The sequence below is a fragment of the Pipistrellus kuhlii genome, unplaced genomic scaffold (assembly GCF_014108245.1).
Source record: "Pipistrellus kuhlii isolate mPipKuh1 unplaced genomic scaffold, mPipKuh1.p scaffold_m20_p_48, whole genome shotgun sequence".
In the NCBI taxonomy this organism is placed as follows: domain Eukaryota; kingdom Metazoa; phylum Chordata; class Mammalia; order Chiroptera; family Vespertilionidae; genus Pipistrellus; species Pipistrellus kuhlii.
Genome location: NW_023425549.1, coordinates 1,353,730 through 1,465,199, shown reverse-complemented (window position 1 = coordinate 1,465,199; position 111,470 = coordinate 1,353,730). Strand labels below are relative to the sequence as shown.

Here is a 111,470-nt window from a genome sequence, read left to right as displayed (position 1 = left end):
GGAAATCAGACTGTGGTCTGGCCCCTCTGGGTAGGACCTCAGCCAGTCCAGCATGGCCGCCCTCTGGATCCGGTTTGGAGCTCCCAGGCCTCCTGGGACTGGCCACTGAAGAAGCTGCCTTGAGACTTATATCACCAGGACAGATTTTCAGGTAATGACTATGGTGATAGGTAGGCCTATCTCCTTTGTTTTAAAAAATATATTTTTATTGATTTTTTTTTTTTTTACAGAGAGGAAGAGAGAGGGATAGAAAGTTAGAAACATAGATGAGAGAGAATCATCCATCAGCTGCCTCTTGCACACCCCCTACTGGGGACGTGCCCGCAACCAAGGTATATGCCCTTGACTGGAATCAAACCCAGGACCTTTCAGTCCGCAGGCCTATGCTCTATCCACTGAGCCAAAGCAGTTAGGGCCCGATCTCCTTTTTAATCTAGGGCCACTTATTCCGCCCTCTCTGAATTCGCTGGGACCCTTGTCCCCCCCCTCAGTCTATTATGGGGGTTGACGGTTTAGTCTCAGAGCCATTAGCCACCTCACCTGTACATTGCATCTTACTAAAATTTCCCATTCACTCTTTTCTCATTCTATCCCAGTGCCCGGCCAGGGCTAGCGTGCATCCCCGCATAAAACCCAGTTGTCCCAAATCACAGACACCTACCTCAGTTTCACTCTCTCACCCACAAGGCAGAGCCATTCCTGGGACTGTAAATGCCTTATCTCCTCCTCTCGTCTAAGACTGTCCCCTTTTCCTTTCTCAGGCTCACTGGGTACTCTCGCCTCCAGGCTTACAACTTCAGTCTTCTTGCAACTTCAGCTCCTCTGTGACGTGACATGGCAAAGGGACCCCCTCCCAGAGGCTTAAGATCCCAAGGCCAACATTCTCACCCCTTTAACGCTCTGAAAACTTCTCTGACCTCAAAGCCTTCTCACCCCGCTCCACTCCCCCACTCTACCTTCCCCAAAGAGCTACTTCCTTGACTGCACAGGCTTATTACCATAAACTGAGATCATTATCTCTAGGAAAAATGTGGCGGATTTAAAATCCAAGTGGCTAGACGCCTGGGAACAGGCTGCAGGGCATACTCCTCCCCTGCCTTTTCTCCAGCCTCATCTTCCTCTTCTCCTTTCCTCACCCATTTCCCTGTTCCCTTGGATAACAGCCCATTCTAACATTCCCTCCCATGTTCACTGCAATTCAATCTCAACCACTCATCTGTCACCCCTTATTGGTAGCGCCTTGGGGACTACCCTCTCAGCTTGGAGCGTGGAGCTGGGAAAGGGAATCTTATACCATTTAGTCCACCTCTTTTCCCTACACCTTTCAGCTTGTCTCCAAGATAGGGATTTTTCTTCCTCTGTGGGAAAAACACATCTGCCTCCCCATCCCCAGCATCTCTCACCCAATGTAGATGTAGCCCCCAATAATGAGTCTTTACCTGCCCCGTAACCCATCATATCCGACACAAAAGAGAAGTCCAAATAATCCCTCTGCTCCTAACCCTCGGCATCACAGCAGGGGTTGGAACTGCCATAGGGAGCCTAACCACTGCTCTACCTATTTTGAACCCCTGAATCAGGAACTACAAGAAACATGTGGATGCCCAGCAAGGGGCAAAACTGGGAAAACAAGAACCTCACCCCAGGGTAACCCATTCTCCCCTTTCATGTCACTAGTGAGGCAACTGAGACCCCTAAAATAGCATCTCCGTCTCAGTTATATTTCAGCTCCGGGCCCAGAAAAGCAGCAAAACCGGACAAGTGACACTGTGGCAGCCTCAGGACCAGCTTTTACCTCCCAAGTCACTCAACAGGATCACTCTTGAGACTTCACCAACCCATCTCTTGGGGAAATAATGCTGCTGCACCCCTTGTCCAGCACGGAAAACACTACCTGTTTAACAAATACCTCTCAAACCACTACCTCAGCTACTCCTACACCTTTACTACTGTGCACAATCTATGAACTTACCCCCTCCCTTAGCCTGCCCTCCACTGGGTATCTTTCTCCTCTATGGGAACAGCCTACACCTGTGTCAATCTCGCTCTGTCTTTATGTCTTCCTAACCTCCAATCTTTCCATCAGAACACAGGGAGAACTCGCATCCTCTCTTGGTCTTCTCAGCCGCCACCACACAAGGGCAGCCCTTGTTCCCCTCTTAGTGGGCACGGGAGTCCTCACTGCGGTGGGGACAGGAGTAGGAGGCATTTCCTCCTCTGTTCATTTCTACCACAAATTGTCTGCTGAATACTCAGAAGAGATCTTCATCATCAGCAGTTCCCTTGAATCCCTTCAAAGGCACGTAGACTCCTTAGCAGCGGTAGCCCTACAGAACGGGCGTGCTATAGATTTCTTAACAGGAGAAAAAGCAGGTACCTGTGTCTTTCTTGGGGAAGAATGCTGCTACTTTGTAAATGAATCAAGAATTGTCAAAGATCGCATTCAATCCCTCTGGGACAGGTGACCAAAGATGAGGTAACCAGCTAGAAGGAGGGTACACCATCTTTGGCTCACTTACCCCGTGGCTCCTCCCACTATTAGGCCCACTGGTATTTATTCTTTTAATTTTGCTCCTTGCCTCCTGTCTCATGTGCTGTTTCACTAGTCTTTTGCAGAACAGAATGCAAGCGTTTGCCAACCAGAAGGTGGGAGAGATCTATCTGGCCTTGAATTCAGAACCTGGAGACACCTATGTCACCAGAACCCTTGAGACCTCAAATAGATGCCCCTGATGACATCCCCTCTCAGCAGGAATTAGCTATGAAAAATGGCCCTTTGCCCCCTGACCTTGCCTAGACTCCCCCCCAAAAATTTTTTTTAACTATTACCAAAACCCTGGAATGATACATCCTCTTTTCCCCTAACTGGTGGGTGGAGTATGACATAACCTGCACCTGCAGCCTGGAGGTACCTGAGTATCAAACCAGGCACTTTATACGGACTATACATTGAACCACCAATCAACTTACCCTTGGCCCTATATGACCGTACATTAAGCCACCGATCAGTGCATGCCAAATACACTAAGCCCCCATTTCTTCCCATTCCTCCCCACAAAAGGCGTCTTCCCTCTGCACGTGTTGCTGTTCTCCCCTTGCGGGACAGCCCGGCAGGTCCTTCTCCTCTAATAAAGCCTGTAGTCCCGGTTTTCAGCCTCCGTCTGATCTTTCACTGCTTAATCAGCAGTCAGACATCCCTCTTGCAATCCGGGCTTCCTTGCAGTCTGAGACCCCTCCCTCCTTAAGGCCCACCAGCAGCGGAGGAGGAGGAGGCTCCAGCCCACAAGCACTGCGCTTGCCAGCTGTGATCCCCGCTGCTAGTTGAGCAGAGCTCCCCCTGTGAGAGCACACTGACCACCAGGGGGCAGCTCCTGTGTCATAGCACTGTTCAGTTGATTTGCATATTACACCTTTATTATATAGTAGGATTTTATATATTAGGGGTGTCGAACTCAATCAGAGAAGGGGCCAAAATCTAAAATCCAGCCTAAATCGCGGGCCGAATGGTTTACTGAACAGTCATAAACTGTCATTGTGATGGAAACGCAGTGGAGTGCAGTGATGACAGCGTGGTGCGGGCCACATTGCAAAGCCTGGCGGGATGGATTTGGCCCGCGGGCCTTGTGTTTGACACATGTGTTATATATATATATGTTATACATATTATATGTAGACATTTCATATATATATATTTATACTGCCTATGTTTTCACCTAGGATTTTTTTTCTTCTAGAATTTTTATGGTTTTGAGTCTAATATTTAAGTCTTTAATCTATTCTTAATTTATTCTTGTGTGTGGTATAAAAAGGTGGTCTAATTTCATTTTTTTTCAAGTTATCTATCCAGTTTTTCTTGCACTACTTATTGAATAGACTATCTTTACCCCATTGTATTTTCTTGCCTCCTTTGTCAAATATTAATTGAACATAAAGGCATGGATTTATTTCTGGGCTCTCATTCTGTCCCATTGATCTATATGTCTGTTTTTATACCAGAATCATGCTGTTGTTTTTTTTTTTAAAAATAAATCTTTATTGTTCAGATTATTACAAATGTGTTCCTCTTCCCCCCCTCAATTGCTTCCCTCCACCAGGTTCCCACCCCACTCTCTGTCCTTTCCTCATCTCCCATTGTCCTCATCCATAGGTGCACAGTTTTTGTTCAGTCTCTTCCTGCACCCCCACTTCCCTTTTCCCTGAGAATCGTCAGTCCATTCCCCTTCCATGCCTCTGATTCTATTATATTCACCAGTTAATATTATTCATCAGATTTTTTAATTCCCTTGGTTTTTAGATTCACTTGTTGATAGTTACGTATTTGTTGTTCATAATTTTTATCTTTATCTTCTTCCTCTTCCTAAATAACCCCCTTCAGCAATTCATATAATTCTGGTTTGGCGGTGATGAACTCCTTTAGCTTTTTTTTATTTGTGAAGCTCTTTATCTGGCCTTTGATTCTGAGTGATAGCTTTGCTGGATAGAGTATTTTTGGCTGTAGGTTCTTGCTATTCATCACCTTGAATATTTCTTGCCATCCCATCTGGCCTGCATGGTTTCTGTTGAGAAATCAGCTGACAATCGTATGGGTGCTCCTTTATAGGTAACTACCTGCTCTTCTCTTGCTACTTTTAATATCTCTCTTTGTCTTTTGCTCTTGGAATTTTAATTATGATGTGTCTTGGTGTGGTCCTCCTTGGATTCCTTTCGTTTGGGGTTCTTCGAGCTTCCTGGACTTGTAAGTCTAATTCTTTCAGCAGGTGGGGGAAGTTTTCTCTCACTATTTCTTCCAGTATTCTTTCGGTATCTTGCTCTCTCTCTTCTTCTGGAATCCCCATAGTTCTGATGTTGGTTCGCTTGAAATTGTTCCAGAGGTTTCTTACACTATCTTCAACTTTCTGGATTCTCTTATCTTCTCGCTTCTGCAGAGGAGTGTCCTCTGGTTCTTTGTGTTCTAAATCTTTGTCTTGATTCTTGCGATCTTCCAGCCTGTTTTTAGGACTTTGTATAATATTTTTTATTTCAGACAATGTTTTCTTCATTTCTAGTTGATCCCTTATTATTTCTAGTTGCTCCCTTTTCATATCCTCATAGGTCTCATTTATTTTATTGGCCTTTTTTTAGGATATTGTTGAATAACCTTATAACTGTAGTTTTGAACTCAATGTCCAATCCTTTCTTTTCCTCCATCTCTTTCCTTTGTGTCCTTCCTCTTGTCTGCATTTTAGTTGTTTCCCTGATTTGATGGAATAGCTTTGTGTGCTAGGTGTTCTGGTAGGGCCCAGTAGCACAGCCTTCCCAGTTACCTGCGGTTGACAGTCTTGGTGTAGCCCTTTGTGGGCTGTGTGTGCAGTCTTGTTGTTAAGCCTTGCTTATTGTTGGTATCACTGGGAAGCGTTGATCTCCAAGCCAATTGGCTGTGAGGATAAGCAATGTCTCAGCTAGGAGGGCTTCTGTACTCCGCTTGGATAGGGCGGGGTCTCGGGGTGGCGCAGACAATCTTTGGTTCCCTGTCAGTCTCGCCTTAGAAAAGTCCTGTTCATGGAGAGTTTTGGAAGATTGGTTGCAGGCGCGCGCACCTCTTTGGTAAAGGCACAGACAAGCTTTGTATTCTGGCCAGTCCCTCCTTAGAGAAAGCCAGCCTCTGGGAGAGCTTCTGTGCTCAGCCAGAGATGGGGCGGAGTCTCGGGTTGGTGCAGACAAGCTTTGTTTTGCAGTCGGCTCCTCCCCAAGTCCCGCAGTAATGGCCTCTGGCTTCACACACCTCCGAGAGATCTCTGCCCACTGCCTGACAGGCTTGCCTCTCCCTGTCTAGGGTCGTCTATCAGAGCAATAGGTTCATTCTGTTTTACTCTCGAACAAGAAAGCCAGTTAAGTCCACGTGTCGGGAGAAAGCCAGTAGTAAACTCAGCCCAGCCCGCCCTCTCTGCATGCCAGGAGTAAGCCAGCGCCTTTTTGCACACACAGTTCTCCGTACCTTCACAGTTCCTGAGGTTCAGCGTGCCTTCTCTCTCCTTCCCAGACGGCAGAGCCTCCTCTCAGCTAGCCATCTGGCTCTTCAGGGCAATGCCTTCCCTGTTTTCCAGTTCTAAATTCAAATTTGTTGTGGTAGGCTGCATTCGGGTGTCTACCCTATGCCGCCATCTTGGTTTCTCCTATTTCAATCCAGAATCATGCTGTTTTGATCACTATGGCCTTGTGGTATAGTTTTATATCAGGAAGTGTGATTCCTCCAACTGTTTCTTCTTCTTCTTTTTTTTTTTTTTTAAATATATTTTATTGATTTTACACAGAGAGGAATTGAGAGGGACAGAGAGTTAGAAACGTCGATGAAAGAGAAACATCGACCAGCTGCCTCTTGCACACCCCCAACTGGGGATGTGCCCGCAACCAAGGTATATGCCCTTGACCGGAATCAAACCCGGGACCTTTCAGTCCGCAGGCCAACGCTCTATCCACTGAGCCAAACCGGTCCCGGCTGTTTCTTCTTTCTCAAGATTGCTGTGCTCTTTGGGGGTCTTTTGTGGTTTCATATAAATTTCTGGAGTATTTGTTCTAGTTCTGTGACACATGCTGTTGGTACCTTGATAGGAATTGTGTTGAATATATAGATTGCATTAGCTAATATAGATATTTTAATGATAATTCTTCCTATCCATAAACATGGTATATGCTTCTATTTAAAAAAAATCTTCTTCAGCTTCTTTATTCATTGTTTTATAATTTTTCAAGAACAAGTCTTTTACATCCTTGGTTAAACTTATTCCTAGGTGTGGTTGTTTTTTTGTTTTTTTTTTTAAATGATATTGTAAATGGGGCTGTTTTCTTAGTTTCCTTTCTGATAGTTCATTAATGGTGTATATAAATCCATCTGACTTCTGGATATTTATTTTGAATCCTGCTACTTTACTGAATTCTTTTATCAGTTCCAGTAGTCTCTTTAGGTTTCTTTATATACAGTATCACGTCATCTGCACATATTAGCAGTGACTGTTTACTTCTTGCTTTCCAGCTTGATTGCTTTTATTTCTTCTTATTATCTGATTGCTGTGGCTAGGATTTCCTGTACTATGTTGAGTAAGAGTGGTGACAGTGAACATCCCTGACTTGTTCCTGATTTTAAGGTAAACACTTTTAGTTTTTGCCCACTGAGTATGATGTTGGCAGTGGGTTTGTCAAAATTGGTCTTCACATTGAGGTATGTTCCCTCTATTCTCATTTTGCTGAGGGTTTTTAAAAATCATAAATGGGGGTTGGATTTTATCAAATGTTTTTTTTCTGCACCTATTGATATGATTATGACTTTTACCCTTTATTTTGCTTACTTGGTATGTCACACTTATTGATTTGTGAATTTTATACCAGCCTTAGACCCTCCAGAATATATCCTAGTTGATCATAGTGTATGATATTTTTAATGTATTGCTTTATCTGGTATGCTAAGATTTTGTTGAGGGTTTTAGCATTATTTTTATCAGGGATATTGGTCTACAATGTTTGTTTCTTGTAGTGTCTTTGTCTGGTTTTGAAATTAGGATAATGCAGGTCTCATAAAATAAGGTTGGGAGTCTTCCCTCTTCTTGAATGTTTTGGAATAGTTTGAGAAGGATAGGTGTTAATTTTTTGAATATTTGGTAAAATTCACCTCCGCTTCTATAGGTCCTCTCTAGTTAGAGTTTAGGCTTTCTTTTGGATATTCTGGGTCTCTCTGACTCAGCTGCAGTTTGCTGGATAAGTTTAGATTTCAAAGAACCAGGCCATTCATATGCAAAAAACTCTGCACACAGCTTGGACAGGGTGGAGACTCAGGGTGGAGCAAACAACAATGGCTTCCCATCAGCCCTGCCCTAAGAGGCCCCAGGTCTTCTCAGTATCCCACGGTAATTGCTGCAAGCACCTCTGAGAGAAAGCTGCCCTCGAGTGCCACCCAATGCCAGACAGTCCAGTTTCTCCCCCTATGAGTCTGGGTCCCCAGAGTGTCGCCTGGAACTGGAGCTCAGAGCAGGAAGCTTGTGTCTCCCTCTGGCTTGAAAAAGCCAGCCGTGAACTAAGTTGCCAGCCCTCTCCACGCATGCCACCTCTGCACCTCTGCCTTCCGCATCTCCTCTGAGTCTCAATGTGCTTTTCTCTTTCCTTCTAGTTGTAGAATTTCCACTCAGCCAGTCTTCCTGTATATATGAAATGTCTATATATAATATGAATGAAATATATATATTTATAATATATATAAAATCCTATATAATAAAGGTGTAACATGCCAGTTAACTGAACAGTGGAATGACTGGTTGCTATGATATGCACTGATCACCATGGACAGATGCTCGACACAGGAGCTGCCCCCTGGTGGTCAGTGTGCTCCCACAGGGGAGCTCTGCTCAGTTAGAAACTGGGATCACAGCTGGTGAGAACAGTGTGTGTGGGGGGGAGCCTCTTCTGCCTCCACTGCAGGTGGGCCTTAAGGAACAAGGGGTCCCAGACTGCAAGGAGAGCCCCAAACTGGAAGAGGGATGTCTGACTGCCACTTAGACAATGCAATCTATGGCATTTCTATACACCAATAGTGAACTTACAGAAAGAGAGGTTAAAAAAGCAATCCCATTTACCATGGCACCAAAAAAATTAAGATACCTAGGAATAAACTTAACTAAGGAGGTAAAAGACCTATATTCGGAAAACTAAAGATATAGAAGAAGACATAAACAGAGGAAAGAACATACCATGTTCATGGATTGATAGAATCAACATTATTAAAATGTCCATATTATCCAAAAGCAATCTATAGATTCAATGCATTCCTCATTAAAATACCAACAGCATATTTCACAAACCTAGAAAGAACTCTCCAAAAATTCATCTGGAATAAAAAAAGACCCAGAATAGCCACAGCAATCATGAGAAAGAAGAACAAAGTAGGTGGGATCTCAGTACCAGATTTCAAGCTGTATTACATGGCCACTGTTCTCAGAACAGACTGGTACTGGCACAAGAACAGACATATAGACCAATGAAATAGAATAGAGAACCCAGAAATTTACCCAAACCACTATGCTCAATTAATATTTGACAAAGGAGACATGACCATACAATGAAGTCAAGACAGTCTTTTCAAAAAATGGTGTTGGGAAAATTGGACATATACATGCAAAAACAAACAAAACAAAACAAAACAAAACAAAACAAAAACAATCCCTAGATCATCAACTTACACCATACACAAAAATAAACTCAAAATGAATACAGGACTTAAACATACGATGGGAAACCATAAAAATACTAGAGGGATCCACAGGCAGAGAAATCTCAGACATATGCTGAAGCAATTTATTCACTGATACCGCTCTTAGGGCAATGGAAGCTAAAGAGAAAATAAAGAAATGGGACTACATCGAAATAAAAAGCTTTTGCACAGCAAAAGAAACCATCAACAACAACAACAACAAAAAAAAACCAAGAAAGCCCACTGTATAGGAGAACATATTTGCAAAAGTTATCACTGATAAAGTTTTAATCTCCAACATCTATAGGGAACTTCTACAACTTAATAAAAGGAATGATCCAATAGAAAAATGGGCAATGGACCCAAATAGAATCTTTTCGAAAGAAGACAGAAGGAAGGCCAAGAGACACATGAAAATATGCTCAATGTCACTAATTATCTGAGAGATGCAAATCAAAACACACCTGTCAGAATGGCAATTATCAGCAAATCAGACAAGTGCTGGCGAGGGTGCGGAGAAAAAGGAACCCAAAAGGAACCCTTGTGCACTGCTGGTGGGAATGCAGATTGGGGCAGCCACTGTAGAGAACAGTATGGAGTTTCCTTAAAAAACTAAAAATGGAATTCCCATTTGACCCAGTGATCCCACTCCTAGGAATATATCCCAAGAAATTAGAAACAACAATAAGAAAGGATATATGCATCCATATGTTCATAGCAGCACAATTTACAATAGCTATGATTTGGAAACAGCCTAAATGCCCATCAGCAGATGAGTGGATTAGAAAACTATGCTACATCTACACAATGGAATACTATGCTGCTATAAAAAAGAAGGAATTATTACTGTTTGCAGCAGCATAGATGGACCCGGAGAGCATTATGTTAAGTAAAATAAGCCAGTCAATGAAAGAAAAATACCACATGATCCCACTCATTCATGGAAAATAAAGAACATTATAACCCAATGAATATAAAGATAGATACAGAGGCTGTAAAGCACCAAGCACACTGTCAAATTACAGCGGGAAGGCTGGGGAGTGTTGGGGAGGAAGGGTAAGAGATCAATCAACAGACTTGTATGCATAAATGGACACAAGACACTGGGGGGTGGGGTGAGATGAGGGCATGAGATAGAGGGTGGGAGAGATTGGGGGAAGGTCAATGGGGGGGAAAAGAGATATATGTAATACTATATATAATACTTTAAACAATTAAAAAAAAAACAGAAAAAAACTCACATCAATGATAAGAGAGAATCACTGATCAGCTGTCTCCTGCCCATCCCCTGCTGGGGAATGAACCTGAAACCTGGGCACGTGCCCTGACGAGGAATTGAATGCTGACTTCCTGGTTCCTGGGTTGATGCTCAACCACTGAGCAACACCAGCCGGGCAGTATCATAATTCTTAGTGTGTTGAATCAATATGACTCAGTATTTTGGAAGTGTTTGTTTTGCATGTTTGCGTGTGAATTTGCTGCCCCTTTGGATGTTACTGATTATATCTATGTGTTTGTGTTCCTTTTTATGTCTGCCTTCTGTTTCCAAGTATGTCTGTACTGGTGAGTGTGTGTGTGTGTGTGTGTTCTCCTCAAGGTGTTGTTGCCCATGTTTACAATGTGAGTCTTTGTGAGCCTGGCCATGATCCCTGCACCTGAGTGCCCAGGTGAGCCTTGGGGTGTCTGTGCCTGCCTGTCTCTGTCTTGTGGTGTCTGTACATTTCCCTGTGAGTTTGTGTGTCTGTTTCCCTGGCAAATGGTTTTAGAGGCAATCTCCCTAAGAGTGACTCCCTGTGGTGAGGGAGAAGGAGACAATATGTGCTTCCTCCCCACCCCCAGGCTGAGCCTCTTCTGCCCCTGCTCCTCCCAGCCTGTGATGGGCCCCTGTGGGTCCCATTCCAAGGGTGGATGAAGTGAAGGGTCAGTTCATAGAACCCCATGCCCAGGTTGTGGGGTGAGGGGGAGGCAGGTGGGGAAGACTCTGATGGCAGAAAGAACTTAAAGAGTGTGGAGGGAGAGTTTTTAGAGAGGACTCTGGGCCCTGGGAGAAGGGTGGGAAGACCCTGGATCCCTGGGAAGGAATGAGTGGGTGGGTGCACATGAGGGAAAGCTGAGGGGTAAGACTCCTAGGCCCCTGGCTCCTCCTAGGAATGAGGGACTGGGCACCCCTGGAGAAGGCTGGGAGAGTCCAATGGAACTCTGCTTCCTGGAGAGCAGGTCACTCACTTGCCCACAAAGGCCTAGGCTGGGACCTAGCTGAGGAAAGTGCCTGGGCTGCTTGGAGCATCACTTTCGGAAATCTGAGTCCTTGACATCTACTGGATGTGCAGGGCTACATGGGAATACTGGGGTGTGTGTGGCAGACAACAGGAGGAAAAACCAGGTCCTGTGCTCTCTCTAAAGTAGGGGTGTCGAACTTAATCAGAGAAGGGGCCAAAATCTAAAATCCAGCCTAAATCGCGGGCCGAATGGTTTACTGAACAGTCATAAACTGTCATTGTGATGGAAACGCAGTGGAGTGCAGTGATGACAGCGCGGTGCGGGCCACATTGCAAGGCCTGGCGGGACGGATTTGGCCCGCGGGCCTTGTGTTTGACACATGTGCTCTAAAGGGAGAGGGGAGGGCAAGGAGGGACCGCATTTACCACAGGTTCATGTACATGATGCATGCACAACACAGGATCACCCTTGATGTCAATGTCAGCACTTTATTATCTTCAGCCCCAATTTGAGTGCCCGCCTGGGCAATCCAAAGTAACAAGAGCCTTGTTGGCAGGATAGTGACTGATGTTAACTTAAAAGAACAGAAATGCAGGAATGCTGGCAGACCTGGGTCCTTCCCAATTAGCCCTCACCACCCCCACTTTGCCCCAGCTATGTCGGGGGGGAGCCAGGTGTGTGCACAAAGTCACACTCAGAAGGGATGCTGAATTTACTGTGGTTGCTTCTGACCGAACTCCTTTTCCCGAAGTTCACTTCGTTTGATCTTGCCGGTGACGGTTTTGGGCAGCTCAGGGACAAACTCCACCTGCGTGAGGAAAAAGCAAACCAGCCTGAGTCCTGCTGTCACTTCCTACCCGTCCCCATTCCCCTCTTCACCCTGCACGTCCCCCAAACAGGCTGCAGCAGGTGCTGGCCTCAGTGGTGGGGGCCAAGTACGTCAGGTCCTCCTCCTGACCCCCTGAAGCTGCTGCAGCCTGTAACGTGCTCTGACCAATGAAATGTGGTGCAGTGAAGCATGCCCCCTCTCACAGGAAAGTGGGAACCTCTGAGCCTGGCCACTCTCTCTGTCCATCTCTGACAGCACCTTTCTTGTAATAAGCCATGCGGCAATCGGACTATTTCTTACCATAACATTTAGCCAAGAGGCATCCAACATAGAGCCCCACAGGGTTCAATTTGACTTTTAAGGGGAGCAATTTGAGAATGAGTTATCAACAGTGAATTTTTCCCATTTCTTAAGGTTCTAGGGGCCTGATATACAGTATCCTATCTAATAAAGAGGGAAAATGCTAATTGACCCTCACATTGTCACAATGATGGCGGCACTCAGAGCCAATAAGGAAGGCATATGCTAATTGACTGCCCCTCCCTCAAAGATGGTGGCACCCAAAGCCAATAAGGGGGGAATATGCTAATTGACTGCCATGCTCTCAAAGATTGTGGAGCCCACTGTCAAATGATGGTGGCGCCCAGCCCCCTCATTTCCCGCCGCCTAGGGCCAGCCCAAGGTACAGACAAGTGCTGGATGGTGGCTACCCAGGCACCCAGGGCCACCCGAAGCTAAGGTAACCAGGGCTGGCAGAGGGAGGGGTGAACTGGACTGGAGCTGTGAGAGCAGAAACCAAAATGGGAACAATCCCATTTACAATTGCATCAAAAAAAAAAAAAAAAAAAAAGTTAGATACCAGGAATAAACTTAACTAAGGAGGTAAAAGGCCTATACTCTGAAAACGACAGGACATTGAAAAATTCAATAGATAGAGAAAGACATAAACAAGTGGGAAAATATACCATGTTCATGCATTGGTAGAATCAACATCATTAAAATGTCCATACTACCCAAAACAATCTATAGATTCAATGAAATCCCCATTAAGATACCAATGGAATATTTCACAGGCCTTGAACAAACTCTCCAAAAATTTCCATGGGATTAAAAAAAAAAAAAAAAAAAAAGACCCTGAATAGCCTCAGCAATCCTGAAGAAGAACAAAGTTGGGGAGATGATAATACCAAATATCAATTTATATTACAAAGCCACTGTTTTCAAAACTGCCTGGTACTGGCATATGAACAGACATATAGTTCAATGGAACTAAATGGAGAACCCAGAAATCAACCAAAGCCGTAATGCTCAATTTGTATTTGACAACGGAACGAAGAGCATACAATGGAATCAAGACAGTCTATCCAATAAATGGTATTGGGATAATTGGAATAATTCATGCAAAAAAATGAAACTAGACCAACAACTTACACCATACACAAAAATAAACTCAAAATTGATAAAGGACTTAAATACAAGATGGAAAATCATAAAAATCTTAGAAGAATCCATAGACAGCAAAATATCAGACCTCTGCTATAGCAATATCTTTACTGATACAGTTCCTAGGACAATGGAACTAAGAAGAAAATAAACAAATAGGAATATATCAAAATAAATAGCTTTGCACAGCAAAGGAAACCATAAACAAAACAACAAGAGAGCCCACTGCATTGGAGACATATTTGCCAATTGCTCTCTCAGGTAAGGGTTTAATCTCCAACATTTACAGGGAACTCATACAACTTAACAAAAGGAAGATAAGTAATCCAATCAAAAAGTGGGCAAAGGACCTAAGTAAATAGACAATTTCAAAAGAGACATATGAAAACATTCTCAAAGTCACTAATCATCCAAGAGATGCAAATTAAAATGACAATGAGGTACCATCTCACACCTGTCAGAATGGCTATCATCAACAAATCAACAAATTACAAGTGCTGGTGAGGATGCGGAGAAAATGGAACCATTTCTCACTGATGGGAATGATGACTGGTGCAACCACTGTGGAAAACAGCGTGAAGTTTCCTCCAAAAATTAAAAATGGAATTCCCATTTGACCCAATAATCCCACTTCTTGGATATATATCCCAAGAAATCAGAAATACCAATCAGAAAGGATGTCTGAACCCTTATGTTCATAGCAGCACAATTTATAATATTAATAGCTAAGATTTAGAAACAGCATATGTGCTCATTAGAAGATGAATGGATTAAAAAACAGTGGTATATCTACACAATGGAATACTATGCTGCTGTAAAAAAGAATGAACTCTTACCATTTGCAATAGCATGGATGGACCTGGAGAGTATTATGCTAAGTGAAATAATCCAGTCAGAGAAAGATAAATATCACATGATGTCACTCACTTGTGGGATATAATGAACAACAAAGACTGATAAACAAAAATAAAGCCAGAGAAAAAAATATTTAGAATATAATAGAAATAATCCTTTTATTTGCAGATTTTTAATATTTCCTACAACCTTTGTGATATTATATTATATTATATTAGTACAGTTTTGGTAATATTATATTTAAAATATTTTGCTCTTGAAATATTAATGTTTATTCCATGTAATATATTTAAAGTTATTTTTCCTCAAGTATTTTTTATTGCATGTAACATTATATTTAAAATTATTTTTCTTGAAATATTAATGCATTTTGTATCTAAAAAAGAATGAACTACATGTTTTAAGGATATATATAAATTTGTTAACACTTGTTTGTTGTATACATAAGTAAGTATTGAGTGGCAGGATCAAATGTATTTCTTAGTATGAATCATGCTTAAGAATAGTTAGAAAGCAGCTGACTTAAATGTCTTTTTCAATTTTTAAAAATGTTAAATAGCTTTCTTGGATAGCTTTGGGCACTGGTCTGATTTTGTTGCCCTCAGGGTAATGTGCAGCACATTTTGGCTTTCTGACTCAGAACAGAGGTACCATCCCATTCAGTTGGCTGCATCCACCCCTAAGATGAATTGCTTCTTAGCAGAGAAAAATGCTCCTTCTATGTTTGGGTTCAGCATCTCCCGGCCACCCAACCAGACTTGGGGCAGCGGAGCTCAGAAGGGCACGAACATGGGCCCCACTCACCTTCCTCGGGTACTTGTACGGGGCGGTCACTGACTTCACGTGCTCCTGCAACTCCTTGATGAGCTGGTCTGGGTCATGGGACAGAAACTGTGGGGTCAGGACAACGAAGGCTTTCACCACCTGCAAAGCACAACCAGAGCGGGGGCTCAGTGACCTGGTTTAAAAAGTAAGTGTTTATGCAATGAATGGCAAAACAAGCTGACACCCGAGCCTTTGGAAACAGACAAGACTAGGTTCAAATCCAAATACTTCAATTTCTACCTTTCCCTTACAAAATCACTTAACCTCAAATTCCTTCTCCGTGACATGCGCAGAGTACAGGTCCATCCCATGGAGCTGAACATGGTGGCCTTATGTTCAGATTTCATGAGCTAGTATGTATACATAAAACATGCATGTAGTTTAACTGTATTATTATCCCCAGCATAATTATTTTCATCACCATTTTTACCATGAATGTATGTATAATTCTGTGCCTGGAAACTGTGGGCATTTAATAATTTTTGGTAACTTACTGAACTTATTGTTTTTATTTTTTAAGTTTCTTTTTTTTAAAAAGTAGATGTTTTTTGTTTATTTTTTAATTTCAGAGAGGAAAGGAGGGGGAGAGAGAGAAATATCAATAATGAGACAGAATCTTCACTCTGCTGCCTCCTGCAGGACCCCTACTGGGGATCTAGCCCGCAACCTGGCATGTGCCCTGACTGGGAATCAACCCTGGCTCTTGGGTCAACACTCAACCAATGAGTCAGATTGGCTGGGCTGAACTTATTGCTTTAATATTGTTACTAGACACCTGGTCCACGAAATTCATGCACTTGGGGAGGGGGCGTGGTATTTCTTAGCCTCGCCTGCTCCCTTTGGCAGTCCAGAGCCCTTGGAGAATATCCGATTACCAGCTTAGGCCCACTCCCCTCAGAGGTGAGAGAGGCTCCTGCCACTGCCACTGCACTCACCTGCCTTGAGCCCAGGACTGATCAACAGGGGGAAGCTCCAACATTGAGCGTCTGCCCTCTAGTGGTTAGTGCAAATCCTGGCTACTGATTGTACTACCATTCAGTTGATTTGCATATTAGCCTTTTATTATATAGGGTTTATGTCCTCATTGAATTGCACAGGCCTTATACCTATTAGGTGCTCAATAAATCCAGTGAATGCATTGGAAACAGAATGCTCAGATTTCCATCCTGGCTCCACCACAGTATGATTGGGACAAGTTATTTAACTTCTTTATGCCGCCTCTCTGTCTATTAAAAGGCTATAATAAGTAAGTCTCTAACTCCTTAGGTTGTTGTGAGGGTTAAATGAGCCAGATTGCCAGTATTTAATCAGGATAGTCACAGATGATGCCACAGTGCCTCCTGCTGCCCACACAGTGTAAGTACGCTGTGCATACCCACTGCTCTGGAAGTTTCCCCTGCACCAGCCTTCCAGTGCCCACATGCAGACCCCATGACCTCCTGTCCTTCCCCTCACCTGCCCTCGGATCGGGTCCGGGCTGCTCACCACAGCTGACTCAGCCACCGCCGGATGCTCTGCCAGGGCGTTCTCCACCTCTGTCGGCCCAATGCGGTACCTGTGGGACCAATGGTTCCTGCTCTGCTTCTGAGCAGATGCCTGGGCTGGAGTGACCCAAGCCCTCCAATCTCATGTGTGGGAGTCAGACTTCCCTGGGCACAGAGGGCAACCTTAACAAGAGCCAGAGGACTGTGAGAAGGCTCTGTAGGGACCAGGATGTGAAGACCTGGGCATTGCAAGCTCAGATGCTCCCAAGGCCTCCCCTCACTGCCTCTGGTGGGCGGTGGGGGTGGGAGGCTGTCCTCCTGAGGCTGAGTGTGTGGCACAAGCATCTTCCCAGCAGGACTCTTACTGTACACTTGGGAGCCTCAAACTTTGTCTTAAAGATTTAGGGAAATTCTGTCTCACTACATCAGCATCCAATGTAGAAATTTAAAAAGTAAAACAAACCTAATTTCCCTGATGCATCCAAGGGAAGTTGTTACTTGTGTCACTTTTTCTCCCTACATCACCTAAGCAGTAGGGACAACAGATTGGGAGCCACACTACCTTGGTTCAAATATGGGCCTCTCCCTGCACTATCTTGGAAACTTTCAGCAACTTAGTTCACTGGTCAGTGACTCAGTGTTCTCATCTGTAAGATAGGCACAATAATGGCATCTACTGGGTGAACAAAGCACAGAGCAGTGCACTTTCACACAGTAAGTTCTCCATGAGCTTAGCTGGTATTGCTGCTGTTGTTCTGTGGTATGTGTTCCATTGGAGGAACACAGAGAATAATTTCCCCCAACCAATGGCGACAAATGGGGGCTCAAACAAGGTCTCCTTTGCCAATCCTATATCCCCTCTTTAAATTGTATGATGTCTACTGCGGTTGCATTTCCAGGCCTTGAATTTTATTTTGATGTTGGAAGAGATGCACAGATACCCCAGGCCAACGCCCTGTAGAAATGGCTGCATTCAGGAACAGGTTGCAGGTCCCATCCCCAATTCTTGGAGAAATGTTGCAGCAAGCTAGAGCCTGCCAGGCCCAGGTCAGCCACACCTACCCAGAGGCGTTGATGATGTCATCGTCCCTCCCCAGGAACCAGATGTAGCCCTCTTCGTCAATAGTTGCTTTGTCCCCAGTGTTGTAAAAGTCCCCACACTCCACTTTGGCTGTCTTCACTGGGTCATTCTGCAGAGAGAAGGGCACTCTTATTGAAGGCAGTGAGATTAGAGATGCTGAGCTGGAACCTGGGGCTCAGATCTGGGTTTGAGCCCCGCTTCTCACTCCACTGGGCACTCCTGCAACTTTTGTAATCTCTCTGAGTCTACTTGCTTTACATGCAAACACTCAATGCATGTTACCTGTCAATTAATGTACAAAATACACTGACAAATGATATTAATATAACACAGTGGCTGAACAGATGGAAGGTGATAATAAACTTTTCTAAATGAATTTTCTTCCCCAAGTACCATCTCATCTCATTCTCAAAGGAAGCTTGTGGCCTTGGCAAGTGTGGCTCATTTGCTTGAGTGTAATCCCATGTACCAAAAGGTGGCTAGTTCACTTCCTGGTTAGGGCACATGCCCAGGTTGTTGGCTCAATCCCTAGTAGGGGGCATGTAGAAGCCACCTGGTCAATTTTTGATGAAATAATGGCCGAAAACTTCTCTAGCCTGGTGGAGGAAAAAGTAATACAAGTTCAGAAGGTTCAGAAATCTCCAAGCAAGAAGAACCAAAACAGGCCCATGTCACAACACATCATCATTAAAATGCCAAAATTAAAGACTAAGAGAGAATCTTAAAGGCAACAAGAGGAAAGCAAGCTGTTACCTACAAAGGAGTTCTCATAAGGCTGACACCTGATTTCTCATTAGAAACTCTATAGACCAGAAGGGAATAGCATGAAGTACTCAAAGTAATGGAAAGCAAGGATCTAAAACCAATTGTCAGCAATATATCCATCAAGGCTATCATTCAAAATAGACAGTCAAATAAAGGGCTTCCAGGACAAGAAAAAAAGGCCGAAGGAGTACATCACCACCAAGCCAGAATTACAAGAAATGCTATAGGCCCTGCAACAATGAGAAGGAGAAACAGAGAGAGAAACATACACATACAGAATTAAAATGGCTATAAATAAGTACCTATCAATAATAACCCTAATGTAAATGAAATACATGGTCCAATCAAAAGGCATAGGATCGCTGAATGGATATAAAAACACGAGCCAACTATATGCTGTCTATAAGAGACCCTCCTCAGAACAAAAGACATACACAGGATGAGAGTGAAGGAATGGGGGAAAAATTTTTTTTCCATGCAAATTGAAAGGAAAAAAAAGGCTTGATTAGCAATACTCATATCTGACAAAATAGACTTCAAAGTGAAGGCCATCACAAAAGACAACAAAGATCACTTTAGTACATAATACAAAAGGGATGGATTCTATAAGAAGATAGAACCTTGGTAAACACATATATACCCGATATAGAAGCACCTACATATATTTTTAAAACTGCTAGACTTTAACAGCTAGAGGAGAGATTGACAACAATACAGTCATAGCAGGGGACTTTATCACCCTGCTGACCTCACTGGATAGATCTTCCAGACAAAACGTGAAACAGAAACAGTGACTCTGAAGGACACACTGGATCAGATGGATATAATTGACATTTATAGAACAGTTCACCCCAAAGCAGCAGAATATACAATAGTACATTCTCAAGTGCACATGGATCATTCACAAAGATAGACCACATGTTAGGACACAAAACAAGTCTCTACAAGTCCAAGAAGATCAAAACCATATCAAGCAACTTCTCATAACAGTAGAATGCAATTAGAAATCAACTACAGTAAAAAAACAAAAACAAAAACAAAAACAAAACCCCTGAAACATTCAAACACATGGAGGCTGAGTAGCATGTTATTAAACAAAGAATGGGTTTCTGATGACATCAATCAATCAATCAATCAATAAATAAAAACCTTCCTGTAAACAAATGAAAATGAACACACAATGACGCAAAATCTCTGGGACACAGCAAAAGCAGTCCTCAGAGGGAAGTTCATAGCATGACAGGCATACCTCAAAAGAAGAAAAATTGAAGGATCCTAGGTGGCTCCTGACAGGACTGCAAGCTACTAGATGGTGTGAGAGTGAGAGAAGGAAAGGAGAGTGCGTGGGTGTGCGGGGAGTGTCAGTATTTGTGAGTGAGGGACAGCTATACTCCAAGGGACTGGCGGGGACTGCAGGATCAGCCCACATCCCCCACCCCCCCTGGCCGGGCAGCCTCTACTGAGGCTGCACTCTCTCCCAGAGCAGCAGGCTCTGCAGCAGAGGCCAGGCCATTCTGAAGGGGAGATGGCTGAGGTCAGAGACTGATTGTGGTCAGAACCCCAGCCTTACCTTCAACCAGGGAGATCTCCGATGCCTCCCGGGACCGTACAACCACAATGCCCAGGGACCAGTTATCTCATCTGCCAATCCATGAACACCAGAACTCCAACTTCCCCTATCCTGGTGCCTGGGAGGTCTGTACAGGGGGGAGACAAACATGCGAATTCCGGATGGGCCCTGCTCCTTTCCACAGAGCAGTAGGAACAGCTGAATCAAAGAGCACCCACCAGGAACTGTCCAATTAAACACAGCTGGCATTGCCTGAAGAAAGGTGAGATTTGGGATCCAGGCTAGACTGAGAAGCCGTGCAGTGGGAACTAGAGCCTCAGAGAAAGACTGTCTCCCACGAAATTCGCTGCTTTTGGGATCAGTGTAGCCCTCAAATGTGGAAGGGGGTCCACAGGGCGCCTGGCAGAAAGGGACTGTAGATAGTAACCCACAGCTAGGCTGGACCCAGAAAGGCAGCCTCAGAGTCGGGCACGGAGTTGGGCACAGAATTGTGCACAGAATCAGAGTACAGCTGCCTTTTAGCCCAGGATATTAAGACAGAAACACTGCCACCCAGGGGCTGTAGCAGAAATGGACTCTTGTGTGTAAAAACAACTAAAAACAGACTGAGAACCAGAGAGCGGAGAGATCCCACCTGCTTGAAAATAGGGCTGTGGCTTAGGACCCCAGAGAACTTCATCCTGTGTTGACTACCCGCAAGGAAAAAAGACGTGCCAAGCAGAACAGTGAAGGAAGTGAACGACCTCCACTAATTCACATTTTTATATTTTATCTTTTACTTTAGAAACCAATTTTTTCTCTCACTTGATTTTACCTTATTTTTATTATATTTTTATTTTTAAACTATTAGTATTAATACTATTATTGAACTCTTTTTTTAAAGTTTTATTTTATGTAATTTTTTCTTTATTTTATTTTGGGATTGATGTTATACATTCTATTTTGATTTCCCCTTTAGAATTATTTTATTCTCTCTCAATTTTTTCTTTATGCCTGTTACGAAGCGAGTCCCCAAGAGATGGACCACCGGAGCCAATTTGATTAAGCATGCTAGAATTTATTACAGATTTGAATCTGGACTCAAACCATGGCTGACGCAGCAGCCGGTAAACACCCAGGTAAGAGCCCTGATGGAAGGGCAGTCCCTCCAGAGCGCTCACACAAAAACACAGACAAACACACACCTACCGCGGCCAGTCAGGCTCTTCGGAATGGGGGTCCCTCATGGTCCTGGCTGGGGATTCCAGTCATGATCCCCAAGGACCACCAGGGAGCCGAGTCCGATGCAATAAACAAAAGAGCCATCTCTATGCTAGCATAGGCTATCCCACTCATGCCGGCAGCATGGCGGAAGAGAGCGAATATCGCCCAGTCCAGGAGTTTTATTCAGGTCGGTGATGTCACTGCCTCGGCTAACCCTGATTGGCCCCTCAGGACTAAATTCTAAAGACTGGGGACGGCCTGCAGGGTTGGTTCCCATTCACACTCTGCTTGACATTGGATGTGGCCCTATCTTGCCCATAATACAAAAGCAGAACTAAAGGTTATCTACAGTTTCTACCCCTGAAGCTACTGAGTCAGTGGGAGTCAATCTCCTGTAACTACCCTATTGTTTAAGCAAGCAATCAAAGGTAGAAGTCAGATAGCAAGGTTAAAATTCAAACAGCAGTTTTTACCCAAGTATGAGTGCTACCATATTTCAATGCCAACACTCTATCACTCGTCCCCTTTTTTTGTCCAGTTTCTCTTACCCTGTTCCTGCTTTAGTTTTTCTCTGCCCTTTCTTCTTTTTTTTTAAATCAATCTTTATTGTTCATATTATTACAAAGGTTCCTCATTTCTTCCCCCCTCCACCAGGTTCCCACCCCATCCTGCGCCCCCTTCCCACCCCCCATTGTCCTCATCCATAGGTGCACAGTTTATGTTCAGTCTCTTCCTGCATCCACCACTCCCCCTTTCCACGATAACTGTCAGTCCACTCCCCTCCCGTATCTCTGACTCTACTACAATCAACAGCTAATATTGTTCATCAGGTTTTTCAATCTTTTTTTTTAATTAATAAATTTTTACACTTCTAAGAATAAATTTTAAAATCTAATAGTTTTAAACCTTGTTTTTTCTGCCCTGGGAATTGAGAAGCAAACTTGTTTACACGTAAACTTGCCCTTAGGCTATCAAAAGGTGTAGCCATTCAAATGTAAATGAACACATTGTTTAAAGATAGCTGCTGGTTGGAATTGGATTACCTGTTCTGGGTGGGAATTAAAATTAAGGTGTTAGCTTTAAAACCTCTTTTTGGCAAGAGACCTTAAACTTTCAGAACTTTAAATTTTTCAGATAGTACATCAGTTACTTAGCATTTTCTCAAATCAAAAATACCTCCACATGCCCAAGGATACACTTCACACAAAAGACATTTCCAAATAGATCAACCAACCTCATCCAGGCCCCACCCAAGGCACTCACAGATCAACACCCCAGCGCTATACTAATTCAACACATCCAGATCTAAGCCTTCATCACTTGATTCAGCAGACCCTGAAGTTCTCCCAAAAGTTTCCAGCCATGTCTGAGAGGCAGCCCTGGGGCATGGGCAGGCAAGGAGCGAGCTGTTCCGGGCCTGGCCTCTGTTGCTCTGGTCCGCTCCACAACCAGCTGCTCTGGGTCTGGCCACTGCCGCTCCCAGCCTGGCTGTTGCTGCTTTGGGCCTGGCCGCTCCCGACCTGGCTGCTACGGGCTTGGTTGCTGCTGTTCTGGGACTGGCTGCTCCCAACCCGGCTACTCTGGGCCCAGCCGATTACGGTCTGGTGGCTGCTGCTGCTGGGGGCCTGGCTGCTCCCGACTAGGTTGCTCCTGACCCGGTTGCTCCCGACCCGGATGCTCTGGGCCTGGCTGCTCCGGGCCCGGCCGCTCCAGGCCTGGCTGCTGCTGCTCTGGGCCTGGCTGTTTCTGACCTGGCTGCTCTGGGCCTGGGTGCTCTGGGCCTGGCCGCCTCTGCCTCAGGCCTGGCTGCTCCAGGCCCGGCTGCCGCTCCAACATTCTGTCCATTTTTTTTTTTTAAACGCATTTATAGTGCAATGTTGGCTGCTGAGTTGAGTTCTGTCTTAGTCTTCGATTTTTCAAGATCTTCTTTGTATTCTTTCTTAAGTAATTTTACTATCTTTTGCTATAACTTGATTTCTTCACATTGAAAACTTCTTCTGTTTCTTCCTCCTCGTCCTGGAAGCTCAGCAGGCTGGCCTGTGGTGCCCCTTTGTTTTCCAGAGGCTCCTGCACAGCTTCAGCCTGTGGCCGGGGTCGGTGCCGCCCAGGAAGCAGCCCCCATCTGCCCTTTCTTTTTACTCCCTGTTAAAAATTGATCTTACTCCTCATCTAATTTCCTCTCCCCTGCTCCAAACCCATACACATCTCTCTCTTTGCTTTCTTCACTATCCAAATTCTTTTTCCTTTTTTTTTGCATTTTTCTTTCTTTCTGTCTTATTGTTGCTGTTTGTTTGATTATTGGTTTGTTTTTTATTTGTTTGCTTCAATTTTTCCTCTCATCAATTCTTCTCTTCCTCTACTAATAGCTTAACTAATTCCATTCACCAACCCATGCCTATCTATTCTCTATCCTCCTTTTCCAATAGTAAACAAATACATAGATAAATAGGTTAAAAAAGGAGGGAAATTATATATATATATATATATATATATATATATATATATATATATATATATATCTTTTTTGTATATAGTTTTTACTTTTCTTCTTATACCTCCTCTATACTCAATTGTGGCTATCTCCCCATTCATTCAATTCCTTGACCTTACCACCTGGAAATAAGGTCTGCCTCCTCAGATTCATCAGGTGTTTATTGTCTGAAGGTTTTTGTTTGCATTTTTTGGATTAGTTGTTGTTTTATTGGAGCTTTCTTCCCATATATGTGTTCTTCCCCTTCTTTTTTTTCTTCTCTCTCTTTTCTCTCTTACATTTTTTTCCTTTTCTCATTATCAGTTTTGTAATCATCTCTATTTCCTAATTCTCTTTTCTCTGGTGGTCACCTTTATTTAGGAGTATTAGTATTGTGGATAGATTTGTTTTTTGGTGCCCTGAGCATTGTGTTTTGTTGTGTTGTATTTTGTGCCTTTAAATCATTGCAGGAGAGAGAGAGCTACAAAACCAGAAATCTTGAAACTACCGGTAGTGATCATGGGTAGACAAAGAAACAGCCTGCATAGGAAGGAAAAGGAGGAATCACCAGAAAATGAAGTCAATGAAATGGAAGCAAGCAATATGACAGAGAAAGTATTTAGAGCAATGGTCATAGGTTGCTGAAAAGGATGGAAGACAAATTCAACAATATGTGTAAGAACCAAGAGGAAATGAAGAAGAACCAAGAAGAAATGAAAAATGGCATTGCTGTAATAAAGAACTCAATGGAAAACATCAACAGTAGACTAGAAGAAGCAGAGGACCTCATCAGTTAGCTAGAAGACAAGTTAGGAAAAAATACCCAAACAGAGCATTAAAAAAAAAGAAAAACCACAAAAAACGCCCACAACTTAAAAAACAGGAGGAGAGCCTTTGGAAACTTTGGGACAACACAGAACGAAACAACATCTGCATAATAGGGGTTCCAGAAGGGCAGGGAACTGAGCAAGGAATAGAAAACCTGATTGAAGTAATAATGACAGAAAACTTCCCTGATATTGGGAAGAAAAAAACTCACACATATCCAAGAAGCTCACAGAGTCCCAAACAACATGAACCCCAAAAGATCAACACCTAGACACATTATAATTAAATTGATAAACACCGCCAACAAAGTAAGAATCTTAAAGGCTTCCAGAGAGAGATAGAAAGTTACCTATAAAGGATCTCCCATCAGACTATCAACTGATTTCTCAATAGAAACACATCAGGTCAGAAGGGAATGGAATGAAATATACAAAGTTATGCAAAGCAAGGGTCTGAATCCAAGAATACTGTACCCAGCAAGGCTATCAATAAAAACTGGGGGTGAAATCAGGAGCTTCAAAGACAAAAAACGACTAAGGGAGTTTATTACCACCAAATCAGCAATGCAAGAAATACTAAAGGGTCTGCTATAAAATGAAGAAATAGGAAGGGAAGAAGGAACACAGGCATAATGAATAAAAATGGTGACAAACAAGTACCTATAAATAATAACTTTAAATGTAAATGGATTAAATGCCCCAATCAAAAGACTTAGGGTAGCTGAGTAGTAAGAAAACATGACCCTTATATCTATTGACTACAGGAAACTCACCTTAGAACAAAGGACTCACAAAGACTGATGGTGAAAGGATGGAAAAAGGTTTTTCAGGTGAATAGAAATGAAAAAAAAAAAAAAAAAGCTGGGATAGCAATATTTATATCCAACAAATTAGACCTCAAAGTGAAGGCCATAAGAAGAGATAAGGAAGGTCATTTCATAATACTAAAGGGAGCAATTCAACAAGAAGATATATAACTCTAATAAACATATATGCACCCAATATAGGAGCACCCAAATACATTAAAAAAAAAAAATCTGGCCCTAGCTGGTTTGGCTCAGTGAATAGAACATCTGCCTGTGAATTGAAAGGTTCCAGATTTGATTCTGGTCAAGGGCACATTCCTCTGTTGTGGGCTCCATCCAGAATGGGGTACTTGCAAGAGTTAGCAGATCAATGATTCTCTCTCAAAATTTATGTTTCTATCTCTCCCTCCCTCTTGCTGCTTCTCTGAAATCAATAAGAATGTGTTTTAAAAAATTCTGGAGGATATCAAGGGAAAGATTGACAGCAATATAATCATAGTAGGGGACTTTAATATACCAGTAACACCACTGGAAAAATCCTCTAAGCAAATAAATAAGCAAACAAACAGCAATCCTAAATGACTCACTAGATCAGATGGAATTAATTGACATCTTCAGAACATTCCACCCCAAAGCCACAGAATATACATTCTTCTCAAGTGCACAGGGGTCATTTTCAAAGACAGACCACATATTGGGGCACAGGCAAAGTCTCTTCAAATTCAAGAAGATAGAAATCATATCAAGAATTTTCTCAGATCACAATGGCATAAAACTAAAAATCAACTACAATAAAAAAAAATAAAACACCTGGAGGCTAAATAGCATGCTATTAAACAATGATTGGGTTACAAAGAGATCAAAAAAGAAATAAAAAGCATCATGGCAACAAATGACAATTAAATCACAACAAACCAAAATCTATGGAACACAGAGAAAGCAGTCTTGATAGGGAAGTTCATAGCTCTGGAGGCCTGTCACAAAACAAAAAAAGATGGTAATAAATTATCTAACCTTATAACTCAAAGAATTAGAAAGAGAGCAACAAGAAAAGCCAGCATTAGCAGGAAGGAAATAATAAAGATCACAGTGGAGATAAATGACATACAGACAAAAAAAAAAATACAAAAGATTAATAAAAAGATAAACAAGATTGATGAACCTCTAGTCAGGCTCACCTAGAAGCAAAGAGAGAGGACCCAAGTAAACAAAATCAGAAATGAAAGAGAAGAAATAACAACAGACCCTGCCAAAATACTAAGGATTGTTAAGAAATACTATGAACAACTCTAATTCCAACAAAATGGACAACATAGATAAAATGGACATATTCTTAGAAAAATATAAGCTCCCAAAACTCAATCAAGAATAAAAAAAACAAACACAAAAACTGGATAGGTCGATAACTACTGAATAAATTGAAGCAGAGATAAAAAAAATTTCCAGCAAACAAAAGCCCTGATCAAGATGGCTTTACAGGGGAGTTCTACCAAACATTCAAAGAACTAAAACCTATCCTTCTCAGACTATTTCAAAAAATTCAAGAGAAAGGCACACTTCCAAGCTCTTTCTATGAAGCCAGCATTACTCTAATTTCAAAACCAGATAAAGACACCATAAAAAAACACAAACTACAGGCAAATATCCTTTCCCTCCCTCCCCCCCAAAAATCCTTAGTGAACATAGATGCCAAAACCCTCAACAAAATTCTAGCAAATAGAATTCAGCATTACATTAGAAAGATCATATGCGAATCAATAAATGTGATACATCACATAAACAAACTGAGAGACAAAAATCACATCAATCAATGCCAAAAAAACATTTGACAAAATCCAACATCCTTTCTTGATAAAAACTCTCAGCAAAGTGACAATCAAGGGATCATACCATAAAATAATAAAAAGCCTTATATGACTAACCTACAGCCAACATCATACTCAATGGGCAAAAACTAAACTCATTTTCCCTAAGAATGGGAACAAAATAGGGATGCCCATTTTCACCACTCCTGTTCAATATAGTACTGGAAGTGCTGGCCATAGCAATCAGACAAGAAGAAGAAATAAAAGGCATCCAAATTGGAAAAGAAAAATTAAAACTGTCCTTATTTGCAAATGACATGATACAATACATAGAAAACCCCCAAAGATTCCATAAAGAAAACTACTGGACCTAATAAATAAATTTGGCAAAGTAGCAGGTTACAAAATTAACATCCAAAAATCTATGGTCTTTTTATACACTAATAATGAACTCACAGAAAGGGAAGTGAAAAAAACAAACAAACAAACAACAATGCCATTTACCATTGCAACAACAAAAAAAAAATTAAGATACCTAGGAATAAACTTAACCAACAATGTAAAAGACCTGTACTCTGAAAACTACAGGACATTGAAAAAAGAGACAGAGGAAGACATGAACAAATGAAAGAATATACCATGTTCATGAATTGGTAGAAACAACATCATTAAAATATCCATACTACCCAAAGAAATCTATAAATTCAACACAATCCCCATTAAAAAACCAATGGCATACTTCAAATACCTAGAACAATCTCTTCAAAATTCATCTGGAATAAATAAATAAATAAATAAATAAATAACCCCAAATAGCTGCAGCAATCTCGAGAAAGAAGAACAATGTTGGAGGGATCCCAATACCAGATATCAAGCTATATTACAAAGCCACTGTTTTCAAAACTGCCTCGTACTGGCAGAAGAACTGACATATAGACCAGTGGAACAGAACAGAGAACCCATAAATCACCACAAGCCAGTATGCTCAATTAATATTTGACAAAGGAGGCAGGAGCATACAATGGAGTCAAGACAGTCTTTTCAATAAATGGTGTTGGAAAAACTGGACAGATACTTGCAAAACAATGAAACTAGACCATCAACTTACACCAGATACAAAAATAAACCCCAAATGGATAAAGGACTTAAAATGTAAGACAGGAAACAATAAAAATCTTAGAAGAAGCCATAGGCAGCTAAATAGCAGACATTGTCATACTAATATCTTTACTGATACAACTACTTGGGCAGTGGAAACTAAAGAGAAAATAAACAAATGGAACTACATCAAAATAAGAAGCATTTGCATAGCAAAAGAAAAATCAACAAAACAACAAGAGAGCCCACTGCATGGGAGAACACATTGGCCAATGTTATCTCTGATAAAGGTTTAATTTCCAACATTTACAGGGAATTCATACAACTTAACAAAAGAAAGATAAACAATCCAATAAAAAAAAAATGGGCAGAAGACTTAAATAGACACTTTTCAAAAAAGGACATTCAGAAAGCCAAGACATATGAAAACATGCTCAAAGTCACTAATCATCCAAGAGATGCAAATCAAAATGATAATAAGATACCATTTCACACTGTCAGAATGGCTGTCATCAACAAATCAACAAACAAGTGCTGGCCAAGGTGCTGAGAAAAGAGAACCCTCCTGCAATGCTGATGGGAATGCAGGCTGGTGCAGCCACTGTGAAAGACAGTATGGGGTTTCCTCAAAAAGGTAAGAATGGAAATCCAATTTGACCCTGCAATCCGACTTCTAGGACTATATCCCAAGAAACCAGAAACACCAATCAGAAAAGGAATATGCACCCCTATGTTCATAGCAGCACAACTTACCATAGCCAAGATTTGGAAACAGCCTAAATGCCCATCAGCAGATGAGTGGATTTCAAAACTGTGATACATCTACACAATGAAATACTACGCTGCTGTAAAAAAGAAGGAATTCTTACCATTTGCAACAGCATGGATGGAACTGGGGAGAATTATGCTAAGTGAAATAAGCCAGTCAATGAAAGAAAAATACCACATGATGTCACTCACTTATGGGTAATAAAGAACATTATAAACTGATGAACAAAAGTGGATACAGAGGCAGAGCAGCATCGAACAGACTGTCAAAATACATCAGGAAGGCTGAGAAGGGTTGAGAGGGGGAGGTAAGAGATCAAACAAAGGACTTGTATGCATGCATATAAGCATAACCAATGGATGCAAGATAGAGGGGGGTAGAAGGACCAGGGGAAGTTCAGTGGGGGGGGGGGGGGAGAAGAGACATGTGTACTACTGTTTGTAATATTTTAAGCAATTTAATAAAATTAAAATTAAAAGAATAAAATAAAATAAAAACAAGAAAATTTTACAGTAACTATTTAACCCTTCAACTTAAAGAACTAGAAAGAGGACAACAAGAAAAGACCAGAGTAAGCAGAATGAAGGAAATAAAGATTAGAGCAGAAATAAATGACATAGACTCTTAAAAAAAAAAAATCAATGAAACCAAGAGCTGGATCTTTGAAAAGATAAACAAAATTGATGAATGGTTTAGCCAGTGGTTTTTACTATTCGTTGATAGTATCACATGAGGAGCAGCGACCGCCCCCCCCCCCCCCCCTGGAAGCCACAGGGATGAGAACAGTGACACCAAAAGAGTGGCTGATGGCTGTTCTTTTGGAGAAAGAAGATGGAATCTGAAATCCATTTCAGGTGTGCCCACCTTTCCATGCCCATTTTGGAAGCTGAGAATTTTCTTAGTGGCCTCTATTACCCTGGGAAGGGTAGGGTTTATGTGGTCAGGAATCTCAGCAGGTTTCCTTAGAGCCATCACAGGTTTCTGTAACCTCTGGATTTCCCATTAGGCTCTGGGGCTGAAAGACACGTATTTGAACCTTAGCTCTGCCATGTATTTGACATTGGGAAACACATGATTCCTACGGTCTGATTTTCTCAGAGAAGTGCGGGTAAGGGAGGCCTCAGGAGGCTCAGGACAGTTACTAGGTTTGCGCACGCCCTGTTGGTAAATTGGAGAGTAGGATGTGAACCCAGTCGAAGCCTGCATTCTTAATCAGCCCCCAAGTCCGAGGATTCCGAAGCCAGGCTTCTCCACCGCACCAGTGCCACGTGGGTCAGGAGAGGAAAGGCTGTGAGCTTTGCGTGAACTAGACCTGCCTTCACTGAACTGGAGCACGTAACGGGAGATGGGAGGAGTCTCAGGATGCAGAGTTGGGTGCCTCCCTTATCGCTGCAGGGGTGCTCGGCCCAGGGAGCAGCAGGCGGGGCGCCCTCACCTCATACAACATGAACAGGCCGATGGGCTTGGTGGGCTTCATCCTGATGCCAAGGTTGCCCTCAGTGTTGGGCGGCAGGATGTTGCCTTTGTCGTCGATGATCTGGAGCAAGAGGTCTGTGAGGCCCCTTGCAGGGCTGGCTCCCAGCCCTCCTGCCTCCCCTGCTTTTCCCCCGCCCCCTCAGCTCTGCCTGGTTTATGCGTGTGACACCAATGGGGACCATGGGGAGATCCCTGTCAGGAAACAGAATGAAGCTGTCAAGTCTTTGAAATCAGCAAGTCATGGGCGTGTTTGTTTCCTGGTGTGGACATCGCAAGTGTCTTCAAGCTAGAAAACAGGGGTCAGGACAAGCTAAAAGCTGGAGGGTGGAGAGAGCTGCCGGGCACCCCCAGGTCTTGTGTGCCACGGCTGTGTGCGTGGCCTCGGCTGGCACGGTGAGCTGCACTGATGCCCACAGTACTGACTCTCCCAGGAAACCAGAGGGGAACTAGGAGAGGAGGAGGGACAACTCGGACGGGGACCCGGCTCTTCTGCCGCCTGGTGTCACACGGGGTTGATCCCAGCTGAGCCCTCAGTGCTCCCTGGCCACGCCTTTAGGACCAAACCTGGACGTCGAAGGGCGGGATGGCTTTCCCCATGGAACCGGTCTTGACCTGTGCCCCCCGGGCAGTGCCGCATGTGATTCCCTGTGCACAAAAGGAAGAGAAGACCAGTTGTCAATGGCTTCAGGCCGATCACAGAGCAGCAACAATGGTTCACAGCACCCCGCTCACACACACTGCTCTTAGAGCCTGTGGGGGAGCTGGGAGCTCTGCGCGCTGGGCTCAGGGCATTGACCCAGCTCTTCAGCAGACAGTCACGGCGCCCGACATGTGACATGCACTGGGCCAGTGCCGGCTGCCAGGGCCACAGGGTTCCCAGGTGGAGGCCAAGAGAGGAGCAAAGAGCTGAGCTTGGGGCTGTGGGTGTGTGTTGGGTGGGGGAGTGCCCACTGCATGCCAGACCTGTGTCCATTTGACCAACACTTACTCAAGACTGAACCTGACAGAACCCTGTCTCCTCTGCCCCCCGGGGCTGCGCTGAAATCACTTAGGCTGTGCACCAGTGAGCTCACCTGGCTCCTATGGCAACCAGCCCAGACTCAGTCCCCAGGTGAAGTCCCGGGCGATCCTCCTTCGGTGGCATTTCCCCTGCATTTCTGTTGTCACCAACAGGCCTTATACTGACGTTTGGGCATGTTTCCCTCCACAGATACGCAGTGTCTGAGCTTAGAGATGTCCCTTCTGCTCTGCACCCCTGACACCTGGCCCACGACCCCCCACATCAGTGCTGTCAGCGGGCTGGCCCTGGGGGGGGTGCAGGCTGGGTAACTCCGGGGCTTCACATTCCCTTCCACTCCCCTCGCCACCACCCGCAGGGGCAGCATTCCATTCCCATTTGGGAGACAGGGAAGTCGAGCTTCTGGCAGGCTCCACGGTATGCCTGTGGGCTTCATGCTGCCACTGGCGATGCTGAGAGGAACTGAGACCTGAGCTCCTGGCAGAGGAAGGTCTGCCTCTCCAAGCTGCTGCTCACACTTCAGGACGTGCCAACACCCACAGGTGAGTGAGCGGGTTGCAAGAGCTTTGAGCAATGAGGCTCCATGCAGCCAGGAGGGAGTATTCTGTGGCTCAAGCAGTCCACACTAAGGGGTGGGGTTATGAGTGTAGGGAGCGCGTCTCCTCGTCCAACAGTGAACTGTGAGCCATGCAGGGTCAGGCCTAGAGCCCTCTCATTTCTCAGGCCTGGAAGCAGACCACTTCACTGACTAAAATAAAGCAATTTATTCAAAATCAACACACTGTCAGACAAATATGTGAATTAAGATCAAGAGATCCCGCCCTACAGGTCCTGAGAGGGGTGACTCTGTGAGCTGACGGGATGGTGGGAGGTGGGCGAGTGGCTGTATTGGCATCAGGGGGGTGAGGATGCTTCCGGAGAGAGGCAGCCCCTCCTCCTAACACTGAAGCCCCTGGGGGTCCAGACAACACAGCAGGCTGCACGGCCTGCCCACTGCGTGCTCACTGATACCCTAGGGTAGGGGTGTCGAACTCAATCAGAGAAGGGGCCAAAATCTAAAATCCAGCCTAAATCAAGGGCCGAATGGTTTACTGAACAGTCATAAACTGTCATTGTGATGGAAACGCAGCGGAGTGCAGTGATGACAGCGCGGTGCGGGCCACATTGCAAGGCCTGGCGGGACGGATTTGGCCCGCGGGCCTTGTGTTTGACACATGTGCCCTAGGGGGTCACACTGTGTGTGTGTTTGTGTGTGTGTGATGCCTGTGCTCCCACCTCCCCTCCTGCTCATGTCCCACTGTCACAGGTGTGTGCTGCCCTCATCCACACCCAGAGATGAGCTTTGGGGCCCGCTCTTGCCTGGCCCTGTGGCTGCTGCTAGAGGGAGGGAGGGTGGCATGGGCAGCACTCACAAGCGGGGCCTCCGTGAGGCAGGAGGGGCCTCCATTGCCATTGCTCCTCCCAGCTCCCTGATCCCAGGGACGTAGCCCTGTCCTCAGACCCCTATGGAAGGTTTTGTCCAATAGTTGTCAGCACAACTGGAAGAGTCTGTGTGAATTGTTTGTCTGCAAACTGATTTGGGGCCAATCAGCCTGGAACTCCAGAGCTGCCCTCTGCTGGCTGTGCACACAGTGGGGCCTGTGCACACAGTGGGGCCTGTGCACACTCTCTGGCAGATTCAGCTGCTCTGCTGGGCTGGGTGGCCCTGTGCGGCCTGTCCACCTACCGTTTCCGACTGTCCGTAGAGCTGGTGGAGCAGAAGGCCCGTCCGTTCTCTCCACTTCTCTTGCTCCTCTGGCAGCACGGCCTCTCCAGCAGTAGAGCAATGCTCCAGAGTGGGGAACCTGAGGTTTGGGGAGACAAGGTGTCCACAGAGCTTCAGAGAAGACATCTGGCTCCCCTCCTTCCCCCTTCCCCCCAACACGTCTCCTGTTACACAGCCAGGAGTGGTGGACAAGGGGGCTGGTTTCATTGGGGGCATCTTCCTCCCCCATCTGGAGTTTTCTCCAAAGTAGGTAAACTTAGCAGAGTCTCCAGTGGAGTCATTAGTGATGCCCTGATTGGATTGTTACTGGGTTTGACCAAGTTCATCATCTGAGGAATGTTGCAAAAAGTGGCTGTCACAGAGCTTTGACATACAGATAGAGGCAGACTCCAAGGGCATGCTGGGATGGAGGCTTCATGAATAAAAGCAAGTTGTATTTCAGAGTTAGCTTCGTAAGGGTAGTTGTTCAAGTCCTTGACATTTTAACTCTGTGTCTAAAAGTTATTGGGTCTGATTTTTGAAGCAGCCATTTCCATTTTAGAGTCTCTAAAATATGTATAAGTGTGCATTAGGTTCAAAGACAAGATTGCAGTTTAGCTCAGAATTAATCTACAAACACGGGGAAATACAAAATAAAGTTATAGCAAAGTAACACTACACCCATAAGATAGGTGAAAATGAAAGACTCTGACAGGAACAAATGTTGCCAAAGATGGGGAACAAGGGAACCCTGCCTCCCTGCTTGTGGGCGCACACAGTGATTGGAAACTTGGAAAATAGGGGGTAGGATGCGGTGTCAGTGTGACTCAGCAATTTCTCCTGAAAGACCCCACATAGTGAGAGCTTATGTGTACAGGGTGAATGTGCAAAAACAGTGCCAGTCATCAATAGCCCTTAAATGAAAATAAAAAAAAATAAAAATGGACTTATCATAAAATGGGATATTATACGGCAATAAAAGTTAGCTATAGCAATATAAGGCAACGTGGGCTCACATTAGAAATATAACATTGGAAAAGAAGCTGCATATTAGAGCATATAATTACAAAGTTCACAAGCAAGTAAAAGAGATTGATATTTCCTTAGGAGGTAAACTGGGGTGTGTGTGTGGGGGGTGCGTGGAGAAAGAAACACACACACACACACACACACACACACACACAAATGAGTGAACACCATAAAAGTCAAGATAGGGAGTTAATTTAGGGGAGTTGGAGAGGTCTGAGGAGGTCACTGGGGCTGGCAATGTTCTCTTACTGTGACTTGAATGAGTGGTTACATACTGGTTTAATTTTCAACAACTTCTTAATCTACAAATTTATGTCTTATGTATTTTTCTGTTTGTTATTTTATAATAAAAAAGTTTAAAAAAGAAATGAGAAGGAAAAGTCCTATTTTGTAAAAAAAAATAAAGTGAATCTCCAAACTCTCCTGCATTGTTTGATTGTTTGGGATCTCTGTAACAGAAAAACACCCACAATGATGCAAGGCTCACTGTTTCATTTGGATCTTAGTTCTGCTTAATAAACAAATTCGACTGGCTGGTAATTATCTCTACTAGCATTACACACACACACACACACACACACACACACACACACACACACGCACACTAGATCTCACTGCCGTCAAAGAACCAGAGATGAAACAGTCAGACCATTACCATCCTTAGCTGGTTATTGAAAGAAACAGCCAGGGGAGAGGCTGACAATGTTGAGCACAGTCAGCTGGGAAGCAGAGGCCTGTTTGCTTACCAGGAAGCTCCAGTTTCACACCCAAGAAATGGAGGCATAGTCCCCCCAAGGATTAACACCTGTCTCTCCCTCCTCTGGTTCAGGATTGTGTGTGGGAAGGAGCTCGGGGGAGATCAGGAACTGCCTAGTAAAGTCAAAATGGCACAGAGGAAGGTGTCGGACCACAGAGACTATCAGTCTTACCTGGGAAAAGATTCTTGGCTAGGGGTGGCCAAGTGCATGCCCCTGGAATCTTGGGAAGTTAACTGGTTGTTTTGAAAAAGCTCCTGGTTGAGAACCAGAGAGGTAATGCTGGATCTCTCTCTTGCCTGGGACACACTTGCCCAATATGTTCTTGTCCCTCCCGCTCAGGAACAAAGGACCATGCAGGTCTACAGGCACCTGAGCCTGGGGGAAACTTCCAGGCCCAAAGGCTCATGAAGCAGAGACTCCAGGCATTGGCCTTTGCCTTGGCCCCAGAAAATGAGATTGGACTTTTCCCAGGGCAGGGCCGAGAGAGATGGGCCTTGGGAAGCCCAGAGGAGAACTCTATTGATGTTATGCAACAATTAAACTACATTGAACACATAGCAATCTCCGATGCATGGATCTTTGGGACTCTTTCCTTCAAACCCCAAGCAAGAACCTGTTTCCCACCGACAACAAGACCACAGTGAAACAGACTCCTCAAATTCCTACCCAAAGATTGTGATTACAACAAGCCACTTCTACATACCTGCTAAAATTCTGCTGCAGAATCATTCGAAATACAGAGGGCGCAGCAAAGCACTGGGTGATGGGGTATTTAAAGAGTGTCTACATGGTAAACAGAGAAAAATTTTATATTTATAGTTAAGATGAAAAATACTGTCCAATTATTACCATTCTTTTGTTGCTTGTGGTGGTAACTCTATTTTTTAAATTATTACCATTTTAATTCTGATCTGCCTTCTGGGAGAGCACATTTAGCCATGATGTATGCATAACAGCAACTGCTGCCAGTTCCTGAGTGTTTTCAGGTGCAGGCCTGATGGCTAAGCACTTTACACACTTTGCCTGTATCATCTCAATATTCCCAACAACCTTACGAGGTTGTAGTTATTAAGACTTCCATCTGGACTCTCTCTCATTGATGTTTCTAACTCTGTATCTCTCTCCCTTTCTCTCTGAACAAAATCAATAAAATACATTAAAAAAAAAAAAAAAAAAAAGACTTCCATCTGATAGGTGAGGAGACCAAGCTCAGAGAGGTGAGGTTACCACTAACAATTGCTAAAGATGTAAAAAGGACCTGGAACCATTGCATTCTAAGGGCTCTCTTTTTAAGCACTTCAGTCAGTTCACACACACACACCAGCCACCTGGCCCTGGAGGAGCCAGGAGACCTGAGATTGTGCTGGTTGCTTTAATTTCTCAAAATGTGTATTCTGGATGGTTCACTGACTGATTCAGCGCCTCACATTTTGAGACACCCAGAGCCCAGGTTATACCACCCTAATGGGCTGCTTTCTTCCATACACTATTCTCTGCAGGGGCCAGCTTTTGAGCCTGAAACATGAGTTTCTCCTGAGTTTGTTGACACTGAGATATTAGTGCTCTTACCTCTACAATGACCTTAGGGTCAAACTGGGGCAGATGATGGATGAAGACTGTAGACCCTGCTGTCCATGGTTCAAACAGGGTCCCAATGCCAGCCAAAAGCCAGCCTGGATCAGACAGGCACCAGAGGACATCAGCGGGCTTCAGCTTCAGTAATTTCCTGCTAACTCCAAAATACAGTGGCCTCATCTTTGTAAGCACAGTTGCATTCCCGGTCAAGGCACATGCCTGGGTTGTGGGCACAATCTCTAATCATTGATGTTTCTATCCCTTTTCCCTTCTTCTTAGAAACCAATTAAATATAATTTTAAAAAGTGCAACTTTGAGTCCTGCACTGTCTCCCATTAAAAATATAATAAAAAATAATTATAATCAATGAGGGAAATATCCTTGGGTAAAGATTAACAAAAATAAAAATAAAATAAAAATTTAAAAATAACAGAAACAGCCAAAACCGGTTTGGCTCAGTGGATAGAGCGTCGGCCTGCAGATTGAAAGGTCCCAGGTTCGATTCCGGTCAAGGGCATGTACCTTGGTTGAGGGCACATCCCCAGTAGGGGGTGTGCAAGAGGCAGCTGATTGATGATTCTCTCTCATCGATGTTTCTAACTCTCTATCCCTCTCCCTTCCTTTCTGTAAAAAAGTCAATAAAATATATTTAAAAATAATAATAATAAAAAACAATAACAGAAACAGCTGGTAGATGGAGAGACAAAAAATTGAATCTAGTGGCTACTCAACTAGGAATGAAGCATTTCTCCACTTACTGTTACTGCTTCTGAGGGACCTCTGTGTGCAGAACTCCTTGAGAAAAACTCAACTCGTCCCTTAGCAAGCTATGGCTTTGAAGAGCTCTCTGTTAGTAGGGAGGGGCCTGGAGAGCCATTCACACCCTCTCTTCCCATCTCTTAGGGCTGTGCCTCACCCACAGGAAATTACAAGCTAGGGACCTCTGTTCTGAGCAGCAGACCCAACTGCCCACTGGGCATCTCTTCTGGGTTGTCTCTCTGGCATCTCAAACCCAGAGCATCCTAATCTCTCCTGCCTTTCTGGACTGATTCTTCTCCAGTGCTCGCTGTGTTTCAGTGAATGTCATTACTGTCCAAGCTCAAAACCCAGGAGTCCACCTTCACTCTCCAGCTCCTCCCAACCCCCACATCTAGCCAGCACACCCTCCCATTCTATCTCCTAAAATCTCAGACTTCTTAACTTCCTTCCTGTCCCCAGCACCTTGGCCAAGCCACCACCATCTTGCACCAAAATTATTCTAAGACCCTCTAACAGGTCTTTCTAAATCTGTTATTTCCCCAGCCATTCTCCACCCTGCAGCCACAGTGATCTTTTCAAAATACACATTTGATTAGGTCTCTCCTTTGTTCACAGCCTTTCAATTCTGCCCACTGTTTTCCCAATCTCTACACCAAAGTCCCCATGACCCTGTGTGCTCTGGGCCCCACTCACTTTCTCAGCTACTCCCATCTGTGCCTCCCGGACACCCTGAGCAGCAAATCTCTGTAATGCTACTTTTAATATCTTTGTGCCTTTGCTTGGGTTGTTCTCACTACACAGAACCCACCCCCCCATTCTTTCCACCTCAATTCCTTCAGGATTTTGCTAATAAAGTTTTATTATTAGAACAGATATCCAGTGTCCACAAGACATCATCTCTACTTCCTGGTCTGCTTAATAAGGTACAAAATATATATTACTAGTTGGGGAGGAAGAAATAGGAGGAAGAAGATGGTTTAATATTGATTAAATGATTAACCCATGGCTATTTCTTCAGCCTCTACAATTATTTATTTTAGGTTAATGGCAGTGACTTGGTTCCAGGTATAACTTCCCCCTAATGACTCATGATTGAGAAACTCAACCTCCGTATGGCTAGAACTTTCTGTCCTCCTCCCACCAAACCTAGAACCAATGACAAAGACACATGGCTTGTCATTTGTGCAGCTTGCAGAATGCCTGCTGCCTCCACCCATGTTCCCTCCACACCTGTGAAGGTGCTCAGGCAGGATCCCCTTGTCATTGGGAGGCTTCTGTTAACACACACTGAGAAGTCCAGACCTTCACCTTTGAGACCCCCAGTGGTCTGAACCAAAGTGAGCAGAAAGGAGAAGCAGGATGGACTTGGTTCTACTTGGAACACCTTTCCCAACACACACACACACACACACACACACACACACACACTCACACACACTCCTTGCCTCAGAGTGTGACCCAGCCTCTAAGTCGGTGCCCTCTTTCCTACCAGGAAGGGAAGGAGTGTCGCAAGGCAAGTCCATGGCTGTGTTTTGCCATCTTGGGGAAGCCAGTGGTGCCACTGGTGAAGAAGATGACCATTGGGTCCGTGGTCTTTGACTTAATGCAGGTGTGATCTGGGGATGCTGATCTACAAAGGGATTGAACACAAAAGGAGAGAAGTCAAGTCTCCTGGCTCCACCCTCAGGGTAAGCCAAAGAAGCAACATGAGGCTCAAAGTAAAAAACCTGGTTTTCTTGTATAGATTTTAGAGAGGAAAGGAGAAAGAGGGAGGGAGGAAAGAAGGAAGAGAGATAGAGACAGAGACAGAGAGAGAAAGAGAGAAACATGAATTTGTTCTTCCACATATTTATGCATTCATTGGTTGATTCTTGTATGTGCCCTGACCAGAGATCAAACCCACAACCTTGGGACTCTAACCAACTGAACTACCTGGCCAGTGCAGAAAACTGGGGTTTTGCAACACTAGAGGGAAAACTGGTCTCCAAGTCTGAAGCATCAAACAGAGTTTATGGGTGACTTGGGTAAGAACACTGACATTTCTTCATTTAAAGAATAGGAAAACACAGCCGAGTATTTTATAATTTAACAAACATTGAAATATTATAAAACTTACTGTTTCTGAAAATGCACTACTAGTAAACGAATTACAAGTAAGAACTTATTCAATCTTCAGAGCAATCCCAAGAGGTAATTATGCCTAACTTGTCATGCTCCCTTTGGGGATGAGAAAACTGAGGCTCAAAGAGGTTAGGTAACTTCCCTGAAGACCTACAACCAGCAATTGGCAGAGCCAGGTTCAAACCCAGTGTGCTGCATAGACTGTCCTCTTAGTCACACTGCTAAGCTTGCTTTCATACAAACTAACTTTACAGGAATTTCACTCCATAACCTTGGTGCTAAGTGGGGGAGGGGAAAGGAGATGAGGAAGTGAGGGAGAGTGAGAGTGAAAAAAGAAAGAATCACTTGGCCTTGATTCCTGGGAGCAGCTACACTCAGTCTCTAGGGGCTGGCCAGCGATGATTGTGCTTGTGAGCTTCCTGTGTTGATCAAATAAACTGCAGATCATCCAAATGCTTGAGGGAACACTGGCTTTTGCTGGGAAATGGTACAGTCCTGACTCTGGGCAATTTAAGGGATTTTTCAACAGTGCTCTTTTTTAAAAATATGTTTTATTGATTTCAGAAAGGAAGGGAGAGATAGAGAGAGGTAGAAATATCAAAGATGAGAGAGAATCATTGATTGGCTGCTTCCTGCATGCCCCGCCCCCCACCTTGGGTCTAGCCTGCAGCCGGGGCCAGTGCCCTGACCAGGAATGGAGCCTCGACCTCCTGCTTCATAGGTCGAAGCTCAACCACTGAGCCAGGAGGGCTTGGCAACAGTATTATTTTTTTAAGTTTTTGTTTGTTTAACTCTCTGACTTTGTTTATTCAAATTATAAAAGAAAGTTTATCTAGAAGACATAGAGGTAGTAGAGATGAGCCAGAGGGCTGCATTGGCTCAGCAAACAAGTTCAGACAGAAGAAGGGCCCTTGGCGTTGAGGAGAGAGAGACAAAGGTAGTGCAGGGGGAGGTGAGGGCACGCCCCCTGGAGGAAGAGCCCCCACTCTGAACCTTAGAGTCCACCACAAGGTGTGACGTCACTGTGTTTCCCTTTTGGGGTTGAATAACATTTTACTTTAAAAACAGAAGGGTTCCTTAAAGAAAACAAACCCAGTTATAAACCAGTGTTACCTCAGAAAACAAAAGAGACAAAGAAAAGACACTCAGCAAGGTTTGAGCTGCTAATGGAACGGGGGTCTGTGAACTAAGCTCACAGGTGATCTGATCATAAATCCCTGTCTGGCAGGGCATGGCGGGAGGCAGGCCCCTGACACAGAGCTTCTCTTTTGAAAGGTTTATCTTTGCCGTAAGCTAGCCTGTCCATAGTTCTTGTGCATCTAGGTTAACAAAACCTTGAAATACAGAAAGTAATATCCCCTCAAGGGAGTAGAGAACCTTAACTATCCTGTAATCACATCCCACCTGGCTTTTCCCACCTTAATCTTTCTTGCGTCCCCTCCTGAATTTCAGATGCATGAAAGAAGATACAAATCAGCTTTCCTCCAGAGCATCTGAGGTCTTTCTTCCCTGCATACTAGTATGTTGTCAGTTTGGCTCAAATAAACTCATAAAAGTTTCCTGCAAGTTTGGGCATTTCTTAGATGGACAGTGTAAAAAACACCTAAAGGCTCACAGAACTAAAGGATTGGAGGTAGAGGGTCTCTCTGACCTCCTGGCATTTTCCTAACTTTCTAAGGGCACCTACACCTGGGAGATTTTTGCTCCCAAAAGCCCCTGCCAGTCACATCCTCATTTTTGTTTAGTCTCAACTTTCACCTTAAGGACCCATTATAACTTCTCATTCAACTTATTCACATACATGTATTTATATTTATATATGAACCAGAGGCCCGATGCATGAAAATCCATGCACTGGATGGGAGAGTGGGTTCCTTCAGCCTGGCCTTCCCCCTTTCACAGTCTGGGAGCCCTCAGGAGGAGGAGGTGAGCCAGTGATCTGGGGAAGGTTATACCTCCATCACACCTGTGCTGCTGCCACTGCCGGCAGCACAAGCCTCAGCCATCCCAAGTTACCTGAGCTTTGGGCAGTTCTGGGCAGCTGGGTAATCACCATAAAAGACTTACCTGCACCTTGGCCTGGCCCTGGGCAGCTGGGCAGCCGCCATCTGAGGCTTGCCTGCACCTTGTACCGGCCCTGGGTGGCTGAGGGACTGAGGGAACTGGGGGGTTCTGGACACAGCCATGTGGAGCAGCTGGACTCACCAGGTGGTGGGCCCTGCAGTGTCACACACCTGCCAACATGGCAGGGCTGAGGGGACTGCACACTGCCATTTTGGGGTGGTGGGCACTGCCAACTTTGAGGGTAGGGCAGACAATTAGCATATTCCCTCCTTACAGGCTGTGGGTGCCGTCATCTTTGTGAGGGTGTGAGGGTTAATTACCATATTCCCTCTTTATTACATAGGATAGTGTCTTAGACTCCTACCTACAAGAAGCTTGAAACACAGTAATCCTCACAGTACACCTCCTTTCACATCCCAGGGGTGACCAAACTTTAGGGAGAGAAGCACAGACGTGCAATGTCCTGATATTACAGATGAAGCAACCTTGGCTCAGAGAGGGGAAGGAAGTAGCCCAGGGTCACCCAGCAGGTCAGGGACATAGCTGGGAAGAGGTTTCTGGAGCCAGGCCTGATGAGCTTCCTACCACCACCAGCTGTCTGTCTTGGTGTGCATGGCCTTCTCCCACTATTCCTCAGAGAGCACCTCCATCAGACCAGAAACTCACTTAATCAGAGATCGAAAGTCCAGCCACCCCTCACGGCTGTGGTCAGACACAAGGAGCTTTGTTTTCAGAGCGGGACACTGAGAAGCCACAGAGTCCACTTCTGGGGCAAGGGCATCTGTGGTCACGATGCTCTTGGCATTAGACTCCTTCAGTCTATAGAGAATGTCCTTGGCCTTCATCTGGGTTGTCCCTGGCATGAAGACAATCCCTGGGGGTGAGAAAGAAATTGTTTCATTTTTCTCTTTCACAACCATATGCTTCAGGTCTGGCTGATCTGCATAGAAATCCCCTAACCTCTTGCTACCCAAGACCCCAGTCTCAGCACCACCACACCACACCCAAACCTACCCAATCAGAACATTCATTTTTTAAAATTTTGTTTAAAATACATTGATTTCAGAGAGGAAGGGAGAAGGAGAGACAGATAGAAACATCAGTGATGAGAGAGAATCATTGATTGGCTGCCTCCTGCACACCCACATTGGGGATCTAGTCTACAACTCAGGCATGTGCTCCAATTGGAAATTGAACCATGACCTTTGGTTCATAGGTCAATGTACAACCACTGAGCCAAGGTAGCAGGGCCAGAATCTGCCTTTTAACAGGACCTCCAAATAATTCCCATGCACATTACAATTTGAAACACTTGCCCTAAACTTTTCTACTCTAGATGGGTGCAGCCAGTAGACAGGTGGATCCTACTTTGCAAGAGTGTACATAGGATCTGGGAGCACAGATGCAAGGAAGACAGAATCTCTGACATCAGGAATAGCTGCATCCCAGCCCCCACTTTTCTCCTCCACTCGCTTCTGTCATTTCTGTGTCATTGGGAATCCTTTCTTTCCTTCAGCCCTCATGTCCAAATTAACCACATTGTCCCTTGAGCTTTTCTACATTCCCTCCCTTTCATCAGCTGTCAACAATAATTAGTTCAAGTATTTGTGTGCACCTATTGGATTCTAATCTCCCCACCAGTTGCCTTGCCCTGGAACTTCCATATTATAATCTGTGTTTCCATCCACATTTCCTATTGTTAGGACTAGAAGGTAATAAAATTCTTTTTTTTTTAATCAATCTTTATTGTTCATATTGTTACAAAGTTTCCTCATTTCTTCCCCCCTCCACCAGGTTCCCACCCCACCCCCTGCCCCCTCCCCATCCCCCATTGTCCTCATCCATAGGTGCAGTTTATGTTCAGTCTCTTCCTCCCTCCCTTTCCCCGATAGTAAATCCCTTTTCAGATAGTAAATCAGTTACTTAGCATTTTCTCATATCAATAATACCTCCACATGCCCAATGATACATTTCACACAAAAGACATTTCCAAATAGGTTAACCAGCCTCATCCAGGCCCCACCCAAGGCACTCACAGATCAACACCCCAGCACTATACTATAATAACTCAACACATCCAGATCTAAGCCTTCATCACTTGATTCAGCAGACCCTCAAGTTCCCACAAAAGTTTCCAGCCATGTCTGAGAGGCAGCCGTGGGGCAGGGGCAGGCGAGGAGCGAGCTGTTCCGGGCCTGGCTGCTCCAGGCCTGGCCTCTGTTGCTCTGGTTCATTCCACAACCAGCTGCTCCGGGTCTGGTCACCACCGCTCCCGATCTAGTTGCTCTGGACCTGGCTGCTGCTGCTCCGGGCCTGGCCGCACTAGACCCGGCTGCTCTGGGCCTGGCCGCTCCCAGCCTGGCAGCCGCTGCTCCGGGCCTGGCCACACCAGACCTGGCTGCCCCGGGCCTGGCCGCTCCCAGCCTGGCAGCCGCTGCTCCGGGCCTGGCCACACCAGACCCGGCTGCTCTGGGCCTGGCTTATCCGGGCTCGGCCACTCCGGGTCTGGGTGTTCCTGGATTGGCCTCCCTGGGCTTGGCTGCCTCCGCCTCAGGCCTGGCTGCCACTGCCCCAGGTCTGGCTGCTCCAGTGCTGGCTGTTGTTGCTCTGGTTCTGGCTGCTGCTGCTCTGGGGCCTGGCCGTTGCTGCTCTGGGCCCGGTTGCCATTGCTTTGTGACTGGGCACTCTAGGCCTGGCCACCGTTGTTCCAACATTCTGTCCTTTTTTTTTTTTTTAAACGCATTTATGTTGCAATGTTGGCTGGTGAGTTGAGTTCTGACTTAGTCTTTGAATTTTCAAGATCTTCTTTGTATTCTTTCTTAAGTAATTTTACTATCTTTTGCTCTCACTTGATTTCTTCACATTGAGAACTTTTGTTTCTTCCTCCTTGTCCTGGGAGCTCAGCAGGTTGGCCTGTGGCACCCCTTTGTTCTCCGCGGACTCCAGCGCTGCTCCAGCCTGTTGCCGGGGTCAGCACCGCCCAGGAAGCAGCACCCAGCCTTGGCTCCGTTGCCCGGGCTCAGAGGTCGATGGCTTGGGGGCACCCCCCCCCCCCGGGCCCTGTCGCCCGGCTCCCTGCCTGCGCCCGGCTGGCTGGTGTCCGGCAGGGGCTCCTGCTCCCTGTCGCATTCCTCCAGTCTGGAGCTTTTTTTTTCCTCCTTCCCGCTAGGGGAGTCTAGGATCAGAGTCAACAGACTGTCCTCTGCGCGCAGTGTGCGCGACTCTGGCGGCTCCGCTTTTCGCCACTCCCCCGGGATTCCGCCTCATAGCCCCGTCTCCCCCTGCCCGAACCTGGGTCCCCAGGGTCTGGTCCAGGACTGGGGTTCAGAGCAGTCCGGACTGAGGCTCAGCGCCGCCGGAGGCTTTGTTTCTTCACGCTAGGGTAATCCAGCATCAGAGTCAACATTCAGTCCTCTGCGCGCAATGTGCCCGTGACTCCGGGGGCCCTGCTTTTCGCTGCTCCCCTGGGATTCCGCCTCACAGCCCCGTCTACCCCGCAGGAGCCTGGGTCCCCAGGGTCTGGCTCATAACTGGAGGTCAGCGCTGCCGGTTCGGGGGTTCAGCCCAGGCTGGGGGTTTTATTTCCTTCCTGCTAGGGAACACCAGGCAGCACCCAGCCCTCTCCTCCTCTCCGGCTGCGACCTCTCCGCGCGCGTGTGCGTGCGAGCACACAGCATGTCTCCGTACTTTAGGCTTTTTTTCAGCTCCTCTGATTTTCCTTCTGGTTTTCTCTTTCCTTCTTGTTGTAGAATTTTCAGTCAGTCGACTACCTGTAGCTCTGGGCGATGTCCACTCTACATTTTAGTTGTATTCTATTGAAATTGTTGTGTGCTGCTGCTGTTAGGTGTCTACCCGAGCAGCCATCTTGGATCCTCCTCCTAAATTCTTGACAGCCATTTGTAAGTTTTCCGCCACAGGAGAACAAAAACCAGGAAATGCTTCTGGACACCAGGAATCAGATCATATAAGGAAGTGAAACTGTCCTGAAGACACCTGATCACACACCTGTATTCCATCCCCACCAACTCAGCCACTAAACCCACTGAGGACAATAGATTCCCACTGTGACAGCATCTAAGGATGGAACTCCTGCTCCTGGGTGCACTATCATCCCCTTGGCTCAGTGCTGTTTTCCTTAAATAAACTCAATTTTCCTTAATCACTTCTGAGATGGCCAGTTAGCCTGCCTGCCTACCTCATTCACCTTCACTTCTCTTAATACCAATGTCCTCACTCCAGAAAAACACCATGCTCTCCATTCTGACACTGAAGACGCTGCCCAGGCTCCATCTATCTCTCTCATACCTCTATTCTCTGTTTCAAAATGGCCATTCACATAGGTAACTCCTGACTGTAAGCCTTTGCATGTGCCAATCCTGTTCTTGGAATTCCCTTTCTCTGCTTCTACTCCTCTTTAGTTATACTGTTCCCAGAAATCATCTTGGATTTCTCATGGGCCATCTCAGGTCACATGGCTTTTTTAAAAAAAATATATTTTATTGATTTTTTACAGAGAGGAAGGGAGAGAGATAGAGAGCTAGAAACGTCAATGAGAGAGAAACATCGACCATTGTCTCTTGCACGCCCCATACCAGGGATGTGCCCGCAAACAACATACATGCCCTTGACAGGAATTGAACCCGGGACCTTTCAATCCACAGACTGACGCTCTACCGCTGAGCCAAACCGGTTTTGGCTCACATGGCTTCTTTATGTTTCCTCTGCTCTTGCTATTAATGTTTGATTCTGCAGGAACTAGATGGATTAGTCAATTATTTTATGTAGAAAAAAGAGAGGCATAATATATAAGCAAGAGCACGAACAGACTGTTGTGTAAACATGTGATTCGACTGAAGTGATTAAAAAAAAATTCACAAGTCCCATACTGATTTAAATTAGATAGGTATATAGATAGATAGATAGGCAGTTAAAAGGAAGAGGAAAGGCTCTACAGAAGAATGCTAACTAATGAAACTAGAGGGAGTGTTATAAACAGAAAATTCTCTTGTAAAACCAACATAATCATATTCAACTCAGTCAAGAATCATCAGTAGACACTCAAACCATGGGGTGAAAGTCAGTGAGGGAACAGGATATTCACTAGTCTCATAAGTGTTACCCCACAGACTTCTTACTGGTCAGGAACAGAAAAGGTGCCTTGGCACAGTTGACTACCACCCTTCTGACGAGATAAACAATGTCACTGATGGAAGACAAAGCAATTGCATAGACCCCTCATGTGATGTGCCAACAAAGACACAACATGTCCTCCCAGCACTCCTGCTAAGATGTTTTAAGATGAATATAATCATGAAGCAAGAGTCAGAAATACACGTTTGGGTGCGCTTCCTGAAAAGCAATTGGCTTCGACACTTCAAAATGTCATTGCCATGTGGAAAAGGATAGAGAACCCTTCTAGGTTACAGGAGACTGGGAAGAAATGACAACTAAGTTAATGCATGAACCTCAATTGGATTTTGGACTTAAAGAAAAAAAGGAATGGTTGTCAAGCGCTTTATTAAGACAATTGGGAAATGTTGACTATGGATAGCTATTAGGTATAATAATATATATTATACTAATGTCAGACTTCTTGTTTGATAAGCTGCGGTGATGTGAAGGAAATGTCTGGAATCCAGGGTTTATGGGTATTTACATGCTCTTTATGGGTGTCACAATGTCTGCAACTGATTCTTTACTAACTCAGTGGGGAGCTGCAATATGGCAAAAGGTTAACAGTTGATGAATTTAAAAAAAGCAATAATGTTTGAGACTGTGCAAGAGAAAGTGTGTGGCATCAGGAGAAAGATCCAAGATGGCAGCATAGGTAAACACACCTAAACTGCTGCCATGCACAATTTCTAAACTACAACTAAAAGACAAAACATCTACCACCCAGAACCAAGGGAAAGCTGCCTGAGTGGAAGCTCTGCAACTAGACTGAAAGAGAAAAGAGCATTCAGGGCACAAGCACAGAAAAAACTGAGGTACGGGGGTGTGCACACGTGACCCAGGCTGGTGGCAGATCCTGGCTGGCTGCAGGTGTTGCTTTCTTCAACCCGAAGAGAGACAAGCTCTCAATCTCTCTGAAATCCAGTTTCTGAAGAGAAGCTATACTTTCTGCCATCAGATCGGAAGGTGAGGGTGGCTTGCTTGCAGAGCAGTGTGCAAGAATAATTGTTTGCTGTGCTGGGGTGCGAGACGTGGGGGGCACAGTTGGAGAGGCAGAGACGGCTGACTGGTAACCATCGATGTTTGCCACACCCTAGCCTAGTGATGCCCTGAAACTGCGTCCCGCACAATCTACAAACACACCCAATCTCCAAGCAGTGGATTTTGTATATGAATGGCCTTCTCTATTTCAGTTTATCCTAGCAAACTTGCAACCTGGTGCAGACAGCTCCAAAGCCTCCAAGCTCCAAGCAGGGAGGAGAGGACTGTGGTTCTTACTGTAGCTCCTGCAAGGTGACCTCAGACAGTAGCTGAACTGCACCCCATTGGAGAACCAGAAACAAGTGCACCTAATGGTCAGTGTGAGTCACCAGATTTCAACTCCTCACATCCATAAGTGACACATTTGGGAGGCAGAATCAGTGAGCACCAAAGTCCCACTGAAACAAGACCTGCACCATAAGTGTGTCTCCAGCGCAGCAGTTCTCCATTACAGACACAGCGGGTCCTCACAGCCAATTGGCCTGGGGTCAGTTCCTCCCAGTGCACCAACAGCAATCAAGGCTTAACTACACCAAGACTCAGCCCACAAAGGGGTGTACCAAGAGCAACCAGCTCGGATGATTGGGGAAGCTGAGCTACTGGCCCTTATAGGTCACCTACCACACAAAGCCACTCCATCAACACAGGGAGGCAGCCAAAATGCAGAGACACAGAAGCAAGTTATGAATGGAAGAGATGGAGGAAAGTAAACTACTGGATGACACAGAGTTCAGAATCACATTTATAAGATTACTAAAGAATCTTCTAAAAACCACTGAGAAACTTGAAGAGACCTTTAAGGACCTTAATGAGATTGAAAAAAAAAATGACCAGTCAAAAATAAAGCATACACTGTCTGAAATAAAGAATATACAGAAACTCAGCCGAAACCCATTTGGCTCAGAGGATAGAGCATCGGCCTGTTGACTGAAAGGTCCCGGGTTTGATTCCAGTCAGGGGCATGTACCTTGGTTGTGGGCATGTCCCCAGTGGGGGGTGTGCAAGAGGCAGCTAATCGATGATTCTCTCTCATTGATGTTTCTAACTCTCTGTCCCCCTCTTTTCCTCTCTATAAAAAAATCAATAAAATATATTTTAAAAAAGAATATACAGAAACTCAACTATAGATCAACATACACCAAGAGTCAGACCAAAGATCTGGAATATGAAGAAACAAAAAAACAAACAAACAAACAAACAAAAACACCCAGCCAGAGAAGCAGAAAGAAAGAAGAATCCAAAAGTGTGAGGATAGTGTAAGCGTACCAACATCCAGATTTCTGGGGTGCCAGAAGAAGAGAGAGAGCAGGATATTGAAGGCCTATTGAAATAAATAATGACAGAAAACTTTCCCCACTTGGTAAAAGAAATAGTTAAGGGAGTGCACAGAACCCCAAACAAGAGGAATCTAAAGAGGACCACACCAACACATATCATAATTAAAATGCCAAGGGCAAAAGACAAAGAGAGAATCTTGAAAGCAGCAAGAGAAAAATAGCTAGTACCTACAAGGGAGTATCCATATGACTGTCAGCTTATTTTTCAACAGAAATTATGCAGGCCAGAAGGGAGTGGCAAGAAATATTCAAAATGATGAACAGCAAGAACCTACAACCAAGATTACTCTACCCAGCAAAGCTATCATTCAGAATTGAAGGTCAGATACAGAGCTTCAGAGAAGAAAAAGCTAAAGGAGTTCATCACCAGCAAACCAGGATTACATGAAATGTGAAGGGTATTATTTAAGAAGAGGAAGAAGAAGAAAAAGGCAAAGGTAAAAATTATGAACAACAAAAAACATCAAATACATATCTACTAACAAGTGAATCTAAAAATCAAGTGAATAAAAAATCTGAAGAACAGAATGGACTGTAAATATAATAGAATCAGGGATGTAGAAGAGAGTGGACCTACGATTCTCAGGGGGAAAGAGGTCTGAGGGGTGCAGGAAGAGATTGGACAAAAAATCTTACATCTATGGATAAAGACCATGGAGGGGGTAAGGGCATGGGGTAAGGTGGAGAATCAGGTGCAAGGAAATTATGAGGGGGGGGAAAGAGGAACACCTGTAATAATCTGAACAATAAAGATTTATTATATTTTTTAAAAGACAGTCTCTTCAATAAATGGTGTTGGGATACTTGGACAGACACATACAAAAAAATGAAACTAGACCAACAACTTACACCATATACAAAAATAAACTCAAAATGAATAAAGAACTTAAATATAAGATGGGAAACCATAAAAATCTTAGAAGAATCCATAGGCAGCAAAATAGCAGACCTATGTAGTAGCAATATCTTTACTAATACAGCTCCTAGGGCAATGGTAACTAAGGAGAAAGTAAACAAATGAGACTATATCAAAATAAAAAGCTTCTGCACAACAAAAGAAACCATCAACAAAACAACAAGAGAGCTCATTGCTTGGGAGAACATATTTGCCAATGTTATATCCAATAAGGGTTTAATCTTCAAAATTTATAGGGAACTCATCTAAGTAACAAAAGGAAAATAAAAATCCAATTTAAAAAATGGGCAAAGAACCTAAATAGACAGTTTTCAAAAGAGACATACATAAAGCCAAGAGACATATGAAAACATGCTCAAAGTCACTAATCATCCAAGAGATGCAAATCAAAATTACAATGAGATACCATTTCACAACTGTCAGAATGGCTATCATCAACAAATCAACAAACCACAATTGCTAGCCAGGATGTAGAGAAAAAGAAATCCTTCCCACTGTCTGGTTTGAATACAGACTGGTGCATCCACCGTGGAATACAGTATGGAGTTTCCTAAAAAAAATTAGAAATGGAGCTTCCATTTGAGCCAGTAATCCCACTTCTAAGAATATATCCCAAGAAATCAGAAACACCAATCACAAAGGATATATGCACCCCTATGTTCATAGCAGCACAATTTACAGTAGCTAAGCTTTGGAAATAGCTTAAGTGCCCATCACCAGATGAGTGGATTAAAAATGGTGGTACATCTACGCAATGGAATACTATGCTGCTATAAAAAAGAAGGGCCCAAACCGGTTTGGCTCAGTGGATAGAGCATCAGCCTGTGGACTGAAAGGTCCTGGGTTTGATTCTAGTCAAGGGCATGTACATTGGTTGCAGGCACATCCCCAGCAGTGAGTGTGCAGGAGGCAGCTGGTCAATGTTTCTCTTTCATGGATGTTTCTGACTCTCTATCCCTCTCTCTTCCTCTATGTTAAAAATCAATAAAATATATTTAAAAAAAAAAGAAGAAGAAGGAACTCTTACCACTTGCAACAGCATAGATGCAACTGGAGAGTATCATGCTAAGTGAAATAAGTCAGTCCCAGAAAGATAAATATCACATGATCTCACTCATTTGCAGAATTAATGAACAACATAAATTGATGAACAAAAACAGATCCAGAGAAAGAGAAGCATCCATCAGACCATCAATCCTCAGAGGGAAGTTAGGGGAGGATGCAGGTAAGGGGTAGAGATCAACCAAAGGACTTGTATGAATGCATATAAGCATAGCCAATGGACATAGACACCAGTGGGATGAAGGCATGAGCAGGAGGTTTGGTGGGGTGTTAAAAAGGGGATAAGAACACATATGAAATAATTTAATCAATAATGAAAAAAAGCAAGTGTGTGTGCGTGTGTGTGTGTGTGTGTGTGTGCATGTGTTTGTGTGTGTGTTTGTGTGTGTATGTGTTTGTGTATGTGTATGACTGCATTTGAGTGCATGTGAGGGTGAGGGAGAGAGTGAGGGATAAGGGGTACCAATATGTGAGGGAATCTGAGAAAGAGAAAGACTGTGAAGAAGAAAGAATGTAGGGGAAGAGAAAGCAGCTGGTGTTCCTGGACCAGTTGGCTCTAGGACATCCCTAGGTCTCTATGGGCCTCTCTGAGTCACTGACCTGTTCGGATGCAGCCCATGGTCACCAGCCACCACTCAGGCACTCGAGGCAGAATCAAGGCGAGACGGTCTCCCTGCTGCAGGCCACAGGTCTGCGTGAAGACGTTGGCTGCACGGCAGGTGAAGTCTGTCAGCTCTCTGAAACTCCACTTCACTTCGTCTCCTTGGCTGTTCACCCACCACAGGGCTGGGTTGGGGCCTCTTTTGCCTTCCTGGTCAAGATCATACACCATGTGTTACTTCCTGCTTCAGAGGAAAAAGGCACTTATTTCCCCAACCCACAGTCATAGGCATGCTCCAGTGTGAGCGTAGCTCAGGAACTAAGACCCCATTTTAAATCATTTAAAGAGTCAAGGAAAGTTAGGGTGTGCTGTGATCCAGCCAACTTCTTCTGGTCTACTATGACCACCTCCTCCCAAGTCACATAAAAGCACAAATAGCTTCATGCTTCCAATAGCTCCATTCCCATGTATCTTAGTTCCATATAGACAGAGCCCCAGCATTCTCATATATGAAGTGGGGACAATAACATCACAAAGATGGCGGCATAGGTAAACACCTGAACTTGCTGCGGCACACAACCACATCAAAACTACAACTAAAAGACGAGACGAATATTATCCGGAACCATAGGAAGGCTGGCTGAGTGGAAATTCTACAACGAAAGGAAAGAGAAAAGTGTATTGAGTCTGGTAGGAGGTGTGGAGGTGTGGAAGTGTGGAGGTACAGAGTCATGACAAAAAGGGGCTAGCAACTGCATAAGTGATGTCTTTTCCAATCAGGAGAGAGATACAAGCTTCTGACTGCTCTGAACTCCAGTTTGGGGGGAGACTCTGGGGACCCAGACTCAAACTGAAAGAAACTGGACTATCTGGCATCGGGCTAGAACCTGAGGTTGGCTTTCTCTCAGAGGTGCTTGCAGCTTCATTGCTTCTGCACGGTGCCTCTGGATACAGAGACCCAGGGGCCTCTTCCTGTCAGGGCTGATGGGAAGCCATTGCTATTTGCTCCCCCCTGGTGATTCCCTGAGACCCTGCCCCCACCCAATTTACAACCCCCACAAGCTGTGCCCAAAGGCTTTTGCATATGAATGGCCTGGCCATTTGCAATCTAAAACCTAACAAGCTGTAGCTGGCTCAAAGAGCCCCAGAGCTTCCAAAAGAAGGCCCAAGACACCACAATAGCTTGCATTGCTTCACACCTGGGCCTCATCTGGACACCTCCAAAACCCAAACAAAGAGGAGAAATTGAAGATCTCTCTGTAGCTCCTGCTAGATGGCCTCAGGCAGTGGCTGACTGCCACTGTACCCAGTGTATCCAGTGGTCAGAGTGAGATCATCTGGATTACAACACTTTACATCCAAAAGAGACACACTCATGGAGCAGACTCAGTGAGTGCCAAAGCCCCACTGAAACAAGGCCCGCACTATAAGGGTGTCTTCAGCACAGAAGTTCTCTCATTGTAGACACAATTGGTTCTCACAGCCAATTGGCCTGGCGGTCAATTTCTCCCAGTGATACCAACAGCAATCAAGGCTTAACTATAGACTGTGCACACAGCCCACAAAGGAGTGCACCAAGCATGCCCACCTCAGGTAATTAGGGAGGCTGAGCCACTGGGCCCTATAGGACACCCAGCACACAAAGCCACTCTATTAACACAGGGAAGCAGCCAAAAGAAACAGGTCACAAATGAAAGAAATGGAGGATAGCAAACTACTGGATATATAGAGTTCAAAACCATAGTTATAAGGTTACTCAAGAATATTCTAGAAACATCTGAGAAATATAGTGAAATCCTCAAGGATATGAAAAAGAACCAATCAGAAATTAAGCCTACACTGACTGAAATAAAGAATAATATACAGAATATAATGAATAGCATAGACTGGTGAACAAGAACAGATCCAGAGACTGAGAAACATAAGTCAGAAGCTCAAACCTCAGGAAAGGAGGGAGTTGGTGGGAGAAAGGGGGAGAGATCAACCAAGGGACTGTGTATATGCAATGAGCCTAATCAATGGACACAGACAACAGAGGGGTGGGGCATGAGTGGAGAATGGGGGTATTGGGGGAATAAGGACACATGTAAAAAATAATAATAATAAAAATAAAAATTAAAAATCCTATCTAATTAAAGAGTAATATGCAAATTAACCATCCTCTGCTATACCCACCAGCCACACCCACCAGGCAATCAGAGCAAGATTACAAATTAACCCTAACCAAGATGGCTGCGGTCATAGAGAGCAGGAGAGAAGCTTGGGTTTCCCTGGCAATGGAGGAAGCCAAGATTTCCACACACAGTGGCAGGCCCAGGCCTCCACTCAAGGGTACAAAGTTCAATAACAGAAGGTAAATAAATTCCAACAGAAATGGCGGCAGCCACGGAGCTGGAAGAGAAGGAGTCTAGGGTTGCCCCGGCAATGGAGGAAGCCAAGCTTTCTGCACACCCTGGCCAGCTCAGGCCTCTGCTTAAGGCCACAAAGTTTCAATTATAGAAGATAAGTAAATTCCAACAGAAATGGCTGCCACCACGGAGGAAGCAACAGGCTTGGCTTTGCTCCAGACTACAAAGTTTCAATTGTAGAAGATAAATAAACCCCAGATATCAGGGCCTCCACTTGGATTACCAGGGGCCTGGCTTGCCTGCAAAACACCTCAGGCCCCTCACCCAGGCCACCTCATGCCCCAAGGGAACACCCACCCTGATCTGGGACACACTTCAGGACAAACCAGCTGACCTCCACCCATGAACCAGGCCTCTATCCTATCTAATAAAAGAGTAATATGCAGGTTGACCATCATTCCAACACACAAGATGGCTGCCCCCATGTGGACACAAGATGGCCACCACAAGATGGCCAACAGGGTAGGGCAGTTGGGAGGCACCAGGCCTGCAAAGGAAGTCTGTTGAGAGGGACCAGGCCTTCAAGGGAGGGCAGTAGGGGATGATCAACTCTGCAGGGGAAGGCAGTTAGGGGTGACCAGGCCAACAGAGGAGGGAAGTTGGAGGCAAACAGGCTGGCAGGGGAGCAGTTGGAGGCAAACAGGCTGGCATGGGAGTGGTTAGGGGGTAATCAGGCTGGCAGACAAAAGCGGTTAGGGGAAATCAGGAAGGCAGGCAGGTGAACAGTTGGGAGCCAGCAGTCCTGGATTGTGAGAGGTTTCCCAGATTAGAGAGGGTGCAGGCTGAGCTGAGGGACACTCCACCCCATGCACGAATTTCATGCACCGGGCCTCTAGTTTAAAAAATAAAAAAGAAATTGTGAGGTAACCAGAACCCCAAGAATGCCTGAGAACATCTTTCTTGCCAGGCTAACAGTCATCAGGTGTACAGTAATATTACCTGGGGCAAATGGGGAAGTATTTTGGACTTGTGTTCCTGGCCCTTCCTGGGTAAGAGCCCTTATGTGGGCTGATCCCCCGCCTAATGTAATCGCCAATGATACCAAACACTTTGGTCTTCCAGGAGGACCATGAGTGAGGCAAGGAAGTATAATTACACAGGGGTCTCCACCCAGCTTCTCTTTTGTATGACACAAAATCAAACTATTGCTCCTTTGTGTATAAAATTAAAGAGAGGTTTCTGGCTTATGTGGACACCAAAGGAAGGGACTATCACTACTTGCTCCTGGGAGAGGTGTAGAAAATGTAACTAAGACCTGTCTATAGAAAAAGAAATTGGCTGAAACTGGTTTGGCTCAGTGGATAGAGCATCGTCCCAGGTTGGATTCTGGTCAAGGACAAGGGCATGTACATTGGTTGCAGGCACAACCCCGGCAGGGGGTGTGCAGGAGGCAGCTGGTAGATGTTTCTCTCTCGTTGACATTTCTAGCTCTCTATCCCTCTTCCTTCCTCTCTGTGGAAAATCAATAAAATACATTTTTTTAAAAAGAAAAGAAAAGAAATTGGCAGCCAGTTTGAAATGGAATTACCATGGCCTAGAGCAAAGAATATCCTTACATGATATTATTCTAAAATGTCATTCTAATTTTTCCCAGATTTGTGTTACCACCATTACTTACAATAATACCTCACATCCTTGGGTGTCAATAAAAAATGATCTTTTTGGTGCTTGGAGACAAAGGTAACACATCTCTAGATATTTTAGAATTACAACAGCATAATGTACAATTATTCCAAACAAACTTACAAATTAATTCTTTGAATGTCTGGCAGCAATTTCAAAAGGACATGCAAAGATTTAATCCCTTCTACTGTGTAGAGGGCCTCCTGGGAAGGCACCTGAGCATTCTATAGTGGCCCCTCTTGCCCTTTTGGAAAAAGAAAGGAGGAAGAAGCCCCATGAAAGGCATATAGGCCTTGAACACTAGCATGTGAATGCATATGTTAAATTCATTGGAAACTTAAAACTTCCACCAACTCTCTGGCTGCATTGCTGGTGAATTCTGTCTTTCTACAAAGATAATGGTGGGTAACTTTTCACACTGTGATCATCATCAGCTGGGACTTAGTAGCTGGAACACCACCCATGGTCCACCCCACCCCCTGGGGTACACATCACAGCTCCCCTTTCCGTTTCAAGCACTTGGTGTCTTCTGAAGAGACCTGTAAACTCTAGAGGCTGAGGGACTGGCTTCTCCGGACAGACCCCAATTCAAACCCCAGTCGTCTTTGGTAGCCAGGCCTGCAGCTGGCCTTCCTCTCCTCACAGGATTCCTGACTGAGCTCTCCCTGTCAGTGCGCAGGTGCACCAGCAGGGGGCCTGTCCTTCCCTCTGTGCAGCCTGAAGTTGAGCCCAAGTTTGATGAGATGAATTCCAGTGAGGCTCCCCCTTAGTGGATGGTCAGAATTCAGGTGAACATCAAGTTGCTGACGTTGTAGTTAGAACTTTGTATTTGGTCCCAATTATCTGACTGTACCAGATGCTTTTACCTGCTGTCATGTTTCTTAAGGGAGATTGTCCCCATTTCACAGATAAAAACCACTGAGGCTCAGAGAGGTGCAGAAGTGGCCAGGGTGAGAACTGAGAATTGAACCCCAAAACATACACTTTTCTCATGACACAGGTAAATTGAGCCAGACTCTGTATTGGGTCTGTGCCCTCAGCCTCCGAGGAACAAGATAAGCCAGAGTGATCATGCCTATCCCCACCCCCCCATCACAGGTTTCTCCTCACCTTCTCCATTTGAGTCCAGTAGTCCACGATATCACTTGCAAAGTTAAATTTCTCAGGTGTGTCATGGTCATTCCATCTCGGGGCGCCAGTTGCTGTTACAGACTGAGAGCGCAAGTGCCAAGGGGCAGGCTGGAAGGCGTGGCAGGATTTGTGGGTGCCCCAAAGGACCCGGAGCCTCATCAGCCACTGCATGGCGGAGCAGTCCTCAGGAAGCAGGCACGCACTTCTCAGTCACCACCTGCTTCGGGAAGAGATGGCTGCTAGGTCAGTCGTGGGCAGGACTTTCCTCCACAAGACGAGGCACATTTCTGGTTCATGGCTGGAATTTGGCTTCAGCTGACCAGTATTTGGAGGCACAACTTAGAGCCTTAGGATTTAGGATTTCTCTTCCCAGCTCAGGAACCACAGGCAAAGAGGGATCATAGCTGCTAGATGGGGTTGGTACACCTTCCTGAGGGTCTTCTCCTTCTCTCTCACCCCCTGGGAGTTAAGCTCAGGTTGGCAGCCATGGGACCAGCCCCTTTGTGGGAAACTCACCATTTGAAAGTCCTGTTCTCCATGCCAGCCTGGCTCTAACACCTCTCTTCCTGCCGAGCTCAACTGTGCCGTTCTCATGGGAGCTGTTCTATTTTTAGATGATTCCGTGTACAAAGTTCATTGGGCCAGGGTTGAGCAATCATTCCTTGAGAGGTTTTTTAATCCCGACTGAGCTGCCCACAATCTCTGCACACGCACTCATGTTACTGAAGGGTGTACAGGCACTCTCTCTAATATCCTAACCACTGAGCACACCAGAGAAGGCTGGAGGAAGATTCTTTCAATAGGTTATAAAGCTATAATAAAATGAAGTCACTAGGTGGATCCTAATCCGATATAACTGGCGTCCTTATAAGAAGAGATTGGACACAGACACATAGAGGGAGAATGTGGTGTGAACATGAAGATGGACAACTTCAAGCCCAGAGCTAAGCCCAAGAAGAGACGCCCTGCTGACACATTGATCTCAGACTTCTTGCCTCTTGAGCTGTGACAAGTGAATTCCTGAGGTTTAACCCCCCAGGCTGTGGCTCTTTGTAACAGCAGACCTAGCTATCCAATACCCCTCTCTTAATCAAACAGCAAATAAATTAGTTTGGCACTATCTTATCCTGTAAATGTGTTTGAAATTCTGATTTAATCTTCATCATGTGAGGGGCCCAAGTGCCACAAGCACCCAGCTGGGAGGACTGTGGGAGCTGAGAGCGGCACAGGTTCAAATCCCAATCCCTCACTCTTCATCTACACAGCTTTGGGCAATTTTCTTAACCTCCCTCTAAATTATGGAAATATTAGCAACACCTGGAGTAGTGAATGGATGGCATCCTGTGTAAAGCATGTGAACACAGAATAAGCACAGAATTATTGAGATAGTATCTAATGAGAAGGAACAGGGATAAGATGCTGAGCAGACACCACAGCGTCCAGCTTCTGCATTGATATGTTAAGAAGGCTAAACATGGGGATATCTATACTGACATGTCCATAGCTACCTTCATGTATAACTGTCTTTATAGCTGTCAATATCTATATCTATAATTATGCCAACATCTGCTGTCACTATCTGTAGCTTTATCATATCTATACCCATAACTACATCGATAGCTGTATGTATATCTACATCCATGTTGATATTTATATATCTCACCATGAATTACTATAGTGGTATTTATTACTACCTTTGTATCTGTGAGTGGGTCCGTGACTAGACTACTCCAGGTGTTTAAGGCTAATTTGCTACATGGATGTGCAAAGGCAATGGCAGCAGTTGTACTGTACGCACTGCACAGGTGCGCCATTATCCTCTGTAACTAACGTCACTGTTTGGCAAGAGGCCTCTTTTGTCTGAGTTGGTATGAGAAAGTGTCACTGACCAGCCAGTGTGCGGTCGCTTTGTGGAACTGCTTTGAAGAACTTACTTTGTCTGATAGCTCCTGTGTTAGCAATGGCTACTTAGTCTGCAATAAAGTCTCCTTTATGCCTACAGCTGCTCATGTCTTTTTGCAATTCCTGCATCCACAGAGGTCCAGCCCTCAGCAGAGGGGCTGTGACCAGACACTGTGTCTGTAACTCTGTATGGTATTTTTTGTGTATAAGATGCTATTTTTTTCTAAAATCATTAGACTCAAACACCAAAGTCAGCTGAGGGAGGAGCTGCATGGGCGCATAGCTGCCCATACCTTGTCAAATAGGCTTCCTCCAATCACGAGCCTTATTGTTACTGACATCAGCTGATGCTGTAATTGGAAGTGAAATGGAAGTGCATAGATGCAACAGTGACCGGAATATTCTAAGCCCATAAAGATGGCAAAAAAATAAAAAGATAAATATCAGTAAGCGATTGTCTTACTCTTCAAAATTCAAACAAAATGTAATCAGCTATGCAAAAGAGCATGGAAAAGAGCAGAAGAGAGACAGTTTGGACCTCCTCCCACCGAGTATGATCAAACAGTGTAGAAACAGGAAGAACAACTCCTTAAGATGCCAAAAAAGGAGAAGGCCTGAAGAGGAAAACCAGCAAAATGGGAAAACTTGGAACAGAGGCTTAAGACTTAGATTATGGAGCTGTGCCAGAGTGGCTTACGTGTGTCAACCAAGCTTATTCAATGTCAGGCAAGAATGTTTGAAGATTGTGGATTTGACAGGAAAGGCAAAATCGTGCTTCACTTTCATGAGGAGAGAAGGGTTGGCCATGAGAACACAAAGTTAGCTCAGAGTAATCAGAATCAGTTTATGAGGATGATTTCACATATATAGACAGTGACTCGGAAGACAGAAGTGATACAATAGAAATTGAAGAAATGGATATGCCTGAAACTAATAGTGATGAAGAAGAGAGCAGTGATGCAATAGAGGCTGAATAAAGTGATATGCTGCATAGTATCATAGTACTGGTATGTAAACATTTCCTGTGGTAATCCTATCTAATAAAAGAGCAATATGCAAATTAACCATCACTCTGCTACATCCACGAGCCATGCCCACAAGCCACGCCCAGAAGTCAATCAGGAATGAGTATGCAAATTAACCCAACCGAGATGGCTACAGCCACATAGAGAGCAGCAGGGAGGCTTGGGTTTCCCTGGAGATGGAGGAAGCCAAGATATCTGACTTCCTGGCTGGCCCAGGCCTTTGCTTAAGGCTATAAAATTTCAATTATAGAAGATAAATAAATCCCAACAGAAATTGATGTCGCCATGGAGCAAGCAGAAAACTTGGCTCTGCTCCGGGCTACAAAGTTTCAATTGTAGAAGATAAACAAATCCCAGATACCAGGGCCTCCTCTTGGGTCACCAAGGGGCGTGACTGGCCTGCAAACCATCACAGGCTACTTGCCCAGGCTTCCCCATGCCCCAAGGGAATCCCCACCATGATCTGGGACACCATTCAGGGCAAACCAGCTGGCTACCACCCATGCACCAGGCTTCTGTCCTATCTAATAAAAGAGTAATATGAAGATTGACCACCATTCCAACACACAAGATGGCTGCCCCCATGTGGTCAAAGATCCTGCCCCCATGTGGATACAAGATGGCCAGCAGGGGAGGGCAGTTGGAAGGGACCAGGCCTGCAAGGGAGGGCAGTTGTGGGTGATCAACCCTGCAGGGGAGGGCAGTTAGGGGTGATCAGGCTGGCAGAGGAGGGAGATTGGGGCAAATAGGCTGGCAGGGGAGCAGTTAGACATGAATCAGACTGGTATGGGAGTGGTTAAGGGGTGATCAGTCTGGCAGGCAGAAGCAGTTAGGGGCAATCAGGAAGGCAGGCAGGCAAGAACTTGGGAGCCAGAAGTCCTGGATTGTGAGGAATTCCCAAATTGGAGAGGGTGCATTTTGGGCTGAGGGACACATTCCCCAGCACCACCCATTGCATGAATTTTGTGCACTGGACCTCTAGTTACTAAATAAAAATGTGTTCTGTTTTATGTTTAAAATATTGATTCCTTAATTATGGGTTGGAAAAGTGGGAGGCATATTATACATGGGGCATCTTATGCATGGGAAATATATATATATATATATATATATATATATATATACACACACACACACACACACACACACACACACACATACATATTCCTCACAATGCTTGACATTGGAACTCAATAAAATGTTAGATTTTCCCTTTCTCCAATAATTTGGAAAACTAAAAGATGAAAATTGTGGTAGAACATATACTGTGCCTATAAAAATGTCTGAACTACAGATAAATATATTTTTCACTCAGTAAATATTTACTGTGCCATATGTGGTTTTGGAACATCAGAGATTATTTAGGCTGCAAGAGTTCCTATCCTTTTGGCCTTTTTCAGCTAAGGCAGTGATTTTCAACCTGTGTACCATAAGAATTTTTAAAACATGCAATACCTGACTATTTAGTCAGGGGCACTGACCTCTTTTCCCTTAGTGTCAATTTTAAAAAATGACAACGGCCAACACAATAATAGTCAGCTAGTGTGGATTAATAAAAATTATACCAATTTTTGGTCAGATTGGGAAAAAATGTATAGGATACTTTTTGGTGTGCCCCCGAGTTGTAGTAATTAGTATATGTGTGCTATGGGATAATGAAAAATCACTGGTCAAAAAATTTTTTAAAGAACAATCATTTGAACCTGGTTGGTGTGGCTCAGTGATTGAACGTTGACCTATGAACCAGGAGGCTGAGATTTGATTCCCAGTCAGGCCAAATGCCCAGATTGCAGGATGAATCCTCAGTGTGGGGCGTGCAGGAGCAGCCAATCAATAACTTTATGGCATCATCTCTTTTTGTTTCTATCTCTTTTTCCCTCTCCCTCCCTCTCTGAAATAAATTAAATATGTATATAATACTTTGAAATGCTTTAAGGTGTATTTCAGTTTGGCTCTGGGTTTTGAGAGGTGGCTCAGACCACTATTCTTTGTCCAGGCACACCGTGCCTTGAGTTCCAGCAACAGAGCTCTGATTTCACCAGACTTTGGCCTGGAAAACAAAACAAAACTATTTTATCAGGTAACAGACTTAGTGTGTCCCAGGGGATCTTAGAGTTACACAGTCAGGTTTGGTTCCACTGCCTACCAGCTGAGTGATTTTGGCCACTATTTGTGTCTCTGTACTTGAAGGCACAGTAACAACACCTACAAGCCAGCTGCCCACAGGATTAGTAAGATAATGTACAAAAATCTCTTTGCCAGTGACAATCCAAGTGCAATAGACACTGTGTCTAATAAGGGTAAAGGATCAATAAATGTTGAGGTGCCCTGTGACACCCAGCAATTTCTAAAGCCCACCTCTCTGTTAGGTATGAAAATTGTTTAGAAAACGAAAGCCACGCCCTTTATATAATGTGAACCCACTATTGCATGGTGGAGTCTTATTCCAGGCATTCACCTTCTCATTCTTTTTTACTCCCCTCTGCACACTCTACCCCAGGCACAGTTGTCTAATGTAACATTGATCACCTGCTATGTGCCAGCCACTGTGCTAGGTACGACCTATGCATATCCCCATGGATAGCCCACTCAATATCACCACCTTCGTTTTGCAGTTAAGGAAATGCAAAATGGGCACACCTACTATCCTATGTGTTTTTTTATTGGAGAGAGAGAGAGAGAGAGAGAGAGAGAGAGAGAGAGAGAGAGAGAGAGAAAGAGAGAGATTGTTGTTCCACTTATTTATGCATTTATTGAGTGCTTCTTGTATGTGCCCAGACTGGTCATCGAATCCACAACCTTGGTGTATCTGAATGACACTCTAACCTAGGGGTGTCGAACTCAATCAGAGAAGGGGCCAAAATCTAAAATCCAGCCTAAATCGCGGGCCGAATGGTTTACTGAACAGTCATAAACTGTCATTGTGATGGAAACGCAGCGGAGTGCAGTGATGACAGCGCGGTGCGGGCCACATTGCAAGGCCTGGCGGGACGGATTTGGCCAGCGGGCCTTGTGTTTGACACATGTGCTCTAACCAACTGAGCTACCTGGCCAGGGTATGGTTGTGTTGTTGTGGTTCTGATTAGATGGAATAGTTTGTGGAAGCATATAGCACAGTGCTTGGCATAACCAATGCTGGTCATTTGTATTAGTTTGGGATTTGAAGTATAATGTTGTTGTATTAGCAAAATGCAGGGACTTTGGAATCCCAAAGTCTTGAGCTGAAATTCTGGCTCAGGCACTTATAAGATGGCCCACGTGCAGGCCATTTGCTATTCTAACCTTGGTCTTCTGGTCTGAAAAAAGGAGGTGTGGGGGTTGCTGCTCAGATGTGCCTCCTGGGCTCTCTGAAAGGACTGCATGAGGTGATGCCTGGGAAGCACCTGGCCCAGGCATGCACGTGTGAGTGGGTACTGTCACAGGCAGTGGCTTGAACTGTTAGTTCTCTACTAGAGCTATTTCGGGGTGTTGTTGGGGGGTAGCGCATCTCCACTCTTCTGGCCCAACTTTCCCATGACATTTTACTTCCCAATCTCCATTGAACCACGAGAGAAATACCACTCTTCAAAGTCACCACAAAAGATTGCTGGAAACACCTAGAACACCCCTGCCATGTCTGACACCTGGCTCTGAGTGAGGGTCTTGCTCTTCCTGAATGATTCATTAATGATGAACTTTCAGCTCAGACAGCCTTTATTTCATGGAAGGAGTGAGTGAGAAGGCAGGGCTCGTAAAAGTTAAACACTCAAAGTATCAAACAAACAAAAAAACAGCCCTGTCATTCAAGCAGAAAAAGCAGTCACTCCTCACTTTTGAGAAGGGAATGGAGACAAGAAGAAAAGTCGATGGGATCCTCTCTGGATCTCAGTGGATCTCCTGTGTGGGAATGTAACATCAGTGTTGGGGTCAAGAAGACAGGGGACACGAAGCCTGGGTTCCAGTCACTTGCCAGTTGCCAGCTCTGTGACATTGAGAAGGTTTCTTATCCCTTGGTGCCTCAGTTTTTCCACCTTTGACAATGGGTGTATGGTAGAGATGCAGAAGTCTCTGATGATACTGTGCACACGTTTCTTTCATTGCCAAGCCTCTCTTGCAATTAGAATGAGGCCCCTGAATTCCAGTTCTGGTCTGAGAACTCCAGTTGGAAGTGCCACAGCTCACTGGTCTAGGCCATTTCAGTGTGGGTTTGAGTCTCAACACTCTCTTCCCTGACTCACTAGCCCTGGAAACCACGTGTGAAGGTGGTAATATCAAAACGTGGCAGAGACTCTATCAGCCCAGTTCTCTGAGTAACTGGGTAGCCCTCTCTGTCAACCTGAATACGTTACACCCATTTCCTTTCTTAACCTTATGACAAACCTATGGAGCATTCGTTCATGCAATACACATGTAATGGGCACTCTCCAGGTATGGATATAGCTTTGGCCGTGTCAATCAAAGTTACTGCTGTCACGTTTATATTCCCATGAGAGGAAGGAAGAAGACTGCAAAAAAAATAAAAAATAAAAAAAAAAAATAATCAACTAAATTAACAGAAGAATCTCAAATGGTAATAGTTGTCCAGAAGAAAACATAACAAGATAATATAACAATGTGACTGGGCTTTGGAGTGAAGGGCAGCGGGAAGGAGGGACCTGGTGACTAAGGATATCATCTCTTAGAAAGTGATTGATGTTTTGAGACCTGAAGGAGGAGAAGGAGGCAGCCATGGGAAGACCAAGGGAAAAGACAAGAGGAGCATTATGTACACAGGCTGGAGGCTGAGCTTCCCAAGGGATAGATCGAGGCTGGTGAAGCCAATTACTGAGTGGAAAGATGATTCCGAGGTCAGAGACACAGGCAGGTCACAGAGCACTTTTGGGTCATAATAAGGAGTTTGGATTCTGTGTGAAGTGCGATGGGGAGTCTTGAGGGCATTTTAAGAAAAAAGAGACATGATTCACTATTTAATTAAGTGGCTAATGTCTTTGGTTATTTAATTTTGAAATAAAATAAGAAAGAGGTAATTCGGAAGTGAAATGATCAGGTCTGTATTGTAGAGAGCTTGCTGGCAGTTCTGGGAGAAGGGTTTTTGAAGTGAGGAGGATGCTGGATGGCCTAAGCTTTGATGGTGGCTTGGGCAAGCTGGACACAATGAACACGGAGAAGTGCCGGATGTGGGCTGACATTTTGAGACACCAATAAGACGACTTCCTAGTAATGATAGTTATGATAGAGGAAATGAACAAAAGAGAAATTGATCATGACTCTCCAGCTTTTGGCTTCTGCAATGACACATTTATCAGTCATGTTTTACCTCTGTAGAAGCATGCTGAGAAGATTGTCTAACATGACCAAGGACTTGAGGCCTGCCTTTCTCTAAGGCAGTCTGCCATGCTCAAGTCTCCCTCCAATATTCTGCCCCTATCCTATCTGCCACAGGTCTCCATCTATGATTTCTGGCTTCTTTCATAACAAACAATAGATATGAGCTGCTCAACTAAGAAACTGGGTACTGGGTGGGAGGGACTCCTACTCTCTTTACATTATCTGTTCTGGGGGGAAAAATTGACTCTGGAATTTATGACACTACAACATCTCAGTTGATTTTATGTTTGGCCAAACCATAGGAATTGACCAAAGCCTTCCCCAAACATTTCAGATACAATATTGCATCGACTTGTGTCCAGGAGAAAGCGCCATGTGCCATAATGTTTGGAAGACACTGGAAGTGCCCAGCATATGGAGCATATGGAAAGTGCTTTCCAAATGGTGGCTGTTGTTTTTAAACAGAGACTCCAGTGCCAAATAGGCAAAGCTGAAACCATGATCCACCAGTTACTACATCACACAAAGACAGAGGGCTATTGCAATGCTGTACTCCAATTTCCTTATCTGAAAATAAGAATAACTGTACCTCCCTGATAGAATTGATATAAGAATTAAAGAAGATCATATGTGCAGACTGCATGGAAGAGTGCCTGGCTCATAGTAAGGATAGTAGTACCCTGTTGCCCCGAAAATAAGACAGTGCCATATTAATTTTTGCTCCCAAAGATGCGCTAGATCTTATTTTCAGGGGATGTATTATTTTTCCATGCGCTAGGTCTTATTTTTGGAGAATGTCTTATTTTGGGGGAAACACGGTAGTAATAGTAGTAGTAGTAGTAGTAGTAGTAGTAGTAGTAGTAGTAGTATTGTTAGAGAGGAAGGACAGTGGGAAGAGAGAAGATATAATTGCTCCTTTAAGACCTCTTGCCTAAAGGAACTCACACACATAACCTCATTTATACATATACTAGGGGCCTGATACACAAAGTTTGTGCAAGGGGCTCAGCCCTTGGAGCCTCTTGGCCCTGGCCTCTTCAGCCATCACTGCATTGGCTGACTCAAGGCCCCACCCACTGGTTGTTCTAAAAGATTGCTCTGCCATATGATCTAATTAGCATATTAGTTCTTTATTATATAGGATTAGTACCTTGTATTTTTTTTCATTAAAGAAATGAATTGAGTCTCAGAAATTTTTCACCACTAAAGAGTATCGACTCAAAATTATTTAAAATTGACTATGTTACTGGCACTGTAACAAACTATTTACATGTCATCTATAACAATAAAAGTGTAATATGCTAATTAGACTGGACAGCAAAACAACCTTCAGGATGATGTCCTGCCGGATGACATTCAGATGAAACTGGGCTGTAAAGGCTGAGGTTACGAGGGGTTGCAAGGGCTGGAGGAGGCTGAGAGGGGCTGTGAGGATCAAGCCCCTTGCTTGAATTTCATTCATCAGGCATCTAGTATAATATAAATATTATGTGGGAAAATACTATTATTGAATCAAAGGAGATTAAACATGGAGTGGAGTAAGTGGATGCTGCACAGACACCTTCCCAGTAACAAATTGGAATTATTAGGTATACCTGTTAACAATGCAAATTTTTTCAATAAATGGAGTTACATATATGGTGATATATATGCAATTTGATATGTATGCTATTTTGTTATATTGCAATATGCAGTTGTTATATTGACAACATGCTACAGAACTTCATTTGTCAAATTTACTAAAGGTGTTAACATCATAGATATTTTTATGCTTAAAAAATGTGCAAGTTTTTGCCAAAAAAAAAAAAAAGAGCTTTTGAGGGAAGTAATAATTCAATACTTTATTTTTGAAGAAAAGTGCTGCTTTATATTTCAGGAAGCTTATGGTGAACATATTCCATCTCAAGATACATGTGAACTCTGCTTTAAATGCTTTAAAAGTGATGATTTCAATGTGAAAGACAAAGAATGTCCGGGTGAAAAAGTTTAAAGACCAACAGTTACAAGCATTATTGGATGAAGATGCATATCAAACTCAAAATCACCTTGCAGAAAGATTAAACATTGCTCAGCAAAAAAATTTTGATTGTTTACAAGCAATGAGAAAAAGTTTAAAGGAATGAAAATGGGTGCCACATCAACTGAACAAAAGACAAATGGAAACTCGAAAAGTCATCAGTAAAATGTTGCTTCAATGGCATGAAAGAAAAATTTTTATATCAAATTGTGACTGGCAATGAAAAGTGCATTTATTTTGAGAATCCCAAACGCACAAAATCATGGGCTGATATATATCAACCACCAACATCGAATGCAAGGCCAGATTGCTTTGAGAGGAAGGCAATGCTCTGCATTTGTTGGGATCAGGAAGGTGTGTATTATGAGCTTCTAAAACCAGGTGAAACTGTTAATACTGACCACTACCAACAACAAATAATCAATTTGAACCATGCTTTGATTATGAAATGACCAGAATGTTCCAGAAGATATGGGAAAGTAATTTTGCTTCTTGATGATGCACCATCACACAATTTAAAACCTGTTAAAAACAGAGAGATCCAAGATGGCTGCACAGGTAAACACCTAACCACAGCCTTCCACAAAAATTTCAATAAAATACAACTAAAATACAAAATGGACATTACCCAGAACTACAGGAAAGTTGACTGACTGGAAATTCTATAATACAACGAGAAGGAAAGAGAAAACCAGAAGGAAAAGCAGAGGAGCTGTAAAAGCCTAAGGTAGGGAGACACACTGTGCACAGAGAGGACAGAGCCGGAGAGGAGGGGAGGCTGAGTGCCTGGCTGGCATTCCCTAGCGGGAAGGAGATAAAAGCTCCAGACTGTGCTGAACCCCAGTTCTAGGCTAGACCCTGGGGACCCAGGCTCATACGGAGGTAGCCTGGGCTGTAAGGCAGAATCTCAGGGGAGCAGCAAAAGGCATTCCCGGAGACACACATATTACACGCAGAGGACAGACTGTTGACTCTGCTGCTAATAGATTGCCCTAGCGGGAAGGAGACAAAAGCTGAGCCTCAGTTCCAACTGCACTGAACCCCAGTTCTAGGCCAGACCCCAGGTACCCAGGCTCATACAGAGAGAGCCTGGGCTGTAAGGCGGAAACCCAGGGGAGCGGTGAAAGGAAGTCCCAGAGTCGCACACATTGTGTGCAGAGAAGGAACAGTTGACTGTGCCCCTGATTGCCCTAGCGGGAAGAAGATAAAAGCTCCAGACTGCTCTGAACCTCACTTCCAACTGCACTGAACCCCAGTTCCGGGCTCATTGGGGGAGAGCCTAGACTGTTAGGTAGCGGGCGAAACATTGAAAAACAGGAGAACAGTTTAAGAGAAGAGTAAGACAACATGAAACATAACAATATTCACATAGTAGGTATGCCAGAAGAAAAAGAAAGGGAGGGAGGGACAGAGAACATGTTCAAATAAATAATTGCAGGAAACATCCCTAATCTAGTAAAGAAAAAAATCACACAAGTCCAGGAAGCACAGAGAACCACAAGCAAGAAGAACACAAACAGGCTGATGACCAGACACATCATAATTCAAATGCCAAAAATCAAAGACCAAGAGAGAATCTTAAAGGCATCAAGAGAAAAGAAAACTGTTACCTATAAAGGAGTTCCCATAAGGCTGACACCTGATTTCTCATCAGAAACTCCACAAGCCACATGGGAATGGCATGAAGTACTCAAGGTAATGGAAAGCAAGGATCTGAGACCAGGATTTCTAATCCAGCAAGGCTATCATTCAAATTTTACAGTTAAATTTTTATAAAAGGGCTAAAGGAGTACATCACACCCAAGAGGTATCTGTATATTTCCCTGTGTGTTTGTGTGACTGTACCCCCGACAAACAACTTTAGAGACAATCTCCCTAAGACTAACTCCCAGCAGCGAGGGAGAAGGAGACAATATGTGCTTCCTCCCCACCCCCAGGCTGAGCCTCTTCTGCCCCTGCTCCTCCCAGCCTATGATGAGACCTGGGGGTCCCATTCCAAGGGTGGATGAAGGGAAGGGGGAGGAAGGCGTGGAAGATTCTAATGGAAGAAAGAACTTAAAGGGTGTGGAGGGAGAGTTTTTAGGGAGAACTCTGGATCCCTGGGAAGAAATATGTAGGTGGATGCACATGGGGGAAAGCTAAGGGGTAAGACTCCTAGGCCCCTAGCCCCTCCTAGGAATGAGGGACTGGGAACCTCTGGAGAAGTCTGGGAGAGTCCAATGGAACTCTGGTTCCTGAAAAGCAGGTCACTCACTTGCCCACACGGGGCCTAGGCTGGGACCTAACTGAGGAAAGTGCCTGGGTTGCTTGGAGCATCATTCCCAGAACTGGGTCCTGGACATCTACTGGACGTGCAGGGCCACATGGGAACACTGGGGTGTGTGCGGCAGACAACAGGAGGGAGAACCAGGTCCTGTGCTCTCTCTAAAGGGAGAAGGGAGGGCAAGGAGGGACCACATTTACCACAGGTTCATGTACATGATGAATGCACAACACAGGATCACCCTTGATGTCAATGTCAGCACTTTATTATCTTCAGCCCCAATTTGAGTGCCCACCTGGGGAATCCAAAGGAACAAGAGCGTTGGAGGCAGGGTAGTGACTGATGTTAACTTAAAAGAACAGAAATGCAGGAATGCTGGCAGTCCTGGGTCCTTCCCAATCAGCCCCACCACCCCCACCTTGCCCCAGCCATGTGGGGGAACCGAGGGAGCAAGGTGTGTGCCCAAAGTCACACTCAGAAGGGATGCTGAATTTACTGTGGTTGCTTCTGACCGGACTCCTTTTCCCGAAGTTCATTCCTTTTGATCTTGCCGGTGACAGTTTTGGGCAGCTCTGGGACAAACTGCACCTGTGTGAGGAGAAAGCAAACCAGCCTGAGTTCTGCTGTCATTTCCTACCTGTCCCCACTCCTCTCTTCACCCCCCCAAACAGGCTGCAGCAGGTGGTGGCCTCAGTGGTGGGGGCCAAGTACGTCAGGTCCTCCTCCTGACCCCTGAAGCTGCTGCAGCCTGTGACGTGCTCTGACCAATGAAATGTGGTGCAGTGAAGCATGCCCCCTCTCACAGGAGAGTGGGACCCTCTGAGCCTGGCCACCCCCTCTGTCCATCTCTGACAGCACCTGGCAGGTGCCTACGTGGGGGCTGCTTCTCTATCCTGCTCCCAGGAGACCAGGATGAGCATGTGGCATGACCCTTTCTTACAATAACCCATGCTGCTGTGGGGCTATTTGTTATAATAACAACTAGCCAAGTGGTGTTTCCAAATGGGGCACATGCCCCACAGTGGTCAATTTGATTTTTAAGGGGAGCAATTTGAGAATGAGTTATCAACACTGAATTTTTTCCATTTTTTACGGTTCTAGGGGCCTCATATACAGAATCCTACCTAATAAAGAGGGAAAATGCTAATTGACCTTCACACCATCACAAAGATAGATGTGCCCACAGCCAATAAGGAGGGAGCATGCTAATTGACTGCCATGCCCTCAAAGATGGACGTGTCCACAGCCAAAAGATGATGATGCCCAGTCCCCTCAACCCCCCAGCTGGCCAAGTCTCAGGTAAACAGGGCTGACCAAGGCTTGCATTGCTGGCAGTGGCAGCAGCAGAGGTGTGATGGGAGCATTTCCTTCGCCTAATTGCTGGGCCGATTCCTGCCCCTAAGGGCTCCCAGACTGTGAGGGGGACAGGCTGGGCTGAGGAATCCCACCTCCAGTGCATGAATTTTCATGCACCAGGCCTCTAGTATAAATATATATATTGTGCCATATTTATGCATTTCAGTTCTCCATTATGTTTTGAAACTTCATTTGTTATTTTTTTCATATCACTTCATATTATCATTATTATTTTTTTTAACAATTTCTTAATGATTTCTTCTTCAGTACTTCAACTGTCCTTTCATTCTTTTTCTCTTGCATAGGTGCCATGTTTTTGGAAGCTTGTTTACACCAAGTTACTGGTCTTTTAGGCTTCCTTCCTATGAGAAGTTCACTTTTTGAAAATATATGTCACAAGCAGGGCCTCAGGATTTTAGAGATGCTTAGATGGAGCATGGCCCCAAAATGGTTGGGAACCACTGATCTAGGCTGTCCTAACTGGTATGCATCCCCTATTCTACTCTCTAGGAGGCAGCAGAGCCTAACATTAAAGCAAGAACGCTGCTGCTGTTAGAGACACTGGTTTGAGGTCCAGCTCTGCCTGTATTAACTCTGTTCTCTGAGCCTCAATTTCAACTCTGTAACATACATCGTTAGACCATCTCAGGCTGCGGAGAGGATAAATGAAATAAGAATGCACGTGAAGCATTGAACCCAGGACCTGGCACGTGAAGTAAATATTCAGTAACTGTTAGCTCCACAGCTTTACAACATGCACTAACTATAAACATTCAGACAATGTAAGAAATGGTCACTTGTTGGCATATGTATCCTTTCAAACTTTGTTTCTAAACAAATACAATAATATTAAGTATATTCTCTCATAGCCTGTTTTTTATCTTAATAATATATTGTGGTACCTCTGTATTAAAAAAAATCTACATCATTAAAAATTACAAGATAATATTAAATTTTAAAAATAATTTTATTCAATATAATTTCTCTAGAAGACAAATGCAGCTCTGGCCAGTCTTTCTCAGTGGTTGGAGCATTATCCCACACAGCAAACTGTCATGGGTGTGATTCCAGATCAAGAGGATGTACATGGATTGCAGTTTCCATCCCAGGCCCTAGTTGGGGTGTGTACAGGAGGCAGCCAATCTATATTTCTCTCTACATTAATTTCTCTCTTCCTCTCTCTCTCTCTCTCTCTCTCTCTCTCTCTCTCTCTCTCTCTCTCTCTCTCTCTCTCTCTCTCTCTCTCTCCCTCTCTGTCCCTCCCTTCCATCACTCTCTTTAAAAAACAATGGAGCACTCCTGTCCTCCTGCCATAAAGACAGAAGAGAAACAGTCCAGAGATGGAAGATGCTGACAACACCTCACCATACCAGCAGACAGCAGCTGTGAAGGATGCTCAGGACCAAACCAGAGACGGTCGGACATGCATCACCACCATTTGTCCACCAACCATATCTGTAACACCATGGCTGACATGTACACATAAGGTACTGTTTGACATTGAAATTGGGGCTCAAAAGAACTGTTGGCCCAGAAAGGAACTCACTACAGACTGATTCGTTTGCCTCTCAGCATAACCATTATGGCTTGTCTCAGTTTCAGTTCTTATAAGGGAATTCCTTTTTATCACATGATCTAATGCATCTAGGGGAAATAATGAACAACATAAATTGATGAACAGAAATAGACCTGAAGACAGAGAAGCAGTGATCAGACTGTCAAATCTCAGAGGGAAGGTAGGGGAGGGTGGGGTCAGGGGGAGAGATCAACCAAAGGACTTTTGTGCATGCATATAAGCCTACCTAGTGGTCATGGACAAAGGGGGGGGGGGCATATGTGGGGCGGGGTTTGGGACCGGAATGGGGAGATGAGGACAATTATGTAATACCATAATCAATAGAGAAATTAAAAAAAAATGGGAAAAATATCCACAAGCGAGGATTGACAATAACTAAAGATGTAAACAGAAAAAAAATGTAATAGAATGAACTGCCACAAATGAAATATATAAAATGGTGGCAGAGGCCCTAGCCAGCTTGGCTTAGTGGATGGGATGTCAGCCTGCGGACTGAAGGGTCCCAGGTTTGATTCCGGCCAGGGACACATGCCTGGGTTGTGTCCTCAGTCCCCAGTGAGGGTGTGCAGGAGGCAGCCAATCAATGATTCTCTCTCATCATTGATGTTTCTACCTCTCTCTCCTTCTCCCTTCCTCTCTGAAATCAATAAAGAAATACACATTAAAATAATAATAATAACAACAATAATAAAATGGTGGCATAGAAAGTGGATGCTGCACAAATATGCTCCCAGGAACAAACTGGTATTACAACTAAAATACAGAACAACTTCCTGAATAATCAACAGAAAACTCACAACAGAGAACACTGATGTCTGAAGACCAAAAGTCAAGACCACATAGAGGCTTACAGGAGGGGTGGAGGTGCTAAAGGGCTGGCTGGGTGCCCAAGAACAGCAACTGAAGTCCAGGAGAGATATTTCAGCTGTGGGTGGTGCTACTGAGAACTTAGATATATAGATATAGATATAGATATAGATATAGATATAGATATAGATATAGATGATATAGATGATATAGATGATATAGATGATATAGATATAGATATAGATATAGATGATATAGATGATATAGATATAGATATAGATATAGATATAGATATAGATATAGATATAGGACAGCCATACAGACTTAATATGGCAATGAATAAGTACATATCAATAATAATCCTAAATGAAAATGCATTAAATGCTTCAAACAAATGGCTTAGGGGTCTGGCTGGCATGGCTTAGTGGTTGAGAATCCACCAATGGAGCAGGAGGTCACAGTTCGATTCACAGTCAGGGCACTTGCCTGGGTTGTAGGTCAATACCCAGTAGGGAGTGTGCAGGAGGCAGCATCAAGGATTCTATCTCATCATTGATGTTTCTATCTCTCCCTCTCCCTTCCTCTATGAAATCAATCAATATATTTAAAAATAAATGTTTATTTTTAAAAAGTCATGGGGTAGCTAAATGGATCCAAAAACATCACCCTCCTATATACTGTTTTGACCTTTCTCAAAACAAAAGACACATACAGGATGAGAGTGAAGGAATGGAAAAAAAATTTTTTCATGCAAGTGAAAAAGAATAAAAATCAGCCAGTCAGAGAGATATAAATAACACATGAACTCACTCATTTGTGGAATAGAATGAACAACTTAAACTGATGAACAAAAATAGAGACAGAGGAAAAAAATTTTTAGACTATAATAGAAGTAATCCTGTTATTTGCAGTTTTTTAATTTTTCCTACATCCTTTGTGATAGAATACTATATTAGTACAGTTTTGGTAATCTACACTCATAAAAGAGAAATATCCAAATTAACCATCACTCCGCTATGCCCACCAGCCAATTAGGAGGGAATATGCAAATTAGAAGGAGAAAGATGGTGGCTGCCCAGCTGCTCCAGGCACAGAGTAGAGGAACAAGACGCCTGCTATTAGAGGGAGGGCAGAAATGGGGGAGGTGGTGGAGCCAAAGGGATCTACAGGAGCAGCACTCTGGCCACAGTGAAGACGAAGACTACAGACTCTGGCCTGAATCTGCAGCTAAGATGGCAGACTCAAGCCAGAGTCTACAGCGAAGACAAAGGCAGAAGACTCTGGCTGAAGCCTACAACAAGAAGGCATACTCTGGCCGCAGTCTGCAGCAAAGGCCGAAGACTCCAGCTGGAGCGAGAGCCTGGGTCCCAGGTGCCAGAGGAAAACTGCTACTGGAAGCCAAGGGATGGAAAGCCTATTGCACAGATCTCTTCATGCAACGGGCCTCTAGTATTATTATATTTTACATCTTTTTTTCTCTTGAAATATTAATGTTTATTGCATGTAATATATTTAAAATTATTTTCCTTGAAATATTGTTTATTACATGTAACATTATTATATTTAAAATAGTTTTTCTTGAAATGTTAATGTTTATTGAATGTAAAGGGCTAATTATTTTGTATCTAAAAAAAGAATGAACTTGTTTTAAGGATATATATAATTTTGTTAACATTTGTTTGTTGTGTACATAAGTATTGAGTGGCAATATTGAATGTATTTCTTAGTATGAATCACATTTAAGAATAGTTAGAAAGTGGCTGACTTGGATGTCTTTTGCAAATTTTGAAAGATGTTAAATAGCCTTCTCAATAGCTTTGGGCACTGGTCTGATTGTTTTGCCCTCAGGGTAATGTGCAGCGCATTTGGGAGATTCTGACCCAGAACGGAGGTTCCATCCCATTCAGTTGGCTGCATCCACCCCTAAGCCGAATTGCTTCTTCTGCAGAGAAAAATGCTCCTTCTATGTTCGGGTTCAGCATCTCCCGGCCACCCGACCAGACTTGGGGCAGCGGAGCTCAGAAGGGCACGAGCATGGGCCCCACTCACCTTCCTCGGGTACTTGTACGGGGCGGTCACTGACTTCACGTGCTCCTGCAGCTCCTTGATGAGCTGGTCTGGGTCATGGGACAGAAACTGTGGGGTCAGGACAACGAAGGCTTTCACCACCTGCAACGCACAACCAGAGGGGGGGGAGGGGGGGGCCTTAGGGTCAGTGCCACCTAGTGGCCGGGTTTAAAAAGTAAGTGTTTATGCAATGCATGGCAAGACAAGCTGACACCCAAGCCTTTGGAAACGGCTTAAATCCAAATACTTCAATTTCTACCCCTTCCCTTGCAAAATCACTTAACCTCAGATTCCTTCTCTGTGACATGTGCAGAGTACAGGTCCATCCCATGATGGCCTTATGTTCAGATTCCACGAGTTAGTACACATGCACCTAGCTTAACTTTGTTATTATCCTCAGCTGTTGAAAGCTGTCCATTGTCTTCACTAGCAGAGAGGTGTGGACAAGGAAACAGAAGGCTGTTCAACCTTGAAGCTCTTCAAGGTCAGAGCCAAGCACCCACTGACTAGTTGAGACAGAGAAAGCTGAAGCAACTTCTACATTTTAGTCTTGAGTAAATCATTATTGATGGGCTATCATTGGAATTGTCTGCCTAAGGGCTATGGGTGTGTCCCAAAAACTGAATAAAAAGGATCGAAAGGCCAGAGCAAAGCAGAGTCTTTGAGCTGGGCTCCTGCATGGCCCCCTGTGTTTCCAAATTAATATTTTCTAGTCTCTTTCATTTGCAGATGGCTTCCTCCAGAGCCCAAACCCTGAACCTGAACTCTGAACCACATGGGACGTGGGGGGGACACTCACACTCAGCATCATTATTCTCATCACTATTTTTACCGCTAATGAATATACAGTTCTGTGCCTGGAACCTGTGGGCATTTAATAATTGTTGGTAACTTATTGAATTTATTGTTTTTATATTTTTTAAGAAGTTGTTGATTCTTTTAAAAAAATATACATATATGTTTTTATTGATTTCAGAAGGAAAGGTGGGGGAGATATAAACATCAATGATGAGACAGAATCATCACTCTGCTACCTCCTGCAGGCCCCCTACTGGGGATCTAGCCCACAACCTGGTGGTCAGTGCGCATCACAGCGACTAATTGTTCTACCATTAGGTTGCTTTGCACCTTAGCCTTTAGGATTTATGTCTTCATTGAATTGTGCAGGCCTTGTACCTAGTAGGTGCTCAATAAATCCAGTGAATGCATTGGAAACAGAGCCCTCAGATTTCCATCCTGGCTCCACCACAGTGTAATCCAAGCAAGTTACTTAACTTCTTTATGCTGCCTCTCTGTCTATTTAAACTTGCAGGGGTCCTCAAACTTTTTAAAGTGGGGGCCAGATCACGGTCCCTCAGAGAGCTGGAGGGCCAGACTATATGAACTACTAATTCCTACTGTAACACCTCGGCTGCACTCACTGCCCAAAAAACCTGGCGGGCCGGATCAGACTCCTCTGCGGGCCGCATGTGGCCCGCGGGCTGTAGTTTGAAGACGCCTGATTAAAGGGATAATAAGTAAAGGTCTCTAACTCATTAGGTAGTTGTGAGGGCTAAATGAGCCAGCACACCAGTTTCTAGTCAGGATTGTCACGGATGATGCCACAGTGCCTCCTGCTGCCCAATCAGTGTAAGTCTGGCACGCATACCCACTGCTTTGGAAGATCCCCCCACACGCAGATCCCTTATCTCCTATCCTTCCCCTCACCTGCCCTCGGGTCCGGTCCGGGCTGCTCACCACAGCTGACTCAGCCACCGCCGGATGCTCTGCCAGGGCGTTCTCCACCTCTGCCGGCCCAATGCGGTACCTGTGGGACCAATGGTTCCTGCTCTGCTTCTGAGCAGATGCCAGGACTGGAGTGACCCAGACCCTCCAATCTCATGTTTGGGAGTCACAGCTTCCCTGGGCACAGAGGGCAACCTTAACAAGAGCCAGAGGACTGTGAGAAGGCTCTGTAGGGACCAGGATGTGAAGACCTGGGCATTGCAAGCTCAGATGCTCCCAGGGCCTCCCCTCACTGCCTCTGGTGGGCGGTGGGGGTGGGAGGCTGTCCTCCTGAGGCTGAGTGTGTGGCACAAGCATCTTCCCAGCAGGACTCTTACTGTGCACTTGGGAGCCTCAAACTTTGTCTTAAACCTTTATGGAAATTCTGTCTCACTACATCAGCATCTCATGTAGAAATTCAAAAGGTAAAATGAAACTAATTTCCCTGATGCATCCAATGGAAGTTGTTACATGTGTCACTTTTTCTCCCTACATCACCTAAGTGGTAAAGACAACAGATCAGGAGCCACACTACCTCGGTTCAAATTTGGCCTCTCCCTGCACTATCTTTGAAACTTTCAGCAACTTAGTTCACTGGTCAGTGACTCAGTGTTCTCATCTGTAAGATAGGCACAATAATGGCATCTACTGGGTGAACAAAGCACAGAGCAGTGCACTTTCACACAGTAAGGACTCCATGAGATTAGCTGGTATTGCTGTTGTTGTTCTGTGGCATGTGTCCCATTGGAGGAACACAGAGAATAATGTCCCCCAACCCATGGGGGGTAATGGGGGCTCAAACAAGATATCCCCTCTTTAAATTGCACTATGTCTCCTGTGATTGTTCTTCCAGGCCTTCTTGAACTTTCTCTTGATGTTGGGGGGATGCACAGATACCCCAGGCCAGGGCCCTGTAACGTGGCTGCATTCAGGAACACGCTGCACGTTTCATCCCCAATGCATGGAGGAATGGGCAAGCAAGCTAGTGTCTGCCAGGCCCAGGTCAGCAACACCTACCCAGAGGCGTTGATGATGTCATCGTCCCTCCCCAGAAACCAGATGTAGCCCTCTTCGTCAATAGTTGCTTTGTCCCCAGTGTTGTAAAAGTCCCCACACTCCACTTTGGCTGTCTTCACTGGGTTATTCTGCAGAGAGAATGGCACTCTTGTTGAAGAAAGTGAGATTAGAGATGCTGAGCTGGAACCTGGGGCTCAGATCTGGGTTTGAATCCTGCTTCTCATTCCACCAGGCACCTGTGCAACTTTTGTAATCTCTCTGAGTCTATTTACTTTACATGCAAACACTCAATGCATGCTAATGGTCAATTGATGTACAAAACACACTGACAATTATATTAATATAATACAGTGGTTGAACTGATGGAAGGTAATAATAAACTTTTCTAAATGAATTTTCTTTCCCAAGTACCATCTCATCTCATCCTCAAAGGAAGCTTGTGACCTGGCAAGTGTGGCTCATTTGCTTGAGTGTCATCCCATGTACCAAAAGGTGGCTAGTTCACTTCTTGGTCAGGGCACATGCCCAGGTTGTGGGCTCAATGCCCAGTAGGAGGCATGCAGGAGCCAGCTGGTCAATGTTTGATGAAATAATGGCAGAAAGCTTCTCTAACCTGGTGGAGGAAAAAGTCACACAAGTTCTGAAGGCACAGGGAACTCCAAACAAGAAGAACTCAAACAGACCCAGGCCCTAACCCATCATCATTAAAATGCCAAAAATTAAAGACTAAGAGAGAATCTTAAAGGCAACAAGAGGAAAGCAAACTTACCTACAAAAGAGCTCCTATAAGGCTGACACCTGATTTCTCATCAGAAACTCTATAGGCCAGAAGGGAATAGCATGAAGTACTCAAGGTAATGGAAAGCAAGGATCTAAGACCAAGATCACTATTATCCATCAAGGTTATCATTCAAATTAGACAGTCAAATAAAGAGCTTCCCAGACAAGATAAAAAGGCCAAAGGAATACATCACACCAAGCCAGCATTACAAGAAATGCTATAGGCCCTGCAACAACAAGAAGGAGAAACAGAGAGAGAAACATACACATACAGAATTAAAATGGCTATAAATAAGTACCTATCAATAATAACCCTAATGTAAATGAAATACATGGTCCAATCAAAAGGCATAGGATCACTGAATGGATATAAAAACACGAGCCAACTATATGCTGTCTATAAGAGACCCTCCTCAGAACAAAAGACATACACAGGATGAGAGTGAAGGAATGGGGGGAAATTTTTTTTCCATGCAAATTGACAGGAAAAAAAAGGCTTGATTAGCAATATTCATGTCTGACAAAATAGACTTCAAAATGAAGGCCATCACAAAAGACAACAAAGATCACTTTAGTACATAATACAAAAGGGATGGGTTCTATAAGAAGATAGAACCTTGGTAAACACATATATACCCGATATAGAAGCACCTAAATATATTTTTAAAACTGCTAGACTTTAACAGCTAGAGGAGAGATTGACAACAATACAGTCATAGCAGGGGACTTTACCACCCTGCTGACTTCACTGGATAGATCTTCCAGACAAAACGTGAAACAGAAACAGTGACTCTGAAGGACACACTGGATGGGATGTAATTGACATTTATAGAACAGTTCACCCAAAAGCAGCAGAATATAGTACATTGTTCTCAAGTGCACGTGGATCATTCACAAAGATAGACCACATGTTAGGACACAAAACAAGTCTCTACAAGTTCAAGAAGACTGAAACCATATCAAGCAAATTCTCATATCACAGTGGAATGAAATTAGAAATCAGCTACAGTAAAAAACACCCCAAAACATTCAAACACATGGAGGCTAAGTAGCATGTTATTAAACAAAGAATGGGTTACCAATCACACCAAGAAATAAATAAATAAATAAATAAATAAATAAACAAACAAACCTTCGTGGAAACAAATGAAAATGAACACACAACAACCCAAAATCTCGGGGACACAGCAAAAGCAGTCTGAATGGGAAGTTCATAGCAAGATAGGCCTACCTCAAAACAAGAAAAATTAACAATAAACTATATAACCTTTCAACTTAAAGAACTGGAAAAAGGACAAGAAAAGATTAAAGCAGAAATAAATGACATAAAGACTAAAAGAAAAACATGAAACAATTAATGAAATTAAGAGCTGGATCTTTGAAAAGATAAACAAAATTGATGAATAGGTTAGCCAGCAGTTTTAACTGTTGGTTGATAGTATCATGTGAGGAGCAGCGCCCCCTCCAGGCCACAGGGATGACAACAGTGACAAGAGAGAGCCTCTGATGGCTGTTCTTTTGGAGAAAGGAGATGGAATCTGAGATTCATTTCAGGTGTGCCCACCCTTCCATACCCATCTTGGAAACTGAGAATTTCCGCTTAGTGGCCTCTACTACACTGGGAGGGCTAGGGTTTATCTGGTCAGGAGTCTGAGCAAGTTTCCTTAGAGCCATCACAAGTTTCTGTAATCTCTGGATTTCCCATTAGGCTCTGGGGCTGAAAGACATGGGTTTGAACCTTAGTTAGGCCATCCATTTGACACGGGTAAAAACATGACCCCTATGGTCTGCAGGTGGTTTTCTCTGAGAAGTGGGGTATAGGAGGCCTCAGGAGGCTCAGGACAGTTACTAGGTTTGCGCACGCCCTGTTGGTAAATTGGAGAGTAGGATGTGAACCCAGCTGAAGCCTGCATTCTTAATCAGCCCCCAAGTCCGAAGATTCCAGGCTTCTCCACCGCACCAGTGCCACGTGGGTCAGGAGAGGAAAGGCTGTGAGCTTTGCGTGAACTAGACCTGGCTTCACTGAACTGGAGCACATAACGGGAGATGGGAGGAGTCTCAGGATGCAGAGTTGGGTGCCTCCCTTATCGCTGCAGGGTGCTCGGGCCAGGGAGCAGCAGGCGGGGCGCCCTCACCTCATACAACATGAACAGGCCGATGGGCTTGGTGGGCTTCATCCTGATGCCAAGGTTGCCTTCAGTGTTGGGTGGCAGGATGTTGCCTTTGTCGTCGATGATCTGGAGCAAGAGGTCTGTGAGGCCCCTTGCAGGGCTCCCAGCCCTCCTGCCTCCCCTGCTCTTCCCCCCCAATCCCCCCAGCTCTGCCTGGCTTATGCGTGTGACACCAATGGGGACCATGGGGAGATCCCTGTCAGGAAACAGAATGAAGCTGTCAAGTCTTTGAAATCAGCAAGTCATGGGCGTGTTTGTTTCCTGGTGTGGACATCGCATGTGTCTTCAAGCTAGAAAACAGGGGTCAGGACAAGCTAAAAGCCCTGAGGGTGGACAGAGCTGCCGGGCACCCCCAGGTCCTGTGCGCCGTGGCTGTTGCACAGCCTCGGCTGGCACGGTGAGCTGCACTGATGCCCACAGTACTGACTCTCCCAGGAAACCAGAGGGGAACTAGGAGACGAGGAAGGACAACTCAGACAGGGGACACGGCTCTTCTGCCGCCTGGTGTCACACGGGGTTGATCCCAGCTGAACCCTCAGTGCTCCCTGGCCACGCCTTTAGGACCAAACCTGGACGTCGAAGGGCGGGATGGCTTTCCCCATGGAACCGGGCTTGACCTGTGACCCCCGGGCAGTGCCACAAGTAAATCCCTGTGCACAAAAGGAAGAGAAGACCAGTTGTCAAAGGCTCCAGGCCGATCACAGAGCAGCAACAATGGTTCACAGCACCCCGCTCACACACACTGCTCTTAGAGCCTGTGGGGGAGCTGGGAGCTCTGCGCGCTGGGCTCAGGGCATTGACCCAGCTCTTTAGCAGACAGTCACTGCGCCCGACATGTGACATGCACTGGGCCAGTGCCAGCTGCCAGGGCCACAGGGTCCTGTGGGGGAGGCCAAGAGAGGAGCAAAGGGCTGAGTTCAGGGCAGTGGGAGTGTGGTGGGTGGGGGAGTGCCCACTGTATGCCAGACATGTGTCCATTTGACCAACACTTACTCAAGACTGAACCTGACAGGAACACTGCCTCCTCTGCCCTCAGGGCTGCAATGAAATCACTTAGGCTGTGCCTCTGCCACCACTCCCACCCCCATTTGCCCTCCTGATGAACTATGCCTCCTTCCTGGTTCTCTGAAGCTAACATCTGTCCTAATGCTAAGCCTTCAGTCACACAGATGAGTTGATGCCCTGGAAACCCCCTCACAGGGCCTGCAGTGCAGGAAGCTGCTCAGGCCAGCACCAATGAGCTCACCTGGCTCCTTAGGGCAACGAGCCCAGACTCAGGCCCCAGGAGAAGTCCCGGGCGATCCTCCTCCTGTGGCATCTCCCACGCATTTCTGTTGTCGCCAACAGGCCTTATACTGACGTTTGGGTATGTTTCCCTCCACAGATAACCCTTCTGCTCTGCACCCCTGACACCTGGCCCACGACCCCCCACATCAGTGCTGTCAGCGGGCTGGCCCTGGGGGGGTGTGCAGGCTGGGTAACTCCGGGGCTTCACATTCCCTTCCACTCCCCTCGCCACCACCCGCAGGGGCAGCATTCCATTCCCATTTGGGAGACAGGGAAGTCGAGCTTCTGGCAGGCTCCACGGTATGCCTATGGGCTTCATGCTGCCACTGGCGATGCTGAGAGGAACTGAGACCTGAGCTCCTGGCAGAGGAAGGTCTGCCTCTCCAAGCTGCTGCTCACACTTCAGGACGTGCCAACGCCCACAGGTGAGTGAGCAGGTTGCAAGAGCTTTGAGCAATGAGGCTCCATGCAGCCAGGAGGGAGTATTCTGTGGCTCAAGCAGTCCACACTAAGGGGTGGGGTTATGAGGGTAGGGAGTGTGTCTCCTAGTCCAACAGTGAACTGTGAGCCATGCCAGGTCAGGCCTAGAGCCCTCCCATTTCTCAGGCCTGGAAGCAGACCACTTCACTGACTAAAATAAAACATTTTTCTCAAAAACAACACAGTCAGAAAAATATGTGATTTAGGACCAAGAGAGCCCGCCCTACAGGTCCTGAAAGGGGTGACTCTGTGAGCTGATGGGATGGTGGGAGGCGGGCGAGTGACATCAGGGGGTTGAGGATGCTTCGGGAGAGAAGCAGCCCCTCCTCCTAACACTGAAGCCCCTGAGGGTCCAGACAGCACAGCAGGCTGCACGGCCTGCCCACTGCGTGCTCACTGATCCCCTAGGGGGTCACACTGTGTGTGTGTGTGTGTGTGTGTGTGTGTGTGTGTGTGTGGTCTATGCTCCCTCTTCCCCTCCTGCTCATGCCCCACAATCACACGTGTGCTTTGGGGCCCGCTCTTGCCTGGCCCTGTGGCTGCTGCTTGAGGGAAGGAGGGTGACAGGGGCAGCACTCACAGGCGGGGCCTCTGTGAGGCAGGAGGGGCCTCCATTGCCATTGCTCCTCCCAGCTCCCTGATCCCAGGGACATAGCCCTGTCCTCAGACCCCTATGGAAGGTTTTGTCCAATAGTTGTCAGCACACTGGGGTCTTGACAAGTCAAAAATTGTGTGTGAATTCTTACTTGCAAACTGATTTGGGGCCAATCATCCTGGAACTCCAGAGCTGCCCTCTGCTGGCTGTGCACACAGTGGGGCCTGTGCACACAGTGGGGCCTGTGCACACTCTCTGGCAGATTCAGCTGCTCTGCTGGGCTGGGTGGCCCTGTGCGGCCCATCCACCTACCGTTTCTGTCTGTCCGTAGATTTGGTGGAGCAAAAGGCCCGTCCGTTCTCTCCACTTCTCTTGCTCCTCTGGCAGCACGGCCTCTCCAGAAGCAGAGCAATGCTCCAGAGTGGGGAACCTAAGGCTTGGGGAGACAAGGTGTCCACAGAGCTTCAGAGAAGACATCTGGCTCCCCTCCTTCCCCCTTCCCCCCAACACGTCTCCTGTTACACAGCCAGGAGTGGTGGACAAGGGGGCTGGTTTCATTGGGGGCGTCTTCCTCCCTCATCTGGAGTTTTCTCCAAAGTAGGTAAACTTAGCAGAGTCTCCAGTGGAGTCATTAGTGATGCCCTGATTGGATTGTTACTGGGTTTGACCAACTTCATCGTCTGAGGAATGTTGCAAAAAGTTGCTGTCACAGAGCTTTGGCATACAGATAGAGGCAGACTCCAAGGGCATGCTGGGATGGAGGCTTCATGAATAAAAGCAAGTTGTATTTCAGAGTTAGCTTCGTAAGGGTAGTTGTTCAAGTCCTTGACATTTTAACTCTGTGTCTAAAAGTTATTGAGTCTGATTTTTGAAGCAGCCATTTCCATTTTAGAGTCTCTAAAATATGTATAAGTGTGCATTAGGTTCAAAGACAAGATTGCAGTTTAGCTCAGAATTAATCTACAAACACAAGGAAATACAAAATAAAGTTATAGCAAAGTAACACTACATCCATCAGATCGGTAAAAATGAAAGACTCTGACAGGAACAAATGTTGCCAAAGATGTGGAACAAGGGCCAAACATAGTGATTGGATACTTTGGAAAATAGGGGGTAGGATGCGGTGTCAGTGTGACTCAGCAATTTCCCTAGAAATACACCACATAGTGACTGCTGATGTGCACAGGGTGAATGTACAAGAACAGTGCTAGTCATCAATCGCCCTCAAATGAATTAGAAGAGATGGGAAAATATGGACTTTTCATAAAACGGAACATTATATGGCAATAAAAATTAGCTACAACAATATAATGCAACATGGGCTCACCTTAGAAATATAATGTTGTAAAAAGAAGCTGCATATTAGAGAATTATATGATTACAAAGCTCAAAAGCAAGTAAAAGAGACTGATATTTCCTTAAGAGGTAAACTATGGGGGGAGAGGGGAGGCGGAGGAAGAAAAAACACACAGAAATGAATGAACACCATAAAAGTCAAGATAATGAGTTCCTTTAGGGGAGTTGGAGAGGTCTGAGGAGGTCACTGCGGCTGGCAATGTTCTCTTCTTATGACTTGAGTGAGTGGTTACACATTTTCTTAATTTTCACCAATTTCTTCATTTAAAAATTTATATCTTATGCATTTTTCTGTGTTTGTTATTTCAGAACTTTAAAAAAGAAAAACACCCACAATGATGCAAGGCTCACTGTTTATTTGAATCTGAGTCCTGCTTAATAAACAAATTTGACTGGCTGATAATTATCGCTACCAACATTTCATACACACACACACACACACACACACACACACACACACACTAGCTCTCACTGCCCTCAAAGAACCAGTGTTGAAATGAAACAGTCCGATGATTACCATCCTTAGCTGGTTATTAAAAGAAACAGCCAGGGGAGAGGCTGACAATGTTGAGCACAGTCAGCTGGGAAGCAGAGGCCTGTTTGCTTCACCAGGAACTCCAGTTTCACACCCAAGAAATGGCAGCATGGTCTCCCGAAGGGGATTAACACCCATCTCTCCCTCCTCTGGTTCAGAAATGTGTGTGGAAGGGGACATGGGGCAATCAGGAACTGCCCAGTAAAGTCAAACTGGCACAGGGGAGAGAGAACCAAGATGGTGGTCTAGGTAAGCACCTAAGCTGCTGCCTTGCACAGCAATTTCAAAAACAACAACTAAAATCAGAACGGACTTCATCCAAAAACACAGGAAACCTGACGGAGTGGGAAATCTATAACTAGAAAGAAGGAGAGAGGCTCATGGATCAAATTTGAAGCTGCTGAGGTAGGGAGACGTTAGTGCGCAGAGAGGAAGTGCGGCGAATGGTTGGCTGGGGGGAGGGGAAAGGAAGTCCTGATTGCACTGAACCCTTTCTGACTGTACTGAACCCCAACCCCGGCTAAAACCCCGTAGACCCAGGCTCATACGGGTGGATTCTGGACTGTAGAGAAAGGCATCCAGAGACTCAGAGACTGGGGGAGCCGGGAGCCGCAGCGGGCAGGGTCTACAGTCAAGTGTGAGTGAGTGCGCGCAGAGGTCTAACCACAGAGGTTGCTGCTGCCTCTCCATAGAGGAAGAAATCAGAAGCTTCAGACTACAGAGACCCATCCCAATTCCGGGCGAGCCCCTGGGGCACCCACACTCTTGCACGGGGAATCTGGACGGTCAGACGGAAACTCGGGGGTGCAGCAGAAGGCAGAGGTCAGGTGGAAACTCAGGAGAGTGCACAAGGGCAGGGCTGACTGGAAGCCAAGACTGTCAGCTCAGCCCTGACACTCTGCCCCATCCAAGCTGAGCACAGAGGCTTCTGCAATTTTGCAAATCTGATCCTATAAGACTGTCTCCAATACAGAAGGTATCCCAGAGTAGACACAGCTGATACCCACATCCAATTGGCCTGGAGGTCAATTCCTCCCAGGATACCAACAACAATAAAGACTTAGCTACAACAGGCTGTACACGCAGTCCACAAAGGGGAGCACCAAGTGTATCTACCTCAGGTAACTGAGAAGGCTGACCAACTGTGCCATATATGACACCAAACACACAAAGCCATTCTACCAACTCTGGGAAGTAGCAAAAATGCTGAGACAAGGAAACAGATCTCAAATGAAAGAGATGGAAGAGAACAGACTGGATATAGAATTCAAAACCATGGTTATAAGGTTTTTCAAGAATTTCCTTGAAAAGGCCGATAAATTTATTGAGACCCAACTAGAAATTAAACATAAACTGACTGAAATAAAAAATATTATATAGAGACCCAACAGCAGACTGGAGGAACACAAGAATCAAGTCAAAGATTTGGAATACAAAGAGCCAAAGGACATTCCTCTGGAGAAGCAAGAAGAAAAGAGAATCCAGAAAGTTGAAGATAGTGTAAGGAGCCTCTGGGACAACTTCAAGCGTACCAACATCAGAATTATGGGGGTGTCAGAAGAGGATAGAGTGCAAGATACCGAAAACCTATTTGAAGAAATAATGTCAGAAAACTTCCTCCACCTGGTGAAAGAAATAGACTTACAAGCCCAGGAAGCACACAGAACCCCAAACAAGAGGAATCCAAAGAGACCACACCAAGACACATCATAATTAAAATGCCAAGGGCAAAAGACAAAAAGAAGATCTTACAAGCAGCAAGAGAAAAGCAGTTGGTTACCTATAAGGGAGCACCCATATGGCTATCAGCTGATTTTTCAACAGAAACTATGCAGGCCAGAGGAAGTGGCAATAAATATTCAAAGTGATGAATAGTGAGAATCTACAACCAAGATTACTGTATCCAGCAAAGTTTTAATTCAGAAGTGAAGTGCAGATAAAGAGCTTCACAGATAAGAAAAAGTTAAAGGAGTTCATCACCACCAAACCAGTATTATATGAAATGCTAAAAGGTATTCTTTAAGAAGAGGAAGAAGATCAAGCGAATTAAAAATCTGAGGAACAGAATAAACTGGTGAATATAATAGAATCAGGGGAAAAGAAAGGGAGTGGATTGATAATTATCAGGGGAAAAGGGGTGTGAGGGTGCAGAAAGAGACTGGATTAAAATCATACACCTATGGATAAGAACAATGGGGGGGGGGAGGGTAAGAGCAAAAGTGGGGAACGGGAACCAGGTGGAAGGGAGCTATGAGGGGGGAAAAGGAGAAACAATTGTAATAATCTGAGTAATAAAGATTTATTTAAAAAAAAAAACTGGCACAGGGGAAGGTGTTGGATGACAGCATCTGCCAGTCTAACCTGGGATAAGGTAGTTGACTTGGGGTGGACCCAGTGCATGTCCCTGGAATCTTGGGAAGTTAACTGGTTGTTTTGAAAAAGCTCCTGGTTGAGACCTAGGGGGTAATGTTGGCTCTCTCTCTTGCCTGGGACCCCACTGGTCCAAGTTGTTCTTGTCCCTCCCTCCCAGGAGTAAGGACCATGCAGGACTACAGGCACCTGGGCCTGGGGAAGACTTCCAGGCCCAAACGATCATAAAGCAGAAATTCTGGGCATTGGCCTTTGCATTGGCCTCAGAAAATGAGATTGGACTTTTCCCAGGGCAGGGCCGAGAGAGATGGGCCTTGGGAAGCCCAGAGGAGAACTCTATTGATGTTATGCAACAATTAAACTACATTGAACACATCACAATCTTCCGTGCATGGATCTTTGGGACTCTTTCCTTCAAACCCCAAGCAAGAACCTGTTTCCCACCGACAACAAGACCACAGTGAAACAGACTCCTTAAATTCCTACCCAAAGATTGTGATCACAACAAGCCACTTCTACATACCTGCTAAAATTCTGCTGCAGAATCATTCGAAATACAGAGGGCGCAGCAAAGCACTGGGTGATGGGGTATTTAAAGAGTGTCTACATGGTAAACAGAGAAAAATTTTATATTTATAGTTAAGATGAAAAATACTGTCCAATTATTACCATTCTTTTGTTGCTTGTGGTGGTAACTATTTTTTAAATTATTACCATTTTAATTCTGATCTGCCTTCTGGAAGAGCACATTTAGCCATGATGTATGCATAACAGCAACTGCTGCCAGTTCCTGAGTGTTTTCAGGTGCAGGCCTGATGGCTAAGCACTTTACACACTTTGCCTGTATCATCTCAATATTCCCAACAACCTTATGAGATTGTAATTATTAAGACTTCCATCTGACAGGTGAGGAGACCAAGCTCAGAGAGGTGAGGTTACCACTAACAATTGCTAAAGATGTGAAAAGGACCTGGAACCATTGTGTTCTAAGGGCTCTCTTTTTAAACACTTCAATCAGTTCACACACACACACACCAGCCACCTGGCCCTGGAGGAGCCAGGAGACCTGAGATTGTGCTGGTTGCTTTAATTTCTCAAAATGTGTATTCTGGTGGTTCACTGACTGATTCAGCACCTTACATTTTGAGACACCCAGAGCCCAGGTTATACCACCCTAATGGGCTGCTTTCTTCCATACACTATTCTCTGCAGGGGCCAGCTTTTGAGCCTGAAACATGAGTTTCTCCTGAGTTTGTTGACACTGAGATATTAGTGCTCTTACCTCTACAATGACCTTAGGGTCAAATTGGGGCAGATGATGGGTGAAGACTGTGGACCCTGCTGTCCATGGTTCAAACAGGGTCCCCATGAGAGCCGCAATCCAGCCTGGATCTGACATGCACCAGAAGACATCAGAGGCCTTCAGCTTCAGTAATTTCCTGCTAACTCCAAAATACAGTGGCCTCAGCTTTGTAAGCACAGTTGCATTCCTGGTCAAGGCACATGCCTGGGTTGTGGGCACAATCTCTAATCATTGATGTTTCTATCCCTTCTCCCTTCCTCTCTGAAACCAATAAAATGTAATATTAAAAAGTGCAACTTTGAGTTCTGCACTGTCTCTCATTTTATTTATTTTTATTTTTTTAAAATATATTTTATTGATTTTGTACAGAGAGGAAGGAGAGAGATAGCGAGTTAGGAACATCGACGAGAGAGAGTCATCGATCAGCTGCCTCTTGCACACCCCCTACTGGAGATGTGCCGGCAACCAAGGTACAACCGGAATCGAACCTGGGACTCTTCAGTCCCCAAGCCGACGCTCTATCCATTGAGCCAAACCGGTTTCGGCTGTCTCTCATTTTAAAATAATAATAATCAACAAGGGGAAATACCCTTGGGTGAGGATTAACAAAAATAAAAAATAAAAAAATAACAGAAACAGCTGGTAAATGGAAAATTGAATCCAGTGGCTACTCAGCTAGGACTGAAGCATCTCCCCACCTACTGTTACTGCTTCTGAGGGACCTCGGTGTGCAGAATTCCTTGAGAAAAACTCAACTCTCTCCTTAGCAAGCTATGGCTTTGAAGAGCTCTTCTGTTAGTAGGGAGGGACCTGGAGAGCCATTCACACCCTCTCTTCCCATCTCTTAGGGCTGTGGCTCACCCACAGGAAATTACAAGCTAGGGACCTCTGTTCTGAGCTGCAGACCCAACTGCCCACTGGGCATCTCTTCTGGGATATCTCTCTGGCATCTCAAACCCAGAGCGTCCTAATCTCTCCTGCCTTTCTGGACTAATTCTTCTCCAGTGCTCGCTGTGTTTCAGTGAATGTCATTACTGTCCAAGCTCAAAACCTGGGACTCCACCTTCACTCTCCAGCCCCTCCACCTCCCACATCTAGCCAGCACACCCTCCCATTCTAACTCCTAAAATATGACTTCTTAATTTCCTCCCTGTCCCCAGCACCTTGGCCAAGCCACCACCATCTTACACCGAAATTATTCTAAGACCCTCTAACAGGTCTTTCTAAATCTGTTATTTCCCCAGCCATTCTCCACCCTGCAGCCACAGTGATCTTCTCAAAATACACATTTGATTAGGTCTCTCCCTTATTAATACCACCCATTGTTTTCCCAATCTCTACACCAAAGTCCCCACGACCCTCTGTGCTCTGGGCCCCATTCACTTTCTCAGCTGCTCCCATCTGTGCCTCCCAAACACCCTGAGAAGCTGCTCTCAAATCCCTGTAATGCTACTTTTAATATATTTGTGCCTTTGCTTGTGTTGTTCTCACTACACAGACACCCCCCTGCTTCTTCCCACCCTAATTCCTTCAGTATTTTGCTTATAAAGTGTTATCATTAGAACAGATACTCAGTGCCCACAAGACACCTTCTCTACTCCCTGGTCTGCTTAATAAGGTACAAAATATATTATTAGTTGGGGAGGAGGAAGTAGGAGGGAGAAGATTGGTTTAATATTGATTAAATGATTAACCCAAGTCTATTTCTTCAGCCTCTACAATTATTTATTTTAGGTTAATGGCAGTGGTTTGATTCCAGGTATTACTTCTCCCTAATGGCTCATGATTGGGAAACTCAACCTCCGTATTGCTAGAACTTTCTGTCCTCCTCCCACCAAATCTAGAACCAGTGACAAAGTCACATGGCTTGTCATTTGTGCAGCTTGCAGAATGCCTGTTGTGTCCACCCATGTTCCCTCCACACCTGTGAAGGTGCTCAGGCTGGACCCCCTTGTCATTGGGAGGCTGCTGTCAACACACACTTAGAAGTCCAGACCTTTGCCTCTGAGACCCCCAGTGGTCTGAACCAAAGAGAGCAGAAGGGAGAAGAAGGATGGACTTGTTCTACTTGGAACACCTTTCCCAACACACACACACACACACACACACACACACATACACACACACCTTGCCCCACCCTGTAAGTTGGTGCCCTCTTTCCTACCATGAAGGGAAGGAGTGTCGCAAGGCAAGTCCATGGCTGTGTTTTGCCATCTTGGGGAAGCCAGAGGTGCCACTGGTGAAGAAGATGACCATTGGGTCCGTAGTCTTTGATTTAATGCAGGTGTGATCTGGGGATGCTGATCTACAAAGGGATTGAACACAAAAGGAGAGAAGTCAAGTCTCCTGGCTCCACCCTCAGGGTCTCAGGGTAAGCCAAAGAAACAACATGAGGCTCAAAGTCAGAAACCTGACTTGTTTGCTTGTACAGATTTGAGAGAAAGGGAGAGAAGGAAGGAGGGAGGGAGGGAGAAAGACACACAGAGAGAAAAACATGCATTTGATGTTCCACTTTTTATGCATTCATTGGTTGATTCTTGTATGTGCCCTGACCAGGGATCAAACCCACAACCTTGGCACTCTAACCAACTGAGCTACCTGGCCAGTGCAGAAAACTGGGGTTTTGCAACACTGGAGGAAAACTGGTCTCCAGGTCTGAAGCATCAAACAGAGTTTATGGGTGATCTGGGTAAAAACACTGACATTTCTTTATTTAAAAAATGGGAAAAACACGGCTGAGTATTTTATAATTTAACAAACATTGAAATAGAACTTTCAGTGAGGTTTTTTTTGGTGCTCTACCAGTAAGTGACTTACAAATAAGAACTCATTCAATCTTCAGAGCAATCCTAAGATGTGACTATGCCCAACTTGTCATGCTCCCTTTGGGGATGACGAAACTGAGGCTCAGAGAGGTTAGGTAACTTCCCTGAAGACATACAGCCAGCAATTGGCACAGCCAGGTTCAAACCCAGTGTGCTGCATAGACTGTCCTCTTAGTCACACTGCTAAGCTTGCTTTCATACAAGCTAACTTTACAGGAATTTCACTCCATAACCTTGGTGCTAAGTGGGGGAGAGGAAAGGAGATGAGAAAGTGAGGGACAGTGAGAGTGAAAGAAGAAAGAATCACTGGGCCTTGATTCCTGGGAGCATCTACACTCAGTCTCTGGGGGCTGGCCAGCGATGATTGTGCTTGTGAGCTTCCTGTGTTGATCTGATAAACTGCAGATCATTCAAATGCTGGAGGGAACACTGGCTTTTGCTGGGAAATGGTACAGTCCTGACTCTGGGCAATTTAAGGGATTTTTCAACAGTGCTCTTTTTTAAAAATATGTTTTATTGATTTCAGAAAGGAAGGGAGAGATAGAGGTAGAAATATCAATGATGAGAGAGAATCATTGATTGGCTGCTTCCTGCATGTCCCCCGCCGCCCCCCTTGGGTCTAGCCTGCAGCCGGGGCCTGTGCCCTGACCAGGAATGGAGCCTCGACCTCCTGCTTCATAGGTCGAAGCTCAACCACTGAGCCAGGAGGGCTTGGCAACAGTATTATTTTTAAGTTTTTGTTTGTTTAACTCTCTGACTTTGTTTATTCAAATTATAAAAGAAAGTTTATCTAGAAGACACAGAGGTAGTAGATCTGAGCCAGAGGGCTGCATTGGCTCAGCAAACAAGTTCACACAGAAGAAGGGCCCTTGGCGTTGAGGCGAGAGAGACAAAGGTTGCGCAGGGGGAGGTGAGGGCACGCTCCCTGGAAGGAAAACCCCAAATCTGGACCTGAGAGTCCACCACAAGGTGTGATGTCACTATGTTTGCCTTTTGGTGTTGAATAGCATTTTAATTAAAATCAGAAGGGGCCCTAAAATGTTTGGCTCAGTGGACAGAGCATCGGCCTGTGGACTGAGGAGTCCCACGGCAAGGGCATGTACCTTGGTTGCGGGCACATCTCCAGTGGGGGGTGTGCACGAGGCAGCTGATTGATGTTTCTCGCTCATCAACGTTTCTAACTCTCTGTCCCTCTCCCTTCCTCTCTGTAAAAAAAATCAATAAAAATATATTAAAAACAGAAGGGTTCCTTCAAGAAAACAAACCCAGTGTAACCTCTAGGTTATAAACCAGTGTTACCTCAGAAAAATAAAAGAAACAAAGGAAAGACACTCAGCAAGGTTTGAGCTGCAGATGGAACGGGGGCTCTGTGAACTAAGCTCACAGGTGATCTGATCATAAATCCCTGTCTGGCAGGGCATGGCGGAGGCAGGCCCCTGACACAGAGCTTCTCTGGTAAAACGGTTATCTTTGCCTTAAGCAAGCCTATGCATTGCTCTTGTGCATCTAGGTTACCCCCTTGAAATATTGAAAGTAATATTCCTTGAAGGGGGTGTGATCCCTTAAGGGAGCAGAGAATCTTAATTATCCTGTAATCCCATCCCCACCTTGCTTTCTCCCACCTTAGTCTTTCTTGCATCCTCTCCTGGATTTGAAATGCATGAGAGAAGCTACAAAACTCTTTTCCTCCGGAGCATTTGAGGCCTTGTTCCCCAGCATATGTTGTCAGTTTGGCTCAAATAAACTCATAAAAGTTTCCTGCAGCTCTGGGTGTTTCTTAGGAGGACAGTGTAAAAAACACCTAAAGGCTCACAGAATTAAAGCATTGAAGGTGGAGGGTCTCTCTGACCTGGCATTTTTCTAACTTTCTAAGGGCACCCAGACTCCCGGAGATGTTTGCCCCCCAAAACCCTCTATCAGTCATTTTTTCTTGCAGTCTCGATTTTCACCTTAAGGATACATTTTAACTTCTCATTCAACTTATTCACATATATGTATTTATACTTACATATGAACTAGAGGCCCGGTGCATGAAAATTCACGCACTGGAGGGGGCTTCCTTCAGTCCAGCCTGTCCCCTCTCACAGTCTGGGAGCCCTCAGGGGCTGGAGTCTGCAATCAGGGGAAGGTGATGCTTCCATCACACCTCTGCTGCTGCCACTGCCAGTAGGGCAAGCCTCAGCCAGCCCTGATTACCTGAGCCTCTATCAGCCCTGGGTGGCAAGGCAGCCATCATCTGATATTAGCGTGTACCTCAGGACGATCTTAGGCAGCTGGGCAGCCAACATCCGAGGCATGCCTGCACCTCAGGCGAGCTCTGGTTGGCTAGGAGGCTGCCATCCCAGGCTTACTTGTGCCTTAGACTGGGGGTGGCTGGGGGGCTAAGAAGTCTGGGGGTTCTGGAGGCAGCCATGCAGAACAGCAGGACCCCCTTGGGTTTGAACCTGGCTATCCTGTGCACCTGCCACCCTGGTGGAGCTGAAGGGACTGCACACCACCATCTTGGGGTTGTGGGTGAAACTATCTTTGAGGGCATGGCAGTCAATTAGCATATTCCCTCCTTATTGGCCGTGGGCGCTGCCATCTTTGAGAGGGTGTGATGGTTAATTAGCATATCACCCTTTATTACATAGGATAGTCTTTTAGATTCCCACCTACAAGAAGCTTGAAACACAGTAATCCTCTGATGGTACAACTCCTTTCACATCCCAGGGGTGACCAAACTTTAGGGAGAGAAGCATAGACGTGCAATGTCCTGATATTACAGATGAAGCAACCTTGGCTCAGAGAGGGGAAGGAAGTATCCCAGGGTCACCCAGCAGGTCAGGGACATGCTGGGAAGAGGTTTCTGGAGCCAGGCCTGGTGAGCTTCCTACCACCACCAGCTGTCTGTCTACAGCGCTTGGGTGTGCATGGCCTTCTCCCACAGTTCCTCAGAGAGCACCTCCATCAGACCAGAAACTCACTTAATCAGAGATCGGAAGTCCAGCCACCCCTCACAGCTGCGGTCAGACACCAGGAGCTTGGTTTTCAGAGCGGGACACTGAGAAGCCACAGAGTCCACATCCGGGGCAAGGGCATCTGTGGTCACGATGCTATTGGCATTAGACTCCTTCAGTCGGTAGAGAATGTCCTTGGCCTGCATCTGGGTTGTCCCTGGTATGAAGATAATGCCTGAGGATGAAAAAGAAATTTTTTGTTTCATTTTCTCTTTCATAACCATGGGCTTCAGGCCTATCTGATCTGAATAGAAATCCCTTAGCCCCTTTGCTACACAAAGGCCCGCAGTGTCAGCACCAACACACCACACCCAATCCTACCCAATCATAACCTGCATTTTTAAAATTTTTGTTTACAATAAATTTTCATTGATTTCAGAGAAGAAGGGAGAGGGAGAGAGAGATAGAAACATCAGTGATGAGAGTCATTGATTGGCTGCCTCCTGCACGCCCCACACTGGAGATCTAGTCTGCACCCGGGCTTGTGCTCTAACTGCGAATTTTTGCTTTTATGTTTTAAATATTTATGCTTTCAACCATGACCTCCTGGTTCATAGGTCAATGTGCAACCACTGAGCCAAGGCAGCAGGGCCAAAACCTGCTAAAATGTAGGACCTCCAAATAATTCCCACGCACATTATAATTTGAAACACTTGCCCTAAACCTTTCTACTCTAAATGGGTGCAGCCAGTAGACAGGTGGATCCTACTTTGCAAGAGTCTACATAGGACCTGGGAGCACAGATGCAAGGAAGACAGAGTCTCTAACATCAGGAATAGCTACATTCCAGCCCCCAGTTTTCTCCTCCACCCCCTTCTCTCATCCCTGTGACATTGGGAATCCCTTCTTTCCTTCATCCTTCATGTCCAAATTAACCACTTTGTCCCTTGAACTCCCCTACATTCCCTCCTTTTCATCTGCTGTCATCAATAATTAGTTCAAGTATTTGTGTGCACCTATATAATTCTAATCTCCTCACCAGATAGATGCCTTGCCCTGGAACTTTCATATTATAATCTCTGTAAGTTCCACAGAGCATTGATTTTCTCCCCACATTTACTGCTGTTAGGACTAGAAAGCAATAAAATCCTTGACAGCGATTTGTAATCATCCCACCAAAGGAGAACAAAGACAAGGAAATGCTGGCTGGACACCAGGAATCAGACCATGTAAGGAAGTGAAACTGTCCTGAAGACACCCGATGGCACACCTTTATTCCATCCCCATTCCAGGCCCACCAGCTCAGCCCCAAATCCACTGACGACAAGAGAGTCCCACTGTGACAGCATATAAGAATGAAACTCCTGCTCCTGGGCACACCATCATCCCCTTGGCTCAGAGCTGTGCAACCCTTCTCTTTGGGTATACCACCTTTGATCCCGTTTCTCTAAAATAAACTCAATTTTCTTTAATCACTTCTGAGATGGCCATTTAGCCTGCCTGCCCACCAAGTTCACCTTCAATTCTCTTCCCTGACACCTGTGTCCTCTCTCAAGGAAAACGCCACGCTCCCTATTCTGACATTGAAGACACTGCCCACACTTCACCTTTCTCCCTCTACTCTCTATTTCAAAATGGCCATTCACATAGGCAACTCTTGACTCTAAGACTTTGCATGTATGTGTTCAGCCCATTCTTGGAATTCCCTTTCTCTGTTTCTACTCCTCTTTATTTATGCTTTTCCTAAAGGGCTCAGCTCATGTCTTGGGGTTCTCATGGGTCATCTCTTTTTTTTTTCTTTTTTCTTTTTAATATATTTTATTGATTTTTTACAGAGAGAAGGAGAGAGGGATAGAGAGCTAGAAACATCTATGAGAGAGAATCATCAATCAGCTGCCTTCTGCACACCCCATACCGGGAATGTGCCCACAATCAATGTACATGCCCTTGACCAGAATTGAACCTGGGACCCTTCAGTCCACAGACCGACCGACGCTCTATCCACTGAGCCAAACCAGTTTCGGTTCATGAGTCATCTCTTAGTTCTACAAGTCACATGGCTTCTTTATGCTCCCTCTGCTGTTGCTAATAACATTTGATTCCAAAGGAATGAGATGGATTAATCCACTATTTTATGAGAGGAAAAAAGAGATAGAATATATAAACAAGAACATGAACAGACTGTTGTGTGAACATGTGATTCAACTGAAGTGATTAAAAAAAATCCACGAGTCCCATACTGATTCTAAATTAGATAGATAGGTAGATAGATAGATAGAGGATGGCTAGATAGATAGATAGATAGATAGATAATGGATAGATAGATAGATAAGTAATTGAAATGGGAAGGAAAGTCTCTACAGAAGAATGCTAATTAATGATAGTAGAAGGATTGATATAAAAAGAATATCCTCATGTAAATCACCATATTAATATTCAACTCAGTCAAGAATCAACAGTGGACACTCAAACCATGGGGTGAAAGTCAGTAGGGGAGCAGGATAGTCACTAATCTTATAAGTGTTATTCTTACTGGTCAAGAAGAGAAAAGGTGCCTTGACACAGTTGACTACCACCCTTCTAATGAGATAATCTGTATCACTGTTGGAAGACAAAACAACTATGTAGACCCCTCATGTGGTGCACTGACAAAGACACAACACTGTCCTCCCAGCACTCCTGCTAAGATGTTTTAAGATGAATATAACCATGAAGCAAGAGACAGAAATACACATTTGGGTGTAATGCCTGCAAAGCAACTGGCTTAGACACTTCAAAATATCATTGCCATGTGGAAAAGGCTAGAGAACCATTCTAGGTTACAGGAGATGGAGAAGACGTGACAACTAAATGCAATGCATGATCTTCAATTGGATTTTGGACTTAAAGAAAGAACAGGCTGTCAAGGACATTATTAAGGCAATTGGGAAATGTTGATTGTGGATAGCTATCAGGTACCATATATTGTACCAATGTCAGACTTCTTGTTTGAAGACATCTGCTGTGGTGATGTGAAGGAAATGTCTGGATCCAGGGTTTATGGGTATTTACATGGTATTTATGGGTGTCACAATGCCTGCAGCTGATTCTTTACTAAATCAGTGGGGAGCTGCAATATGGCAAAAGGTTAACAGTTGATGAATTTCAAAAAAAGCAATAATGTCTGAGACTGTGCAAGAGAAAGTATGTGGCATCAAGACAGTCTGTTCAATAAATGGTATTTATAAAATTGGACAGGCCTCTTTTTTTTTTTACATGCAAAAAAAATGAAACAAGGCCACCAAATTCCACCATATACAAAAATAAACACAAAATGGATAAAAAAAACTTAAATATAATATGAGAAACCATAAAAATCTTAGAAAAAATCCATAGACAGCAAAATATCATACATATGTAGTAGCAATATCTTTACCAATACAACTCCTAGGGCAATGGACACTAAGGAGAAAATAAACAAATGGGACTATATCAAAATAAAAAGCTTGGGTTTTGTGCTGCAGCGGGAGAGGCAGTGGGGAGAGGTGGTGGGATCCTCCTCCTGGGCTCCCGGCGGTGCAGATCCTGTCTGCTCCGCGGCGGGCAGCGCCTTGCCCACAGAACATCAATGCAAGACTGAATAAGAAAAAGTCCCTTCCTTCTAAGCCATGGCATATCAGTTATATAGAAATACCACTTTGGGAAACAGTGTTCAGGAAAGCGTCGATGAGCTCATACAGTCTCAACAGATCACTCCTCAACTTGCCCTTCAAGTACTACTTCAGTTTGATAAGGCTATAAATTCAGCATTGGCTCAAAGGGTCAGGAACAGAGTCAATTTCAGGGGCTCTCTAAATATATACAGATTCTGCGATAATGTGTGGACTTTTGTATTGAATGATGTTGAATTCAGAGAGGTGACAGAACTTATTAAAGTGGATAAAGTGAAGATTGTAGCCTGTGATGGTAAAAATACTGGCTCCAATACTACAGAATGAATAGAAAAATGGCTCTTTTATGCCATCTTCTGTTGTTATTCATCACTTTTTAAAGAGAAGCATAGAAGAGACTTTATTTATTCTAGCATTGCAGAAACGACTACACTGTGCTATACTATCAGAGAATCCAGTAGCAAGATGCTTGTAACTCTGTAGCCTCTTATATTACCTATATTCTGCAGCATGAAGAAACAGACTTTTTTTTAATGACAAATCAAACGTTGTTGCCTTCCTAATAATATTCTTTAATAAATTCATTTTAAAACTCAAAAATAAAATAAAATAAAATAAAAATTAAAAAAATAAAAATAAAAATAAAAAGCTTCTGCACAGCAAAAGGAACCATCAACAAAACAACAAGAAATCCCACTGCTTGGGAGAATATATTTGTCAATGTTATATTCGATAAGGGTATAATCTCCAAAATTTAGAGGGGACTCATACAATTTAATAAAAGAAAGATAAACAATCCAATCAAAAAAATGGGCAAAGGACCTAAATAAACATTTTTCAAAAGAGAACATACAGAAAGCCAAGAGATATATGAAACCATGCTCAAAGTCATTAATCATCTAAGAATGCAAATCAAAATGATAATGAAATACCATCTCACAACTGTCAGAATGGCTATCATCAACAAATCAACAAACGACTGCTATCTAGGATGCAGAGAAAAATGAACCCATCTTCAATGCTAGTAGGAATGCAGACTGGTGGACAACAGTATGGAGTTCCCTTAAAAAATTAGAAGTGGAGCTTCCATTTGATCTAGTATTCCCACTTCTAAGAATATATCCCAAGAAATCAGAAATACCTATCAGAAAGGATATATGCACCCCTATATAGCAGCACAATTTACAATAGCTAAGATTTGGAAACAGTTTAAGTGCCCATCACCAGTTTAGTGGATTAAAAAATGGTGGCACATCTACACAATGGAATGCTATGCTGCCATAAAAAAGAAGGAACTCTTAATAATTGCAACAGCATGGATGGACCCGGACAGCATTTTGCTAAGTGAAATAAGTCAGAGAAAGATAAATATCACATGATCTTACTCATTTAAGGAATTAATGAACAACATAAACTGATGAACAAAAACAGATCCAGAGACAGAGAAGCATCCATCAGACTGTCAATCCTCAAAGGGAAGTTAGGGGAGGGTATGGGTAAGAAGGAGAAATGAACCAAAGGACTTGTATGAATGCATATAAGCATAATCAATGGACATAGACACCAGGGCAGTGAAGGCATGAGCTGGGGGCTTGTGGGGAAGGGGGGTAAGAAGATAAGAACACATATGTAATACTACTTTAATTAATCATTAAAGAAGGGAGAGAAAGTGTGTGTGTGTGTGTGTGTGTGTGTGTGTGTGTGTGTGTGAGAGAGAGAGAGAGAGAGAGAGAGAGAGAGAGAGAGAGAGAGAGAGAGATTGCATTTGAGCATATGTGAGGGTGAGGGAGAGACTAAGGAACAAGGGGTAAAAATATGTGAGGGAGTCGGAGAAAGAGAAAGACTGTGAAGAAGAAAGAATGTAGGGGAAGAGAAAGCAGCTGGTGTTCCTGGACCAGTTGGCTCTAGGACATCCCTAAGGTCCCTAAGAGCCTCTCTGAGTCACTGACCTGTTCGCATGCAGCCCATGGTCACCAGCCACCACTCAGGCACTCGAGGCAGAATCAAGGCGAGACGGTCTCCCTGCTGCAGGCCACAGGTCTGCGTGAAGACGTTGGCTGCACGGCAGGTGAAGTCTGTCAGCTCTCTGAAACTCCACTTCACTTCGTCTCCTTGGCTGTTCACCCACCACAGGGCTGGGTTGGGGCCTCTTTTGCCTTCCTGGTCAAGATCATACACCATGTGTTACTTCCTGCTTCAGAGGAAAAGGGCACTTATTTCCCCAACCCAGTCATAGGCATGCTCCAGTGTGAGCATAGCTCAGGAACTAAGACCCCATTTTAAATCATTTAAAGAGTCAAGGAAAGTTAGGGTGTGCTGTGATCCAGCCAACTTCTTCTGGTCTACTATGGCCACCTCCTCCCAAGTCACATAAAACCACAAATAGCTTCATGTTTCCAACTGAAGACTTAAAGCTCCATCCCCACATGTCTCAGTTCCATGCAGACAGTGCAATCCTCTTTGTCCCCCAGCATTCTCATCTACGACGTGAGGACAATAATATTATGAAGATGGCGGCATAGGTAAACACCTGGACTTGCTGCGGCACTCAACTACATCAAAACTACAACTAAAAGACAAAAGGAATATCATCTAGAACCACAGAAAGGCTGGCTGAGTGGAAATTCTATAACTAGAAGGAAAGAGAAAAGTGCATTAAGTCTGGTGGGAGGTACGGAGGTGTGAAAATGTGCAGGTATAGAGGCATGCATGAAAGGAGTTGGTGATTGCTTAAGTGTTGTCATTTTCAATTAGAAGGGAGATACATGCTCCCCACTGCTCTGAACTCCAGTTCTGGGTGAGACTCTGAGGACTCATACAGAGAGAAACTGGACTGTCTGGAATCAGGCTGGAACTCGAGGGCGACTTTCTCTCAGAGGTGCTTCCAGCAATCATTATTCCTTCATGGTACCACAGGACACAGAAACACAGGAGCCTCTTCAGGCAGGGCTGATAGGCAGCCATTGCTGTTTGCTCCTCCTGGTGATTCCCTGAGACCCTGCCCCACCCAATTTACAACCTCATCCAAGCTGTGCCCAGAGGCTTTTGCATATGAATGGCAATCTAAAACCTAACAAACTGCAGCTGAGTCAGAGAGCTCCAGAGTTTCCAAAAGAAGACCCAAGGCTCCATAGCAGCTTACATTGCTTCCCACCTGGGCCTCATCTGTCACCTCCAAGCCCCAAAGAGGAAGAATCTGCAGATCTCTCTGTAGCTCCTGCTGGGTGGCCTCAGGCAGTTGCTTGACTTTGCCACTGTATCCAGTATACCCAGTGGTCAGAGTGAGCCCATCCAGATTACAACACTTCACATCCAAAAGAGACACAGTCAGGGGCTAGACTGGGTGAGCGCCAAAGCCCCACTGAAATAAGTCATGGTGTATCCAGCACTGAAGTTCTCCCATTATAGACACAACTGGTTCTTACAGCCAACTGGCCTGGAGGTCAATTCTTCCCAATGATACCAACAACAATCAATATTACAAGACAGTGCACACAGCCCACAAAGCAGTGCACCAAGCATGTCCACCTCAGGTAATTGGGGAGGTTGAGCCACTGGGCCCTATAGGACACCTAGCACACAAAGCCACTCTATCAATACAGAGAAGCAGCCAAACTGCAGAGACAAAGAAAGAGGTCACAAATGAAAAAAATGAAGGAAAGCAAACTACTGGGTATATATTATAGTTCAAAATCATGGTTATAAGGTTAATCAAGAATCTTCTATAAACCTACAAGAAATTTAGTGAGACACCCCTCCCCAAGGATGTGAAAAAGGACCAACTAGAAATTAATCATACACGACTGAAATGAAGAATAACATACAGAGATCCAACAGCAGATGAGAGGATCCCAAGAATCAAGTCAAAGACTTGAAATACGAAGAAGCAAAAAACACCCAACAGAAAAAGAAAGAAAAAAATGATCCAAAAATATGAAGATAGTGTAAGGAGCCTCTGGGACAACTTCAAGTGTACCAACATCAGAATTATGGGGGTGCCAGAAGAGAGAGAGCAGGATGTTGAAAACCTATTTGAAGAAAATGACAGAAAACTTACCCCACCTGGTGAAAGAAATAGACTTGGAAGTCCAGGAAGCACAGAGAACCCCAAACAAAAGGAATCCAAAGAGGAACACACCAAGACACATCATAATTAAAATGCCAAGGGCAAAAGACAAAGAGAGAATCTTGAAAGCAGCAAGAGAAAAACAGTTAGTTACCTACAAGTGAGTACCTATAGTACTGTCAGCTGATTTCTTAACAGAAACTATGCAGGCCAGAAGGGAGTGGCAAGAAATATTCAAAGTGATGAATAGCAAGAACCTACAACCAACATTACTCCACCCAACAAAGCTATCATTTAGAATTGAAGGTCAGATAAATTGCTTCACAGATTTAAAAAAAAACTAAAGGAGTTCATCACCACCAAACCAGTATTATATAAAATGCTTATCTTTAATAAGAGGAAGATAAAGAAAAAGGTAAAGATAAAAATTATGAACAAAAACATTACACTGAGTAAAAGAAACCAGACATAAAAGGATGCAAGAGCAGGTCAATGGTTGCCTGGGGCTAAAGGTGGGGGTGGGAGGGGATTGGCTGAGAAAGGACAAAAGAAAGGTTTTTAGGGTAATAGGAATAGTCTAGACCTCAGTTTCAGGTGTACAACCTAATGATTAGACATTTATTTAACTTATGAATATAACATTGTATGTTAATTGTAATTGGAAATTTTTAATAATTATTGAAAAAATAAAGCTCTGGCCGGTTTGGCTCAGCGATTAGAGCATTGGCCCTCAGACCAAAGGGTGGCAAGTTCAATTCCCAGACAAGGGCATGTACCTTGGATGCAGGTTCATACCTGGCCCTGTCAGGGTACCTGCAGTAGGCCACCAACGAAAATGTCTCTCTCAAATCCATGTTCTCGCTCTTTCCCCCATCCATCCACTTCTTCCACCTTTCCCTTTTCTTTAAAAAAATCAAATTAATTCTTGGATAAGGATTAAGAAATAAATGAATAAATAAAGGCATCCAAGTCACAATAAAATGAACTAAACTCCCACATGTGTGAGTTTATTGCTTGTAGAAAAGGCTAGCTTCAGTATTTAAAAACTTTTTATTTATTGATTGGTTACAGGGGTCCTCAAACTTTTTAAAGTGGGGGCCAGATCACGGTCCCTCAGAGAGCTGGAGGGCCGGACTATATGAACTACTAATTCCTACTGTAACACCTCGGCTTCGCTCACTGCCCAAAAAACCTGGCGGGCCGGATCAGACTCCTCTGCGGGCCGCATGTGGCCCGTGGGCCGTAGTTTGAAGACGCCTGGTAGAAAGAGAGGGAGAGAGAGGTCAACTTTGGTGTTTTCCTTATTTATGCATTCATTGGTTGATTCTTGTATGTGACCTGATCAGGGATCAAATACAAAACCTTGGCAGTCCAGGACAACAATCTCACCAACTGACTTACTAGCCAGTGCCATGAAGCACTTCCTTTTGTTTTATAATGAATTCTTTGCCAACACAAACACACACACACACACACACACACACACACACACACACTCAGAAGAGAACACATTACTCAGCCCTTGTAGCTCAGTGGTTGAGTGTCAACCTATGAACCAGGAGGTCACGGTTCAATTTCCAGTCAGAGCACATATCCAGGTTGCTGTTTGGGGTGTAAAGGAAGCAGACAATCAATGATTCTCCCTCATTATTGATGGTTCTATCTCTCTCTTCCTCACCCTTCCACTCTGAAATCAATAAAACATTCTATATAATATGAGCACAATATGCAAGTTGTCCTCTCAACTGGGAGTTCCTCAAAGAGTTCAACCAGGAGGTGGGGCCAACCTGGGCAAGGGAGGGAGGCCCCGACCGGCAGCAGCAGCAGCCACTAGAACCCTATCAGTGCATGAATTTTGTGCACAGAGCCTCTAGTATTTAAAATAAAAAGAAGGGGGCACATAAAAATTTTGGATTTCTAACTTAAGGGAAATTTGTTTAAAGGGAGGTTCAGGAAGTAAAGTGGACCCCAGTGGCATGCCCTCTGCACAGTCTTTAATAGGAGCAGCACCAAGATCTACAGATTGTTAGGCAGGTTTCAAAATTAATTTACTTCACAAATATTTGTTGAGAAACTTCTTTGTGTCAGACACCCCGCATCACTAGAGACACTGATCATGGTTAAGGCAATTGGAAAAGTGAAACAGACAGGTCAGAATTATTATGAGAATGAAAATGTATGGAATGAGGTGTGCATGTGAAAATTGGGAGATATGGATGACTTGACAGTGACTGATAACAATGATGTAAAACCCAACAAGAACAGTATTTCATGGGGAACCCTATTTATTTGGTGGTTATCTCCCTGGGTGGATGTGTGAACTAATGAATAAGAATTTTATGAAGATTGCCGAAACCGGTTTGGCTCAGTGGTAGAGCGTTGGTCTGCAGACTGAAAGGTCCCAGGTTCGATTCCGGTCAAGGGCATGTACCTGGGTTGCGGGCACATCCCTAGTAGGGGGTATGCAAGAGGCAGCTGGTCGATGTTTCTCTCTCATCGACGTTTCTAGCTCTCTATCTCTCTCTCCTCCTCTCTGTAAAAAATCAATAAAATATATTTTTTTAAAAAGAGAATTTTATGAAGATAAATGCAATGAAAAGTGATTGCTCATTCTCTCCTCTCTACCTCCTCCCTCTCCAGGCCATCTCATGGTCCCAAAGGTCTTCATCAAATCAAGAGATGTTTTGGCATCATCCAATCATGGGAACAGGTTAATAAATGGATTTTAGAATTAGAAAGCCTAGACACAAATTCTGCTCCTCTGCTTAGGTAACTAATTTCCGTAGGTTATTTAAAACTCTTGGAACCTTAGTTTTTTCATCTAGGAAATGAGGATCATAAAACTGTCCATCTAATTTGAACATTAAAAGCAAAGTGCTTGACATAGCATATAAAAAATGTTCTTCATAATCAAGGCTCTATTTTCCTGGGAGTTATTATGAAAATTCAGAGAAAGAAAAAAGAAAGGAGGAAGAAGCCCCATGAAAGGCATATAGGCCTTGAACACTAGCATGTGAATGCATATGTTAAATTCATTGGAAACTTAAAAATTCCATCAACTCTCTGGCTGCATTGCCAGTGAATTCTCTCTTTCTACAAAGATAATGTTGGATAATTTTTCACCCTGTGATCATCATCAGCTGGGACTTAGTAGCTGGAAACACCACCCTTGGTCCACCCCACCCCCTGGGGTACACATCAAAGCTCCCCTTTCCGTTTCAAGCACTTGCTGTTTTCTGAAGAGACCTGTAAACTCTAGAGGCTGAGGGACTGGTTTCTCTGGACAGACCCCAATTCAAATCCCCGTTGTCTTTCATAGCCAGGCCTGCAGCTGGCCTTCCTCTCCTCACAGGATTCCTGACTGAGCTCTACCTGTCAGTGCACAGGTGCACCAGCAGGGGGCCTGTCCTTCCCTCTGTGCAGCCTGAAGTTGAGCCCAAGTTTGATGAGATGAATTCCAGTGAGGCTCACCCTTAGTGGATGGTCAGAATTCAGGTGAACATCAAGTTGCTGACCTTGCAGTTAGAACTTTACATTTGGTCCCAATTATCTGACTGTACCAGATGCTTTTACCTGCTGTCATGTTTCTTAAGGGAGATTGTCCCCATTTCACAGATAAAAACCACTGAGGCTCAGAGAAGTGCGGGAGTGGCCAACATGAGAATTGAGAATTGAACCCCAAAATATTCACTTTTCCCATGACACTGTATTGGGTCTGTGCCCTCAGCCTCCGAGGAACAAGATAAGCCAGAGTGATCATGCCTATCCCCACCCCCCATCACAGGTTTCTCCTCACCTTCTCCATTTGAGTCCAGTAGTCCACGACATCACTTGCAAAGTTAAATTTCTCAGGTGTGTCATGGTCATTCCATCTCGGGGCGCCAGTTGCTGATACAGACTGAGAGCGCAAGTGCCAAGAGGCAGGCTGGAAGGCGTGGCAGGATTTGTGGGTGCCCCAAAGGACCCGGAGCCTCATCAGCCACTGCATGGCGGAGCAGTCCTCAGGAAGCAGGCACGCACTTCTCAGTCACCACCTGCTTCGGGAAGAGATGGCTGCTAGGTCAGTCGTGGGCAGGACTTTCCTCCACAAGACGAGGCACATTTCTGGTTCATGGCTGGAGTTTGGTTTCAGCTGACCAGTATTTGGAGGCACAACTTAGTGCCTTAGGATTTAGGATTTCTCTTCCCAGCTCAGGAACCACAGGCAAAGAGGGATCATAGCTGCTAGATGGGGTTGGTACACCTTCCTGAGGGTCTTCTCCTTATCTCTCACCCACTGGGAGTTAAGCTCAGGTTGGCATCCATGGGACCAGCCCCTTTGTGGGAAACTCACCATTTGAAAGTCCTGTTCTCCATGCCAGCCTGGCTCTAACACCTCTCTTCCTGCCGAGCCCAATTGCGCAGTTCTCATGGGAGCTGTTGTATTCTTAGATGATCCCAGCTGCTGTCCAAAGTTCATTGGTCCAGGGTTGAACAAACATTCCTTACGATTTTTTAATCCAGGCTGAGCTGCCCACAATCCCTTTCTCAAATGTGTGTGTATGTGTGTTTGCATTTGTGCTTGTTACCAAAGTGGGTAAAGGCACTCTTTCTAACACTGTAACCACTGAGCACACCAGCGAAGGCTGAAGGAAGACTCTTTAAAGAGGTAATTAACTTAAAATGAGTCACTAGGTAGACACTAATCGGATATAACTGTTCTCATAAGAAGAGATCAGGACACAGACACAGAAGGAGAATGCCTTGTGAACATGAAGATGGACAACTTCAAGCCCAAAGCTAAGCCCAAGAAGAGACGCCCTGCTGACACATTGATCTCAGACTTCTTGCCTCCTGAGCTGTGACAAGTGAATTCCTGAGGTTTAGCCCCCAGGCTGTGGCTCTTTGTAACAGCAGACCTAGCTATCCAATACCCCTCTCTTAATCAAACAGCAAATAAATGACTTTGGCACTATCGTCTGTAAATGTGTATGAAATTCTGATTTAATCTTCATCATGTGAGAGGACTGTGGGAAGGCTGTGGGAGCTGAAAGCGTACCCTTAGGAGCCAAGCAGCACATGTTCAAATGCCAGCCCCTCACTCCTCCCTACACAGCTTTGGGCAATTTTCTTAACCTCCCTCTAAAACATGGAAATATTAGCAACACCTGGAGTAGTGACTGGATGACATCCTGTGTAAAGCATGTGAACACAGACTCAGCTCAGGTGAATAATCCAGGTCTGGGGGTTTCTGCTAACAGACACTCTCTCTGGGGAAACTCATTGAACAATCAGGCTTCAAAAACCTGGCTGCTTGAGCTTTGGAACTAGCATCTAATGAGAAGGAACAGGGATAAGATGCTGAGCAGACACCACAGCATCCAGCTTCTGCATTGATACATTAAGAAGGCTAAACATGGGGATATGTATACTTACATGTCTATGTCTATTTTCATGTATATCTGTCTTTAAAACTGCCAATATCTATATCTATATCTATAATGATGCCAACATTTGCTGTCACTGTTGCTGTCACTGTCTGTAGCTTTATCATATCTATACCTATATCGACATCGATAGCTGTATGTATATCTAATCCATGTTGATATTGATATATCTCACCATGAATTACTTTTTAAAAATATTTTATTGATATTGTACAGAGAGGAAGGGAGAGAGAGAGTTAGAAACATCGATGTGAGAGAGTCATCGATCAGCTGCCTCTTGCACACCCGCTACTGGGGATATGCCCGCAACCAAGGTACATGCCCTTGACCGGCATAGAACCCAGGACCTTTCAGTCCCCAAACCGACGCTCTATCCATTGAGCCAAACTGGCCTCGGCTCACCATGAATTACTATAGTGATATTTATTGCTACATTTGTATCTGTGAGTGGGTCTGTGACTAGACTACACCCGGTGTTTAAGGCTAATTTGCTACAGGATGTGCAAAGGCAATGGCAGCAGTTGTACTGTACGCACTGCACAAGTGCACCATTATCTTCTGTAACTAATGTCACTGTTTGGCAAGAGGCCTCTTTTGTCTGAGTTGGTATGAGAATGTATCACTGACCAGCCAGTGTGCGGTCGCTTTGTGGAACTACTTTGTTGGTTTGTTTTATTTTTGTTTTGTTTTGGTTTTTTTGGTTTTTTTTCCACTGTGCACTTTATGTTTTTTCAATAAATCTTTATTGTTCATATTATTACAAATGTTCCTCTTCCCCCCCCCCATCAATTGCTCCCCTCCACCAGGTTCCCACCCAACCCTCTGCCCTTTCTCCACCCCCCATTGTCCTTATCCATAGGTGCACAGTTTATGTTCAGTCTCTTCCCACACTCCCCTCTCCCCTTTTCCTGAGAATCGTCAGTTCACTCCCCTTCCATGCCTCTGATTCTATTATATTCACCAGTTAATATTGTTCATCAGATTTTTTAATTTCCTTGGTTTTTAGATTCACTTGTTGATAGTTAAGTATTTGTTGTTCATAGTTTTTATCTTTATTTATTGTACTTTCTCTTCTGAAAGAACCCCCTTAGCAATTCATATAATTCTGGTTTGACGGTGATGAACTCCTTTAGCTTTTTTTTTTTATTTGTGAAGATCTTTATCTGACCTTCGATTCTGAGTGATAGCTTTGCTGGGTAGAGTATTTTTGGCTAAGGTTCTTGCTATTCATCACCTTGAATATTTCTTGCCATTCTCATCTGGCCTGCATGGTTTCTGTTGAGAAATCTGCTGACAATCGTATGGGTGCTCCTTTATAGGTAACTATCTGCTTTGCTCTTGCTGCTTTTAATATTCTCTCTTTGTCTTTTGCTCTTGGAATTTTAATTATGATGTGTCTTGATGTGGTCTTCTTTGGATTCCTTTTGTTTGGAGTTCTGTGCGCTTCCTGGACTTGTAAGTTTAATTCTTTCACCAGGTGGGGGAAGTTTTCTGTCACTATTTTTTTCAATATGTTTTCGATATCTTGCTTTCTCTCATCTTCTGGGACCCCCATAATTCTGATGCTGGTTCGCTTGAAGTTGTCCCAGAGGTTTCTTACATTATCTTCAATTTTCTGCATTCTCTTGTCTTCTTGTTTCTGTGGAGAAGTGTCTTCTGGCTCTTTATGTTCCAAATCTTTGACTTGATTCTTGCGATTTTCCATTCTGTTTTTAGGACTCTGTATAATATTTTTTATTTCAGACAATGTATTCTTTATTTCTTGTTGATTTCTTATTATTTCTAGTTGATCCCTTTTCATAACCTCATAGGTCTTATCGACCTTTTCTAGAAAATTCTTGAAAAACCATATAAGCATGGTTTTAAACTCTATATCCAGTCACTTTTTGTCCTCTATTTCTTTCGTTTGTGATCTGTTTCCTTGTCTTGGCATTTTCGCAGCTTCCCTGAATTGGTAGCCTTAAAAGTCTCTGTGTTCAGCTTGGATGGGGCGGAGTTTCAGGGTGGAGCCTACAGCCTTGGCTTCCATCAGCCATGCCCTATGCGGCTCCTGAGTCTCAGTGTTCCTCAGAGTCCTTTGGTGCTCACTGCAAGCATCTCTGAGAGTGAGGTGCTCTCGAGTTTCACCTGCTACAAAACAGTGTAGGCTCTCCCCCCATGAGCCCAGAACTGGGGTTCAGAGCAATCTGGAGCTTTTGTCTCCTTCCCACTAGGGCAATCCCATGGCACAGCCAACCGTCCGTTCTCTGTGCGTAATGTGCACACCTCGGGACCTCCTTTCACCACTCCCCCGGGTTTCCACCTTACAGCCCAGCTCCCTCTGGATGAGCCTGGGTCCCTAGGGTCTGGCCTAGAACTGGGGTTCAGAGCAGTCGAAACGGGGGCTCAGCACAGTCCGGAGCTTTTGTCTCCTTCCCACTAAGGCAATCTAGCAGCAGAGTCAACAGTCCGTCCTCTGTGCACAATGTGCGTGCCTCCGGGGGCTCTGCCTTTCGCTGCTATCCTGGGATTCCGCCTCACAGCCCAAACTCCCTCTGTATGAGCCTGGGTCCCCAGGGTCTATCCCAGAACTGGGGTTCAGTGCTGTTGGATCTGGGGTTCAGCACAGTCCGGAGCTTTTATCTCCTTCCCACTGCTTTGAAGAACTGCTTTGTCTAATAGCTCCTGTGTTAGCAATGGCTACTTAGTCTGCAATAAAGTCTCCTATATGCCTGCGGATGCTCATGTCTTCTGATTCCCGGGTGCACAGAGGTCCAGCCCTCAGCAGAGCAGCTGTGACCAGACACTGTGTCTATAACTATGTACTGTATTTTTCTCTGTATAAGACACTATTTTTTTTCTAAAATCATTAGACTGAAAATTGAGGGCGTCTCATACATGGAAGTCAGCCAAGGAGAGAGCTACTGCCCTCGTCAAACAGGCTTCCTCCACTCACGAGCCTGGTTGTTACTGACGTCAGATGATGCCATAATTGGAGGTGGAGGTAGAGAGTGTGCAGATACAATCAGGACCACAGCGTTCTGAGCCCATAAAGATGTAAAAAAAATAAAAATATAAATACGGAAAGCGACTGTATTCTGCAAAATTCAAATGGAGTGTAATCAGCTATGCAAAAGCCCATGAAAATAGAGTAGAAGAGAGACAGTTTGGACTTCCTCCCACTGAGTATGATCAGATAGGGGAGAAACAGGAAGAACAACTCCTTAAGATGCTAAAAAAGGAGAAGGCCTTAAGAGGAAAGCCAGCAAAATGGGCAAACTTGGAGCAGAGGCTATTGACAACAAATAATCACTTTGAATCACGCTTTGACCATAAAACGACCAGAATGTTCCAGAAGACACAGCAAAGTAATTTTGCTTCATGATGATATACTATCACACACTTCAAAACCAGTTAGAGACACCTTAAAAGATCTTGCCTGGGAGGTTTTAACTCGCCTGCAGTATTCACCATACTTGCTCCTTCAGATTACCACTTGTTCTGATTG

At 44.6% G+C, this 111,470-nt stretch overlaps 3 protein-coding genes across 9 annotated transcripts; 1 reads left to right on the top strand and 2 right to left on the bottom strand.

Annotated features, from left to right (window-relative positions):
• Positions 1-11,902: 11,902 nt before the first annotated feature.
• On the bottom strand, positions 11,903-57,713 carry LOC118704872 (acyl-coenzyme A synthetase ACSM1, mitochondrial). 4 transcript variants are annotated; one of them, XM_036412923.2, is made up of 14 exons: positions 57,616-57,713; positions 57,079-57,316; positions 51,937-52,147; positions 42,475-42,682; positions 39,113-39,253; positions 36,859-37,018; positions 35,993-36,072; positions 33,485-33,608; positions 31,305-31,385; positions 30,700-30,801; positions 17,933-18,060; positions 16,842-16,941; positions 15,366-15,485; positions 11,903-12,242 (listed from the first exon to the last, which is right to left on the bottom strand). In XM_036412923.2, exons 2-14 carry the CDS (start codon positions 57,268-57,270, stop codon positions 12,147-12,149), a joined length of 1,743 nt encoding a protein of 580 aa, XP_036268816.1. In that variant the 5' UTR covers positions 57,271-57,316; positions 57,616-57,713; the 3' UTR covers positions 11,903-12,146. The 4 variants fall into 4 exon arrangements, with proteins under 4 accessions (XP_036268816.1, XP_036268815.1, XP_036268817.1 ...); XM_036412922.2 differs by having other exon boundaries at positions 57,079-57,319; positions 57,616-57,712; XM_036412924.2 differs by having other exon boundaries at positions 33,485-33,602; positions 57,079-57,319; positions 57,616-57,712.
• A 12,152-nt stretch (positions 57,714-69,865) lies between these two features.
• On the bottom strand, positions 69,866-107,026 carry LOC118704873 (acyl-coenzyme A synthetase ACSM1, mitochondrial). Of its 4 annotated transcripts, none has more exons than XM_036412925.2 (14): positions 106,891-107,026; positions 106,354-106,594; positions 100,441-100,651; positions 94,869-95,076; positions 91,242-91,382; positions 89,057-89,216; positions 88,298-88,377; positions 83,826-83,949; positions 81,721-81,801; positions 81,116-81,217; positions 78,201-78,328; positions 77,127-77,226; positions 75,402-75,521; positions 69,866-70,201 (listed from the first exon to the last, which is right to left on the bottom strand). In XM_036412925.2, the coding sequence occupies exons 2-14, from the start codon at positions 106,543-106,545 to the stop codon at positions 70,106-70,108; spliced, it is 1,743 nt and encodes a 580-aa protein (XP_036268818.1). In that variant the 5' UTR covers positions 106,546-106,594; positions 106,891-107,026; the 3' UTR covers positions 69,866-70,105. The 4 variants fall into 4 exon arrangements, with proteins under 4 accessions (XP_036268818.1, XP_045428428.1, XP_045428430.1 ...); XM_045572472.1 differs by lacking the exon at positions 69,866-70,201 and adding an exon at positions 74,491-74,643; XM_045572474.1 differs by lacking the exon at positions 69,866-70,201 and adding an exon at positions 74,721-74,743.
• Positions 98,334-99,091, top strand: LOC118704913 (transcription initiation factor IIA subunit 2-like). Its single transcript, XM_036413002.2, has one exon. It carries the CDS (start codon positions 98,489-98,491, stop codon positions 98,816-98,818), a length of 330 nt encoding a protein of 109 aa, XP_036268895.1. The 5' UTR covers positions 98,334-98,488; the 3' UTR covers positions 98,819-99,091.
• Positions 107,027-111,470: the final 4,444 nt, after the last annotated feature.

Bases quoted from the DNA above. Each gene is read 5' to 3' on its own strand.
- LOC118704872 (XM_036412923.2), bottom strand. From the start codon at position 57,270: ATGCAGTGGCTGATGAGGCTCCGGGTCCTTTGGGGCACCCACAAATCC. The intron at 42,683-51,936 runs GTCAGTGACTCA...TCTCACCCCCAG, and splicing joins CATGGGCTGCATCCGAACAG to GGATTGTCTTCATGCCAGGG. The intron at 36,073-36,858 runs GTAAGAGCACTA...TTTACCATGTAG, and splicing joins ACCCTAAGGTCATTGTAGAG to ACACTCTTTAAATACCCCAT.
- LOC118704913 (XM_036413002.2), top strand. From the start codon at position 98,489: ATGGCATATCAGTTATATAGAAATACCACTTTGGGAAACAGTGTTCAG.
- LOC118704873 (XM_036412925.2), bottom strand. From the start codon at position 106,545: ATGCAGTGGCTGATGAGGCTCCGGGTCCTTTGGGGCACCCACAAATCC. The intron at 91,383-94,868 runs GTGAGTTTCTGG...ATCCCTTTGTAG, and splicing joins GACTTCCGATCTCTGATTAA to ATCAGCATCCCCAGATCACA. The intron at 81,218-81,720 runs GTTTGGTCCTAA...CTCTTGCTCCAG, and splicing joins TCCCGCCCTTCGACGTCCAG to ATCATCGACGACAAAGGCAA.